This window comes from Larus michahellis, chromosome 2 (assembly GCF_964199755.1).
Source record: "Larus michahellis chromosome 2, bLarMic1.1, whole genome shotgun sequence".
In the NCBI taxonomy this organism is placed as follows: domain Eukaryota; kingdom Metazoa; phylum Chordata; class Aves; order Charadriiformes; family Laridae; genus Larus; species Larus michahellis.
The window spans coordinates 1,350,830-1,472,456 of record NC_133897.1 but is presented as its reverse complement, the minus strand read 5'-3'; the positions used below and the strand labels follow the sequence as shown (position 1 = coordinate 1,472,456).

The 121,627-nt window shown below is 48.0% G+C and overlaps 2 protein-coding genes and 1 long non-coding RNA gene across 8 annotated transcripts; all 3 read right to left on the bottom strand.

Moving 5' to 3' along the window:
• Nucleotides 1–1,451: 1,451 nt before the first annotated feature.
• On the bottom strand, nucleotides 1,452–9,971 carry CSPG5 (chondroitin sulfate proteoglycan 5). 4 transcript variants are annotated; one of them, XM_074573834.1, is made up of 5 exons: nucleotides 9,819–9,967; nucleotides 6,876–8,157; nucleotides 5,588–5,776; nucleotides 3,884–3,956; nucleotides 1,452–2,032 (listed from the first exon to the last, which is right to left on the bottom strand). In XM_074573834.1, exons 1-5 carry the CDS (start codon nucleotides 9,880–9,882, stop codon nucleotides 1,862–1,864), a joined length of 1,779 nt encoding a protein of 592 aa, XP_074429935.1. In that variant the 5' UTR covers nucleotides 9,883–9,967; the 3' UTR covers nucleotides 1,452–1,861. The 4 variants fall into 4 exon arrangements, with proteins under 4 accessions (XP_074429935.1, XP_074429936.1, XP_074429937.1 ...); XM_074573835.1 differs by having other exon boundaries at nucleotides 1,454–2,029; XM_074573836.1 differs by lacking the exon at nucleotides 1,452–2,032 and adding an exon at nucleotides 2,039–3,324 and having other exon boundaries at nucleotides 9,819–9,971.
• Nucleotides 9,972–14,164: 4,193 nt separating this feature from the next.
• LOC141738207 (uncharacterized) lies at nucleotides 14,165–17,896 on the bottom strand. 2 transcript variants are annotated; one of them, XR_012585337.1, is made up of 3 exons: nucleotides 16,368–17,896; nucleotides 16,199–16,260; nucleotides 14,165–15,871 (listed from the first exon to the last, which is right to left on the bottom strand). It is a non-coding gene; the product is annotated as an uncharacterized LOC141738207 (long non-coding RNA). The 2 variants fall into 2 exon arrangements; XR_012585338.1 differs by having other exon boundaries at nucleotides 16,237–16,260.
• A 3,195-nt stretch (nucleotides 17,897–21,091) lies between these two features.
• On the bottom strand, nucleotides 21,092–119,076 carry SMARCC1 (SWI/SNF related BAF chromatin remodeling complex subunit C1). Of its 2 annotated transcripts, none has more exons than XM_074573831.1 (28): nucleotides 118,780–119,076; nucleotides 110,805–110,924; nucleotides 104,994–105,079; nucleotides 101,212–101,293; nucleotides 99,952–100,044; nucleotides 95,788–95,857; nucleotides 93,707–93,776; nucleotides 91,909–91,984; nucleotides 89,849–89,974; nucleotides 89,039–89,157; nucleotides 87,647–87,771; nucleotides 86,799–86,858; nucleotides 86,108–86,145; nucleotides 83,407–83,528; nucleotides 79,300–79,371; nucleotides 74,173–74,286; nucleotides 73,378–73,531; nucleotides 72,953–73,066; nucleotides 70,432–70,491; nucleotides 64,622–64,880; nucleotides 63,804–63,965; nucleotides 53,743–53,798; nucleotides 50,382–50,496; nucleotides 49,327–49,481; nucleotides 42,536–42,670; nucleotides 38,548–38,806; nucleotides 23,664–23,840; nucleotides 21,092–22,018 (listed from the first exon to the last, which is right to left on the bottom strand). In XM_074573831.1, the coding sequence occupies exons 1-28, from the start codon at nucleotides 119,074–119,076 to the stop codon at nucleotides 21,933–21,935; spliced, it is 3,402 nt and encodes a 1,133-aa protein (XP_074429932.1). In that variant the 3' UTR covers nucleotides 21,092–21,932. The 2 variants fall into 2 exon arrangements, with proteins under 2 accessions (XP_074429932.1, XP_074429933.1); XM_074573832.1 differs by having other exon boundaries at nucleotides 49,327–49,478.
• Between the last annotated feature and the right edge of the window lie 2,551 nt (nucleotides 119,077–121,627).

Genomic DNA, 121,627 nt, shown 5'->3' with positions numbered 1-121,627 from the left:
CCACCTCCCCATGGCCCTGCAGGCGTTTCTCACCTACAACCCCATGTCATTCCCGATCTCCTCCAACATCCCCTTCCTTACACATGTCCGTAGCCATTTCTTCTTCTCTTCCTCCTCATACACAATTACGGGTCCTCTCCCTCCTGCCATAGCGATGCTCATCCCACTCCGGCTCCCTTTCCCTCCCACCCAGTCCCACGGGAAGCTCGCACACAACATCTGCCCGTGCCGGGGACAGTCTGCCTTTCCATGAGGTTTTTTTGGGCATCGGCATCTCCTCTCCGCTTGGCCGGGCTCCTGCTCCCCCAACGCATCACTCTCCCCCCGGGCTTGGCCCCAGCCATCTTTTATTGCTGTGTCCCTGCTCCCCTGCTGCTTTATCCATGATTTTACCTGTCGTACAGCTCCGTGCTGGAAGGGGAACAGCAAAACCCGAAGCCACGATGGTGCCGGCCAGCGGCTCGCTCCGCTTTGGATGACCCCCAGGATCGGCTGCCGGCTCCCACCACCACCCCTCGTATTTTAATCTCCCCAAGTGAGCTGAGAATTAATTATTTAGCAGCTGGTGGAAATCATCGGCACCGTCTAAAACACGCCGAGCTGCGGCTTTAGCTCCTACCTGCCCTGGGGAGATCGCCGGCCGCGGCCCTGATGCGTGGCACGCTTAATATTGTATGTTGATTAATTGCTTCGTTTCCTCTCTCCCGAGGAGCCATGAGTTCTGGCTCGTGGGTGAATCCGTCTCTGGAAGAAATCAGTTCCTGCGGGAAGCAGGACGGAGCCGCGGCCGGAGGGGAGGGCGGTGGGAGTGTTGGGGTTCCCCAGGGAGAAAATCCCCACCTTGGTCCCAGGGCGATGACAATCGGGGAGGGGGGGCGGGGAGCTGCTTCTGATTTACACCGTCAGAAGGCGGGCCAGCATCACTGAAGCCGCCAGGGGTTTTGCCAGATGGAAACGAGGAGGTGAGAGGGGACAAACCCGGGGTATTTTGCCCCCAAATCCCCCTGACATCCCATCGAAAGGCGGTTGTTTGGGCAGGAGGTGGCCGGGAACACGCTGTCGGGTGACGGCTACACTCCCAAGGTGGGGGGACCCCATGGTGGGGACAGGGATGGAGCAGACCCAGACACCTCCACCAAACAGCCCAGGGTGTCCCGTCTGCCCCCCCGAGCGTCGCCGGGATGGCAGAGTCCCCGCTCTGGTGGGACACGTTGTACCCCTGACCCGGCAGAGCCGGGGAGGTGCCTGGGGGAGGGGGCACCAGGCACCCACCACCCCCCCCCGGGGGTGATGCTCAGACGGGACCCTGGGGCAGCAGGGACCGAGGACCTGCTCTGTGTGTGTGTGTGTGTCAGGAGATCGCAGGCACCGGCAAGAGGCTTAACTTTTAAAAAAAAAAAAAAGTTTTATTTCAAGATTTTCCTTTTTTTTTTTTTTTTTTCTTTTTTTCTTTTTTGTCGTTTTTACTCGTATTTCAAAAAAAGTGGGGTCAAAGTACAAAAAAAGTCAGTTGCGGGACAGCAAAGGTTTAGAAATCACAGCGCGGAACTAACGCAAGCGATAGACACGGAGCACAAACCGAACACCCCCACGACACGACGCGGCCAAAGACCGTTTACAGCCTTTGGCTTTGTATTATTATTATTAATTATTATTATTATTATTATCATCATCATTAATTAATTTTTGTTTTCCTCTGTACAAAACACACCAAAGCATGCCACGGAGCAGGGGAAAAAAAAAAAAAAAAAAAAGAAAAATATGAGATACTGGGTGGGGAGGAGAGAGGAGATTTGTCCAGCTGGGGGGGACGGGGACGGGAGGGGTGGCCCCCGGCTCTGGCCTCCTCCTCCTGCCCTGCTCACGTCAGGTTGTTCTGCAGGCAGTTGAGCTCGCCGCCCTCCTGCTCCCCTTTGCCGCCGCCGCCGTCGTGCTTGGGCGACGTCGAGTTGTGGATGTTAAAGGGCTCCTCGTCCTTCAGGCAGGATTTCAGGGAGTCCTGCAGCTTGTGGGGAGCGCTGGGGTCATCCTGCTGGGAGAGATGGGGGGGGTCAGGATGAGCGTGGCAGGGAACATCGTTGCAATGGGAGGGGGTGACCTGCAGTGGGACTAAGTCCCAGTTCCCGAAGGCATTGATGTCCCCACTGGCAACCGAGCATCCCGACCTTGCAGGGCAGGGATGCCCAAGGGTAAATGCCCCCCCACCCAGCGCACACCTTGGCACGGGGGGAGCCGACAGGGTCCGAGCCGCCTGCGGTGACTCGTTGCCATTCCCAGCCACGGGTCCCCCACCTCGGGGTGCCACCAGCACCCAAAGCCGCTCGCCAACAGCACCCCAGAGCCGCGCCGGCCATGGGAGCCGTCCCCCCCGCCCCCGCCATCCTCCCCCCGACACCCCATTTCTCTTCCCATTTCCAGCCCGGCTCGTCTCATCGGCCCCACGCCAATTAGCAACTCCCCGAGCAGCGCTTGGCAGGAGGCCCGAGGGGTTGGATTTATTGCGGTTCGTTAGCGTACAGCTGGCCCCCCCCCCGTGCCGCTGGATGGATCCAATGGAGGAAAAGCCAGCGATGCTTCTTCCCGATGTCCCCCCATGGCTTCCGGGAGCATCTTCCCCCCACCGGGGCTGGGCTGTGCCCCGAGTTTGTCCCACATCCATGGGGAGAGCGGCCCCCGATGGCACCGGGGCCGAGCTCTGGTTGTGTTGGGTAACGTCTGTGCCCGGATGATCCCGGCATCGCCGTCGGTGCTGGTGGGGCAGGACGAGCCCTGGATGGGCATCGTAGGGGTTACGGTGCCCCCGGTGCTGCGCGGCGGGTGGATGGGGACACCCAAGGGCCAGCTCATATGGGGATGGGAACCCTCCATCTTCTGGGCAGTGATCCTATGGGTGATTCCCAGCTGATCCGGGGTGATGCCATCGGCTCCACAGCAAACCCCGCAGGATGGGCACCGAGCTCCTCGCCCGGCGAAGAGGCTGCTCCACATGTCCCCAAAAACCCCTTTCCCAGGGGTATTGACCCCTCCGCATCCTTGTTCCGCTGCGTCCCGGGCACCGAGGTCCCATCCCAGGACCAAGCCCTCCGCATCCCGGAGGGGACCCCAGCGAGACGCCAGGGAGCGGCTCCGAATTCATCCCGAGGTTCATCCTCTTGGCAGCGGGGGAGCGAGCCGGCTCCGGGAGCCTCCTGCCAGGGTGGCCGGACGCTACGGCTGCTAAAGGCGGTCGAAAGACGGGGGAAAACCGGCAGTGGGCTAAGGCAAAGGCTAGAGGGACCTACGCTCCTCCTCCGGCTCGCGCTCGGCAAAGCCCTTCGCTTCTCTCTGTTTCGATTCGAAAAAGAGGAGGTTGGAAGGGCAGCCTTGGCGGGGGGGGAGTGGGGACGGACGCGGGCGGCCGCATCCTGACCGCGCCAGCGGCATCCCGGAGGGTTTCATCCTCCGGCATCACCCGCCGGTCCTGCCCCAGCGATGCCGCAGCCGGCCACCATCGTCTGCCGGAGCCACGTGGCACCGGCTGTCCCCATCGCACCCCTTGGCAGAGCCAAAGCCACCAGGGGGGACTCTGGATGGTGGCTCCCGGACATGCCACGCGGGCAGGAGGGGATGGGGCAGGGGGACAGTGGGGTGACACCAACCCCCTGCCCGGCCTGGGTCCGGTTTGGGTACTCAGGGCAGGTCCCGGCAGCGAGGGGATGGAGGGTTGGCCATGGTGGGGTGGGGACAGGAGGGTACAGAGGGACCCGGTGGTGACACCGTCACCCAGGCAGTGCTGGGGTCATGGAGGGGGGGGACGGACGAGACATCACCAGACAGAGGGACAAGGGTAGGACAGCAGGCGGGAGACCGGGGGGGGGACGACGGTGCGACGAAGCCTCCTTACATTTGGGTGGGAGCCCTCGGCGATGGTGGAGAGGGAGAAGTTGTCGTTGTGCAGCTCGGACGGGGTGCGGTATCTGCCGGGGGGGGGAGAGGAGAGCGTGGCGGTGAGACCTGGGACATCACCGAGCACCCCCCCATGCCCCCCGACGCGTTTCGGGGTGAACCCGATGTTAGGGGTGGAAAAGCCCCCGGTGCTGGAGGTCTGAGAGCTGAACGTCCCCAGGGAGGGAGGTTTGGGGCTAAATACCCCCCAGATCTGGGGGCTTGGGGGCTAAATGCTCCCAGATCTTGATAGGGCTTGGGGCTAAATGCCCCCAGATTTAGCGTTGGGGGGCTAAATGTCACCAGGGATGAAGGTCCAGGGCTAAATACCCCCAGATTTAGGGTTTGGGGGCTAAGTGTTCCCAGGAATGGAGGTTTGGGGGTTACTGCCCCCACATCTGGGGACTCAGGGGTTAAATATCCCCAGCTCTGGGGGGGAGGGGGGGTTGGGGCTACATATCCCCAGCTCTGACGATCTTGGGGAGGGGGGGGGTGTTAAATCTCTCCAGATCTGGAGTTTTTGGGGTAAATTCCCCCAGCCCTAGGGGTTTGGGGGCTAAATACCCCCAGGGATGGAGGTTTGGGGCTAAATGCCCCAAATCTGGGAACCCGGGGGGGGCTAAATGACCCCAAATCTAGGGTTTGGGAGCTAAATGTCCCCAGGGATGGAGATTTGGGGCTAAATGCCCCCAGATCTGCGGATTTGCAGCAAAATGCCCCCAGATCGGGGGAGTTTGGGGCTAAATATCCCCAGCTCTGGGGGGGTTGGGGGCTACATATCCCCAGTTCTGAGGATTTGGGGCGGGGGGGGGGCAAATGTCTCCGGATCTGGAGCTTTTGGGGTAAATTCCCCCAGCCCTCGGGGTTTGGGGGCTAAATGTCCCCGGCTCTGGAGGTCTGGGAGCTAAATGTCCCCAGGGATGAAGGTTTGGGGCTAAAATGCCCCCAGATCTGGGGGTTTGGGGGCCAAATGTCCCCAGGGATGGAGATTTGGGGCAAAATGCCCCCCAGATCGGGGCTGGGGTCGGGGCTAAATGCAGGCAGGGGAGCGGTGGGGGCAGCCCGGGGCGAGGGAGCCCCAGGGGCTGGCAGGGAGCTTCGCTGCTAATTACACTTGGCCCTTCCAAGCACTAATTAACAGCTCATTAGGGACCCAGGCTGGGAGGGCTTTCTCCTCCCCTGCTCCAGGGAGGCGGGCAGCAATCGCTGGGGTCAGGGGGTGACAGGGGACGGTTCGGGTCACACACCCCACCCCCCCCCCCAGCCCTGTCCCCGGGGACACAGTGGGGACCATCTCCGGTGGCCCCTGGGCAGCGTGGCGAGCCCAGCCGGTGGCCCCAGCTCCCAGTGCAGCAGATTAACTGGTGCCAGTCAGGAACGGCATTAAAGGATTAACGGCGGAGCAGGAACCACAAGCCACGTCCCCGCAGGCCACCTGCCTCCGGGAGCTTTCCCACCCACCGTCACCATGTCCCCATCGGCACCGGGCTTCCCGATGACACCGCGCGGGGACGGGATTGCATCCAGCCCTGGTGCCACCACCGAGAAGTGAGCCCACCCAAACCTCTGCCGATGACCAAGGTGGCACCCCGGAGGGGTTGGGGACAGTTTTTTGGGGGCGGGTGGTGGGGGGGGTGCCAACCCTGTCCCCAAGGCCACTCACTTGGTCTTGCGCAGTTTGCTGTTCTCCGTCTTGAGCAGGTAGAGCTTCTTGGCGAAGAAGACGGTGAGCATGAAGAGCAGCAGCACCACCAGGGCGGCCGAGCCCACGGCCACGCACATCACCTGGAAGTCGGTGACGATGGCCTCGCAGCGCGTGCCCTTGTGCCACGTGTAGTCCTGCGTGTTGCACCTGCGAGGGGACACGCTTAGGGACCCCACCCCCCCCACACCCCGCAAACGTGTCCCCCACCCCACAGAGCGTCCTCAGGGGACACCGGCATCTCTAATCGGGGGGATTACGGGTGTCTGGTGGGGGATGAGATTAACGCGACCCCCCCCCAGGGGTGCGACCCCCCCCCAACACTGGGGCCAGGTGAGATGGGTGACAGTGGGGGGACACCAGGAAGAGGGGCGGGGGGATGCTCGTGTCCACCCCCTGGTGCAGCCGGGCTCGATGCCAGCCCCACGGCGCGTGCCGAGCCGTAGCGCACATCGGCTCTCCCCGGGCGCAATCTGCCGGGGCCGATTAGCGTGGCCGCTCCGGAGCTCCGGCTGCGCGGCCCTGACCTAATTCCTGGCCAGCAGCCGCTCGGGGGGCAGGGAAAGCCCCTCCGTGTCCCGGCGGGATGGCGCTGCGGGGGTGAAGGGACCTGGATGGGGTGCACAGGGGATGGTGACCAGGGATGGGGTGCAGAGGGATGGAGAGCCTGGGAATGGGGTGCATGGGGATGGAGAGCCCAGGGAGGGGGAGCTCGGACATGGAGAGCACAGGGATGGGGTGCACGGGGAAGGAGAACCCAGGGATGGGATGCAGCAGGCTGGAGAGCCTGGGAATGGGGTGCACAAGGATGGAGAGCCTGGGAATGGGATGCAGGGGGCTGGAGAGCCTGGGAATGGGGTGCACAAGGGATGAAGATCCAGGGATGGGGTGTACAGGGGATGGAGAGCCCAGGAATGGAATACAGAGGGATGGAGAGTCTGGGAATGGGGTGCACGGGGCCTGGAGAGCCCAGGGATGGAGTACACGGAGATGGAGAGCCCAGGAATGGAATGCACAGGGGATGGAGAGCCGGGAATGGGGTGCCTGGACATGGAGAGCCCAGAGATGGGGATGGAGTGTCCAGGGATGGGGTGCGCAGGGGATGGAGACCCAGGGATGGGGATGGAGAGCCTGGGAACGGGCTGCTTGGAGATGGAGACCCAGGGATAGGGGACACAAGGATGGAGAGCCCCCACATGCGCCCCCCCCATCTCCCCACAGGCCCAGGATCCCCGGCCCCGTCCCTTACCGGCAGAAGGCCCCGTGGCTCTCCACCAGGTAGCACTGGCCGCCGTTGTGGCAGTAGCTGGGGACGAGGTCGCAGACGGAGCGGCAGGAGCTGTTGTGCCGCACGTAACCGCTCCGGCACTCGGTGCCGTTCTCCGGCTGGCCCCGCTCCCCTGGCCGCGGCCGCACCGTGGGGCTGCCCCCCGCCACGCCGGAGGGCTGCGGCGGGGCCACGTCACGGCGGCCGGTAGGTCGGGGGTCCCGCGGCGCCGGCTGGGCACCGGGCACGGCCGAGGGGGGCGGCCGGTAGCCATTCTCGTCCTCCAGCCCCCCATCTTCCTCCTCCTCCTCTTCCTCCTCATCCTCCTCCAGCTCATCCTCCTCGTCCCCGTCGGCGTAGAAGGAGGTGGTGGGGTAGAAATCGGCTTCGTCGAAGGGCGTGAAGTCGTCGTAGAGCTCGTGGAGGGCCCACGGCGTGGCCGCCCCCTCCGGCTCCCGCCGCCGCGCCGAGCCGGCCGCCCCCTGGCCTCCCCCGGGGAAGCCCCCCATCCCCTCGCCCCCCTCAAACAGGTCGTAGTAGTCGACGTCGATGATCTCCGAGGCCGTCTGGTCGGCCGGCGGCTCAGCCGGGCCCGTGACGGCGGTGATGGGCTCTTCCAGCCAGGTCAGATCCGTCCGGCCGCGAGCCCCCTGCGCCGGGGCCGGGCTGGATGCGGCCACCCACAGCCCCGAGTCCCCCACGGCGCCTGGCACGGGGCTGGGGTCCCCCGGTACGGGGGTCTGCGGCACGGCCGAGCCCCCGGCCGCCAGCAGCAGGTCAGATTCGGCCGAGTCGGTGGCGAGCTGCGGGCTGGGGGGGCTCGGCGGGGCGGCCGTGAGCCCCCCGAAGACCCCCGGGCTGGGCAAGGAGGCTTGCGTGGGCCGCTCGCCGCTCCCCGGCTCCTCGGGGCTGCCTGGTGCCACTGTCCCCCCGTCACCGGGCCAGGTCACTGCCGCTTGGCCATCTTCCGCCGAGCCGGCTTTGGGGGGCAGAGCGCTGGCGTCCCCCTCCCCGGCGCAACCCGCGCACCCCTCCGGCATGGCCGCCGGGTCCGTGGTGGCCATCGGGTGCCCCCCGGGGGGATCTAGCTGGGGTCCCGCTGGGGGCTCGCTGCCCGCCACGGCCCCCCAGGGACCGCTGCCGTTGCTGGGCCCCCCCGGGGGGTCTTTCCTGGCCGGGTCCCACCACGGGGAGCTGCTCTCCAGGGAGCCCTCCCAGCCTCTCCCCTCGGCCTCGCTGGCGTTTTGGGGGGGCCACTCGGATGCTGGAGGGGGGACAAGGAGAGAAAAGATGTGTCAGAGGTGCCCTCCACACCCCTGGGGGGGGACGCAGAGGCCTGGGGGGGGTGTGTCCTGGTGGGTCCCCACCAGCTCAACCTCGCACCCACCAGCACCATGACAAGCCATTTTGGGGGGGGGGGGCGGGGGCGCTGCACCCCAAGTATTTTACAGTCTCTCGCAGGGATCAAAGGGGCAAACCCACAGCAGCCCCCGGCTCTATGGGTCCCCCAGCACCCACGGCAACCCCAGACATCACCCCCCAACTCTGCGACCCCCCCCTCAAGCCAAGCTACCCCTGGCCCAGCCCCCCCCAGGGAGGGGAACCGGCCTCTCCTGCCCCTGCAAGGGGATCCAGCCCCCCCCGCAAAGCCATCAGCCCCCTTCAAGGGGATCCAGCCCCCCTGGAAGGGGATCCAGCCCCCCCACAAAGGGATCCAGCCCCTCCCTGCAAGGATATCCAGCCCCTCCTCTGGTTCCCGCAAGTGCACCCCATACACATACTGGGATCCAGCCCCCCCCGCCCCCCCTGCCAAATGGGATCCATCCCCTTGTAAAACGGGATCCTGCCCCCTCCCGATGTATCCAGCCCTCCTCTGGATCCTGTGAGTGCACACACACCCCCCCCCTCCGCACACACAAGGGGATCCAGCCCCCCCCGGAAGGGGATCCAGCCCTCCTCTGGTCCCTGCATATGCACCCACTGCACACAATGGGATCCAGCCCCGACCCCCCCCCCCCGACCCCCCCCCCGCAAGCCGGATCCAGCCCCTGCAAAGGGATCCAGCCCCGTGCAACAGGATCCAGCCCCCTCTGCAATGGAATCCAGCCCCCTGCCACGGGATCCAGCCCCCTTACGAGGGGATCCAGCCCCCTCTGGTTCCTGCAAGTGCACCCCATAAGCACAAGAGGATCCAGCTCCTCCAAAGGGATCCAGTCCCTCCTCCGGCTCCTGCAAATGCACCCCGGGCATAAAGGGGATCCAGCCCGCTGCAACAGGATCCAGCTGCCCCCGGCAAGGGGATCCAGCCCCCCCCCCCCCCTCCCCGAGGGATGCAGCCCCCCCCCAAAGGGATCCTGCCCCCGGCAAGGGGACCCAGCCCGCCCTGCAAGAGGATGTAGCTCCCGCAATGGGATCCAGCCCCCTTAAAAGGGGATTCAGCCCCCCCTCAAAGGGATCTGGCCCCCGTCAAGGGGACACAGGTCCGTCCCCCCACCCCGCGAGGGATCCGGCCCCCTCCAAGGGGACCCGGCCCGCCCTGCAAGAGGATGCAACCCCCCCGCAACGGGATGCAGCCCCCGGCAAAAGGATCCAGCCCCCCTCAAAGGCATCCAGCCCCATGAAAAGCGGATCCAGCCCCCCCCCCCCCCACCAGAGGGGATCCGTCCCCCTCCCCAACGGATCCGACACCCTCCCCAGCGGATCCACCCCCCCCCCCCAAGGGGGATCCAGCCCCTGCAAGGGGATCCCCCCCCCCCCTCCCCCGGCTGCCTGCAGAGGAATGCAGCCCCTGCCCGGGACCGCGGACCCCCCCCCCCACCCTCGGCTGCCCACCCGGTTCCCCCGGTGCAGGATCCGTGTGTGTCCACCCCCATCCCCCGGCCCCGACATCCCCCCCCCCGCCCCCGCTCTATCCCCGGTACGTACCGAGGGCTCCCAGCAGCAGGGCCAGGGCGAGTGCGGCGCGGGGCCGGGCAGCCGCGGGGGCCATGGCGGCATGGAGGGACCCGCGGCTCCGCCAGCGGGGCCGGCACCGGCAGCGGCTCCGCCCGCGCCCCCCGCGCCGCCGCCGCCGCCGCCGCCGCCGCTCGGCTGCCGGGGTTGGGGGGGGGTGTGGGGGGGGGGCCGGGCCGGGCCGGGCGGGGGGCGGGCGGGCGGCGGGGGCCGGCTCCGCCCGCGGGACGGGGGAGGCCGCCGGCAGCCGCGGTCGGGGGCTCCGGGACACGGCAACGGGACCCCCCCCCGCCCCGCCACTCCTCCCTCCCCGCCGCCGCCTCGGCATCCCCGGGGGACACCTACCCCCCCCCCCCCCCCCCCAAGGAAGCAGCGGGACACAAACCCTCCCCCCCCCCCAAAAATAGAACCGGGGGACACGGCCCGGAATCACCCCCAAAAATCTTCCCCTGCATTGGGGGGGGGCATCCCTGCACCGGGACCACCCTGCACCCCCCCCCCCATCTTCCCCTGCATCGCGGGGGGCATCCTCCCTGCACCGGGACCACCCTGCACCCCCTCCTTAGCACCAGGTTCCCCCCCCAAAACCTGCTCCTGTATCGGGAGGGGGGGGCATCCCTGCACTGGGACCCCCCGTGCACCCCCCCAGTACCGGGATCACCCCCCCCAAACCTGCTCCTGCATGGCAGGGGGGGGACATTCCTGCACCGGGACCACCCTGCACCCCCTTCCCCAGCACCGGGACCCCCCCCCCCCCCCCCCCAAAACCTGCTCCTGTATGGGGGTGGGTTATCTCTGCACTGGGACCTCCCCTGCACACTCCCCCCCCCCCCCCCAGGGCCGGGATCCCCCCTCAAACCTGCCCCTGCATAGGGGGGGGCATCCCTGCACCGGAACACCCTCCCAGCACCCCCCCCCAGCACTGGGATTCCTCATTGAACCCCCCCCCAAAACTGCTCATCCCCCAGCACGGGGATCCCTCCCTGACATCCCCCCCCCCCAAACTGCTCCTGCATTGGGGGGGGGGCAGGCATCCCTGATCCCTGCAATCCCTGCACTGTGACTGCCCTGCGCACCCCCCCCCCTGCCCAGGACCGGGATTCCTCGCTGACCCCCCCCCAAAACTGCTCCTGCCCGGGCGGATCCTTGCTCTAGAATCGCCCTGCAACTCCCCCCCCAGCCAGCGCCACGATTCCTTATTGACCCCCCCCCCACATCTGCTGCTGCGGGGCAGGGGGGGAACCCTGCACCAGCCCCGGGACCCCCCTGCACCCCCCCCAGCACCAAGATTCTTCACTGACACCCCCCCCCCAAAGTCTGCTCCTGTATGGGGGGGCATCCCTGCATCAGGACCCCCCTCCGACCCCTCCCAGCATCAGGATCTCTCACTGACTGCCCCCCCCCCACCTGCTCCTCCATGGGGGGGGGAGGGGCACCTCTGCACCAGGACCCCCCCCAGCAGCCCCAACCAGCATTGGGTTTCCTTATTGACCCCCCCCAAACTGCTCCCCCTACACCCCCACCAGGACCTGTCACTGACGCCCATCCCCCTGAAACTGCTCCTCCGTGGTGGGGGGGGCCATCTCTGCCCCAGCACTGGGACCCCCCCCAGCATCCCCAGCCAGCACCAGGATTCCTCATTGACACCCCACCCCCCCCAAAATGCTTCCCCTGCACCCCCACCAGCATTCCTTGTTGGAATGCTGCTCTTGTGTGTGGGGGGGCATCCCTGCACTGGGACCCCCCCATCAGCACCCCCCCAGCACTGGGATTCCTCATTGACCCCCAAAAAAACTTTGCTCCTCCCCAGCACTGGGATCCCTTGCTGACACCCCCCACCCTCCCCCTCAAAACTGCTCCTGCACGGGTGGGGGGGCATCCCCGCCAGGCTGCGGTGCCGCTCCCCAGTACCAAACTGGTCCAGAGGCCACCGGGTGCCACCACGGCCTCCATCACCCGTCACCCACCCACGTGGGTGCCACCAACCCAGCTCCCTCCCACGGGCTGGGGGGGTGCACAGGCGCGGAGGGACCCCCGAGACCCCCAGGGACACCCCCCACCCCGTAGCCTTCACGCTGCCCGAAGCCACGTAGGGACGGGGGGGGGGACACAGAGCTGGGGCAGCACCTAAACCTCGCGGGTGCCACCACCAAAGCGGGGGACACCCAGCCCATCGCCGCCCTGAACCCCACCACAGCAGGGGGACACGTGTCGGGGACAACCATGTAGCGGGGACACACCCAGCTGCACCGAGGGGGCCCCTTTGCCAGCCCCTGCCCCCTGCACCACTTGCCCCGTGGCCACCTCGAGCCCCTCCTGGGGCTTTCCAAGGTCACGGCCGTGGAACGCGCCGGCCATGGTGATCCCGCATCCCGCGCCGGGGAAGGATGCTCGGGGCAGGGCCGGGGGCCCTGGGGAGCAGCGGGAGCTCCCGGGGGAGCACATTTTGGTGCCCCCCAGCCCCTGCCTGGGACCCATGTCAGCCATGGGGCACGTATGGGGCCGCGGGACAACGGTGGGGCTGGGGGTCCCCTCTCCCCCCCAGCAGCCGCCGTGCCTGGCCGAGCTCCCCGCGCCGGGAACAAGCCCCGCTCTGTCCCCGCTCAAAGGGGGATTGAAGGGGCTGCAGCTGTTTAATATTCCCCACGCTTCCGCCCCGGGATGCGTTTCCAAGGGGACCGGCCGCGGGGCCGCCAGGATGGACGGGGAAAAAGGGTCGGGAAGAGGCATCGGGGTCCCACACGTTGCCCGGGGGTCCCTCCGTCGGGTCCCCACCATCGCAGCAAGAGGCTCGGGTGGGATCCTGGGGCCGGGGCCGGCGCTGGGGACGCCCCGTGGGGCAGGGGGATGGAGGCCGGGCAGGGCAGCAGCACCCAACCCGCACCCGAAGCCCTGCCCCATAGACGTGGGGGCTCAAGGGGGTCGTGCTGAAGCGGTTGGCGGTCGCTAAACCCACGCGGTAACTCCTGGGCACAGGAAGCTCGTGGGACGGGCAGGGACCCCCGGAGACCACCTGGGCCAAGCCCTGCTCACCCAGGGCCACCTGCAGCAGGTTGCCCAAGACCACGTCTGGTCCCGTCTTGGATATCTCCATGGATGGAGACTCCACCAGCCCTCGGGACCGCCCGCGTCGGCGTCCCGGGGCCCCAGCTCCTCCTCTCTGCTGGGGCTGTGCAGCTCTGGCCCGTGTCACCTCACCCAGGAGCATCCCCCCCTCCTGGCCCTGCCACCGAGAGGACACCCTCCTCCCGCGCCTGGGCCACCGGCCATGGTCAACCAGTCGCTCACTCACTGGTGTCCCCTCGGGGTATTGCCACAGGGAGGAGGGACCTCGCCCTGGATCCCACGGGATCCACGGGGGACGGGGGGGGGACATCAGCAGTCCCCAGCCCGGCCGGAGGCTGCTTCCCCAGTCCCGGGGGATGGCGGCCGTCACATTTCCCCGCAGACCACCTTCACAGGGAAGGAGCCCCCACCTCCTCGCACGCCTTCACCCCTCCAGTGGAGTCCCCGCACCCATCCCTGCGCTCAGGATCAGGCCCCCCCAGCACTCAGCGAGGCCGGGGGGGGACACCGAGGGTCTCTCACCACCCTCGGTGGGCAAAGCTCAGCTGCTCTTCCAGGGAGAGGAGGGATGGGGGCCGATGCCACGCACCAGGCAGGGACACCCAGCCGGGGGACAAATTCCGGAGCCTCCCCCATCCTGCACCCCCCCGGGCGGAGCATGGCAGGGCCTTAACGCCGTCGGGCTCCAGCGCTGCCCTTCAACCCGGGACCGGCCGAGGCAGCGGAGCCCAGCAGCGCCCGCTCCCCAGTCTGCTGCCACCACCTTTCCTGCAAACCCGCCGGGATTTGTCTTCGTCGGAGGCAGGAGCAGCAGCAGAGGGGTGGAGGAGGGGCAGCAGGACAGACCAACGGACGGACGGAGGCAGATATTCAGTCTCGCAGAAGAAAATCCAGCGGCAGCTCCCACCTCGCGGGAGGAAGCGGCGCGTGTTCTCCTGGGGGGGGGTTACTCAACATATTTAATATGAGTTAAAAGACAATGAACGCCCGTTTGGGGCATTTCTGGAGGAAATGGGTGTGAGCTCCGTCCGTCTGTCCGGCAGGCAGCTGGGGAGGGATCTCACCCCACATCCCTTCTCTGCCCGGTCCAGCTGGGAGCTGAGCTTGCTCATGGGTCTGCCCTGCCTTGGGCTCCCCAAAAACCCTTCCTCTTCCTCCTCCCGTCCTCGAGAGCGTGTGTGTGGGGGGTCGATCTGCTCTGGCACCCCCCTGGGCACAGGTGACAGGGCGGATCAGGATCACGGATGCCATGAGGACAGACGGAGGCCGGAGGGAGGCGCAGGACGGGGCTCCCGACCCTCACCTCCTTGGAATCATCCCTCTTCCCTGAGCACGGAGGAACTGTCTCCTCCCCGCGCTCCTGTGACAAGGGACCCCCGGCGGGCTGCATCCAGACCCCGGGATAAGGGGGCGGGGGGCAGGATGGGCCGGGGCCAGCATTTCTCCACCAGCTTTTGTCTCTCCTGGGGCTGCCCGCTCCGTCCCCTCCCTCCTCGCCCAGATACCGGAGATGCTCAAACCGCCCTTTCCCAATTATTTTTTTTCTTTAATCAACAGGTATCGTAAGGAAAGGCGTAAAGACATCACGACTTCAGAAAGGGCTGAATTGAGCGGAGAGGGTCGAGGTTGGTGTTTTCTGCCCCAGTTCGGCCACCGCTCGCCTGGAAGGCGCCAGCTCCTCCCTCTCAAGAGCCCGGGGTGAAGCTCAGCCACGCAGGGGGGGTCGGTGGGATGGGTTTGCCCTCGATCACGGGCACAGCCCCGAGGTGACGAGCCCCGATGTGACACCGATAGCCAGAGGAAGCCGCCACCTGGTTCAGCTGTGAGACTTTAAAAAAAAAAATAAAAAAAAAAAATCATCAACCTCCAGTCTCCTCTGTGCTCAGCCCCAAACGCCCCCAAAACTCACCCAAACCGTTTCTGCAGGGAAGAAATTCACCCACAGCCCATTAGCCGCACACCAAACCACTCCTGACGCCCGGTTGATCTGAAAATGGCCGTAATTCAACATCCTCGACACCAGGAGCTGCGTTTGGGATCGCAGGAGCGGCTCGGGGAAGGATGCTGGGGGGTAAAGATGGATCCGCAACCTCTGCATGCCCTGCGGTGCCGGAGCCTTCCAGGCCCTCTCCTACCTCTGGCCAGAGGGAGAAGGCAAAGTGATATCTTCCAAAAAAACCCTTCCCTGGCCTGCACAGGGAGCGGGTGTGTTTGGCTCCAGGATTTGGTGTGGCGGAGGCAGAGCCCATCGTCCCCGAGCGGCCACCGGCTCCTGGTGGATCGAGGGACAGAGCCCCCGGGTCCTGCTCATCCTGCGGCGGCCGTTTTCCAGCCACGCTCCTCCGCGGCTGCAGAGGGAAAAGGCGGGAGAGGTTTGATACTCACCCGCTGCAGCTCTGAGCTGCAAAAAACCCTGAGTAAAACAGGCCCGAGGTGCTTTGGGGAGGAGAGGCAGCAGAGAGCTGCGTCCCGAGGACCCAGCATCGTGGCTGGAGGAGCGAGCATCGCGGCCCGAGGACCCAGCATCGTGTCCCAAGGACCGAGCATCCAGGGACCAGGCATCACATCCCGCGGACTGAGCATCACGTCCCGAGGACCGAGCATCCAGGACCGAGCATCACGTCCCGAGGGCTGAGCATCACGTCCCGAGGATCCAGCATCACATCCCGAGGACTGAGCATCCAGGACCGAGCATCCAGGACCGAGCATCACGTCCCAAGGGCTGAGCATCATGTCCCGAGGATCCAGCATCACATCCCGAGGACTGAGCATCATGTCCCAAGGATCCAGCATCACATCCCGAGGATCGAGCGTCCAGGACTGAGCATCACGTCCCGAGGATCCAGCATCACGTCCCGAGGACTGAGCATCCAGGACCCAGCATCACGTCCCGAGGACCGAGCGTCCAGGACCCACCAGTTGCGTCCGCCACCTTTTGTGTTTGCGAACGTTCACAGAACCTGCAAGAAGTGACAAATCAAACCGTCAGGCACCGGGGTAAGTCAGCTGTGAGCAATAGCACCTTCCCCACCTCCCCGTCCCGGCTTAAGAAAGCGGTTTAATACTTGCGATTTTGCAAAGAGGGCATTAAACGCGCTTCAGAAATGCTTTTTATCTTCAAGGTTTTGCTTTTATTACTGCTGGAAAGCAGGATGAATCAAAGCGGCTGTTTCACAGCTAAGGACAAGGGGCGAAGGCACCACTTCACCCACCAGAAAATGAAGAAATAAAGCTGGGGAGGGCAGAAGAGCTGAACCCCGGCGGTGCACGGCGCGGTGAACACATACCTTATCCCTCTCACGACGGGTCACGGGTATTTAATGACCTTCAGGATGGGGCTGGGTTTCATCTGGGAGAGGGAAGCCAAAATTTGAGCAGAGAGAACCAGAAATCAGCTCTGCGCCGGGCATCCTCCCAGGGCAGAGCCCGTGCGCGTTTCAATGGGTCTTCTACAACCTCCTGGGTCTCCAGTGCTGGGGGGGGATGGGCGAGGGATTTCCATGGAATGGATCCTGCAGGGATCTGGCGGCTCTTCCAACAGCACATGGACGAGTGCTCAGTGAGGAGACGTCCCTCCGTGTCCCCAGCCGGGCCTGGGCTGAACCCGCGTTGTGGAAGCGGCTGGTCCAGGTCTTTGCCCAGCAGATCACCGGGTGGTGGCCAGGCGCCGGAGCTCTGCAGCTCCCCACGGCTCTCGGTCGGCTCAGCAACGCCAACCCGGGTGGGCAACCTCAGCGCAGACACATGGTGACCACCAGCATCATCAAACATCCCAGAGCTGGAAACCCTGCTAGAAAACTCCTGTTTTGATGGACACCAGGTTGTTTTTATCACCCGTCAGGACAGAAAATGAGGGATTTCGGGGAAAAAAACTTCCCAGTCATCATCCCTAAGTTTCCCGTTGCAGCCTCCAGATGACACCCCGCTGCCCGAGAGCTCCCGGGGCTGCTGAGAAGGGTCCCTGCACCGTGACCCCCGGCAGCGGCAGCAGGTTCCAGGGAACGGAGACGTTCCCATGCCGGCAGCACACGCGGGAGCCGGCGCAGACAAAGAGCGACACTGTTCCTCGAGAGCCAGGCGAGGGACCGGCTCCGGCAGAGCCGAGCCCTTGGCAGGTCACCCAGATCCCCGCTGCCGCCCCTTGTCTGGGGCACGGCCTTTCCTACTGGGATTTGGGGGGGATTAATCCATGGGATGGGTGCTGGGGGCTGGCAACCCCCAGCGGGGTTATTCCCAGCTCCATTGTATCTGGTGCAGAGTCTGAAAAGGAGTTTCCAGCCTTGCCAAATCCTTCGTTTTACAGTTTCTCGTGAGAAAAGCACAGGAATTGAAATAACGGAGTCCAGAGGACAACCGTGCACTCGCATACTTAGGCACCCCAAACTTTTTAGGTGTCCCGACGTGTATTTTTGGCTTTAAGTCAGCCAGAGCAAACAAACAAACAAACAAAAAGCAGCTTTTCGGGAACCACATGGTGGAGCTGGTACTGCCAGACAGGACACAGCCACCGCGGGGAGTTTTCAGATATTATTAGGAAATTGAGAGGAGCGCAGGCGGGGGGTGCAAACGCCTGCGCCTGCTCCAGCTCCAGCGCTCCTCCTGCCAACGCGGCTCCTCCTGCTGAGAGAGACCCGCGCGCCGCATCTCCCACCTTGGCCAGTATGAAATTATTCTGACCAAGATGAAACACCCCCCTCGGCAGTGCCTATTAGCAGGAGAAGCAGCAAGTTTTTTGGACAAGGTAGAAGGGCTCAGCACCGAGCACGTAAACTTCCACCTCCCCCGGCACAGGCTGGGTGGGGAATGGATGGAGAGCAGCCCCGAGGCAAAGAATTTGGGGGTGCTGGGGGGAGAAAAGCTGGCCATGGGCTGGCCACGTGCGCTGGCAGCACAGAAACCCCCCGCAGCCTGGGCTGCATCCCCAGCAGCGTGGGCAGGGGGGCGAGGGGGGGATTCTGCCCCTCTGCTCCGCTCTGGGGAGACCCCCCTGCAGTGCTGCCTCCAGCGCTGGGGCCTCAGCACAGGAGAGACACGGAGCTGTTGGAGCGGGGCCAGAGGAGGCCCCGGAGATGCTGGGAGGGCTGGAGCCCCTCTGCTGTGGGGACAGGCTGAGAGAGCTGGGGGGGTTCAGCCTGGAGAAGAGAAGGCTCCAGGGAGACCTTCCAGCCCCTGCCAGTCCCTCAAGGGGCTCCAGGAAAGCTGGGGAGGGACTCTGGAGCAGGGAGGGGAGCCATGGGACGAGGGGGAAGGGTTTTCCACTGACAGAGGGGAGATTGAGATGAGATGTGAGGCAGAAATTGTTGGCTGTGAGGGGGGTGAGCCCCTGGCCCAGGTTGCCCAGAGAAGCTGTGGCTGCCCCATCCCTGGAGGGGTTCAAGGGCAGGTTGGTCGGGGCTTGGAGCAACCTGGGCTGGTGGGAGGTGTCCCTGCCCAGGGCAGCAGGGTTCAACTGGATGATTTTTAAGGTCCTTTCCAACTCTAACCCTTCTGCGATATGGTATGAATGACATCTTGGTCTCAAAGAACCCTACCGCAGCTTTGGAGTGGACACTGAGCCAGTTTAGAAGTGCCGTTCAGAAGCCAGCCCTACCCTTGCCCTCAAGCTCGCTGCGTTCCCATCGCAGAGCTGCGAATGGGAATGAATTTGCTCTCTCTGACCACACACCACCCCATGACCCGGCAGCCGGAGTGACCCCAGCCCTTTGGTGCTGGCTCCCACCCCACCACTAAGGCCAGCTGTGGGAGATCTAACATCATACATTGAAAACGTGGTCCAAAACTGCATCTAGACCTCCACTCAACTCCACTTTTAGGTACTGTGAAGACAACAGCCCAGCCTCAGCCATCTTAGAGTCACAGAACAGTTCAGGTTGGAAGGGACATTTAAAGGCCATCTAGTCCAACCCCCCTGCCATGAGCAGGGACATCTTCAACCGGATCAGGTCAACCCAGATCACCAACTAGATCATCTTCTGTGATTGCCAAGACCTAAAAAGCCCCACAAATAGAAAAAAAAACTGTTCAAGAATCGACACTATGATCTACCACATTCTTTGCCTTCCTTGGGCAAAGGGTTTTCAAGACAAGAGGAGGAAAAGTGACAATGGCTGACCGTGCTGCAGGATGAGAAGGGTGCAATCGCAAGGGACAGGCCTCGCTGAAGACATCTGGAATGCAAAGGCACAAGGAGCTCCTCACCTTCCCTACCTGGCCCTGAGCAGGTGGACCATTATGGAGTCCACCAAGAGAGCATCCACCAGAAGACCCCAGCCCTAGGGACCTCCCACGGCAGCGGAGGAGGAATCCCCAACTGGGGATGGAACTTTGGTGGGGTGTCCTGGAGCTGGGGGCACTACACATCTAGGGTCTCAGGGAAGAAGTGCCACCAGCACCCTTCTTCAGGGGAAAAGGCTCTTACTTGGTCAAGCAGCAGGAACATTTAGAATATAATCCAGATTGGATTCCCGGTTTCAGTTTAATCAAAAAGGCCAACTATCCTGGCAGGCCCTGGAGCCCTGCAGGAGAGGACAAAAGATCTGAAGAGTCATCTGAATTAAACAATTAACAGCGAAGCTGGCAGGGGAACAGAGGAACGGTGGGATCCCGCTAGGTCAGCGTGCCCAGCCCTCCTCTATTCAAATCTGCCACTTCAGAGCGCTTCTTTCAAGGGTGTGATTCACCGGGGAACGCGAGCGTGAGCACCCGTCCAAGTCAGCACGGCGAGACAGTGGGAAAGCGGGAATCAAACAGAAATAATCCTATTAGGCCTCGAACGCTGTTTTTACTTCGTTCACGTTCATTAAGCTTTTAAAATCCGAAATACCGTTTTCCAAAGCGGCGGATCGCCGAGCGCACTGTGAAGGGCCTTGGCTTACCTGCGTTACTTTGGTGTCTCCCGCTCTGCTGGGTAACGAGCTCAGGCTTTGTATTAATTCCCATTGCAGTTAAGGTGCTGCCCCGAAAACAGACCCGTATCGTATTGACAGTTCTCAGCTCATCCACAGCGCGCCGGGAGGGAAAGGAGACTCCAGACAAAGGGGCACAAGTTTTGTACAAAAACCACTTTTTTTTTTTCTTTTATTTCACAAAATTGGGTGGCTGCGTTGCAGGAATAAAACCGGCCCTATACAGAGGATCAGATGAAAAAGTCAGCACATGTATTATTTATACAGAAACACAACAGTGTCAAGAATTCAGGTACTCTGTAGGATCATCACTAGTACAGTAAAAAATAGTCTCCATCTGGATCCTTTATATTTGAAGTTGATCACACTAAAAACAACCTGAGGTTATTCTAAACTGGACTACGGTCTGAACCAGAAAATCCCATGCTCACCCCAAAGACCCTGGAGGGAAAGGTGACGGCGGGGATGAATTTCCTTTTGTGGGAGGCGGAAGGCAGGCAGGCCCTGACCGTTCTCTGCTAGGCACTGTGGGTTCTCAGAGCTCGACGGTGGGAAGCGGCGTTCCTACGCGCGGGAAGTAACAAGGCTGCAGACCACCACGGATGCGCGGGCAAGCCCAGGAATAGTTACTCCACGCTCACGCGCTCTCAGGACCCGGGAAGTTCAACCGTTAACATCGATGAGTCAATCACCTGAGTGCTCTTCAAAGCAAATCCTTTTTTTCTTTTTTTTTTTTAATGGTATAAGTGGTTCTGCGGGTTTCAGATTGGGAGATCACTCTCCAGTCAAGCCTCAGACCACCACCTTGCTCTCGGTTGCTGAAAGCCACCCTTTGAATGCGCGAGCAGGCTTCAGACCTTTGGCAAGAAAACCTGCAAATCCCTCTTATGCCAGAGAGAAGGCAGAGAACCCAAACCACGGCCGGCAAAGGATTCTTTGCAGTCGCTAACGACAAGCAAACAAGCGGTTTTGGCAAGTCTGGAGGTCTGGTGGTCTCACTCAAGGAGATTTGTCGGCTGAAGCCGTTCCCTTACCCGCGACCCTCCAGACCACGGAAGGTCAGCGAGTGGAAGGTGACGTGCAAGTTGTCCTGAAGACGCGTCCCCCCCGGTCGCTGCCTCTGCCCACCTCGGCTGTCCGCAGGAGGTAGTTCTGGCATTCGCACCCCAGCCATCCCAACCCAATCCCGTACGCTAGCACTTCTTCGCTATCTACTTTTTTTTTTTTCTTTTCTGTTTTGTTCATTTTAAAAAGTAAAAAGTATATGCTCCAAAAAGAGGGACTAAAAATCATGGTTTTAATTCCTCAGTTGGCTACTGTACCAAACTACTCAGAGGGAAGGTTCAACTACCACCTTCAAAAGCAAAAGAAAGGTAAAAACTGGAGCAAGAAAACTCCTACCATTGAGTGGTTTTATTCCAATTGATTCACTCCTGGCTTCATTCGCACTGGATCAATATTTTCTTTAATAAGTTAGCGAGGCAGCCCCAGGACTCAGCTACTGTCCTTAATGATCAGGTATCTGTAGCGAACACGGCTGGCATTCCTGCACCTTCTGTGGTACAGCACGCCCTTATTTTCCTTCTCTGCTCCCGACACTGGTTTGGCATCCCATCTTGATGCTTTGATCTACCTGGAGAACCCGAAACATTAAATCACAGGTGGAGTGGGCACGTGCTACATCCTAAAGCTCAGTTAATGCCTCCACCTTAAAAGCTTGATTTTTTTTATTTTTTTTTTTTATTTTTTTTTACTCTCCCCAGGAGAGCCCAAAGCTCAAAACACCAAGATGAAAGAAACCAGAGCAGAGAGCAGAGCACACGCTGAAAAGGCAAGCAGACCAAAGAGCAAAGGACTTCCCACCAGCAACACGGAGGCACTACTGGCATCTTTGATTTAAAGCTTTCCCAAAGGAATGCCAAGTACTGCCAGGTTACGAGCGGCGAGGAGAGGGGGGGAAAAAAGACGCTGTGTATATGTGTGTGTATGTGCACACACACGGGACCGGGGCAGGCCAACGGGAGGTGAAAACCTCCCACAGGAACAGAAGGTAACTGAGGAATTCGTTTTTTGGTCACCACTACGTTGCTGTAGAAGTTCCTTCTTCCTTGGCTGCTTAGGGAGCGGCTGAGGCCGGGGGGGCTCCTGCCGGAGGTGGGGTCACCCCTTCCGCTGGTGGAGGCGGCTGCGCAGGAGGGGGATCTGCAAAAAGAAACCAGCAGAGAAAACAGTGAGCAGGACAGCAGGAGGGGCTGAACGCGGAAAAGGAACCCAGCACAAACGCCCGGATGTCTATACGCTACGGGAGATGCGGCTGTCCGAGAAATGTCCCAGCAACGGCCACGCCTGCGGCTTCTCCACCTCTTATGCTTCACGGGAAGCTCCAGCGCACGTTTTATTGTGCTTTTCCACCCCCTACGCACCGCGTGGGAGAGGAAAAAAAATCCCCCGTTTTTACAGAAGAGGTGACAGGCATGCAGCTCGTGTAGCCGGCAAAGTTCACGGCAAGCAAGTTTCAGAGCTGGAATTAGCATTTCTCATCTCCCAGCTCTGTGCTCGAGCCTTTAGATTAGGGCTCTTTTCTATTTAAAATAGATGGAACAATACACTTTATATGAACAGAGCCTGCACTTAAGCTCTGAAGAGCGTATGTAGGTTAAAGCAGAGGAATCCACAGATGCAGCAAGTAGGAGGAAAGAAAGGGAGGATACAAAAGGCCAGCTTGCATGCACCGAGAGGAGATGTTAATGGAACACGACTGACTTGTTTAGCAGGGGAGAAAAAAAAAAAAAGAAATTAAGATAAGGGAAGAGGGCAAGCAGGAATTCAACCTGACATAAGATATTCCCAGCGGTAGAGGCTCAGAAAAAAAGAGAAGGAAAACTAAGGAAAGCCAGAGCACCAGAAGAATAAGGAGCGAGTGTCTGAACAAAAATAGCATCCGATGGGAGTATTTCATGCTTATGCCACCGATGAGTCAGTACTCCTCAGCAACTCCCTTCAGCTGAAGCCAAAATGGGATGGCTTTTCCCAATTATTTCTTGGGAGAGGTACTACAAGCCATCACAGTTCCTGCCCGTGTGATGACGCTTACGCCGAATAACATTTTGGGGGTTAACGTTTTTGGGCTGCGCTGAAGCAGACCAGCAGCTTGTCCCAGGCTGCAACTAATACGGACAAACTTATTGAGGAATTGGTGACGGAGCACCCTGCACCAGCCGTGCCAGCTCTTCCTTTGCTTTCTGGCTTTGGCCACATTCTCACTCTCATTCAAGTAACACCCACACAGTGGCTACTGACTTCAGCTGCTTTTTTTCTTTTGGCTGGCATAAATCAGCTTCATTTTTAGAGATGTATTTATATCATGTAAGGAACGCTCCCGATACACCTTTGCCTTCTTCCTAATTAGGACTTCCTCTTTTTAATTTCGCACTGCGAAGTTTCCAGTGATGTATTGTTGAACTGAATTGTATTCTGAACCCCACCATTTAAAGATTTAGCTGTAAGTGAATTCCTGAACCTCTACTGTGCATTCTTCCAGGTGAAGTCGAGAGAGGTTTTTGATGATGCCCACAGAGCCTTAGCGTCATTATGAATAAAATAGGGGATGTTATAAATAAAATAAAGGACAATGGAGTATGTTTGGATGCCTAGAGGGGAGGCAAGCACTTAAAGCTTCAAGCACACCCCTGGCACCAGTCTTTGGTTGCCACCGTGCACAGATCCTATTATTCCTGCAGCAGATAAAGGGGTTTCAACGACAATGACTTTTCCAGCAACAAGGCAAGCGACAGAAAAGCCACACCAGGTATATTCAAAAACGTTTTCTGCTGGAGATCCCACTTACACATGCCATTTGGAGCTGCCAGAGGAACACGAGGTCCAATTAGGTTTCCTGACATGGGTGACATGCCGGGCGGGGGGGGACCACCGCTGGCTGGATGGATGTTGGCCGACACACTCGGCATCATCCGGCCGGGCATGGGCTGTCCAGGTATCATCGATCCGGGTCCTGGCATCTGACCTGCAAGAGCAGCAAAGGGACACAAGGCTCACGTGAAACATGGAAGCGATCAGAAGAGGGAAAATAAGAGTCTAGTTGTTCTCCGAGCAGCGAGAAGAGACTCGTGCACGACAGGCAGCTCCGTACACGCTCCAAACACCAAAGGAAACGCCTTTTCATCCCTCCCATGTCAACACACTCCCTTCAGGAAGAACCACGGGACACCTGTCACCTCTCAAAAACACCAGCAAGCGGAAGGTAACGTTCGCAGTCAAACCCCAACATTTTAAGTGAACCCCTACCAAAAAGGCGTTTGACAGCAATCTCAGTGAAGGCGCAGGAAACAAACGGCACAAGAGCAACAAGGCATCAAAGGAAGAGCACTTGATGAAAGAGAGCAGCCACAAAGCTTAATGGATTAATTTAATGGGAGAACTGAAATCATACAGCTAAAAATTGGCCTGTAAAGAAATTTCCACCATAACGCCCCCTATTCTGATGGGAGAGAGGGTTCCAATAAAGTCTTCCTCGGGTATCAGCTCTGTGAGAGAACTTCGTGTTTCAGCCGCATAAAGGAACTGTTAGAATCGCCCAGCTTCGGACACCTACAACTTGCTGATTGATGCTTTAAAACCTCATTTGAGGAGATTATTTTGCATAATCCACTTACATTTACTTTAACGCACTTACATAAAGGTACAGTATTTCAGTTAGAAAAAGCAGCTATTAGACACGGATTGTAAAGGCTTCCTTCAGAAGAGCTCATTCCTCCCCAAACCCCAGGCAATTATGTGAAATAAAGTGTGATGACAGAACCCTCAAACAAAAAAAAAAAAAAAAAAAAAGGCTCTGAACATACATAAAAAGCATCACAGCCGCAACGGCGGTTAAAGCCAAGCAAGTGGGAGCTCTGGATTTGGGACCGAGTCAATACTTCGTTACAAACACTATTAACTCTTACTTAAGCTCAGCTTTGGAACAAGAGCTTTAAGTAATATTTTGTTGCTACCTGTTACTTCCATTTTCCAGGAAATTGCACCGGCTCACAAGGAGAAAGCTAGGGGGACCACTGAAAAGAGCTCCGAGCGTGAAGGAGTAACTACTGAACAACAGTTAGAAAAGAAAAACCACAACACAAGCTGATGAACTTGCTCCACTTCCCTGCTGGCTGGTGCCTTCACTAACCCCACGGGTGTGCCCTGCTCGGCCACGTCCCTCCAGAAGGTTTTCACCTTCGATACCTAAAGCACTTGGAAGCTTCTCTAGCCCTTGGTTGCGCGTCTCTGCCCGTAGTTCCATGGTACTTTAAACCAATAACCTGCTCTTTGAGAAAAACGGGCTATCCTTGCAAAAAAAGCAGGGCAGGACGACAGTATAAGGGAGTACTTGCTTCTGAAACCAGAGCCACCAACGATCCCAGTGCAGAAGAATCCAACACGCCACAGCCACTGGTCTTCATACAGCCCCGGAGCCACCTTAAATCCACAGGGATTCTGAAGCATCGAACCACGAAAACGTAGTATTTGAGCTCCTGGTCATGCAAGCAAGAGGTCCACATGCCGACCTGACGCTGTTTGATGACAAGGAGCAAGACTAGCACACCTGCAAGCGGCAGATGGGAAGCTCCACAGAAACCACCAGATTTCTCAAACATTTACAAAGGAAAACTGAAAATTTATGCCTGGACACACTCCATCGCTGATGAGTGGCCTGCAGCGCACATCATGGCATTTCCATCACTATATGTTAAAGAAGAGCAGCAGCAGCCAACCAGAAAAGCTGTGTACATTTGAGCCTTTAATCCCCTCCTTTGGCCCCAGTACTGACAAATATTTTCTGCTTTGGTGACGGTGTTTTGAAGCCGCCCTTTGGAACCCTCAACAGCCTAAAGGAGGGAGGAAACACAGGACGTTTCTTAAAGTTACATGCCTTTGTGGGTAACTCAAGGTGACCAAGTCCCACAAACAGCGAGAGCTCCAGTGTCTGGTTTCCCTTTTGCAGGCAAGTTGTGTTGGACGTTCCCCAGCGCGGCACATTCGCCTTCCCCTCCCTCAGCAGCAGGAGGCTGCAAGAGAACCGAAGTGTTCTCTCCGTCACAGAATAACTCGGGTTGGAAGGGACCTCAGGAGGTCTCTGGTCCAACCTCCTCTCAAAGCAGGGTGAGCTCTGAGGTCAGACCAGGTTGCTCAGGGCTTTGTCAAGACCTGACGGGTCTCTGAAAGCACCAGAAACAGAGACATCATCACCTCTCTATAGAGTCTGCTTCAGTGCTTGCCCTCCTTATATTCCTCTCCTGTTCCGGCTTACGTCTCTTAGTCCCACCACACATCACTGAAGAGCCTGGCTCTGTCTTCTTGATGACCTCATAGGTATCATAGAAACATGGAATGGTTAGAGTTGGAAGGGACCTTAAAGCCCACCCAGTGCCACCCCCTGCCCTGGGCAGGGACACCTCCCACCAGCCCAGGTTGCTCCAAGCCCCGTCCAACCTGGCCTGGGATGTTTCCAGGGATGGGGCAGCCACAGCTTCTCTGGGCAACCTGGGCCAGGGGCTCACCCCCCTCACAGCAAACAATTTCTGCCTCACATCTCATCTCAATCTCCCCTCTTGCAGTTTTAAACTGTTACCCTTCGTCCTGTCCTGTTGTAGGGCTGCTGGTAAGTGCCTCCAAAGCCTTCTCCTTCCCAGGCTGAACAAGCCCGGTTCCCTCAGCCTCTCCATGGGGAGAGTGTTCAAGCCCTTGGACCACCTTTGGTGGCCCTCTGATGAACTCAACTCCAGTTTATCCATGCCTTTCTTGTACTGGGGGCCCAAGTCCTCCCGACGCGGTCTAACAACTGCTGAGCAGAGGGAGGATAATCACATCCCCCAGTCTGTTCTCTGTGCTCCTGTTCGTACAGCCTGGGATCCCGCCAGTCTCCACCGTCTCACGCTCGACTTGCTGCCCGCCAGGACCCAAAGGGTCTTTTCTGCAGAGCTGCTGCTCGGGGTTAGTCCTCCCAGGTATGGAACTTGGCATTTGTCCTCGTTGAATTTCGCAAGGCTTCTGCCAGCCCATTCCTCCAGCGCCTCCTGAATGGCAGCCCTGCCCTCAAGCGTATCAACGGATAAAACGCAGATCACTGAAGATTTAAGCAGACGCGGCATGAATTTTACTGCCACTGGCATCTGTGCATCTGTTTTGGTCCAGCTCCCTCCGAGATGAGGAGTGGGCAGAGAGGGCATGGCAGGCAACACGAAAACACTGTCACCAACAGCAACAGCCAGGCGCGGGCTGAGAAAGACATGGTAATCTATGAGTATTAGAAGTGAGTCGAGAGACAAAACAGCGTTGGGTTTGCAAGCAGCCCAAAACTGACCATTTGTAGACTCTCTGTACTGGATTCTGAGCTAATGCTGAGCTTCTAGGAAACATCAGCTTGGAGCTTCAAACACGAGGAGAGAAGGCAGAGAAGAAGCGAGCCGCTCTTCTCCGTCCTCCAAGGCAGAAACCAGCCTGGGGACAGGTAAGAACTCGGCACAGGCAGCTCAGCTCCGACGCGCAGCCTGTCGTCGCACGCAGCTGCACGAGGGCAGCCGGGCAAGCTCCGGGAGTCAGGATTTTCCCTGATTTGCAGGCAACAGACGTGGGAACTTGTGACATGCCCGACGTTGCATGATGACCTGTGTCACTTACAGTCACCGCAGCTTGAATTTCAGTTTTCTGGGTGAAATATTAAAAAAAAAAAAAAAACACCAAAGATGAAAAGAAATCCTGTATCACCAACAATCTCAATCCACACAGAAAAGGGGATCGATCTGGCCGCTTCGGTAACCGATACCCTGTTCTCTTCACTTATGAAACGTTCCGACAACTTCTACTCAAAGTAGTTACTTTCCAGGAAAAAAATTATATTCTTCTGCTCCATCTACCTGTGCACAAAGTCCTTCAAGAGTAGCTTGTATCTTCGGTGGCTGCCTGTGCAAATATAGTCTATTCCTTTGAGCCCAGAACAGAAGAACGGGTTGGTTTTGTTTCACAGGCAAGGAGGGAATTTGAGCCCCTGCCTCACTGCACTGGCAGGCTGCAGGTTCCTGGTCAGTCTGAAGTCTTCCAGTGGCCTCAAAATAATATTAAATAGAGAAGTGGACTCAGCGTAGAGATGTAGGTGTAGAACTAATGGCCACCAGGGTACCTGGGAGAAAAACTGTATGGCGGAAGGGATGACAGCTTATTACATGTCGGAGATCATACGAGGTACAGGAAAAGCAAATAGATAGCCTTTATTTTCTTGAATACAGATTTAAAAGTGGTCATCAAAAGTCTTGGTGGAGAGGAACCTAATGAAATTCAACAAGGGCAAGCGTAGGGTCCTGCACCGAGGGAGGAACAACCCCATGCACTGCTACAGGTGAGGGGCTGACCTGCTGGGGAGCAGTTCTGTGCAGAAGGACCTGGGAGTCCTGGTGGACAACAAGTTGCCCATGGGCCAGCAATGGGACCTTGTGACCAAGAAGGCCAATGGTCTCCTGGGGGGCATTCAGGAGAGCATGGCCAGCAGGTGGAGGGAGGTCATCCTCCCACTCTGCTCTGCCCTGGGGAGGCCGCATCTGGAGCACTGGGTCCAGTTCTGGGCTCCCTGGTTCAAGAAGGACAGGGAACTGCTGGAGAGGGGACAGCAAAGGGCTACCAAGATGATGAGGAGACTGGAGCATCTCTGTGATGAGGAAAGGCTGAGAGCCCTGGGGCTGTTCAGCCTGGAGAAGAGCACACTGAGAGGGGATCTCATCCATGCTCAGCAATATCCAAAGGGCAGGCGGCAAGAAGATGGGGCCAGACTCTTCTCAGTGGTGCCCAGCGACAGGACAAGGGGCAACGGGCACAAACTGGGACACGGGAAGTTCCACCTCAACATGAGGAGGAACTTCTTTCCCCTGAGGGTGGCAGAGCCCTGGCACAGGCTGCCCAGAGAGGTGGGGGAGTCTCCGTCTCTGGAGACATTCCAAACCCGCCTGGACGCGTTCCTGTGACACCTGCTCTGGGTGATCCTGCTTTGGGGTTGCACTAGATGGTCTCCAGAGGTCCCTTCCAACCCCGACCATTCTGTGATCCTTACGCTGCAGGCTGAAAAACCTGCTTTCACAGAACTGTGTTACACTGTGGAACTCACTAACAAGTTTGGGTGGGGCAGGTCTATCGGTGGCAACGAACTCACCAGTTCAAAGCAGCCCCTAAGTACTGCGCATCACAGTGCTCGTGAAGTATGACCATGGAAGGCTTGATCTGCGCTTACCCCGTTTCTTACAGTCTTCACGAAGCATTTCCTCTCAGATCAAAGAGAGCAATGCGAACCTCTGGGCTGACCCTGTATACACACACGCACAACCTGCTCCTGAAAACTCAAGTTTGCCGGAGAACAGAGCAACGGAGCCATAAAACCGAGCTTTAGGATTGGAAACCGTGTCTGGATTGAGATTAGCTCAACGCAAGCAAGATGAGCGCTGCTTCCTCGTATGTCCTCGTCCTCCCACTCCTCCCACGCTTTGACGCCGGTGTTGTACTCTGAAAGGGTAACCCACCAGGAGAGCGGCCACTTGGTACATCAAGCCAACATTATTATGCTGTTAAGAACTCTGGCTTTGAGCAGATCTTTTATTTTTAATGAACTCATATCTTCAACACACACAAAAACCAAACAATTGCAGCTACAAGCCTGCAGAAGCCAAGTCAGACCAGCAGAAGCAACGGCAACTCAACCGGACAGAGCAGACAGGCGGCAGGGGCTGAGCCTTGCCGAAAACAAGAAACTAGAGAGAAAACATGGCCCAAAGACCTAGAGGGTTTTGTAGCAAAAGAAGATATTCACAGCTACGAGGGATGCTATCCGCTTGCAAAATTAAGGTTGATCAGGGAATAAAAATGTAAAAACTGGAACGTCACAGCTGTGTTTCAGAAAACCAGGGAAGCTGGGAACTGAGAAATCCCCAGCCTGGGAGCTTCCACATGAAGGAGCCTCAACCTCTCCAAGCGTAAATTTGGCCATCTTCCTTCTCACACCACGCGCCTACAAGATTCTCTCCGTGCTAATGGAGTGATTAATATTTAAAAAAAAACAAACCCTCTTCTGAAACACCTGAAGCTGGATCAGACTTACTACACCCCGAGTGGCTTCACAGGAGGTCTTAAGCTCTAACACCGGGGAAGCATTCCTCCAGCAAGAGGAAAGGCTGCCAAGCCTGCAGTAAGGCGAAGATTCAAGGACTGCGTTTTATATTCAAATCAAGGACAGCAAAAAACGGGCAGCCAACCCCGCGCTCTGACACAGCGCGCAACAATTTTACCTTAAAATTAGCTTAGGGCTCTTGCAGAGGAACAATCCTATCACATAGTAGAACTCCAAAACGCTGAAGTTGAGCAGTAACCAAGCACTACCCAACCAAACCGGGACTGAGCAAGGGGAAATTACTACTACCACTATGGCAAAAATGAAGCCCTATTTCTATAGAGATCGTATTTTTTTTTTTTTTTATTTTACAAGAGACACCGCTTCAAGACAGCAGCTCAAGCGTAAAACGTGGGAAGTGTGACCTACATAAGGGGGAGAGCTTAAAAACAGCAGACGCAGGAAGAGATAAAGCCAAAAGGTTCAATAAAACGAGATTTAGCAGGCTGAAAAAAAATAAAATCCTTTACACGTTAAGAGATCGTAGACATTTTCTAATGTGCGCTTTGAAGCATTCCACTATTAGCAAATTGCCAACTGCAGATTCACATCACAGTGAAACGGATGAGGAACAGTTTTTAAAGGATCTCCAAGGTATTTATCTCTATTAAATAAGCCTCTACCTCTATTAAATCAGCTACTTGAGGGGCACTGGAGCGGTAAAGAGTTTTAGTATTTTTGTTTCGCTGTAGCAGCCGATGGGGCGTGATGCACAAAGCCTGGAGCCGATTCAAATCCTCCTGCACACCTCTCTCTCCGTTTACCATTCAAAAGAGAAAATCTGCAAGCGCAGCCCGTGCTACGTGAAGGGAGTCCCTCCTTCGGCAGCCAGGATTTCGGCGAGGGGAAAAGCAGGCTGCGCTCTGACATTCCTCTGATCTCCGGGAGGGGACATGCCTCGCCGAAATCTCGATTTCCTACTACTAAATGAATTGTTTCACTGTCCCGAAATGGGAAGCAGCAGAGAATTGCTCCAGGACTGCCTGCCAGCTTCACCGCGGAGGAGCTCTGCAGCACTGCGAGATGTGCTCCTTCCCACCGGGAATGCTTCTCAGAAGACCGGGAAATCTGTACAACCTCCCAGACACGTCCTTTCCTTCGGCACGTCCTCTCCCCGCACGCACTGCAGCAGGCAATCCCATAGCCAAGAACTGTGAATAATTAACCACAATAACTCATTTAGCATCGCCTCTCGGGGGAGAGGCAGAATTTCCACTTCGCTTGCTTATTGCATTTCTGTCACTCCCCTCTGGCGCGATTCAGCCGGCGCTGACGACGGTGGCATCGGCGCGCTGAGGTCAGGCACTTCCCAACACCGAGGTGCACCGTGCCGGGCCCCGACACCCACAACACCCCCCAGCTGAGGACTCGCCATGATTTTTCCTGTAAGAAAGCACGTACGATGGAAGGTACTTTGCCGAGAAGCTGCTTAGCGTGTCACGCCAGCAAGGACAACCCTTCTGCAGAGCAGCACCGGTAACCTTCAAATATTAATGCATCTTCAATAATACATTCTTGTAAGGAGTCAGGAGCTGCTCAGACTTAGTGGAGAAGCTCTGCAGATGTTTAAGAGGACAGTTCAGCGCAAGTCTCTAAAGTATCATCCAGCATCCCTGGAGGAATCCCTAACTGACTCTTATTTACTATTCCAGCCCATAACGTCTCTTGCCTGGCTAGGTTGCATACAGTCAAGAATATACCCGAGAGCACCCAATGTGGCTTTAATGTTTCTGTGTTATCAACCACCAAAACACCTCACAAACCCACGACAACGCGTGTAATACGGCGCTGGATGAACACGGCAAACCACCCGTCTGACTTTGCTCCCCGCGTGCCTCCGGCCGGCGAGCTCATTATGTACCACGGCTACAAAGGAAGCACTGGCAGTCCTTAAAAAAATATTTAGCAAAAGGAAGTGAACTCAAAATCCTCATCTGTACCAAAAAAAAAAAAAAATCCTGGAATTGCAATCAGTCCAATAGGAAAGTAAATAGCATCCAGTAGCTCAATTTAAAACCACAAGTTTTAAATAATGAAATGTACAACACTTCCTTGAAAAGCTGCAAGCCCAAAATTACTTAGGGTTTTTTTTGTTTGGTTGGTTGTTTTTGTTGGTTTTTTTTTTTTTTTTTTTAATATTTCAACCATCAACAGAAAATTATGCAAAATATATTGGGGGAAAAGGTTATTAAAGTTACTCATCCAGCTCTAGTGGGAAGTGTGTCCTTCACCTCCTTATTCCATTTCTGCTTTGGGTCAGAAATTATTTACTAGCTGAAAATCCCCCTTGAAGGGAAGAGTCAATGACAGCTATTAATACGTATCTCTCTCTCTTCCTCCACGAATTTCAAGAAGTTTCTCGCATTACACACCACAAGTATCACTCGTACAGGGCATTTAGCATTCCACAGATAACCAGGATAGTGCGGAAGGAATTCAATAATGAGCTTCAAATGATACAACCAGCAGCGAGGCTGGTAGCGCAGGAAGAAATCGGGAATTTTATTTCCCGTTCTAGACTACAAGGCACAGCTTTTTTTACAGTGAAATTGGAATGCAATTTTATTTTTCTATTTGAAAAGTCTTCATTCCAGGGGAAAAGAGAGAACAAAATAAGCTCAGTCAAAATGAAGTTAAAGTAAAAAAAAAAAACTCTGGGAAAGGAACAAGTCATGGGACTTGTCTGAAATCAGTGCCCATGCCCAAAAACAGGAACATACTTTGGTCATTGGGTTGACCAGAATCTCATCACGCCCAGGCACCAAAGGACCAACTGATGGCAGCCCAACTGGCAATGAGGGCAATGAGGTCTCCCCTCAGCCTCCTCTTCTCCAAGCTAAACATGCCCAGCTCCCTCAGCCTCTCCTCACATGCCCTGGTCTCCAGAGCCCTCACCAGCCTGGTCGCTCTCCTCTGGACACGCTCCAGCACCTCAACGTCCCTCTTGTACAGGGGGGCCCAGAACTGAACACAGCGCTCGAAGTGAGGCCTCACCAGTGCCCAGTACAGGGGCACCATCCCTTCCCTGCTCCTGCTGGCCACGCTGTTCCTGATACAAGCCAGAATGCTGTTGGCCTTCTTGGCCACCTGGGCACACTGCTGGCTCATGTCAAGCTGGCCGTCCACCAGCACCCCCAGGTCCTTTTCTGCCGGGCAGCTTTCCAGCCACTCTGCCCCAAGCCCGTAGCGTTGCTTGGGGTCGTTGTGACCGAAATGCAGGACCTGGCACTTGGCCTTATTAAACCTCCTACAGTTGGCCTTGGCCCATGGATCCAGCCTGTCCAGGTCCCTCTGGAGAGCCTTCCTACCCTCGAGCAGATCAACACTCCCACCTAGTTCGGTGTCATCTGCAAACTTACTGAGGGTGCACTCAATCCCCTCATCCAGATCACTGATAAAGATATTAAACAAAACCAGCCCCAAAACTGAGCCCTGAGGGACACCACTGGTGACCAGCCGCCAAGAGGATTTCACCACATTGATCACAACTCTCTGGGCACGGCCATCCAGCCAATTTTTAACCCAGCAAAGAGTACACTTGTCTATGCCACGATTCACCAGCTTCTCCAGGAGAATGCTGTGGGGGACGGTGTCAAAGGCCTTACTTGAGTCCAGACAGACAATGTCCACCACCTTCCCCGCATCCAGAACGTGGGTCACATGGTCATAGAAAGAGATCAGGTTGGTTAAGCAGGACCTCCCCTTCCTAAACCCATGCTGGCTGGCCCTGATCCCTTGGTCCTCAGGAAGCCTCTCTGGCTGCGTGTTCTACACTGTCTGCTGCAAAATTTTTGCTTTATGCGGAATCCACCAACAGCTCTCCTCTCTGCAGGAGCTCTCCTGGCTCAGCTCGGTTTCCCTTTCACCCAACCTGCCCATGGGTGCTGGCCTTGGACGGATTCCAGCTCTACAGCAGGTCCCAGCAAACTCCATGGTCCAGCAGAACCAGATGTGGCCCCACTGCAAAGACCGACCCTGGACTGGAGATGTTCACCAGCTGTGTCCAGAGCCTGACCCTGGACTGGAGATGTTCACCAGCTGTGTCCAGAGCCTGACATCTAAGCTAAAGAATGTTTTTCTGGAGAGCTTCACCCGTAACTTTTAGTTATGAGATTTGGCTTAACTGCTTCTGCCTCTGAATCCAGAAGAGCCAGAAGCAGGAGTGTTGGGTTTTTTTCCCTTCCATTTACAAATGCCGTTTCAGATCCTTTCATCACTTTGTTTCCTACCATCTCTTCAGCTTTCGTCAATCACTTTAAAGACATGCGACTTCGCGTTTTGTTCATGGTCTGCTGAACCAACAGTTCCACTTTTAGTCACTATTGAGGTCAGAAACCTGTTTGAAAACATCAGTGAGGACCAAGGTAAAGTCTGGAGTTAAAACCACGCAGCTGAACAGGAAATCGTGCAGGGTATTTCCATCTCCGGCTTCCCCCCGGGGCTGTGTTTTGGAAGGATGCCCACTGGTGCTTTCTCAGTTACGGCTAAGTTGTTTTGGGATTTTTCCCTAACACAAACTGAATGGGTCAGGGTTCTTCCCGCAGAGCCGTTAGAGCAGCAGGCAGAGACTCGGCGAAGTCTCCAATAACATCTTCATACCTGACTGAAGAATTACGCCGTGGTATTCGTCACCGAGGTTTCCTGAAATCGGCCACCTTAGGGACAGATGGCAGGTTGGTACTGGAGAGAAGCGGAGAACTCAGGTAAGGCAATCGCTCCTCCTTGTTACAAAAGCATGTCAAGCTCTGCACTGGGAAGCTGTACACCCAGGGCTCTGAAGCCAGAGCTTCATCTACAGGACTAAGAGCAGCAAAAAAGAGAAGAAATTTAGAAATTTCTTCTAAAAGTGGATCTCAGCCCTTTAGCAGGGTGAAATTCATCTACCCAAACGCTCCAAATTGCGGTACCTCCACTGAGACTGCGGGCGACTCACGGGCAGGGACCCAGTGAGGGAACTTACGGGTGTGTGGTCATTAAGGTGAAGTTCCCCAGTCTGTTTCAAAGGGCCCCAAATTAGCAACCGAGCGGCAAAAATCGCTACTGATCTACGAAGGTACAGGTCTGCCATGAAAGTATTGGACTATTAACGCTCCAAGACTTACAAGTCCAATAAATACACCACAACTGCTCTAAAAACGTGTCAATAGAAGTTCTGTAGTATTTATCACAGCTTCACCGTGACCAATGTGATGTGATAAGGGATTATTTTTTAGTGTGTATAATACATGGGGGGGTGTCGTGTACACAAAATGCAAGCGCTGACCGTTTCAGCATGTCAGTGAGATTTCTGGAGGCTGCTGCATGCAACAGAGAGATTCCCAGCGGAGATTCAGCCTGTGACGATGTACTCATTTGTCACGGAAAGTCAAACTCTGGGCATTTTAACCTACCTAAACAGAAAATCAGGCCAATTTGTGAGTCACTGTCTCCGGGGACTGAAGGATCCCTAAGTTACTACTCGCACACCTCGCCAGGACTGGCTCGGAGTTGAACTCACTCGAGGAAACACTGAACTTTTCCATTTTCTCTCCTTACCCTCAAGTCATACAAAACTCCACCGTGAAGCCAACGGGCTTTGGCACTCATGGACCTCCCAAGCATTTCTAACAAACTTCCACCGAAGAGCCTAAGGAAAAGAGACGATTTCGCTTTCTAGGCAAGATCAGCTGGAATATGGTAGAAGCAGCAGAGGGGCTTGTCTTCAAACTCTCAAAGGGCCTCCGAATTCTCACCTTCACAAAAATGTCGAACCAGCACTGTGTCAGACGAGGTAAGAGGCGAGATCCCAGCCCCGTATCCGTACGGCATGCGACAGCACCAGCTGCTTCACTGCTGCGGGAGCCAGAAGTGCTGCGCCTCATCCATCACTTTGCCACCCTCTAACAGGAGGGGGTGGGAGGTGGTGGAAAAGTCAATCTATTGACTAACTTAAATCAAATCTGAAAAAAGAGACGTACTGACTAATTAACACAGTACCGCACTCCCCACAATACACACCGAGAGGAAGCGCTGGGGACACAGAGGGCCTGGATGATCACAATGGGGCTGAGGTAATAAGGCATTATGTGAACCAAGGATGTGAATATATTAGAAATCAAGTTTTATTAGTCCCCTAGTGAATACAACAATGCATTTAATCTTGTTACGTTTTCAGTCTCCGCCGCAGCGCGTAAGTAAGAGCTAGTCTAATGATATGCAATGATACCCCCCTTTAAGCTGTTTTCAATTTGCCGTTTTTCCATTTCACACAACGCCTCTCCATTCTGCTGCGAAGTGAACGGACCTGAGCTGTCAATACAGCATACGATAGACAAATTGAGCTACAATATTATCTGAATCCTGTAAAACAGACCACATTTTATCACGCTCCCAATTCAACTTCAGCAAAAACCACACCAGCTCCCAAAACAAATGCCCACAAGGGCAGAGCGAAGGCAGGAATTCACTGACTCTGCGCCCCTACAAAGACAGTTTCCTTCAGCGTCTAGATCACAAGACAACTCTCACCTTCCTCTCCAACGCGCATTACTCTGCATCTGGTGATTAAATCAAGTTGGATTACTGTGGAGATTCACGCAGTTGGATTAGATGCCTCGCATTTTCCTGGTCATCTGCAAATCCTGCCGGGTCTCCACGCCCTTCTGCTCTTTTCCAAACCACACTTAACACAGGTCTTCTCCCGAGACGAAAACTCAAGCTCCTGCGGGCTTTCTGTTGCCACGTCCTATTTTTGATCATGATACCCCAAACATTCCAGCTTCTTCAGCAGCAGCCGCCTATACAAGATCTTCCGAAATACTTCCAGCTAACAACCAACCAGTTACTCTTTTAGAACAGTTTTTGATCAAGCAGTTGACAATTGACAAAAGCTACTCTCCTTCGCTGTGGTCTAGTCAGACAATCGGGTTACTCCATACCAGGTGGTGCTATTCTATTTTAAACTACCGTTTCAACAACGTTTAGTAAGTATAGTGAAGCCGTCGATTCCAACTCCCATAAACATCTTCACAGCGAAAGTACAATATTTGGTAGCCCCAGTCCTTTCTAACAGTAAAATCGCCACCTAGTTTCTCCATCCTTTGATATTAGCAGTATTTCCACCCTTGAGGATATCCAAACCTCAAGTCCCCCGCAACCTGAGCCTTGCTCCGAGCTGGACTGGAGACTTTCAGCGTCTGCTTCTTGTCCCAGTCCTTTCCCTAAGCTTTCTTCCGTGGTGAGGCGTGTCACGAATTAGAGAATTTGAGGGAAGGATTGTTTTTCAAGCAGCATCTCTGCTCAGATCACCGGGCGTAAAAAAAAGTCTAAGGAAATACAAACAAGCTAAAAACATTCCGAAGTGGTACTTGGGGCATCTCCATTTCTTTACTTTAGAGCTTGACTGTCTCCAGGGACGGAGACTCCACTGCCTTGCTGGGCAATCTGCCCCAGGGTTTGATGACCCTCACAGGGAAAAAAAGTATTTTCCTGTGTCCAGATGGAATTTCACGTGTTTCAATTTGTGCCCCTTGCCTCTTGCCCTGTCACTGCGGCTACTGAGAAGAGTCTAGCACTCTCTTTCACTCCCTCCTTTTGGGTATTCATACACATCGGTGAGGTACCTCCGCCCCAAATCTGGTACAGGGGCCACAGCTATAAAAGGAAGCTGCAGCACAAGCAGAGCTCATCTTTCTAGCAAACCGTGTTTCTGTTTTATAAGCAGCATCATTATCACAGAATCACAGAATGGTTAGAGTTGGAAGGGACCTTAAGGATCATCCAGTTCCAACCCCCTGCCCTGGGCAGGGACACCTCCCACCAGACCAGGTTGCTCCAAGCCCCGACCAACCTGGCCTTGAACCCCTCCAGGGATGGGGCAGCCACAGCTTCTCTGGGCAACCTGGGCCAGGGGCTCACCACCCTCACAGCCAACAATTTCTGCCTCACATCTCATCTCAATCTCCCCTCTGTCAGTGCAAAACCCTTCCCCCTTGTCCATGGCTCTCCTCCCTGCTCCAGAGTCCCTCCCCAGCTTTCCTGGAGCCCCTTGAGGGACTGGAAGGGGCTCCAAGGTCTCCGCGGAGCCTTCTCTTCTCCAGGCTGAACCCCCCCAGCTCTCTCAGCCTGTCCCCACAGCAGAGGGGCTCCAGCCCTCCCAGCAGCTCCGGGGCCTCCTCTGGCCCCGCTCCAACAGCTCCGTGGCTCTCCTGTGCTGAGGCCCCAGCGCTGGAGGCAGCACTGCAGGGGGGTCTCCCCAGAGCGGAGCAGAGGGGCAGAATCCCCCCCTCGCCCTGCTGCGCACGCTGCTGGGGATGCAGCCCAGGCTGTGGGGGGTTTCTGGGCTGCCAGCGCACGTTGACAGCTCATGACCAGTTCCCCCCCACAGCCAGCACCCCCAAATCCTTCTCCTCATTACAAAACACTCCGTAACACAGACCATCCCTTACACCACCTGCAATTTCACCCAGCAGTACCCTCTTCCTCTGGTTTTACTCTATTGCGAGCGGTGATTAACGTAAGGGGGTTTTCTCCTCCCAGCTCTTACCTGGCTGTGGCGGGTGAGGTGGTGGCATTTGGTGGTGCATCATGGGGTACGGCGGGGGCTGCTGGTGGGGCAGTAAGCCTGGATGTGCTGGTGCCCCCAGGGGGTTCATGCCAGGCCCACTGGAGTGCTGGTGAGACTGCTGGGGGTTTTGGCTGTGCTGCTGCTCCATTTGCTGACGAGCCCTTAATTCAGCGTATTTCAGCTGTTCCATGTGGAAATTCTGGCGTTCTGTCAGCAACTGTTGTCTCTGCTGCTCTAACTACGTCAAAAATAAGGGAAAAAAAGGCAAAGCGAAGTTAAAAACTACACATTTAAAGCATGTTTCTGCAAATGAAATACCTATGCTACCGACGCACATCTGTCTGATTTGCAGCAGGTTTTGGTAAAGGGTCCAAGGCGTTTTCCAGCTGGAACAGATGAATTCACCTTGTTTTGTCCTAGAGTAATACAACTCCGTAATACAACTAACCCATTACTCAATAATGACTGTGCAGAACATCCAGCCTTAAGACAATTCCAGAAGAAACTGTACGTTTTTCTCCCAGTCTTCTGCGCGCTGGGACGAGAGGAACGGGAAACTAAAGAGATTTTCTAGGGAAAGATCAAAGCAGAACACGGGCGCCATAGCACGAGCTCAGTGATTACAGGCAGGATCCTACTCCGTACCTTTATTTTAAGTGTAGGACTTGGACGTGATGATAGCCAGACAGCAATGATCTGCACGATTAAGCAGTGTGTTAATTAAAAAAAATCCTCATGCAGTTTAGGCCTATTAATATAAAATAAGTTCTTTGTTTAATTATGAAGCCACGTGGAGGGTAAGCAAGCCCAAAATGAAAAGACAAACTACAGAAAATATTTCTTACTATTTATATGACTGATCATCGTCACGTTTAAGGAAACGTACGTCATTTGACTTACTTAAGAAAATCCCAACACATTTCTACATCTATTACTCTTAAGCAATTTGACATGTGGATTTATGTGACTAGTTCACAAATATTTAATGAGCATTTTAAGACATACTCCCTAATTCATCTGAAAAGCAGGTCGCCAAGGAGACTTGCACCTAGCAGAAGTTCTCCCCAGAAAGTCCCAAAGCTCCATCGATACTTTGTGTTAGCAGTTTGACTGCTGACAAAGCGCGGATGAAAACAGAATACACAGAGCACGCAATTCACCCATGGAACCAGATGGAGACAGACCCTCATGAATAATACATACTCCTTGTCGGGGGCTGCTTTTCTGCATGTAGGGACTACAATGGGATTATTCATGCTGCCATGACTCCTTTTTCCTTGACCGATGTGATACATTAGCGGGAAGAACTTGATAAAATGAAGAGACACGTACACCAATGGTGTAATTGTGCATGTGTGGAAACAGATTCCGTAGGTGGCAGGCGGTTCAGAGAAGAATTACTGCAAATGACCCGAAACAAAGGCTTAGGCAAGAAGTACGGCTACACCGCACTTCTTATAGTCTTTCTAGACCCTTTTACATTCCTGCTTTGCTCTCTTCACGGTACCCTATCCTGAAACAGTTTAAAAAAACCCAACAAAAGTCTTTACAAGCATCTGCAAACAGCATCCAGTGTCTGAAAACACACCTTGTACTTAGGAAAACCAGTGAAAACTTCTCTTCTACACTTTCCCTCCCCTCAGGATGAGGGAAGACAGTTGGACAAAGGCAAATAAGCACAAGTTATAACACAAGCTGCTCTTGCGACTGATGCCGAGCCCAAACACCCGGTTCTGTACTAGGTTCTTGCCTTTGTTCTAAGTATTTCAGAAGCAGGTTTACGGACACAACCGACTGTCGTAGCCCCAGATTAGCATGAAGACAACCGGTAGTAACACATTTTCTGGTGAGCAGTCTATCAGTAATTTGTATTTAGTCTCCCAAAACTCGGTTACACCTGCAGCGGATGGCAGGCAAGAGCAAGGGTAGGCACCTTAACGAAGATCAGCATCCATCAGTCTGCCTGACGACCTCCCTGCGCAGCCCGATTCACGAAATCGGCCACATTTCCAGGTACGTCGTCATGAATATGACACTCTTGACAATCTTCAAATTTGCAAGAGCGTGTTTTGGCGCTGTTGCAAAGTGCTTCACAATTAGAAGGGACTATTACAGGCCCTTAATGTTTACTCAATACAATAACCATCATTGTACTACAATTCCATCTTCAGCAAGTAACTCCTCCCTAAACAGAAACGGGTAAAGAAAACATTCATCTGCTATTATAAATTCTGGGTCAACAAGGCTCCTACCGACAGGATCCCTGGTTAGACACAGAGTTGGCAGCACTGAAGTTACTTTAGCCGAAATAAATGTGTTTTGCCTAAAAATCTAACACCCTCCAGTCCGCAACACAGAATTCTTTCAACACTTAGAATTGCCTTACCTTTGCTACAAGAAAAAGCCAGTGCAGCAAAAAAAGGACATATGCACAGTGTGCGACGGCACCTAAGGAATTTTTTCTTGCTTTAATTATTCCACTAAATATCCACAATGACAGGTGAAGAGAACGAATTTAACTACCAGAAAGCCAAGGGAAAAAACTGTATGCACATTTTTAAAAAGGAAGATGTCATATGCCTCAAAATGGAACGACCCCCCCCTTCCCCCCGCGCTGTCACTAGTAGAATATATCCCCCAAAGAAAGAAATCTGCAGAGAACCTTTTAAAAATAGTTAGGTCCATTTCTTGAGCTGCCAATCAGTGTCAGGGGCAAACACCACACCAAAATGGTTGTGGATGCTGAGCAATCTAGAAATTCTTGCTGATGTTCTGCTACAACAAAGACCACAGTTTGTCAGACTCTATCAACGTGATTAATGCCAACGTGAGGATGTAAATTCCATTAAATCCACACGGTAGGGCAAATGTGAAAACCCCCAGAATTATGAGTCAATACTTTCAATGCATTTAGAGTAATTGCCTATTGACAAAAACATGAGCAAGCTACACAACAGAAAAATAAAAAAAACCTGACTGCTCTCTGATAAACATGAAGTTTTGGGTGATCTTCACAGTAACTGGAGAGAAATCGCTTCTCTGAAAGCTTGCTGCACTATATTGATGTGTAACCCAGCCACTGACAGGCAGAGGCAGCATCTCTTCCACGTCATACCCCGATTTTAGGGATACACAAGTCTTCAGTAAGGTGTCACTAGTAGCGCTACAATATAATACAACCCTGGCTTGGGGGATGCATCGTGTATTTGCTCTCTTAGTGCCACCACCTTCTTCAGCTGGGGAGACCTCAATCGTGCTTCATCATTACATTTGTCAGCTCAGCTTTGTTCTATTTTGATACTTTTCTGGCGCCTATGAGCAACCACCTTTTCCCATCTCCTGGCATCCCTGCATCCTTCCCCTCTCTCCAAGCGGCCGTTCTCCTCCCCAGCTCAGGCAAACCCCTCACCACTACAAAACGAGAAGCTGTTACTCCCGAGCACGTCTCCTTCTGCTATTGCATCTCATTTTGAGGACTTTCCCAAGAGCTACTGGGAATGTCCTCCAAAAAAAACCTGAACGACATGCTTAAACCCAAATCTCCAGTCTAAACTGGGTCAGGAAGGAAAGGCAGACAGCTGGCTCCCTTCCCTTAGGGAAGGGACGTTTCCATCCCTTTCACTCTCTTTACGTGGAAAAGCCATTCGTACACCAGATCTCATTCACGTGGCAAGGCCTACGTGAAGGCTCAGGACCAATTCCACATTCCTGCTTAGGTGACAGGAGCAAGGATTAGGAAGCAAATCTAGGATACCACCAGTCTGCCGCTTGTGGTGGAGGGAAGATGTGGGTAGAGGAGAGACTCAAACACCACTGCAGGGGGTAATTACGAATTCCAGCTGAGGCAGAGAGACCTGCATAAAGGCGAGAAACAGCTGAAGTTGCCGGTTTTCCAGCTGTTCGCACACACAGATCTTGGCAGCGACTGATCTAATCCAGAATTTCATATTAGTACCCTCCTACTTACTGCCTCTTTCTCTCTGTCCATAATGGTTTCCAGCTCCTCAAAATGGCGAAGTTTTATCTCCAGCTTCTTCATCTGCGTTTCCACCAGAAGGGCAACCAGGGACTTGATCTTTCTTTCTTCCACTGCTGCTAGGTGCTGAGGACAAAACACAGGTGTTTGCTTTACACACATTTCACAACACAAAGCGCTTTAAGGGAACAAATAAGCCTGCATTTAAGCTTCAGCCATCCTATTCCACTTCTGGACAGAAAACCGGGCATTATCAATCTCATGCTGAGAACCAGAAGCCTTTGGAAGACTGTTAAGGTTTTAATGAAATAAATAGGTGTCAAGGTTTAATACAAGAGGTATTGTGGATGCTCAGTCCTCAGAAGCAATCCGGCTTTGCCTCGAAGCCTTCCGAGCGCTGTGTAACAGAGAGCACTTTCATGGAGATGCAAATGAGGGAGCAAGGGGATGTTCTACGGAGTCAGCTGCAGGTCATCCAAAAAGCTCTCACCAAAACACGCACAGGAGGCTTTTACCTGGAACGACCCACAAAACCCGTGAGACGACTCTTGCATTCTTTGCCATTTAAGTGTTTTTTGCTCAAGTACATGAGAAGCTATCTATGGAGTTAAGCACGTTCCCACTACGTGCAGCACCACACCAGTAAACCATAAGCTTTCTCGGTGCAGCAGTTCCACCTCGGGCTAGGGAGAGCTTACAGAGGCATCTCTACACAGATATTAGAAGAAACTGTTAAAAAAAATAAAAATCTCTCCAGTTCCCTTTTCTAACCAGGTTGCACAGTATTCCTACTGCGGAAGAAAGCTGAAGGCAAAGCTGTATTTAAACTGCAAAAGCGAGCTGCAGAAAAAGGCAAATAACATTCTTTACAAGGCTTTAGCTTTACCCCATTTATATATACACACACACATAAATGACACAGTAGATATATACGTGTAGATATATGTGATATATGAGACAGCCTATAAAAGCGTTCCACGTTCTCCAAGTGTGAAATGCATGTTAACGACAGTTTCTACCAGCTTTTGCTAAAAGCTTGCTGCTCATATTGAAAATAGACTCAAAATAAAACGCCCATCACACGCACCGCTTGGAAGTTTCTGTATTCACAGTCGAAGGATGTTTCCCAACCACTGCGTCCAGGCAAAGCCTCGCTGACACGTCCAAGGGTTAAGGAGGAAGGAGGGTTGGCTTTGGGGCAGGGAAAGGTGAGGGGAAAAAGGCAAAAAAGAAAAAAGCTGGATCTCATCCAGCTCAAGCTGCACACGGAGACTCATATTTAGCAAACGGTGCCCCAAACCTTGGCTGGGAAGCAGGAGAAATACCGAGCCGCAGAAAAGAAGCGTTCTGAAACTCCCTGGTTATCCCAATTATAATCAGAATTTCTCAAAAATGTATGAGATTGTTTCCACCACTAGTATGTTGCGTCATTTGACAGCATTCACCCCCGGTAACCCACCAGCAATAAAGCAAGTCTGCAGTAAATCTAGAGAACGTACATGCAAGACTCCCACCGAGTTTAATTTTCATTCAGGTAGTTTGAGAACCAGAGTGGTCCCCCAAGTTCATCTAATAGCACGCCACTGGGAAAATCACACAGGCTACTCAATTAAATACTGACCAAACAACGGTGCACATGTCTGAAATAAAAATAACTGAATGGCTGACAGAGCTAGAAAATTTAATGTTAATTAATGCTCTTTAGTAAAACAAACTAATTTGTATGAAAAGTGAGAGTGACAGAAGTACCTCTGTTGATACACACAGCCTTCTGACAGTCGTTTCTCCTTGCTTGATGCGTGCAATTTTAATAATGAAACCAGATTAACAAAATCAGCGTGGCACACAATTAGGAAAAAGACAGGTCTCAAAATACACATTAGAAAGGAAACCACCATTGAAGTGTTTCCTGAAGAGACACAGAGAGACCTCTCCTCAGCCTGGCCTTTCGCGTGGACAAAGAACAAGTCACCACTGACTCTGCAGTGGACAAAAAAATAGCAAGATAAAATTAATAGTGACTTAAATTGCCTGATAAAGACATTGCTGCGTCCACCTTAAGTCATAAATAAGTGAAAAAGAAGATGGTATGTGACTTTATCCTGGGACACGGCAATTCTGACTGACCTGAGCATGACTAAGCTGGGTAGACCTGGCCTCTGGCTGAGCGCCAATACGGCACAGTGCTTTGGGTCACCCCTTAAACACAGGGGTCCCAAACACAAGTAGAGCAATTAGTGCCTCTGCGCCTGGGCTCGTGCTCGTTGCCACAATACCGACTCTGGTTTCTCTGCTCAGCGATCCCCTCTGGGTGAATACTGATAAACCCGGGAGCAAGCACAAGACGAGTTACCAACCCAGTGCAACCGTGTTACAGCAGCCTCACAGAACCGAGCCCATCCCCTCCTCTTCTTAAACCCAACTCTGGTTGTGAAATTCGCTAATCACAGCAAGAGCATGAGTGTGACAATTTGTAGAGACAACTGTAAAACTAGACCACAAGAGACCTCTGGAAAACGGATAGCGTCGGAGCACCATCCCACTGGAATACTGTGATGAAGTCCTCATCCACACGCCAGAGGTTAGCTGAAATTGCAGCAGGCAGGGAAAATTACTCCTTCTTCCTTCCTTCTTCCTATTTGGTGAGCGGAGACCAGATGCTTCAACCTAGTTTTTGTTTGCGAGGCCAAGAGGGAAGTTAGTTAGTCTTGTTAGTCTCACCTCTGTCCCTGGGAAGGTAATGGAGCGACTCATTCTGGATGTCATCTCCAAACACGTTGAGGAACAGGAAGTCATTGGAAGTGGTCAGCATGGATTTACCAAGGGTAAATCATGCTTGACCAATCTGATAGCTTTCTATGACGTTATAACGGGTTGGCTGGATGAGGGGAGAGCCGTAGACATCATCTACCTTGACTTTAGCAAGGCTTTTGACACTGTCTCCATAACATCCTCATTAGGAAGCTGAGGAAGTATGGGCTAGACGAGGTGATGGTGAGGTGGATTGAGAACTGTCTGTGTGACAGAACTCAGAGGGTTGTGATCAGGAGCATAGAGTCTAGTTGGAGGCCTGTAACCAGTGGTGTCCCCCAGGGGTCAATACTTGGTCCAATTTTGTTCAGTATATTCATTAATGACTTAGATGATGGGACAGAGTGTATCCTCAGCAAGTTCGCTGATGATACCAAGCTGGGAGGGGTGGCTGACACTCTGGAGGGCCGTGCTGCCATCCAGCGTGACCTGGACAGGATGGAGAGCTGGGCAGAGAAGAACCTAATGAGGTTCAACAAAAGTAAGTGCAAGGTCCTCCACCTGGGGAGGAAGAATGCGAAGCACCAGTATAGGTTAGGGGTGGACCTGCTGGGAAGTAGTTCTGAGGAGAAGGAGCTGGGGGTCCTGGTAGACAGTAAATTATCCATGAGCCAACAATGTGCCCTTGTTGCCAAAAAGGCCAATGGAATCCTGGGCTGCATAGGGAAGAGTGTGGCCAGTAGGTCGAAGGAGGTCATTCTCCCCCTCTACTCTGCACTGGTGAGGCCACAACTGGAGTACTGTGTCCAGTTCTGGGCTCCCCAGTTCAAGAGAGACAGGGAACTGCTGGAGAGAGTCCAGCGAAGGGCAACGAAGATGATGGAGGGACTGGAGCACCTCCCTTATGAGGAAAGGCTGAGAGAGCTGGGACTCTTTAGCCTGGAGAAGACAAGGCCGAGGGGAGACCTTATTATGGCATAGAAGTATCTAAAGGGTGGGTTGAAGGAGGATGGTGCCAGACTCTTTTCAATGGTTCCCAGTGACAGGATGAGGGGCAATGGGCACAAACTGGAACATAGGAAGTTCCGTTCAAATACACGGAAAAACTTCTTTACAGTGAGGGTGACAGAGCCCTGGAACAGGCTGCCCAGGGAGGGTGTGGAGTCCCCTTCTCTGGAGATTTTCAAGACTCGCCTGGATGCAGCCCTGAGTGACGTGCTCTGGGCAATCCTGCTTTAGCAGGGGAGTTGGACTGGATGATCTCTAGAGGTCCCTTCCAGCTCTGAAGTTTCTGTGATTCTGTGAGGTGATAAGACTATCTTTCACGAATGAAACAGAAGCAATAAAGGCAGCAGATTAACACAGAACTATCTAAATTAAGGCACACAATGGGAAAAACTAAGTCCTGCCATGCATACATTCCAGCACGAGATGAAAAAGGTCCTACAGTGAGTTTCTAGAGCAGCAGCAGAAAAGAACCAATTAAAGACGTAATTTGATTTGCCTATAAAGAGAAGACAGGAGGCAGCTGCCTGCAAAAAGAAGAAATGTGACTTTAGCAACAGGGTCCCTTCTATTCCAGATTTTACATTTCTAAATACCTACACGTGAAAAGAGCAGTTGATAACCGAAGGCTTTTTAATTCAGCAGGTGAAGGGAAGTGCTGCTATGGCACAACGGTTCGTGGCTGAAGCATATCAGATTAGGAAGAAAGGCTAACAGCAAAGTTTACCACCCATGGAAAAACTTACGGACAATTACAGGTTTTGCATCACTGGCAGTTTTGATATCAGTGTCTTCTAAAAAAGACATATTCAATCACAACTACCTCAAAACAGAAATTCAGAGAAGTCAAGGGACCAATGCTACGCATGAGGTCAAATTATGACCAGAACGGTCCTTTCTGGCAGTGTCAGCGATGGATCAAGAGCTACAGCAGCAGCTCTGCGGCGCAATCCCAACCGGACAAAAGCAAACAGAAAATGTCCTCTCTCCTGCAGATTGCTATCAGGTGCTACCTATGCACAGAGAGGAAAAAAAACTTGCATCGATTCAGGAATCTGAGAAGAAAATGGGGGAAAGGGACTTTAATTCTGTTTGTAGAGAAGCTATAACCTGTAAAAACACATTTAAAGTTGTTGCTCTGTTCATACGTAGTAATACAGAGTCTCACCCCTGAATGTCCACGTTCCCTGGACACCATTTCTCAAATAGGACAACCTATTGCTGAAGCCACTTAGCCTAAATGAAAAAAAAAAAAAAAGCCACTTCAAGTGCCCGCCTTTAACCCCTGCTTCTCCTTAGAAGTCAACTGCAATTTCTTCTACAATATAAAATCGTAAGGAAAGCAACTTTGTCACAGCTCTTCACACGACCAGGTCTTGAATTTATTAGGAAGAACCGAATTACCCTCTCAGACAAGATGCAGCTCACTGAAAGCCTTAATATTGTCTGGGTTTTTAAGTGCAAGTGGAAAGAGAAATCCCAGTTGAACTTGAATTCTACTCTAAAGCGTGAACACCCTAATTATAATATATTATTCCCTGTAATATAAAGCTAAAATTCTTCTAGAATATTATTATTACCATAATGAAAACTGCCATTAGCCAAGTCCCTTTTCCTTCTAGCACTCGTTATTGGCAAGGGAAGGAAAGCAGATCACCTTCATTTGGAGAAAGTAGCCTTCCATAAAATAGAGATTAAACTTCATGCCTCCTTATATATATATGCAGGGTTTTTTTTTCAACTTGGCTGAAAATATCTCGAAGTCTGATGAACCGAAAGTAAAGCTGCTCTCAGTGAAAGAGCGCAGCGCTTGGAGCATCCCCGGCTCGGGTGCAGACAGGTGAGGTGACGCACAGGGCAGCCAGCGAGGACTCCGCACGTCACCGAACTAACGAACCTGGAGTTTGCCTGCAAAGTGGGATCCCACACAGCGAGGGTGCCTGAATTCATGCAACTTGTGACTTCAGAACCTGGCTTGAAAGGTAATAACTAAAACCATCCTCAAATCTCATGGGTTCATAAAGGTGATGACTGTATCATCATGACAACGCCACACTGTCCTCAACATACATGATGCAGCCGGGAAAAAAGTTCGTAAAAGTTAAGAGTCAAAGATCAGACTGGAAAAGTCAGCGTGACACACGCAACACTTCATTAGGTCCACTATTACGTCCTGGAAATCCATCGGGAGCTAAACACCATCCATGCTTTGCTTTTGGTGCTTATAAAGTAGGTGACATGAAATTTAGGATTGAATACAAGAGGGATTAAGAAACCTAAACTACACAACTTGAATCCAAAGAACAAAATACGTGAAGAGAAAATGGATTTTTGAGAAAGATGTTCTGAAAGAAGCGAAGGCGATCTGGTTCCTGCAGAAAGAAAATGACAGACAACATGCAATCAGTAATTATAGGGGAAAGAAAAGCTATTAGATAGGACACCGATTCAAACCACAGCTCATTAAGAGACTACAGATAAACAAACAGAAGTTTAACGATAGGAAGACAAGAACGTGCTTCCAACAGACACACAGTACCTCTTAACAACATCAAAAAAATAATCATTAAGTTGTCTATGAAAATTGTAATGCTCAAATTGAACATCGCATTGTTTTTACAGACAAAGAGTCCAGGCGCGGAGGGCTTGTGCGAAGTCCACAGAAGAGCCGGCGGCACAGCAAAAAAGGCAGCGTAAGGGTTCTGCCACCCAGGCCCACGCCCTCAGCATTACAGCCAGACCCATCGAGCGGATAAAAGTCTTTCCAAAAATGACAAACACATTTTGGGGCTACTTCTTAGGGATGTTCATCTTCATAATCATAAACGTAGCTGCCTAAGTTAAAATTATATTATACTATTTCACCTAGAAGGTCAAGGAGAAAAAACTGAAGATGGCACTTGTGCTCCTTCAAGGTATTAGAGATGAGAACACGAACCCGCACAGATCTGGAACAAAAGGCCATTTTGAGAAGAGCTCTAATGCGAACTGGAACCCAAGCCAATGGACATCTGTATAAAACAAACCTTTGCTTTGGTGGCAGCTGAGGCAAGGGCAGCAGCTGCAGCTGTAGCTACGTTTCCTTCCGAGATTTCATGTTCCACTTTCTTCTTCCCAGCCTCGTTCTCTTTGTCTTTGCTGGCATCAACGTTCTCCTTGTTCTCTTCTGCCTCCTTTTCTTCTGGAAGAGATTTACCGCCAAATCCGTTACGGGCATTCTCCCCTTGTTAACAGTATCGTGGCAGGACAGGAATTGCACCACGCACACTGTTAGTCGTCAAACAAATTAATTCATCCACACACTGTCACATTTCTACGTTATAGTACCGCTACTCGTCCAAACGCTGTCGTGGGAACAATTCTAGTCTAAGGGGATCTCATCCAACAAACAGGGCAACTTTAAACGCTTTTAGTTTCCATCCTGTCAATTCATCTTCTGCCATCGCCTTACTCGCATCAGAACAATTTCAGCCACGTTTCCAAATTGACTCCATTATCACATCACACCCAAATGCTTCTCGTTCTACCTGGTGCTAAAATACTAAACGTAAGTTCCAGGAAAAAAAAAACCACAACAATATATCCATGTGGTACAAGGGGAGCACGTTAAAAATAGATAAGAAGAATAATGTTTTGTGTAGGAAAAACACAGTAGTCCTCAGCCTGTCAAAATAAAGGCTCTGCATCACTTCACAGGGAAATGGAGCTAACGTATTAACTTCTAAGAGTAGAAGTGAGCAGTCCCATTTCTTTGCATCGAGAGCAATCAAAACGGGGCGCAATACAGGCAAAAGAAAGTAATTTATATGACCTACACACACTTTGCTACTGCAATTTCTTCACCCAGTCACTACACACAGCGACAGAAAGCTCAGCCGAGGTCTAAAATGAGTTCAAGCAAGAATTTAGTGCCCGAGCTTCGCAGTGAAATTAAACTAGAATATTTACTACTGAAGCATGAAGCAGCCTGATGTGCAAGAGGAAATATTTCTGCCACAGCTGAGTTTATGGTCTGTTCCAACCACTTTAGAAGAAGGCTATTAAAGCTAACGCAGCTTGAGGAACAGCTGGGAACCATTACCTGGCTTGGGCTCTGCAGTCACTTCACTGTCTTGCTCTTTTTCTGGATTTCTCTCATTTTCCCCTTCTTGTACTTTATCACCTTCCTCAATTTCACTCTCCGCTTTGTTTTCAACCTAAATGGGATGAAAGATTGAAGAATGAGCGCTATACAAGGCGTTCACTGTTAACTCGGTTTAGAGCTTTCAAATTAATTCACTATCATAAAGGAAGAGATTAAATTTTAAAGGTTCACTGCTACTAAAGCCCATTTTGACAATCGTAACTGAAATCTCAATTAACAAAGTAAGTGCTTTGCTGGACGAGGTCTACCAGATTCAGTAACCCAGGCCAATCACCTTTAGGGCTACCCAAGATGATGACGGGACCAGAACACCTCTCTTACGAGGAAAGGCTGAGGGACTTGGGTCTTTTTAGTCTGGAAAAAAGGCAACTGAGGGGGGATCTTATCAATGCTTATAAATACTTGAAGGGTGGGTGTCAGGAGGATGGCCTTTATTTTCTTGAATACAGATTTAAAAGTGGTCATCAAAATTCTTGGTGGAGAGGCACCTAATGAAATTCAACACAGGCAAGCGTAGGGTCCTGCACCGAGGGAGGAACAACCCCATGCACTGCTACAGGTGAGGGGCTGACCTGCTGGGGAGCAGTTCTGTGCAGAAGGACCTGGGAGTCCTGGTGGACAAGTTGCTCATGGGCCAGCGATGGGACCTTGTGACCAAGAAGGCCAATGGTCTCCTGGGGGGCATTCAGGAGAGCATGGCCAGCAGGGGGAGGGAGGTCATCCTCCCACTCTGCTCTGCCCTGGGGAGGCCGCATCTGGAGCACTGGGTCCAGTTCTGGGCTCCCTGGTTCAAGAAGGACAGGGAACTGCTGGAGAGGGGACAGCAAAGGGCTACCAAGATGATGAGGAGACTGGAGCATCTCTGTGATGAGGAAAGGCTGAGAGCCCTGGGGCTGTTCAGCCTGGAGAAGAGCACACTGAGAGGGGATCTCATCCATGCTCAGCAATATCCAAAGGGCGGGTGGCAAGAAGATGGGGCCAGACTCCTCTCAGTGGTGCCCAGTGACAGGACGAGGGGCAACGGGCACAAACTGGGACACGGGAAGTTCCACCTCAACATGAGGAGGAACTTCTTCCCTGTGAGGGTGGCAGAGCCCTGGCACAGGCTGCCCAGAGAGGTGGGGGAGTCTCTGTCTCTGGAGACATCCCAAACCTGCCTGGACGCGTTCCTGTGCCACCTGCTGTGGGTGACCCTGCTCTGGCAGGGGGTTGGACTGGGTGATCTCCTTCTCACCCCTCCCATTCTGTGATACAAGAATCCCTGAACTGAGATGACAGATAACAACATGTTCTGCTCCCCCATTTATTCCAGTAGTTTTTATATAAAGTTTTATATCCTTGCCAGTGTCATCTGCCACGTCAGCAATTTATACAGTATCCAACTACCCGCACAGCTCCAAATTCTGCCCAACTCATGGTCACAACGGCGTCCTGTGGCAATAAATGCTACAACCGAGGGTGCTCCTCTCCCGAATTGGCTGGGGAGAGCAACATTTGCAAAATGAAAATAAAATAAAAATATTTCTTGTTAAAATGTAGATGTCATAACTTGGTATTAATGAAATCAGCAGCAGGTTCGTGCTCAAGAGTGGAAGCATCATTTTCCCCTTGAAAATACAAACTGACCTGAATGTTTCTCACTTATTCTGCTCTACAGAACAACGCAGCTTTTCGAGCTCTGCCCAAGTCTTCTACACTTACATCTACCTAAATGTACCTGACTCTTTACCAGAAAGGCAGCAAAAGATCTATCTCAAAAACGGAGTGAGAAGCAACATCATGACTACACTCCGCAGCCACGAGGTTAGTTTTATTTCATTTATTTGACTAAACAGGCAACATAGAAATACCACCTGTTGCTGCAGACTCAGGAAGTGCTCACCACCATTTATTTAGCAGGCTGGTGGTGCTAATTCCATGATGAGTTTAATTCCAGTTCAGGTCTGGAAATCACAGCCAGAGCCGTTATTGTAGACTGTCTGAAAAGAGGTACTGTATTTGTAGACATGGGATTATAAAAAAATGCCAAACAATTGCGTTCTTGGAGGCACTATCAACAGCTTGAAGGAATTAATTTCTAAATATCTCATATTTATGGGCAGGATGCACCATACCTAACATCAGAAGTACACAATACACACACCTATAACCCAGAGTTAGCCCAGGCCTCTTGCAAAGAGGAGTTTTATCGAGCAGCTCAGCTCCAGGCGCCTTCCTTTAGTCAGCCAGATCTCATCCTCCCACGTCCACCGAGCCGCACGCGATCGTGCAGACAGAACAGGTCCGTAACTCGCATTGTTGTTGGAGAACTGCGATGCAGCAGAGGCAACAGTTTCATCCAGGTTCTCCGTTCAGCTCTGCACAACTCACCCGTCTCCTGGAAAGCCCCGACCTCTCTGTTGTCAGAGCTGAAAGCTGCATTCAGCGCTGGGAAGGCAATTTGTCGTAAGACAAACTCTCCTAGAGCAAGACTTCAAAGTGATGCTTTACACCACTACAAGCCACGAACCATAACGTACCAACGTCCTTCTGCAGCTCAAGTCTCTCATTCTTTTGATAGCACCCAGTCCCAACCTTTTTCCCTCAGGACTAGAAAACAACACACCGACGTCTCATTCCTGTTCTTTGCCCAGCAAAAAACCCATCTCTATACGATGTCTCTAGACACGTGTCCAGAGAAGGGCAACGGAGCTGGTGAGGGGTCTGGAGCAGGAGTCTTGTGAGGAGCGGCTGAGGGAGCTGGGGGTGTTCAGCCTGGAGAAAAGGGGGCTGAGGGGAGACCTTCTCGCTCTCCACAGCTCCCTGAAAGGAGGGGGTAGCCAGGGGGGGTCGGTCTCTTCTCCCAAGAAACAGGCCATGGGACAAGAGGAAACGGCCTCAAGTTGCGCCAGGGGAGGTTTAGGATGGAAATTGGGAAAAATTTCTTCCTGGAAAGGGCTGTCAAGCGTTGGAAGAGGCTGCCCAGGGCGGTGGTGGAGTCGCCATCCCTGGGGGGATTCAAAAGCCGGGCAGACGCGGTGCTGAGGGACGTGGGGTAGTGGTGGGCTCGGCAGGGCTGGGCTAACGGTTGGACTCGAGAAATCTTAAAGGTCTTTTCCAACCTAAATAATACTATGGCTTAGAAATAAATCCCTCATAAGAAAATGACGCACCATGAAGACTGAAAAACCGTTCCCTGTGGACACACCCACAGACCAGCACATGCCACATTTCTTACATGGCATTTTAGAACACAATAATTCAGGTTCCTCAGTGTCAGAACTACCTCTTCAGAACCAGTGTACCGAGCCAAGCTTACCTTCTCAGACTGTTGCCCATCTGTCTCCGTTTCCATCTTTTCTTCTTCAGCTCCATCTGAGAAAACAAATAAAGTATTTACAGTTGTCATAACACGCATTTATCATACTCAACATTTATTTCAGGGTTAATTACGGTTTTCTGATCTCTACTAACAGTGGTTTAAAGAAAGCCACAACACTAAACTCCTGTAAGACTAAAAGCTTATTACACTAATTTTACTTTAAAAATCAAGTTTACTTGCAAATTTAAAATTTGACCGGTTTTTCTTTTCAGTCCAATGAACAGGACAAAACATTAAGTTATCTACGCTCTGCTGAAACACCCAGTTTACCCACATAGAGAGAAACCATCAAATCTATCAATTTCAGCGACATAAAGGACAGTTCAACGCACAGTTCTGCAGTATTCAAGTCATAGACTAATCCCCCTTGGTAAGTTGCAGTATTATAAAATGTTTTTCCCAATACAGCCAATTTGATTCTGTAGGTGGTTGTCGGTTACGTGATTAACCTCAATTACGGTGCTGCCAGACTTGTAATTCCTCCTTAGCACAAGATCCCCTGAGCTGCTTTCGATGAAAGGTCTATCCAGAGGCATTGTCACGTGCTGCAGGTCAACCGAAGATTTAAATTCCATTTTGCAGGTGGTGTAAATACCAGAATTCTCCAAAGCAGACTTCAAAATAATTAATTCAACGCCAGAGTAACATTAAGCACTAGCAAATCTGTTAAAGCACTAACATGGTTCTTAAACACTAAGGATCTCTTGTTATTTCTGGCGCCAAAGTCACTGGAGTTCAAGATCCTCCGCACTGGTTTGACGTGAAACTCTGCACGGTGAAACCTCATTTCCCACCCTTCGTACCTGCTGCTCTGCATAAACGCGACGACCAACTGGTTCTCCAGTCCTGTGTGGCTCTTTGTGCTGTTCCTCCAAACACATCTGTCCCAAAACCACTCTGAAATTGGACCCAAGCCCTCAGAAATACATTCAAAGCACGTGTTTGAGTCTGAACTGAACAAAGAAGCTGAAATCAAAGAAAGTGGCCCACAAGGGGTAGTTCTATGGTAGATGTTTCCTGGACAGTGCTCTCACTCAGAACTTGATCGTTCATTCTCTTGCTTCTTCCTCAGCTGTAATGACACCAATACTCGTGGGTTTGTTGAAGACAGGATCAATGAAACGATTAAAGTGAAACCCTAACACTCCCTTCGCCTCCTCACTGAAAGAAGCCGTACTGCAGCTCCTCAAGAGCCCAACTGCAGCTGCCCAGTTAGGTGCTAAACAAGCTGTGAACCATGTTTTGAGCACAAGAGCTGCTTGTTGGTTAGATATAAAGCAAGAAAAGAACATAAATTACAAGCTGAAAGCTCTTGAGTTTCCTCTGCGTCCAAAAGATAGCCATCCAAAGAAACGGAGCTGAGGCTGAATGAACACACCTCCCGACAACGCTGTCGCAGGGCAGCCTGCTCAACAGCTTCCCGAACGCTCTGAAAAACCAGAGCTGAGCTGCACCTTCAGTGCTAACGCTGAAGACAACACGAGCATTGAGCGAGCTCTGACTTCTCCCCAGTGGCTTCAGGTATTTGCTGACAGACGCTGTAAGATGCGCAGGGCTCTCCATAAAGGCACCACTTGGGTTCCCTGGGCAATAACAGTTTCCTGGACTTCTCCAGGAGGTGGAGCTTCAGCCTTACACCATGCCCTCAATCTTCAGAAGATAGACATGAAACAGCCTCTGCTAAGACTGGCTCCAAGCCAAGGTTCCCATACTGAAGTCATGGAGTACTTCCTTATGGAAAAAGAGAAGTGTGCCGAACACATGTTCATGAAACCTCTACTGAGAGTAGAAGCAGCTCACCTACACCACTGCAGCCTCCAATTCTGAACTGGTCATCAAAAATCTCCATCTAGTACCTGACCAAAGAAGTCTTCCTCTCCTCAGAGGTCAAAACAGAAGGGTACAAGTCATTTGGGATATGAGCTATTTGGACACTTGGCAGGTTCTCTCACTGCCGTGGATGTGTGGGTCTGGAGAGCACCCGCTGCCTCTCACACCTTCCCATTCGGAACCCAGAACAAGTCTGCCAGACACCCATAAAAACCTGACCTTGACCCCAAGCACCTTCAGAGTGCTCTACACCACCAGGCCTGAGAAAACCTTAGCTTCAATACGCAACTACTGACTGGGATTCCTGCTATCGCTCGTTTTTCTTTTTCTGGCTGACCAGCCTGAGCCCTTCAAGCTTGTAACCGCTTATTTACTGCCTGCTTGGCATTCAAACAGCTATTACAGAGATACCTGGAGAGTTCTGCCAGAAGAGAGCCAGGCGCCCTCGCCTTACAGATTGCTTTTTGAGTAGCAACTGACCAGCTATCGTTCCATCTAACCTCACGTCTACAGCAGAAGACTAGGTAACAGCCTCACTGGTACGCAAGTGAGACCTAAATGAGGAAGGAAAAAAAGGGAAAAATCAAATCCCATGTGTTACCGTGTGCTGGATGATGCACCTCGTAAGAGAAATGTGTGTCTTAACAGCAGTTAGTATCTTCTCGTGCTTAGTACACAGCTCTTGGTGCGAACCCTTGGTTCATTCATTGAATTATTCCTTCACAGAACACGTATTAAAAGTGTTCCTACTACAGATAGCAGGCCTCTGAGATAAGAGGATAACAGCCAGCATACTGATGGAGAATACCACAAAGGTGTCTCAATAAGGTACTACTACTTCCTGGTATTTTGCTCATGGATTGTTTAAAATCGTGATTTATTTGTAGCACCCAGCTGTTCTGCATGGACGGAGAAGAGGAAAGCGTCAGCACAACCTCGTAACTCCTTGTCCAGGATCTTAGTTTCTTTCTGCAAGAACAGAAACTCTAGTTTAATGTACAATTTAATGTACAGGGGCGTTAAAGAAGGAGCTTATTCAGATCATGGAGTCCAACACATGCTGCCATACCAACATAAAACTGCTGGTGAAAAGCCCTGATCCATCGCTAAGCTGCTGAAGACATTAGTCGGTGTTGGGTGTTCGTTTTCAGTAATCCTCATTTTACTGGTAATTCCTGTGTGCTACAACGGAAAAAAACCAGGTGTACAAAGTGTTTTGCTTTAATAGCAACAGTTCTGTAGAGAAGTTTTTACAGAAGTCCCTTCCATCTATGAGAAAACATACTGAAATGTCTGATTGGAAGATAACAGTTTTCCTCTTGGCTTAGTTTAAGATGATAAACCTACTTATCTGAAGTATCTGCCACCATAATTCAATTTATGGGGTCTGGGGATATACCTCCTCAGAAGTTTTATCTCAGAGTTAAGATTTAGTGACCTAATAACGTCACAGGGAAAAACCTAGATTAGATTTTGTCAGACAGCTATTTCAAGCCCAGAAGCAGAGCTCCAAACTGGGCTTAGAAGTGTCCCCCCTCCTCATAGTAAATGAGAGAGAAAACTTTATTCTCTCCCTTAGCGAAAAACCAAACAGAGGGAGAAAGTGCAGAACACTCCAAGTGCAGTTGGGTTGGTAGAATGGAAGATCCTGAGCTCAAACTAGGAAAATACTGCACAGGAATACGCAAATTTTCATTCTGCTGTGACACAACCCAAACACCAAGACTTGGGATACAGCGTAATTGAAAGAAAAAAGTCTATAATTTTGTATAAACAACCCAAAACTTAACCACAGGGAGAAGTGGAGCTATTCTGAAGATCTACTTTCCACCAAAACTCCAAGTCAGAGTGAAACAGACTGGAAAAGCTCTAGTCTGTGGACAATGTCAAGTCAAAACGGGGAGGCTTCTGGCTCTGAAAAGCTAATGACTTGATAATTTCTTCACTCTTCTGGAAGATGAGAACCTGGAGCTCATGTTCTCCAGTCTGGAACCAGGCTGAGCAGAGATTCAAGTCCGAGCATCCCATACCAGCAGTGAGCACCAGCACCACTGGTCTATCTCATCTGCTGAAGGCTCCTGCTCCAAAGGAGCTCCCACAGAAACCTGCAGCTTCGCATTTATACTCGGGGGGGGGGGGGGGGGGGGGGGAATTCCCTAGCAGGTTCTTGTCACTCAACTGCACACGATTTGCTCAGGAACGCAAACATCACAGGTGAGAGTACTCCTTGACAGATTCTGAATCACATTTGAGAGAAGGCTGTAAGGCAATAACCACGTAAGCTGCCCCTAAGAATGCCATAAAATCAAGTCCTATAAAGCATAAACTTTCCTCCTCTACCCAAAAAATCAGTTTGTTCTCGTGTCTTTTAGGTAAGCCTGAACTCCCTTTCCATTCTGAACTCAATTATGAACACGTGTTTTGTTTTCTGATTACAACGCGTTTGAGGGCTTGCCATCTTAAGGCACAGTTTTCCAGAAAAGCAGCATCCAGCAACGCGTGAGTCGCTGCGGCAGCTGAGGACACGAGCGCAGGATGAGTTTGCGTAGGTTTACAGTGTCCTACACATCAAACGTTATCACAGATTCTAAGTGTTTGCTATTAATTCTCTGCAAGTACAGGGGCAAGTTTTATTAGATATTCCTTTTTTTTTTTTTATTTCATATAATCATAGAAAGGTTTAGGTTGGAAGGAACCTTTGAAAATCATCCACTCCACCCCGCTGCCCCGGGCAGGGACACCTCCCACCAGCCCAGGTTGCTCCAAGGCCCATCCAACCTGGCCTTGAACCCCTCTCCAGGGATGGGGCAGCCCCTCGTCTGGACAGATGTGCAGACCAACGTGCAGACCACGGTAAGAGCTGTGAAGCTACTACCGCTGCGAAGACAATTCCAGGGTGAACAGGACACTCCAGAAAGACAAACTCCCTCCCACCCCCTCTTTAGAGAAAATCTTCTCAAAGAAAAAAAAAAAAAACACATAGAGCATCTCACAGTAAGGAAAACCATCCTTGCACTCTCCCCTTGCATCACAATACATTTGATGGACACTTTCCAAAACAAAGCGTTCTTTTATATTACACAGGGACACATTCAGCTACAAAGAGAGTCAGAAGGTATGTATGCGTGACAGTAAGATTACCGCGAACATCCTGATTTAACTTAGGTTTTCTAGTCCTGGCTGTAATAATAAATGTTATTTTAAAATTAGGATGACAACTTTAGGCAGGTTGTAGCCGATGGTTTTTGAAAACTGTTTTCTCGTATTAGCTACTACGCCCTTATTCGCAGTGACAGCGCTACGCCTCGGCAGGCAGCAGCCATCCTGCTCTCGTGCACCGGGGGGACCACCCCGAAACACTACGCGTACAAAGAAAAGGAAAGCTGTCCGTTATTAGTTTGGGGGTTAAATAAGTTTACCTGGGTTGAAGCAGGTTTTTTACTTCTAAATTACAGGCTATTGAAAGTACCTCAAAAAATTAAGAGCCCTCTAAATATTAATCCCTAATTCAAATACGAAAAGATAAGAAAAAACCCAAAACATTTGACTCTGCATGAGAACGACAGAAATGACTCTTGCCTTTCAGCTGGATACGAACACAACCACACCGGTTTTCCTGTATGATCTAACAAGGTTAATGAAAATACGTAACGAACAATGCAAACAGGAACTGATTAGCTGGGGACACGTGTCCCTGTTACAAAAGGGGAAGATTTAACTTTAAGGAGAAAGAACCTGTAATCCCTCATATGTGGCACCAATGATGCTCTTTAACGCTCTTCAGGGGAAGCAAATGAGCATATTTCTTAAATTGGCAAGAGGCAGATGGTTGTGAGGCACCACGAGACATCTTTTAAGAAAGAAGAGCCGCTTGCAGACCAGGAAACATCCCCTCTCCATGCCCCTCTCCACACCTGAAGCAGCAAATATTTTCTGTCTCTACGCAAGCTTGCTCTGTTTTGCACATCCAAGATCACGGAGCATCATTTTCTATTACACAAACAACTTATAACGGACTTCTGACAAAGCCCAGTGACTTTACAGAGAAGCTAAATTGACTTTAGGTCAACAAGTAAAACTATAAAACCAGTTCCACAGTAAGAATTTGCTGCATTACCGTCAAACCGACACTTGCAGCATAAGCAGATACGGAACCTCCGTTGTCATCGGAAGAACAATAAGCAAAACCCCACATATAAATGCAGCGAATCACTAGGGTGAGCTTCAGCTCAGCAAATAGTTTAAAGATGCCCTCAAGACGTCACAGTCCCTTTTGTTTTCACTGAGGCAACACACACAACCTGTCAAAAGTCAGGCTCGAATATGAATATTTAATTGAGAGGAAACATACTACAGCTATGGAAAAATCCTGGCTACGAATATGATAATTACGCTATTATCTAGACCAGAATGTACATTTTCCACAGCAAGTCAGGACTCCACAGCCACCAGAGCTGCCTCTGTTTCTGCTTCACGCAGCCCGCGGACGTGCAGCACAACCACCCGATGGGCTTCCAGGGAGGAGGCGGCAGAGCCCACAGAAAGCTGCTGCGGCTCTCGGGCGAGCTGCACGAGCCCATCGCCAGAGGATCGATGGACTCAACCCTCCAGCGGTGCAGAACCAGCTCGCAGGCACCTGCACACATGCACAGCGAATGAAGTGCTCGGAGGCTGTTTTTTTAGCAGCGTTTGCGTTATTTCTGAGTTAAAGCACACCCTGGAGACCGCAAGAGAAATCATCCTGCCAAGAATGAAGTAAAATAACTTCTCCTGTGTACATATACTTGTGCGTAGTTTTCTAGTCTGTGTATTTGAGAATGATACAAAAATCATCCATAAAATGTTAAAGTCAAACATCCATTTAAATTGCTTACAGTTGTAGCGGAGACAGTAACTGGGCCCCCCGTTCCCTCAGTGCTTACTGTCACAGACGAGCTGCAGCTCGACGCGCCCATACGCTGTGTCAGAGGAAACACTTTCAGTGAAATACTGGTTAGAATAAGACCTAAAATGCACAAGTAACTGCCTGCAACACAGGCACTTCAGAGACCGCCTCGTTCAGTGCACACGTATGCACTCCGTGTAGTTAATCACCTTTGGAAAGCCATTAAGAAAGCACACATACTCAGCGAAGACTTAATTGAAACTCCTAAGTACCCCAGGCGTACTGAATCTCTCCCTTCTCTGGAGCTTAATCACCAGCCAGGAGAGCCAGGATCCCTTGGATGCTCTCCTCAATTCATTTTTTACTAAAACAGATGTAGTGCATCTTCATCTATCCTACTCTGCGACCTACAGCGGGAATTTACTCTCTTGGAAAGCCAAAGCCGGTGTCTACCACGCTAACCACAGCCTCTGAATCGCTCGAGTCTCCGCTTAACTCTACCGAAGCCTCACTATAGCAATTTAAAAGGAACCATCATCAGCTTTTTGAAAAACTAACAAATAAGACTTAAAAGAGGAGACTCTTGGATATTAACATAAGCTCCTGCAATCTGTTCCAGTCGTATTTTCCCCTTTAGCATCCCACATGGCTTATAATTCACCTGTATTAAGAGTTTTTATATTATTATGGAGCTATATTATTTTATTTCTAAAATATAACAACTGATGAACTTCAATTCTAGTAGGGAACCCATAGTAGATATTTTTAGTTCTCCATAGCGACATTTAGATACAAAACTTCTGGTCTACCCATGCAAAACCAGCTCCGTTTCAGCAGTTGCACCCCACCACACTGCACTCCAGCGTCCCGCGCACACCTCTGCGAGCGCTGGATTCCCTCATGCCCCCCAGCGCAAAGCTGTTTTGGAGGTGGAAGGCACCACAGATTGTTGAGTGACCCAGTTCACTCTTGCTGAGCAGCTCCCCCAGGGAGAACCATCTGCTGTTGTCCTAATTTATTCCGTTAGTCACAGCCCAATACAAATCGCATTAACTATAACAGGACAGTGTTACTTATAGAACTCACCACCACACAGCTCATTCACAAATAATCGTGTTATGGTCATCTGCTCTCCAACTCCCCGTATTAAGAGACAAGCACTTCAAAAACCTCGATTTGCAACTTGTGTGCAAATTCTCCTAGAGCTAGGGCTAACCTAGGGACCAGCAACACCACCAACGATGGAGCAATGCTGAACTTCCACGGCCATGCTGCAGGATTAAGAACGAAGACTCAATGCAGCAGGTGTGTTAGGTCCTTCACATACTGCAGTGAAGTTTGTCCTTGGGGCATGTGGAAAAAGGAAACAAAGCCCCAGTAAGAAAAAAATTACTTAAGCTGAGCTTATTTTAAACCAACTATCAAATTAAACTTAGTCCCAGATGGAATAACACCTAGATTTGTTTTATAGTAGACTTGAAAATAAACCCCAAAGCCTTGCCCTTCCAACAGAGCTTCGATGCTTGCTGGCAGTTTTGCGTAACAGAGCGCTGTGAAGAGGGAGCAGCAGATATTCCCCACGGCAGTGTTCCCTTTTCAGCGCATAATCCACATCTTCCCAAAGCTGCTGGAGTCACCATCCCTGGGGGTATTTAAAAGCCGGGCAGACGTGGTGCTGAGGGACATGGGGTAGTGGTGGCCTTGGCAGGGCCAGATTAACAGTTGGACTTGACGATCTGAAAGGTCCCTTCCAACCTAAGTGATTCTATGATTCTATAATTAAGTCTGTCCCACCGAGTATGGAACTGAAAAATGCAACAAAAGGATTGTTGGATTGTTGCATTCCAAACCCGCCTGGACACGTTCCTGTGCAACCTGCTCTAGGTGACCCTGCTCTGGCAGGGGGGGGTTGGACTAGATGATCTCCAGAGGTCCCTTCCAACCCTATGGTTCTATGATTGAGAGGCCTGTTAACTTCTTTTCTGTTTAAAAATATCTTAATGAGCTAAGTGCTACTTTTCAATCTGATTTAAAAGCGTAGTTTTACAACGGACATCTAGTACCATAAATAGCAGACGTGCGTCTTCACCCGTATGACTCGCAGTTGAAAACTGAACAGCACGAGAACACGCAATCCTTTACGCCTGGATCCACACAATGGGTCCTTTACGATCCCATCACCCAATCTGGCACCTTGCTCACATCTCTAGACAGGGTGACAGCAGGTCAACTATGAGATGCACAAGCACAGCCCAAATCAAACATTCCAGTCAATCTAGATTACATCCTGTCCACTTTTACCCAAAGCCATACGTGCCTTTAAATATCTCGTCACTAAATTCACTAAAATGGTTTGTGATAAGCTGAACAAAACAGCAGCCAACAACGCTGGAGAGAAAAATAAAGATCTACAGACAGGTCAGTCGATCTGTACCAAACTCAAGAGGTGAAAGTCTGAGAAAGTCCGTAGGTACGTAGCAAAACATGCGTGTCCGCTCATTTTACTGTTGAAGGATGGCCAAATTAGAGTTAAAGAGAAAGGAGCTACACAACGTGATTTCACTTTACAGGGAGTTATCACTCCCTACAAGTTTTACTTTCCATAATGAATAAACATCTTGCAACTGTCAAAGTTCCAGATAACGGACTTTACCGAAGTATCTGTTGAATACTCCAGAAAATAGCTCAATTGAAACCGAGCTCTAAAACAAGATCTTGTTAGTACGGCAGTGTAATGTACAAGAACCAGAGCCAAGAACCGTGGTGTTATTGTGTCCCAGTCCACCATTTAATAAGAAGTTCCTTACCTGCCACCACCACAGTTAGCATGTTCTGAGAGTACGAGACTTACGTGAAAACTGGTGACCAAAAGGCATAATATAACATTGGAGGGTCAACTGGAGCACAAAGAGCCCATAAAGCCCCGTCTGCTTTATCATAACTATAATGCTAGAAAGGCAGCACCCTCTTAACTACTCTGACACCCACAAAACTGGCGTGAAATGTTCTGCTTTGGTATTTTTGCCACCTCAACTCCATGGGTCCCCAGCAACAGATTTAGTCAAAGTAAGAAAACAAACTGCTAAAGCTAAAGCCAGTCCTAAGTTCATTAATTCAGTGTCAAGATTTAATAATCCTACAGCAAGCCGAAATGGAATGACCTGTCACGCTCCCCTTACCTGCGATTCCCATCTCGGAGGTGAACTTACAGTTTATTGAGTCAGAAGAAAACGCCTAAGAGACCTCCTCTGCAGAAACTCCTGCATTTTGACGGACAACCTACCGATTTTCTCTGGCTCATCTGGACCTGTTCCGGCAATGCAGCTGCTCTCCAGCCCGTATGTTGGATCCACCTTCCCAGAGGCTCTTGCTGCCTCCTGTACTTTCTTTACATGAGCTTCAACGAGCTCCAGTGGAACCTCTTCTCTGACTCGAGAAAATTCCTCTGTTAAAAATGACACAGAAAACGTGATATTGTGAGGTTTTTATGGCAAATTAAAAGTTATGGTTCTGATCAATGCATAGGTAAATCTTGTGACAAAATGAATTCTCAAATACGTTAAGTTCCTCCTCCTCTCATTAGGTAGTTAATTTTCCCTCTCGAATGCAGTGGGAAAGAGTCTCTTCCCAATTATATAAAATTGTCTTTCACGTAGAAAAATAGGGAAAAAAGTGAAAGGAACTATTTCACCAATTTTTTAGAGGACGCACAGCTGTGCCAGGTAATCTCACGCAAGTAAAACAGGAAAACTCTTCAGCGTGGTGCATTTACCCCTGGTTAAACTACTGACAGCGGTCACAGCGACACCAACTACCAGGCGGCACTTGCAAGCGCTACCGCTAGTCGGTGAGCACAAGAGGGGAACGCAAGCCATCTTTAGACATTCGGTGGCCTTCAAGAGCTATTCTAACTTGCCTGTAAATTGGTAGTTTTAGCAACAATAGAGCACAAAACCGAGTAGTAGTAGACCTGCTTTCTCCATACATGCAAATTTGTTTTTACAACTTACTACTCATCCTTAAGGAACTCTAGAAAGAGTCAATTTTTAGAGCAGACTAAGAGAAAGCAAAGTGAAAACCACTGCTGGGGCAAAGCCATACCTAACGCAGCCTTCGCCGCGGCGGATGCCACCCGGGGATCCACCACGGATGCCAGGAAGGCGACGGTACTCATGACCGGATTGCCAGACTGGCTGAAAGGGACGGGCTGGTACGCCAGCGGGCCCAGGGACGCATCCGAGTTCTCTAAGTAGGGGTCTTCAATGGGGAGTCTCAGAAAATGGAGAATGCACTCATCCTGGGTACGGCTCCCAACGTGCTCGGAGACTTTGTTCCAGTCATCTTTGTACATCTCCAGAGCCTGCAAAAGACAAAAATCATTGTATATGCACTGACTACTCTGGGGGGAAAAAACCCAAAAGCCCTACTTTATGCAAAAAAGATTTTCAATGCTAGTTATTTTGGTGATGGAACAATAAATGGGGATCAGGCAACTATTTAACATCATATTTTTTCTGGCAGCAAAATTACTCTGCGGAAGAAATATGAACGTCTCACTGGGACATCAGTTAAATTTAAACCGCTGGGATCATCACGTGAGTTTTATGCTGTTAACTGTATCAGAAAGAACCGTCAGAAGATTTGGGATTTACTAATAATATTTGCATAGTTAGTGTTTCCCCATTTTGCTTTCACACGAACAGTTTTACAGAGAAAGAAGTTTGCTTATTCTACCAAGTCTCAGCGATTCTTGTAATTCCCGTAACTGCTCTCCCTGAGGCCACCCTTGCGTTCTCCCGTTTATGTTTTAACACAGCAAGCTCTCTGGGGCAGGAACAGTCTTTATTTCACACGCATACACTACCTATGACGGTGAAGTCCAGTTTTTAGATCCCACAGATGTTATGAAAATGAAAGAGCATCAAACCAATACACCAGAGGGGAGAAAAGAGGAAAATATTCTGTATCATGAAGCCAGAAGAGATCAGTTCTCCAGCAATTGTTAACCAGTCTGATTTGCGTTAAGCATTCCAATTAACAAGACATTATTATGTAGATAAGCCACCTGATAAAATACAAACTTTCAGATTAAATCAAAGACTTTGTAATTGCGAGTTTCAGTCGCTTTTGTTACTTAAGAAAAGTTGCTCAGTTACTAAAGAAAAGTCTCAACAAAATAACATAGTGACAATGAGCTACTGAAGATGTAGAATAGAATCATTTAGGTTGGAAAAGACGTTTAAGATTGAGTCCAACAGTCTCTGACCTAGTTTTTTTAAAACCTAACAAATTAGTAAAAACCCCAAGTGGAAGCCTAATAGAATATTATCCCTTAACACCTTTTTTTTTTTCCCCTCCGGAAAACTCTTTATTTCAGTTATTTAAGCATTTGGACAGCATACAGTAAGAACTGCAATATCCCGAACTGTTAACTTTCACATTTCTGAGATGATTAATGGTCCAGTCACCTAGAAAAAGCAGCTTGACTTCTCCGCCAAATAGGTTAAAACTTAAAAAGGAAAACGGGATTGACAATTTAAAGGCGTATCAGAAGCCTTCTGAAAATAACACCAGAGGCCTGAGCAAGGGTGGTAAACACCTGCCTATTTACCTGTTTGAGTTGCAAGATCCCCTTTTTATTTTGGAGTTTAACATATTTGGCCGAGAAGTCAAGCTGCTTTTGACTTACGCTGTGCTTGCCCTACAACAAACAAAGGCAATTAGCTCCACACTGCTTCCCAGCAAGCGACAGGCGTTTTAGCGTTGACTGGGAGAAGAGGAAGACCAGAGTTTGAAGCAGGCGTTATCAGACTGCCTGGAGACCCCCACTACGTCCTTACGGCCCTGCTGGTCGCCACACGGGATGCCTTGGCCTTCAAGGCTCCTGTTTGCAGGTATAACGTATTTCAGAAGACACAAAAATCATCTTCTTCCCTAACTAACTCCCCTTGACAACTGAGTTTCCCTAAATAAGCACTATGTCCGCTTAAGCGTGCACGTTAAGAACAAATGAAGTTAATGGCTTTTCAATACTTGAAATCTTTCCCTCAAGGCTGAGAATGACCAGAAACCTCAACCTTCACAGCACCACGCGAGACTGACTGAGCTTCCCACATGCACCACCTCTCATGGCACACAGGCAGAATTTGGAGCAAACGGGCGACTCCACTGGGTTATCTCTGTCAGACATCACGAGGAGGATACGTCCAACACGTCTGAGGAGTACACACAACTAGTTAACATGCTGGATGGTCCGCAGAGTTACTACTGGCAAGTAGAAGATAAAAACTGAGACAGCAGCCTCATGGTCCCCAACCTGGGAAGGGACGTTTCCACAACTTACTCTCTCTCTCTCTATATATATATTTGAAGATTGTGCGTTCAGAAGACATTCATAGGATAGTTTGGGTGGGAAGGGACCTTAAAGGCCGCCCAGTGGCACCCCCTGCCCTGGGCAGGGACACCTCCCACCAGACCAGGTTGCTCCAAGCCCCGTCCAACCTGCCCTTGAACCCCTCCAGCTTCTCTGGGCAACCTGGGCCAGGGGCTCACCCCCCTCACAGACAACAATTTCTGCCTCACATCTCATCTCAGTCTCCCCTCTGTCAGTGGAAAACCCTTCCCCCTCGTCCCATGGCTCCCCTCCCTGCTCCAGAGTCCCTCCCCAGCTTTCCTGGAGCCCCTTGAGGGACTGGAAGGGGCTCTAAAGTCTCCCCTTATTCACCTATATATAAATCAGCCTTTTTCATCAACACTAAAAGTTTTGTAAAAAATCCAGGAGTTCCTGAACATACCATTTTCTTCACAGCAGTTATGGAGAAAAAAATGTTTTAGTATTTTTGCAGCTAAAACACAAGCTATAAGAATTCTTCAAAGACAAAGTAATCTACTTGGGCACGTCATGAAGGATGAAGGTCAGTCAGGGAAAAAACCGCAAGCTGAGACATTTTCAAAGCTGCGGAAGTAGACTAAGCGAAAGGACAGATGAGTTAAAGCCAAGAGTGTTAAAGATCCCACAGGCACTGAAGAAATCAGAGAAAAAAAGACCAAGCTGCCTGCAGCGGGTGAAGCTTTTTGGCCCCCCTGATCTGAAAGCAATTTATGCCTTACCTGGCTGAAGCTTTAAGTTTCTCTCTCTCAAATCTAGCTCTTACTGCTTCAGTTGGGCGGGGAGGAGGGAAGAAACCCCAGTATATCTCTGGATATACCAGATGGAGATAACAGGGTCATTGAGGGAGCTTTCCCTCAAAACAAAAAGTGCCAAACTAGGGGAACGCTGTGCTCCAGCGGAGCTTAGCTGGATGGGAAGAACAACACAGGAACTGTTGAAGACCAGCAGCTAGACAACATGAAGGGCTTTGAAAGCTCAATGGAAAGAGCAAGCTGGTTCAGGAACGAACAAAACGCAGACTACATTGGCCAGCCTGGTCCCCACCGCAGGAGTCACTGGTCCCCAAGTGCTTATGAACCGTTCTTCCTGCCCTCCGTCTGCTCTTGCCCAAGTGTCTACAGCAATGAGGAAGTGCTTAGTTCACTAGGTCATACTCATGGCGAAGTATTTACTGAACACTCAACCTTCATTTCCCTTTCCCTAATGCCATCTCAGTGCTGTACGTGTCACTGTACATCCATTTTTAATCCCACTAGCATATTAGATCAGCTTTGCTCTTCACAGCCATGGAGGGTTTTGGGTTTTTTTTTTGCTCATTCTCCTTCATTGCTTGTCACTTTTCTGCTAGACAAACTAGCTCTCACAATAGCTGTCCTTGCTATAAATAGCTGAAAACGCGCTTAACTATGCAAGAATAGCGCTCTGTGGAGATACGGAGAAGCAGTGTGGCAGGGAAGATGACTCTAGGAGGGAAATGGTATTTCCTCCCCCCAATTCATTCAGTCAACAGGCGGAAGGACAATAATTATTTTAGATAAGATTTATTCTTTGGAACTTCACCGCATATATATTTGCCTAAAGCTACCCCAAGGACTTAATTGGACTGAGCTGGCTTGTTATAGCGGAATTACTTATGCTTGAACTGATATACTCTTTACTGATTTATTCATAGGTTAAATCTACGAAGAATGAAGAACAAAAACATTATTAATTTAAACTCACATTAAATAAAAGTGCAATCTCAAGACTCAGGGGGTTTTTGGTTTGTTTTTTAAAAAACAAAGAAGAACATGTCGTCTGGATTATTTCGTTAGGCTACTACTTGCTATGTGTGACCATAAGCTACAATTGTACAAAAGAATGAATTTTAAATATTAACACTCGTAAGGAAAGAAGCCAGAGTATCAAGACATTAGTCTTGTTTCTCCATACAGGAACAGCATGAAAGACATCTTAGCTCTTTTCAACCCATAAGAAAGTTTTTTCCATGTGCCAATAGAAAAACATTGGCTAAACAGTGCGTATCAACCTGACATTAAAAAAAAATTACAATCTATTTTGGCTATTTGATGAACACTTCTATATCCACGAAGGCTGAATCAAAGCACGCTGCTGATTAGGCGCTTTGGCTAGCTCAGAAAAGAAGCCACACACAGAAGCTGAGTATTGTTCAGCCCCGTTAAGCACTGTCAGGACCCATTGTCCACGCTTTTCCTTATGAAATTAACTTTTCAATGGGTTTACTGACACATGTAAAGACAAAAAAGGCAGAACAATCACGCAATTGCAGTCTGGTTTAAGCTCCTTCTGCAAGTAAAAACAAACATGAACGCACACCCACAAACTGGCATTCTTATTACATAAAAGGGAAAAAAAAAATCAACGACCCAACCTCTACATTAAGAAAATGTTCCTGGAAAAGAAAACTAGGTAGACGATAATTTCTTTATACGAAGTGGCAGCACATTAATTATTTCAGGCCACCAAGATTCTTCTTCTGACGAAGCACTAGGGAAAACAATGCTGCCCTGATGCGAGTGTAGAAGACTGGAACACAGTTCTGCAGTTCACCTCCCGCGATGGTTTTCATCCCGGACTGGAAATCCAAGAGACCCGACAATTACCGTGTGCTTCAAGAGCATCAGACTAAGCAAGGTGGGGACAAAGACCGGATTCTAGCACGCTAACAGTTCTTTGACCTCATTTTTACAGTACCAATGTGATTTGAGTCATCTCATATATATTTCTTGTAGACTTCCAGAAAAAGCTTAAAGAATACATGGAGTGCAGCTGTGTGACAAAAGGAATGGGCAGACGTATGGGATTAAAGAGCTACTAAATAAAGAGCGTCCCTTCTTAGTGGCAGGAGTCATCTGTTTCTTAACTGTTTCAACTTCAAAAATTAGCAGTTTCCCTTAAGATGTTCTGGCATAGCCAGAAACCTTTAAATTTATCAGAATTTCAAAAATATTCATCTTAGTGGCAGATAAGGGCAGTAATTTCATACCGTTATTAACTTCTGTTAATGGAGAGACCTCTCTGCACTGCAAGATCTGTTCTTGAGTATACGCGAACATTCTTCAACACTTACCTTCTGGTTTGCAGACACGAGTCAGATGGAACTCAAAGTACACGAAGCTCCTCTAGTACCCAGATGTTACTGCCATCTCTTTTAATACTAACGTTCTTGTAGCCATGATGGTCAAATAAAGCGGTACGGTCTGGAGGGAGAGCTGTAACCTTTAACCAGTTCAACAGCCATCACCCCAGCAGACTGAAAGGCAGCCGTGTACACACGGATACTCAACCACACCCTTCCTCCAGCTACACCACTCGGGTCTCAAGAGTTTGCTTCCCACTATAAACTTTGCTTTGCTATCCCGGTTTCCGTAAAAGCATGCAGTTGTCATCTCACACCACTTCAAAAAAATTACTAACATACATAGATTTTTAAAGCATGCGATACATGCTTTAAACCCGCACGTTTGGGTTTCTTAGCCCCCACCCTCCATGAACTTACTTCTAATAGCAGCAATGTCTCTTGTTCTGTCCATTCTCTTCCAGCACTTGCACCTTTACTCTACAAAAGACAGGGAGGGGAAAAAAAAAAAAGTGAAATACAGGTCTTTTTGCACAGAACGTCTTAGAAGAAAATATTAAGAAGGAAAGGGGAAGAATCTGTTATTTAATCCACTCACACACGTACCTTTCACAGCCTTCCTACCACAGCTAACCTAGCCCTGGTTATCTCGTACAGTGGTTCAGTTCACAGGATTTACTCGTGTAGCTAAGGCACGCAGGTGACATTCCTGCAGCCTCTGCGGAGGCTGGGGGTTACGGATCCCACCTTCCCAACACGTCTAGGAGAACCTGCAGCTCCTCTTTTACTCCAAGCTAAAGCAAAGTGATTTGGTACCCTTTTCTCCTGGCTTCCAGCTATCTTTGCCTGCGCATACAGCAAACAGAAAAGAGAATCTTCCTAAATCATAAAAACAGGCAGGAGTGCTGACGGCATTCTGGTCAGCTTGACTTTGGCCAGTAAAATTAAGCCAGGAAGAGAGCAGTTTACAGAGCGCGTTCTACAGGTGACACCAAAGGACTGCGGCAGCCAAGGGACACTCAGAATCTCTAACTCCTCACCAGCTGCCGGACAGCCGGAGGAGGAGATGGTATTACTCGATTGAGGCACACCTGGGATTCTCTCCTTTCTGAAGGGAACGGGGCTTACGTCAACGTAACTTCAGCCCCCTTTAACCTTCTGCTTCCAAGACAGGCTGCGTAGGTGCATGCTGGTCCAAAAAGCATTTCATCTATCTAAAAGTTCATCAGTAACTCATTAAAAAAAAAAAAAAAAAAAAAAAAGAGATCTTTATGAGTGAGATGAGCTATCTGAAAAGACAGCGTAATTACAGCAAGATAATCTGCATACTTAGTAATCACTTGCTCCAAGGGTTGCTGCTTCCAAATCCATAGCTCGCGGTTAACTCCTGAAATTTCCTAAAAGTTACAGAACTTTTGGTGAAAGCTTCCCCTTCTCTAATTACAGACACCCTAATCCGTTACATGTCAAATAAAGACAAAAGATGCTTGTCACCTGCTTATGAAAGAACCTTATCTAGATTGGATGTCTCTGTGCAATACCACGCCAAAAGGAAAAGGGTATTTAGGATAGGGAAATCTATCTTATCTCAAGCCGCATTTCAAACAGATCATTAACCCACAGAGAACATTAATCAAAGTGAGTCATCCAGCAGCTGATCAGATCTCAAACAGGCTGGTAGGAACAGCCAAAAAAGCAACAGCCACACACAAAACAAAAACGGTAATCAACTTCTGCAGATAAATCTGCTCAAGTGCATCGGTACAGATGCTTGTAAACAGAAGCAGAGTCTAGAACCAGTAAGAGATTTATGAATTTGGTGAATATTTATACCTCTCTAAGTGAAAAAGTCACTCCATAAAACATGATATGGAATCAGGCTCTATAAATAAATCCTGATCTCTTGTGTTTTGGTCTTGTTGTTTGTTTTTTTTTTTAAATAGTTATCTCATGATCTTTTAGGACAATGAACACTGTACTTCAGAAGTCAGTTACATAGAATTAGCCTGTTGTCAGGCCAAGAGCCACTGCAGAGCTCCAGACTGAAGGCCACGCTGAAGCAGTAACACGGTATCGCTGCAGCAGCTCCAAGCACTATTGGGTACACGCAGGGTTATCAGGCACCAGGAATTAAAAGCAACAGGTTATGGAATTACCAACATCAACACAATGACATCTCAAAACTCTTAACTATCCAGTACAACACACTGCAACGACAGGGCTAAAACAGAATCATAGAACGTGTTGGGTTGGAAGGGACCTTTAAAGGCCACCTAGTCCAACCCCCTGCAGGGAGCAGGGACATCTTCAACTAGATCAGGTTGCTCAGAGCCTCATCCAGCCTGGCCTTGAATGTCTCCAGGGACGGGGCCTCCACCCCCTCTCTGGGCAACCTGGGCCAGTGTCTCACCACCCTCAGTGTAAAGAACTTCATCCTAATATCTGATCTAAACCTGCCCTGCTCTAGTTTAAAACCATCGCCCCTCGCCCTATTACTACATGCCCTTGCAAACAGCCCCTGCAATGGTTTTGTGACACCTTTTGTCATCAAGCAGCTTTCTAGTTCTCTCAGTCTAGAAAACCCTGCTCAGACTTGGAAAACAGGATCGTTAAGGACCCTGCTGAAAGATCCCAGTTCCTGTATTGAACTGGATGGTTTGTTGATTCTGAACCATTCAGGCAAAATATGCAACAACATAACGAGCGTTAAGCGTCTGAAGACTGAGAGTGTTGAGTAGCTTGGGACAGGTACATGTCTGTATTTCTACAAACTCAGGTATCCAACACAACCGTGTATCTTAGCATCCTACACTGAGACAGAAGAAATCTAGAGCAGGAATGTAAGAGTAACATAGGTCGTCTCAACGTCACCTAGCAGAGGACACTTGAGGAAGAAAGTTTAATAGAAGGAGCAGGGGAAAAAAAATGTTAAAATGCTTGCCTTTGCTAAAGTCTTCTTTGAGTAAATGTCTGTGCGAAGTCCGAAGTTCTGCAGATCAGTAGGCTTCTCTTTGTTTTTCTCAGGAAAACTCAACATCTGCTGAGCAGCTGGAACCTGTGAACAAACATGACAAGAGAAAGGTGAGAGGGGCAGGAACTGAAAGTTATTCAAGGTTTTCAGACCAATGTTAAACAGAACACGGACTGAACAAATAAGCTGAACATGACTCTACCGAGATGACTTTACATAATATGATTTGCACGCAACACTAGCAGATTTGTTTTGGAGATTCCAACTGCCTGGAACTCTCAACCTAGATGGACAAAAAGCGAACATTTCAGCAAATCACACACAAATTACTCAACCGAGATGTACGTTGGCTAGAGCTAAGGCAAAACGACGTTGGTGCGACCTGCAGGGCTCACCTGCGGAGTGCGGATATGGAGAGGCATAAGTCCCGAGGGTGTATCAGCCAGCACATTGAAGTGAGGGGTAGGAGGAGGCCCCATTGCCATGGGACGGCTTTCTGGATCCACCTGGTAATTAATGAGACCCCACTGCTCCAGGAAAGCATGTACTCTATGGAACAAATTGAAAATCTTAAGAACTAAAGCCTTGCTTATGCTTGACATGGCAGAAAGGAGACAGCAAAAGAAGGAGTTTATGTTTCAGGATCGAATACAGATCCAGAATCTTCTATAATCCTTCAGTAATCACGCACAGCAATACACATCACATAGCACGAGCTTTGTGCAGACATGACTGCACTTCAGCATGTTGCATAAAACAAAACACGACATTTTTGGTTATAGATTACAGGAAATTACTTAATTAAGGACAAGGCAAAGCAAAGCTAGGGCTGCACACATGGAACCATCTGCAGACCGTGTACGGACTGTAAGGGCTGCACAACCATAAAACTGACATAACCCAGTTGCAAAACTGTTATTTCTAAAAAAACTCCACATACTTACTAAAGAGTAGAACCTAAATAATCACAAGTTAAGATCTAAACTCTGTAGGCATGGTTCAGCAAGCAGACAGAGTACTGTAAATAGAGAATAGCCTGGTTACTGAAGAAGTGGGGAAACTGCTAATCAACAGCACGATGGCTATTGTCCACACCGGCGCTGTCATACTGCAGCACTTCCATTTCTAACATAGCTCCTACTGCTTTTTGTTCAAGTGAAGGCAGTGGCTGAAAGATCCGTGGGTTTTACCTCATGACAGCGCACACATCTCCGGTCAGGTTCCTTCTGCAGGCAGTGCTGGTCAAGTACTCTTGAGGGTTTAAGCGATAGGTGTCAATCATGAAGTTGCGGTAAGCCAGGTATCTGGAAGACAATTAATAGGTAGTTCATGTACATTGATGTCTGACAAAGTTTACAATATGTATTTTAGGACTCACCTTCTCCAAACACTTGTATTACTGACAAGCGAACACCAACAGATATTTTTTTTTATTGATGAAATTTAAGGATCAGTATCAAAAAGCAATAGGTAAAAATCATAGAATTGTTAGGGTTGGAAGGGACCTTAAAGATCATCTAGTTCCAACCCCCTGCCATGGGCAGGGACACCTCCCACTAGATCAGGTTGCTCAGAGCCCCGGCCAGCCTGGCCTTAAAGACTTCCAGGGATGGGGCTTCCACCACCTCTCTGGGCAACCTGTTCCAGTGTCTCACCACCCTCATGGTGAAGAGCTTCTTCCTAACGTCCAGTCTGAATCGACCCATCTCTAGTTTTGATCCATTCCCTCTAGTCCTATCATTACCCGACATCCTAAAAAGACCCTCCCCAGCTTTCTTGTAGGCCCCCTTAAGATACTGGTAGGCCACTAGAAGGTCTCCTCGGAGCCTCCTTTTCTCCAGACTGAACAACCCCAACTCTCTCAGTCTCTCCTCATAGGAGAGGTCCTCCAGCCCTCTGATCATCCTCGTGGCCCCTCTCTGGACACGTTCCAGCATGTCCATATCTCTCTTGTGGTAGGGGCTCCAGAGCTGGACACAGTGCTCCAGGTGGGGTCTCATGAGAGTGGAAGAGAGCGGGAGAATCACCTCCCTCGACCTGCTGGCCACGCTTCTCCTGATGCAGCCCAGGAAAGTAGAATTTATTTGTATATACTGAATACGACCCATCTCTTCAAATTGTTTCATTCTGGATTTTATCGGTGTTTGGATTAGCAGAACATCAAAGCACGATTAAGTTGCAAATCGCACCAATAGTTGCTGTAGCTTGGTCACTAACCAAATACTTGCTTGCCAGACTACTAGCTGCAGAAATAAATTAATGGGGTCTGGTCTTCCTATGGAAACAGGCTAAATAATCCATGTCAAATAGCCTGGAAGGAAAACAACTGCACAGAAAACTAGAAGTAGCGCACTGGATGGAATGCTACTGTTTCTACATGTGGACTTTTTAATGCATAAGACGACCGGTAAGGAAAGGTTAGAGAACAGCAAAATGGAGAAAAATCCTTGAAAAAAAAAAAAAAGCAAAGAATCTTTGAAAAGCAGAGGGCAAGAACCCAGAAGCCAGCACAGCGCTCCCACCTCGCTGAGCTGGGACAGCTAAAGCAGAAATGACCCCCGTGACATTCCCGTATTTCAGTGCACAACAGTCTAAGCAAGCGCATTTTGGGGTTCCGCACTGTAAATATTGCTTCGCAGCCTCTTCCAGTATTTTCAGTAAGTTTCTGGAATGTACTAATGCTTCCTAATACAAGTTGTTCACAACAAAGTAAACTACCATAAAATTATGGCTAGCCCTTTTCTTTGGATGGAACAAAACCAATCTGCCAAACGCAAGTGCGCACCCTACGTAAGGATGTGTTCAAAATAGTGTATTATAAGCAGATTTCTGCCTTTGGAAAATTCAGGATGGGAATATGTCATACGCAGTGTGCAGAAGCAGCGGGTAACCAAAAATATAACTCACGCAGAGATGAAACACCGATGCCTTTCACAGGCAAGACACAAGCAGACAGATGCTGCAAGTACAACATTCCTGCCAAAATCCCACATCTTCATTCTGGCCAAATTGTATGTGAAACTTGCTGGAAAAAAAGTTATGGGACTAGGTGTTAGGTTGCTTCATGATGAACATTTGGTAGGCAAGAAACAAAAAGGGAGCTTCTTCCATTGAGGAACATTCAGGAACATTTTTGAGTGCTCCTGGAGAGAAGCGGGTTACCACCTGCTCAAGGATAGGTGCTTTAAAGCAGTCTTGGCTGCAGAAATTAGTTTAATATTTATTAGTTAAGGTCACATTACTAGGTGAAGAGAGAAGCCTAAGACAGAAACATCCCTAAAGTTTATCCTGAAGGGAGCCTGTTTCCGACAATGACACGACCCATCAGCTAAAATGTGTCAACAGCGAGAAAGAAAAGTCAACTAGTATTTAGTTAAAATCCCTTTTAAGACAGAAACCACCCCCCAGGCACCACTGTCACAAGAATGAACCTGTGCGAGCTCCTGAAACGCGGTATTTTGTTTGGCCTGAAAACTGAGCTGGAGGCAAGACATTTCCATTCCGAAGGATGATTCTATTTTATTTAAAAAGAAAACACAAAGCCAACACCACATGGTCCTCCTACAATCCCTAAATGGCAACAAAAATACACTTCTAGGGTAACATCAGGACTGGGAGGAGGCCCTAATTTGCTTCACTCACAGGCAAAAACCAGTAGCAGCTCGCGGATGAGTATCAGGAGACCTGATGTTTTGATGTTTTGCAGCCTTCCAGTCCCTCGAGGGGCTCCAGGAAAGCTGGGGAGGGACTCTGGAGCAGGGAGGGGAGCCGTGGGACGAGGGGGAAGGGTTTTCCACTGACAGAGGGGAGATTGAGATGAGATGTGAGGCAGAAATTGTTGGCTGTGAGGGGGGTGAGCCCCTGGCCCAGGTTGCCCAGAGAAGCTGTGGCTGCCCCATCCCTGGAAGGGTTCAAGGGCAGGTTGGACGGGGCTTGGAGCAACCTGGGCTGGTGGGAGGTGTCCCTGCCCAGGGCAGGGGGTGGCACTGGGTGGCCTTTAAGGTCCCTTCCCACCCAAACCAGTCTGTGATGTCAACTGATAAAGGAAGCACGGGATTACACGTGATGACCACATCAATGGCAAATATGAAAGATGAGCATCCTTCACCGTTCAATCTGTTCGCAGTCTTAGACACCAAGTCCTAGAAACCCCCAAACAAAAACACGCCAAACACTAAAACTGACGGAGCAGAGTTAGTGTCAAATACACTTTGGATCAAACACATTTTGGAATCGCTATGATGCAGCTACAGGTACCTCTGCAACTCAGACACGTAGAGAAGCTGTGCGTAAAGACTAGAGACTCAAAATCATTCAGGCTGACAGGGACCTCAGGAGGTCTCTAAGCCGATCTCCTACTCAAAACCATGGTCAGCACTGAATTTTGACCACATTGGTCAGAGCTTTCTCCAGCAAGGCCTGAACGATTCCAAGGAAGAACGTTCCCAACTTCCCCGGGCCCCATCCCAGTGCTTCATCTTCTTCAGAGTTAAAAAATTCCCCTTATAATCAAGATAGAACTTGCTGTGTTTCAGTTTGACTGATTTTCTGCTGCCACACACCTCAATAATGAGCGTGGCTCCATCTTCTCAGTAACCTCCTTGTGCATCAGGCAACTGCTATAAGGTCTCCCTTCTCTTCTCCTGGCTGAAAACCCCTAGTTTCTAAATTCTACCTCAATACTAGATCAGAAGCCTCACTAAAATATCCATCACGCCTGAGGAGAGGAGATTCAAGCACAAGAACATCCTCTCTGACGTCTGCCTCGTTTACCTGCCGGCAAACCAACGCAGGATGATATTACCGACATCATTTTCACTAAGAAGAAACTGAGGAAAAAAAAAAAAAAAGGCAGTTTGAAGAAACGTTGTGTACGGAAAGTGCCCGGCTTTGCTGATGTTAAGACAATGTATTGAGAAGACACCTCAAATGCTTCATTTAGTAATTAAAAAAACCACACCTGGTTTAAAAATCCGCAAAAGCTTTGCAACTAGACCAAGATTTAATACCCATATGAAGGGAACACGCCTAGCCTGGCTCCACTGTCCAAGCCGACAAGCATACAATTATGTTCAAATTTATCACTTTTTTTTTAATGAGCTCTCAGGTTCTAGGATTATAACTTTAATAGGAACAAGCACATTGTTCAAAAGCCTGATGTTGACCACCTTCCTTTAATCAGTCACCTTTCAAGACTGCTCTGAATAACTAAATTTACTGTTACAACAGAAAATTCTCAGAGAGGGGGAGGTGTACTTTCACTAACACACGTAACAAGCCTTGCAGTAGATTCTCAAGGTGAGCACATTTGCTGCAAAATCAGCAGCTTATCTTGTTACATGGCTAAGGCAGATCAGAAGTTAATCACTTCATGTATGAAAAAGCCCTGCAATACCTCAAGACAATAATCAGCTTTTTTTTTATTATTATTATTTTAAACAGCTTCAGGGAAGCTGTTTAAACAACTGCGCGTGTGTAATTTTGAATTAAGAACAATTAAGTTCTGCATTAGACACCAGATCCCACAAGGAGATGAGATAGGTACAAGCCAGATCTAAATTCAACTGAGAGAACTCCTCCTAGATTTAATAGGCATGTCCAGAATTAAAATGTCACTAGAGGGTTTGAGCAACTATATAAGAAAAAAAATACTTTTCTTCTTGCAATGCCCAACTCCAGCTCTCTGATTCAAATCAGACTCCCTAATATTTGAAAACAGAGTTACATCTCAGGCCTGTGAAGATTCACCTGCACTTTCAGAATTACCCATCAGCTGCTCAGGGAACCGTGAAATCAACACAGATAACTGTGCAAAATCCATTCCCCAGCCTGACGCGGCATCCTACAACAAACTCGGTCATCAGTGCTTACACACAAAACTCCCGAGTCTCAAAATATAGCATGGCATGAGAAAAGAGCAAAAAATAAGGAGGACTATTAAGTTTCTACAGTATCGTGAAATTTTTCAGACTTCTTTGGAAGATGATCATGTCTTGTACCACACAAGAAAATTCAAGAATTTGTTCCAATATTGCTTGGGAGAAGCCAGTTTTATTTTACCTGGATAACCACTATTAACTAATACTTTGATATTTAAACTTTTACCTCTACTACAATAACGCAGAGACACTATCTAACTACAAGAAGTGGTCGTACAGGTGCTCTTTCCTCCTTTCATGCCCCTAGAGACAACACCTGCTTAACACCTGCATATCTAAGCGACCACAGGTATCATGAAACCGGAACTCCTCCATCCTGCCGCGCCCTCATCTTCATAGAAGATGAAGATGTAGAACATATTCGCATGTTCTACTTACATTTCTGGAGTCTTGGACTTGTTTTTTCCATTGAAGAATTCAGGAAGAGCCCGACGTTCGATCACGTGAATACTGTAACAAAAACACACAATTCAGATGCCAAATACTACATACCCTTGGAGCACTCTGCACACCTTCAAACGACTATCTTGAGGGAGAACATCTATAGCAAGGCATATTTTTTAATTTTTATTCTTTTTTAGAAACCCTACTATTCTAGCACGGCCCTTTGAAATTTGCTAATTTCATCAAATAAGCAAAGCTGCACTATAAAAGCATTACAAAATTCAGTCATCGATCAAAATACCCTAATCAAACTCTGAGAAGTCCGGAGCAGCAGCCCGTTCTTTCACGAGTTCTGTATTCCCACAGAAGCATCTTTATTCTCCAACCTACTTAGTGCGAACGTTCAGCAGAGTACCAACAGCTCAAAGAAAGCAGCTTTTATGGTATATATATACTCAGAAGATGGAAGTACAAGTGCTTTGAGTCCAGCTCCGAAGTTGGATGTACAGCAATTACTAGTGCTCGCAAGTCAGGCAGGAGACGACTCAAGAACGTAGCTAGTACCAACCTGGGACACAGGGAAAATAAAATCCAAAGCATAGATATTTGGAGCAACTAAACCCTGTCTGAAAACTAATTCTTCCCCTTTGCAGTCCAAGGAAGAAATACGGAGCAAAAACCAGCCCCATACGGAAGAGCAGAACTAACACCACATGAGATGCCATGCATTATATAAAATAAACTAAGCTAAAGATCACAGGAAATTCAGCTTTAGTTATTCGATACTTTTTTTCCTTCTTCCATAGCCATTCCAGGTGAAGTATTTAAGTTTAAATGTTCTTTTAGCAGAATCTCCCATTCTGCATGAACTCCCAGCCTGACGATGTAAACAGCACTGCAGAAACCTGTGAAATCACATTCTCACGTTTCCTAAACAAAGGATTAGAGGAAGTGATGCAATTTATTTCAACCTAAACAAGGAAATTTGGTCCCAAAACGTTTTGATTGCGGGGCGATTGCACCTGTGGGGTTCTACCAGCAGCAAATGAACAAGATCCTTTTGTGTTATCCGTGGCATGTAACACAATATATAAGAGGGTTTTCACTGCAAAGCAAAATTACAATGCAAGTAAACCACCAGAATACACAGAACTTAATTAGTCAACTCATTTTTTGCTTCTAAGATCTTAATATGCAAATTCTTTGCGGGACCCAAGATTTGACCCACCTATTGCTAAGTGAGGAAATGGCTTCAAGACTAAAAACCCTTCCATTTTATAACAACATGTCAGAAATACGGGGCTTGTTAGGGTAACTTCAGACAGAAGCTCACAGAATGGCACATACTTTACGCAAGTTAAAATCTGGAGAACTACAATGGTCCTTTAAGAATTGTTACTCTTAAAGGAAACAGAAAAATATATTCTTTGCAAATCTTTCCTCCTGTACATTCAGCTTTTAACCTACCATGCAATCGTCCTTTTACGCTGATGCCGCTTACTCTTCACTTGCCGTTCATAGGAAAATACTCTAACTTGAAGATGAAAATTAACCAACAAACTGCTCAGATTTTATTAACAAACAAACGATCTAGTTCCTGCAATGAAGTTGCCCAAAGCAGAAGAGATTCCACTGAAACTAAATTGAGTATTAAAGAAAATTTATCTTTTTCCTAGAAAATCAATTTTAGCAAGGACTATTCTAAAACAGCAGTTTAATAAAACGTTCTGAGAGAAGTAGATTAGAATTATTCTTCAGCTTGCTTTAAATCCATCGCGACTGGACACGTTAAAGGAGTATTTGCAGTTTGGGAGGGCTGCAGACAGTGGTTTCTTTATATATTGATATAACCCAAGAAGGATTTGCTGGCACAGCAGCAGCAGCACCTGCAGCCTGAAGTGGGACAGTGCTACCGACAGGCGCTCTGGTTCTCCAGAATACAAAATCCATCTCTGGATGAAAAGCAAGTGCTCAGAGACAGAGAAATGTCACTCTCAACAGCTGTGCTGTTATTTCAGACCTAAATCCAAATCAGCTTAATGTGCTGTTTCTGGAGCATGAGAATCCAAAAAAAAAAAAAATAAAAAAAAATCAAAGCTTCTTTTGACATCACCCCGGTACCTTGTGAACGTCCACTGTTCCCTTCAGAGACGCTGGGAAGTTTGCCTTTTGCGAGGTCAAGAACACGTACACCTGATGCAATGAGAAGTTTATTCTCTTTCTTTGAAAACACGGCATTAGCCTTAGCTGTGTTTCACAGTTAAATTAAGAGCACTACGTAAGAGTCTACCTCTTGTGAACACCATTAGAACTTCTGCTGCTACTACAAACGCACTGCTCAAGAGTTTTTAGCCAACCGTTATCAACCAGTCGCTCCCAAAAGGCACTTGTACAGTAAGAGTGATCTCATGATGAATCGTCGTCATTGCCATTATCTTCTCAGTAGAGATGTATTATTGTACCTTCACTTTACACACAAGGAACTGAAGCACTACGTGATCCAGCAATGGGCCCTTGTGGCCAAGGCGGCCAATGGCATCCTGGGGGGCATCAAGAGCATGGCCAGCAGGTGGAGGGAGGTCATCCTCCCACTCTGCTCTGCCTTGGTGAGGCCACACCGGGAGCACTGAGTCCAGTTCTGGGCTCCCCAGTTCAAGAAGGACAGGGAACTGCTGGAGAGGGGACAGCAAAGGGCTACGAAGATGCTGAGGGGATGGAACACCTCTCTTGCGAAGAAAGGCTGAGGGATTTGGGTCTCTTCAGTCTAGAAAAAAAGACAGCTGAGAGGGGACCTTATCAACACTTATAAATACTTCAAGGGGGGGTGTCAGGAGGATGGGGCCAGGCTCTTCTCAGTGGTGCCCAGTGACAGGACAAGAGGTAACGGGCACAAACTCGACCATAGGAAGTTCCACCTCAACATGAGGAGGAACTTCTTTCCTGTGAGGGTGGCAGAGCCCTGGCACAGGCTGCCCAGAGAGGTGGGGGAGTCTCCGTCTCTGGAGACATTCCAAACCCGCCTGCGCGCGTTCCTGTGCCACCTGCTGTGGGTGACCCTGCTTTGGCAGGGGGTTGGACGAGATGATCTCCAGAGGTCCCTTCCGACCCCTACTATTATGTGATTCTGTGATCCTCAGCTTGTCTGCTTCTCAGAGCGGGAGAGCAAGGGGACTGGCAGAACGGATGGTTCTATTTATGGGGATTTAAGTCAACTCAAGCCACTAGCACAGACGTAGGTTCAGCAACCAACCCAAGGTAATAAATTTTGCCGGAGCTGGAAATTGAACCAACTCTCACACTAACAGTTCAGATCCCATCTTAATTCACTACTATTAAAAGTTATTCGCTTTTGAAAGTTGCACATGAATCCCCATACTCAAGTGTCATAGCACTTATTTTTAGATTCCAGCCTAAACAACAACTCAACTCCTAAAGCCAAGACAAAACACACGCTCAAATGACAGCCTTTACAGAGAATGGACTAGTCCTTATTCTGTTTCCAGAGAGGTTTTTATTTAAACAAGTTTAACTACTCTATAAGAGGGACTTTCACTCCCCATCACTTGCCCCTCTTCCCACACCACAGAAGTTTGCGTATGCAGAGAACATCAGGGTTACTCCAGTGAGTAATGTGGTCACAGCACACCACAAACCTCTGACTCCAAGGAGGATCCCAAATGAAACAAGTCTTCTCCCTGCATAATCAGTGACTTATCCTCAAAGTCAAGATCTGGAGCCAAATAAAAAGCAACCAGCTTTCAGAAGTAGATACAAACATAGAAAGATCATACAAGGACTCAAGAAGTAGGGAAGAAAAAGGAATCGTTTCCTCATGGGAGGAAAAAAAATAAAACTCAATGTAAAGCAAAAAATGCTGAGCAGGCAGACCGAAGATCTATGCTGTTTGAAATTCTCTTCCTTATTCCCAACTCCTGAAAACTGCCAGATGTCAGCTCAGAAAGACTTTGAAATGGAAAAGGTGTACCCATACATGGGAACCAGACCTAAACGAAAGTAATTTCTTCCAGCTCTCAGCTTGATTTATGAGAAAGAACCACCAAAACTCTAAGCCTTCCCCCAGTTCCCAATTGCTTTTCTTACCAGTTGTAGTCAAACCAGGATGCATAGCTTGGAATAATGATGTGGTTGGTTTGTTCGGTGACGTTATCTTCACCTGGATCAACCGACCGACTTTGATCGCCTTTGTTAGGATCTTCATCTTCCTGTATCGTGGAGGGAACACAACGGTTAATAGGTTGCAAGAGCCATACCCAACAGCTCTCAGCCAGCACCAAGTTAGCCCCAAACAAGTCCTTTCCAACCCTGCACAGAATAAACTTTTCTTGGTGCAATCTCTGGTCAGTGGCAAAAAACTCAGGGACCAGAGAAAGTGTAACCTGTGTCCATAACAATAGTAAAGAAAGCATAAGGCCAGTAAAAAGTTTTTACAGAGCCAACTCCCAAATCTCAAGGACATACCCGGCAGTACGGTTAGATCACACTTTGCATCCTGTTCATAAAATTAAACTTGCTCTAACTACGGGAGCAAACGCTGCATTTCAGTTCTGCAGTATACTGTGACCCCGGGTAATGAATCCAGCACGCACCTCGAGCGCCCCGTAAGCTGCCAGCCAAGCTCTCGCTGCCATCTCCAGTTACTGACACTGCGCCAAGTTTTAATATTGTCTAAGACAGGTTGTATTTTTTGCCATTCTTCCCCGATTAACCTTCTCACTCCTCAGAAGAGCATTAACGGAAATCAGGTTCATTACTTCTAGTTTCACGGGGAGACGCCTGTCAGCAGTAATAGTTTCATGTCTGCAAAACCGCGTCTCATTATCCTAGATTTTTGCTTGGATAAACTCACTTTGATCAATCTTAAAGCTGGTCTTGGATGTTTCTCTCTTGTGAAGAAGAGAAGTTCAACTTTGAGGTGCGTGTGTCCCTGCATTTGCTTCCACCCAGAGGGTGGACAGCCCCGTGAGTTTGCTCGTACAGGGCTGTGAAGACACCAGTGAGCAAGGTTTTAAGATTCCCAAGCAGGGGGACAAGACTTTGGTCACCTTCTGCTGCTTCACAACAGAAGCCTCCCATGAACTCTCAGTGTTCTGCAACTTGAGATCCAGCAGACGGTCGCTTTCCGATCCAAAGGGATATAGAGAAGGGCATGGAGGCAGCGTAAGAGGAGGGTCAGGACAGGACATGATGTGTATGAGAAACCCTCGGGTGCTATGTGAAGAGCCTGTAGGCAACTCAACATTAAATGGTTTTCTTTACCTGAAATACTAATCCAGGCAGACTTCAGAGAAACAGAACAGACTTAAAAATAACAAAGTCCCTAAAGCAAGATGTTAAAGAGTCCTTGGTATCAATGATCTATCTTTTTCTGGGGCTGAATTCCCCCAAGACAACAAGGTATCACTCTAAATATATCTAGTGATCTGACAACAGCTAGTCAGAAGAGAAGTCCTTCCTCTCATCGTTCCCTCAACTTCCGACACCCTTCTCCTCTCAAAACACATGCACTGGACAGAGAAACAGGCCACGGCCCCTCAAAAAAACAACAGTTATCAGCACAGGACATAAAAAGCAAACCTCTTCCAATCGAACATGGAACAAATACTAAGGTTGCGGCATGAGTCCCATGGTTTCAGCTCATTCTACACTCAGGGATGGAGAAGTTACACCAGGAAAAAAAAAGAGCATTTCCCATACAGGACAAACCTGCTGTCGCATTCCTTCTGAGCTGGTGTCCCTAACTTGGAAAACGGTGCTTGCTAAGAATTCTGCCAGTCTCTGTTCACATGTCTGGATCTAGAGACTTAAACTCACTGCTCCTTAGGAGTGATACCTGCGCCTAAAACCTACACGAAAGGTTGCTTACTAGCTAGCCAGCGGTTTGCATGCCTAGAGTTGGCGTCTTTCCCCAAGGAAAGGATTTTTTGAGCACTTCTGAAAACACATATACAGATTGGACGTATGAACTGAAATATGGTAAAACCAGAAATCCAGCAGTATGGAAAGTCAGATTTTCTTAATTACGTGTATAACTAAAGGACACATCCAAACACCTGCGTCTGTGCAGGCCTGCAACTGTACGAACCTAACACAGCTGTGATCTTTTCTTACCTGCATGATCAGGCAGCCATCTTATACCAGGCAAGTTGTTAAAAATAGTGCCTGCCATACCAACAATGCAATTCAATACAAAATCTACCCTGGCAACTCAGTTAAAATGATCAGGAAGCCTACCTAGAGTTTAGATTTAGTCCTGAAACCCAAAGAAAACACATAACCTTTGAAAAACCTTGCATCTGAAAAACGGTTCTTTGAAAATACTTTACATCTGTCTCATTCTCATTTTTTATATACTAGATTTAAAAATACAAAATCATCTCACAGCATTTGTAATAGCAAAACACCATTCCTATCAGTAACTAACTAAATCTTATGTGTCATTTGAAGAACATTACAGGCTGTTACTGAAGATGAGATAAAGATCTTGACAGGACAAGGGGTGATGACTTTAAACTCAAAGAAGGGAGATTTAGATCTGAGGCAGAAATTGTTGGCTGTGAGGGCGGTGAGCCCCTGGCCCAGGCTGCCCAGAGAAGCTGTGGCTGCCCCATCCCTGGAGGGGTTCAAGGCCAGGTTGGACGGGGCTTGGAGCAACCTGGGCTCGTGGGAGGTGTCCCTGCCCAGGGCAGGGGGTGGCACTGGGTGGCCTTTAAGGTCCCTTCCAACCTAAACCATTCTGTGATCTCAGTTTCTACCAAACTTAGTGAGAAACGGCTGCTGTTACCTTTCCTCCGGTTGCCACAGTCTCCTCATCCTGTTCATCTGAAAGCAAAAAGCATTAAGAATTACTGAGAATTACACTAATAAAAAGCATCTGATTGCTCATGAGCCTTTCTAGCAACGCAATTGCTTAATGGGAAAGAATATTTCATTTGTTTTGGAAGGGAAGTGAGGAGGAAAGCAAAGTGGACCAGACATCATTAAGGCAATCTCATCCTTATGCAGGCACTCAACTATCCCAGACAAGGGAACAGATAAGAATACAGAGGAAGGATAATTAGAATTTTTCCACACTTCGGAATCCATACCTAATTACCGCCTTTCCCAGTGCCCTAGATGTAGCCTCGTATAATAGGATACGGGACACTAGTTTATATCTCTTATGTCAAAGGCTTAGCAAAGCTCAGGGAAGCTGTGATTCACCTTGATTCCCAGTAAGAAAAGAAAAAGTCTGCCAGGAAAGAGCTTATAGGTCATTAAAAAATAATGCCTACAAGGGAACGGCCTTACAAGTGACTAAGAGTCAATACATTTCGACTTGAATACATATGAAAACTGAATTAACTTAATAGAAGAATTAGAGATTCCTTTTCAAATTGAGAGATATAAAATATTTACTCTTTCGGCCTGCAAGCAAGACTTTACTATAAAATGTAGGGGAGAGGGTGCTAGCGGGTGTTGTGTGTTTGTTTTACCGAGGTCTGCTACCGTTCCTCCTTTCACAGGCGTGTTTTCACTGTCTTTCTTTGGGTTCACTACAAAAGTAAGGAAGATTGAAACTCTGATGAGTAACCATCAGACAAGATACAATTATCGAAGTCTAGCACGCTTTTACTATCTTATCAATAAGCAGTTGTGTTGGTCATGTCTCTGAAGTTCAAAAGAGTTCATCTGTGCAGTCTGAGTACAACAGACCATTTGTTTGACTTCTCCGTAATTTCACATCTGAACACAAAGCAGCTTCTATTCACGCGGTCAGGGGACTGAGTACTGCACTTTCTCCACCTGTACACCGCGTAACAGTTCCCACGTGCAAGTTCAAACCAGGTAAAAACCAAATGGAGTGACACCCAAAAAGGTTTGGTGTCAAGGACCTGATAGAAGAAGTATTTTTCTGACTTATCTTTACTTAACAGGTATTGCACAGATCAACGCTTTTCAGAAAAGGATGAAGAACCATTGCTAGTTCCCACATTTGACGTGCTTATCTTGGGTGCTTGGCACACAATTCTTTTCCTCCAGAAAACTCTATACCCCAAAACATGAACTCTATATAACGGGCGAGAGCAATCCTCAAATAGGCGAAACTAAACTTCTAAGTGGATTTTCATAAACATATTTCAAAAAGCCAAAAGAAGGTCAATCTGCTGCCCTTCTCAGCTGCCACGTTCAAATCCCTGGCTAGGTAAATCTAGATGGGCACAGATCACCTGGGCCCACGGCCACAAAGTATTTCAAAGACTTGACAAAATACATGTATTTTTTCAGTGCAGTTTAAGCAATTGTTTTAACATTCAGAGAATCCAGTGTATGCATATTTTACCATTTTTGGGAAGCACCACTTCTTCTATATTAGGTACTGGGGTGGGATCCTCCATGTCCTTTGTAAGATCTTCTTGCTCATCTTCTTCTTTCTGCCCTCTCCTTTTCCCATATAAGGCTGCTTGTCTGAAACAGATCATACACAAATTCTCTGCCAGCTGCAACTGTCAGATGTTCTCATCTTGACGTTATTCTTCAGATATCGGGATTAAAGGACCGGGTTAAAACTCTTATGAAAACACGAATGCTGTAGGAAGCGGTGCTAATGGAGTTAATGAAAAAATATCCTCTGTATATTACTAAAACAAAATAAGTTTTTAAAAACGTCTTTTCCACTGTTTCAAAACTGGAGACCACCACCGTAGATAAATCTGGATTCCAACCCAAAACAGTCTCCAGCACGTTGGCAGCAGCACTCGCATTCCCGTGCGATTCAAGGGAGCAGCGATTCACTTGCATTTGTCCTTTTTCAAGTCGCAATAAGGGCATCTGCCGCACGGAACAGAAGAGGCAACAGACCATTTCAAGGCATGTTGCCTCATTGAAGGGAAAAGGCTGGCTTGTACGATCGATCTGTGTACGATACGATCGATTCCTCTGTGTACAGAGGAAGCCATTTTGGGAACAAAGGCAGAATCACCCACACCTCTGCCTACAGAACCTAACCCAGACTACACATTTGGAACACAAAAGTCAATCAGATTATCAACTAATTTTTTTTCTCATCTCAGGTGATAAATTTTCTGTTTTGTCTTATTAGAGCCCAACAGGTCTATTAAACAAGATCTGAATTTTTAGTTCAAAAGTGCTCCCCTCCATATCCACACACAAACCTCCACAAATAACTTTTCATTTGGATATAATTTTGGCCTTTAAAAAAAAAAAAAAATCAAACTAGCATTGGAAAAAACCCTGATCTGTAGGCTACCTGTAATCACAAATGCTACTCCGTTGAAGTCACATTTGAGAAGCGGACTTTAAAACACCTGCCTATGCAGGTGAAAAACCTCCCCAATTAAAGGCAGTAATACTGCAAAGAGTGTACCTGCGGTACGTGATTGCACTAACAGAACTAGTTGGGAGTTATTTTAGAAGCAGCTGAGTAGTTTGTCATTTGGTAAGTTCTCTTGACGCAGCAACGAACCCCGTCACTGCCCCAGATAACATGACAGCTTGCGCTAGATTCTCCCCCACCTGCGGGCAACACATTTCCACAGAGGAGCAAAGAAATTACACATACGTTACATATACGTATACTCATGCAAAATCACCTAAGCCTATTGCAGAAGTAATTACTGTAATCTAAGGTGAGACGAGTGCAAGGTGACAGTCATGTCTCCATAAGCATTTCTTCAAGAAAATTCGCTTTAAATTCCAGGACTCGGACACTCACCCTTTCTTCCCTGTCTTTTTTCTCGACTCCACAGGAGTGGGGGGCGGAGAAGGAGAATGCTTCCTCTTCCTTGTACTTGCTGCTGCTTTCCTGTCTCTCCTCTCGGGACTACGTACAGGCTGTTAGAGAAGTGAAGTAGTTAGCTCATCCCAAACACTACAGTTATTGAAATGCTGTAGGCTACACTCTTCCTGAATACATCCTACAACAGAGAAGCTGAAAGCAATAATATCACAACACGCACCACATCCAGCTCCAGAATACTTTGTCACGGGGAAAACCCCTACTTTTTCTACAGCCACGCCCCAGATCCTATGTACTTAAGAACTGCGCTTTTAAAACAGAGCAATGTGTGACTTGTTCAATAAACCCCATCCATCAGGAGAGGTTTCCCAGTGAGCAGCCCGGCCTCAAGGTTGAATGAACATGTTTTCAGAGTCCTAACTAACTTCCTGCATCAGGAAATAACAATCAGGAAAGAACAAATATTATTTACAAGTATTTTGGTACAGAGAATTCAGAAATCAAATATTAACTGATGCTGTTTAACGCGTCCACGGCTTCAGTTATGAGAACGCAGAGTGGGTCCTATCTCTTACCACCCTCAGGGAGTGGGGAAAAATAAAAATCAAAAGGGCACACTTACACTTCTGGATAAAGGACATACATCAGAAAAAAGTTCAACTAGACTTTGTTACCTCAAGCTGTTTAACTGGATTAATTTTAGCAAATCTGAGTGCCAAAAATTTTGACTTATATAAAGTGTGTTAGTGTATGAACAGGTCACCCACTAAGCAGAGAACCACCTACCTCTTCATTTTTCATGGAGATTCTCTGCCGAAAACTCACTGTTTTCCTGTTCTCATCTACCTCGTAATCCTCTTCATTCATCCATTCATTGAATACATCTGTGTCCAAAATCCACTTGGCATGAACCTAAAAACAGAACGACATATAGACGTGCTGATGTTTTTTGAAGAAGTAACCCCACGACAGAGCTCACAGGATGAAGGAAATACTTTCAGCGTTGTTATCAGAGTCTGAACATCCAAATATCTCGTAATGGTTTCAAGAAGCAATACAATAAAGGACGAACATGCCCGCAAGTCTACTGAATGCCACGTCTGCTCCTCAGTCATTTCTAAGCCTTCTAAAGCGCGAGGTCAGTTCTCACAGCTGGGACAATGGCTCTGTATTAAGAGCATACTTTGGATGCTGAAATTACCATCAAAATCTTCTAAATACACAAATCACCATAGCACATGTGCCACAAAAGACCAAAAAAAATGAGAAGAGTTGGCCATATCTTGGAAAGAAAAGATTAGGTATCTTGACTTACAATATCCATCTTCAAAAAAAATTCCTAGTTTACATAGCTGAAAATGAATTCTTGAGCTTTGGTATGATTTATACACAAAAAGCACGTGTTCTGGTTATTTACAGGTAACTACTTGGAATAAGTAGTGTTTGAACAGATACCAAGTTATTTTCTGACCTCAGCTGCTCTAACTCCGCTGTTCAGATCAACAGCACACACACAGAACAACATTGCATGTTACGTATGAAAGAGTAAGCCCAAAAGACGGACAATAAAGCAGATTTACTACTGTCTGATTATAATTGCTCTGTGTTGTTTCACTTGCAGTGAGCTACATCAGAAAGGCAAATCATTTCTGTAGAAAGAAAACTGATCATGTAGAGAACCTAAATAAGGCTGCTGCTGTCGGTCTGAATGCTCACATGATGTTCAACAATTGAGAAGCGCTGACTTTTTGCATCATTATGACATCAGTTAAGATAAGAGTTCCCATTAAACAGAACCTTTCCATAAAGACAGGTGAGATATGACCCTCAGGGATCCTTTAAACAGCTACTGGTTTTCTCTGACACTTTCACACTGGCTCTAACTCTAGGGACAGTCGTATTCACACACTACAGTTCATTAGCAATGCCAAGGCTTTGGGAAAATTGAGTAAAGTCAAGAGACTTGAGCTGTGCCCTGTAGTAAGAACACACAGAAGCTGGTGTCTGCCGTGGTACTGAGCAAAGATGAACTCAAGAGGTTCTGTAGCTGTGCGAAACTAGGGGACGGGGGCACCCACGGCCACACACCATTTGCCAACCAGACCTCAGCTCTGTTTTGCTGCCAATACCTGAAACCGCCATAAAGAAAGTTGCCATTATAATAACTCAAAGAGAACGGGCAAGATTTCAATGGTACCACAGACTTCAAAAATTCAGATTTGTTCACCTAAAGAAGCTTCGTGATTTCTGTATTATCTGACTTCTCGTATTTTTGGCCATTTCTGTATTACAGAAACTGATGAACTTTCTGCATGCAAAAAAAAACCCACACAAACATTTTACGCCCTGTAATACAGGTGTGGAAGCCCCAGGTTTCTAACCTGATAGTTCTTTTCTCTAACAATATTCTCCCACAAAGATATGGTATTTTCCTCATTCTCCTTAATCACTGTATAATGACACTATGCCTTCTAAGGAGCTGTCAGGTTTCACCCCAGAGACGGCTACACTTCAGCAGCAGCAGCAGGACCAGGACTTCGCTTTAACATAAAACACCTCAAGTCAGGCCAAAATAAACATGGCAATTTTGGCACTATGAGGGATGCATCAGCCTGTCCTTTTCACTCACAAAATAAAGTATTTTTTCAAACAGCTGTCCCCCGCCCTGGACTAAAGAAATGTTTTAGACATTTTCATTATGGCTCTAGAAATATCACTGTTTTTCCATATATATGGAAATACAGCTATTGTTACTCAGCAGCTCGTTAAAACATCCATCTAGTTCCACCTGAGCACGAGCTATACCAGTACAGTAACTCTGGGAAACCGCTGAAGAGAGGACTTACCTTCCATGGCTTTTCAGGAATTGGAGGATCCTCAATTTCAGCGTCTATCTCATTGGCATGAACCCAAGTGTCGTAGCTAATGAGAGGAGTCAAGAGAAAACAAAATTGGTCCCTTGGGCTGTTCGTGCAGAAAGATCCCCAGCAGGAATATTTATTCTGACATGTGCAAATCACATTGCTGGCATAGAATAGTATTTTCCACGCAATGAAAAGTTAAAGGAATAATCCCTGGTTTCTGCTACAGGAACAGGGCACACTGAGAAGGGAACGGTCCGAGGCACCTTCATGCACATTTTTAACTTGCTCAATTTAAAAGCCATCACAGTGAAGGCAGATCCAGCTTAAAATTGCAAATCTACTTTCTAATAAATGCAATTTCTGAGTCACCCGTTCAAACTCTGGCATTAAGTTAATTAACTTGTTTCTGTTCTTATGAGTTTGAAGCAAAAGATACTGGATTCTTAGAAGAAAGGAGTACGCATCGTCTGCTTCAATCCCTACCACTGTAGAATCCAGTTATTATTCACATTCACTGTTCCACATGCTACTCCCTCAAAAGCCTATTTGTAAATATTAAGAAACTGCACTCAGAAACCGCAAAAGCCAAAATACTTTGTAATCAACACCAAGCATGTATCAAGCAACTGGCATAAGTCCTATGCAAGAAAAGATGTGTATGGAGCATTTCTCAGCTTTACACTGATATTTATAAATCCATATACACACAGAGAGAGTCAATACAAACTTGACTACTGATATAATATAAATATATTTAAACATTCTTCATCTGTATGAAGAAAGAAACTTAAGCGCGATTGCTGTTTGCACTCTTCCACTGAAATACGCATATGGTTCCTGAGAATTCTGTGCACGCACCCCAGAACTTGAAAAAGTACCTTGATTTTAGTACCTTGAAGAACTTATTTAAATAGAAGTCAATGCTGGATTATCAGTCTTTTGGGTTTTCCAGAACCTGGACTCAGAAACCAGTAACTACAAATACATTTAAGTTACTAACAGTACATACACCGTTTTCTAACATCTTCTAACAACACAAGACAGCTTTCTCAAATATCTGCTTTCAACAGTCACTTGGACTCGACTAAAGGCAACCCATGGAGTGAAACCTCTCTTTGTTGAAGAAAGGTCAAGTAGGTGATTAGAAGTTCTCCCTTTTGGCTTTAAAGACTTACTAACTTTATGGAAAGGCTCGCTCCACCCTTTGAAAGCCTGGTTCGATTTGCACCCTTACTAGTGGGCTCTGCAGGAAAATAGATTCTCCTTTTCTGACCTCACCCACTTGCCAGGATCACAAATGGGAATGCATATTTCCGTTTTAAACCACCGATTAAATCTCTTTTCAGGCCTTGGACATTGATGTAAATGGCAGCAATGCTAAATTACTGCGCAGTTACACTCCGTAAGACAACGACTGCTGGTCTCAATACGAACAACAGTGTACAATCATTCAGAATCAAAAGAACAGGGATGAAGGCATGAAGTACTGTATATTTGGGTTAAATTTTTACAACAGCCAGCATGAGGTAAGTCTGAGCCTGTCATATTCTGCAGAACCAGAGCAGAGCACAGCTGTAGCCCGCACAGCTGGAACGTTCCCCATGCAGGTTCACTACTGATAACCACAGAGAGCACTGCTGTCAGGACAGGTAAGGCTCAAGCTAGAGGAGCAACTTCTTTGAGGACACAAATTTTCCTATTTACAAGTTTTAATCAACACTTCTCCTTCAACAAACCTAAGTAGGAATTGGGCTGTACTTTATTCCCCGACCTTTCTTACCTGTCTGGAAAATAGCCCCAGTGTACCAGCACCTGCTTGTCCTTTTTCATCACAGGTCTCAACCATTCATCTGCAAAGGGGAAAGAGTCATTTTAACGATAAGAATTATTACATTTCCTTCCCTGACATCCCTAACATGCTCAAGATTAAGATCCAGTGAGACTTTAAACAGTCATCTGTTTCTTAACAGAAGCAAGAGGCATTTCTGGCTGATGGGTGGAAGCACTGCCCTCTGCCACCTCCTCTCGTCCCATCTCGTCTCCCAAACTCCGTGGCCAGTTGAGCCGGGAATTCAGAAAGGGGCAGAGCAAATCCTCCTAGAGGACATTCAATAAAGACAGCAGAAATAACACAGAGAGACACTCTCCAGTCTGTCACTTTTTTTTTTTTTAACTTCTGTATAAATAAAAGACTAAACTTCTTCCAAAATGCTTTTTTGTCAAGTGGTAAATATTTCCCTTCTGTCTTTTTGTATCCTTGTTAGACATCTGAATCCCCTCAATAACTACTTCTATTGATTTATACTTCGTTCAAAAGACCCTCTTTCCCAGTACTAGATTCTACTCTCAACAGGTATTAAAAAAAAAAACCCACAATAGAGTTTTGAAGGAAGAATGTCAGGGCAGGGTGTGGTGGTGAAACAGATTTTAATAAAAAACTTCCAGGATTGTAACAAAACTTGGATTTCAACTTTTTTCTTACACAACGATACTAATAAGGACTTCAAGTCAGTACAGACTTACTGAGCAACACTAATACTTTGCTGATTTTGCAATAAAAATTTGTTTAAATGATTTCTTTTAAACTGCACACCTGACAATGTAATAACCTCCCTCCTGCAACCCAAATATTGAGAGTATGGCCCAGAGCAGGATTAAAAGAGAAACCTTGATGATTTGAATCTGTATGAAGTTGCGCTCCCTGAATTCATGGCTTTTTCCTCACCTCAGGGTTGAGAGCGCCCTGTCTAGCGCATCTGCACGTTCACCGACTACAAGACAGATGGGACCTGCTACGCTCAACCCTTTTCCGAGAACCTGAAGTGGCTAAAAATAAACACAAACCTGCGACTAGGCACGGCATTACCAGAAGCACAGAACACAGGCCAGGCCCGGAGGACAAACGAGCCCCGACTGCTCCTATACGGAGGTGAACACTTCCATCTAGTGGCCAGCGGACGCCAGGGCGCATCAGAACAAGCTATCGCGCCAAGGAAGCTCACACTCAACAATGATCCGCTAGACAATTAAATGTGTGTACGAGATGTACGATAATAAAATGAAGAGCTGCTTTTTTTTGGCTATTTGCTGAAGGAGGCAGCTGTTGAATTGCTTTTGCGGAGCCCGTGTACTTCACGGAGTGGCAGACTGCATCATAATAAAGCCAACAATCTCCCTTCATCAGGTCTACGCAATATTGCGTCCACCTCTCCAAACCACGTGCAATGATACGTATCAGCATTCCCAACCTACCACCTAGAAAGACGAGAACACGGCAAAAAGCTTTTCGATTCTCATTTGCCTCGTCATCTATGCTACCATTCCTACATCTAGTTGATTCCTAAGAACGTTTCGCTCAGCATTTTGACCTACACTTACACACTGGGGGTCACCAAGGAAGCAACAAAATAAAAAAAACTAATGGAAACTCTAGTTTTAAGCCCTCTACTTTCACTGTCTTTCCCTTTAATTTTTACTCTAAATTAATTTATTTTTTTAAGTTCTTCCAGACTCTGAGCTTTGCTCCCCTCCAGCCCTCAAGTTATTTGTGACAAACAAAATGTCTATTTGCATTCACCAATAAATAATATCTCAATTTCCAATGCAATCACTGAAGAGTAGCCAGTGTTACACACCTTAATCCCAAAATGTTGTACCAATTAAAAATGTGAATGTTACACCCAATAGTTAGAAGCAGGACACACAATCATTTTATTTGGAGTTGTTAATCCTAGAAATACTTTCCCAGCGACTCTCAGGAGCAGGCTAGGAAGATTCGGTGTCTGTGTGAAAGCTCTCTTCAGTGCTAAGGGAATCTAGTGACAAGACTCTTTCCACTTAAAAACTGGAAAGCAACTTTACCATCATCCATTGAGGTAGGACTTGGATAAACATGGTGTGTAGCCTTCGATTTCTCTTCGGTTACTGTACCCTGTTGGAAAGGTGAAAGAAGAGAAGAATCTGCATAAGAAACCTTCAACACATTACCCCAAACTTCTCAGCCGCTTCTTTTTACCCACATCCCCTGCAACCTAAAAATATTCAAGGCCAACTTCAATGAACTACGAAGAACACCACCTCTAAGAAGTGGCAGAAAAAGGCAATTATTTTAAGAGATTGCTGACAAACTACTTTGTCACCTCTCGCTCTCTCATCTTCAAATCCTTCCTCCTCCTAGTTCCTTCTGCCCCAATTTTCATCATAAACTGTTCAATTATCAGTTCATACAAACCTATTGGTGAATACTTTGTACAAAAGCATCTGTAACATTTTTCCACTAAGTACACACTTTGGTCCAAAACAATTTCTAAATATGCAAATTTACATAAGACAAAGTCCACAATAAAACTTAACTAGAAACAGCTGCCTTGAATACAACATCGTTAATATTCAAGAAAGGCTTTATGTCAAGAGACACAATAAACACCCATTCTTTCAAATAAGCCTCCAAAATCACAGAACAACGGGAATTAATCAGAAATACACTAACACGATACCATTATTTGTCAAATATTAAAACATGAAAATACTTTTTCTTCTTGCTGGTTTAGGACATCATTTTTTGAACATATGAGAAGCAACGGATGTACTTCTCACACTTACACAGATGCCACAAACAGCGGTACCTAAAGCAGTTTCTCTATGTATGGGTCCAGGCCATAATTATATTCCTATTGGACCTACATCATCATGCAAAAAATTCTATGACATAATTAGCCATCTGTTAAATCTCTTAAACTGGCAACCTGTCACAAGCGGAGTCCCCCAGGGATCGATACTGGGCCCAACGCTGTTTAGTATCTTCATAAGTGATCTGGATGATGGGAGCAAGCGTGCTCTGACGAAGTTTTCTGATGACACCAAACTGGGTGGGGAAGTGGACACTTGGGAAGCGAGAGCCACCCTGCAGGAAGCCCTGGATAGGCTGGAAGAGTGGGCTAACAAGAACCTTATGAAGTTCCACAAGGACAAGCGTAAGGTCTTGCATCTGGGAAAACATAATCCAGGAGTGCAGACCAGGCTGGGGAGCAGCTCTGTGGAACTGCTGGGGGTCCTGGTGGACAACAAGCTCAATGTGAGTGAAGACTGTGCTGCTGCAGCAAAGAAAGCCAACAGGCTGCCGGGCTGCATCACCAAGAGCATCACCAGCAGAGAGAAAGAAGTCATTATCCCACTCTGGTCAGGCCACACTTAGAACGCTGTGTTCAGTTTTGGTCCCACTACGCAAAAAAGCTGTGGCCAGGCTGGAGAGGGTCCAGAGAAGGGTTTTACCAAGAAGATCCAAGGACTGGGAAGCTGCTGTACAAGGAACGGCTGAGAGAACTGCGTTTGTTTAGCCTTGAGAAAAGAAGGCTCAGGGGAGACCTTGTCACCACATGCCAGTATTTAAAGGGTGGCTACAAAGAAGATGGAGACTCCCTTTTTACAAGGAGTGACATGGAAAAGACACGGGGTAATGGGTACAAGTTACTCCTGGGGGAGATTCCAATTGGACGCAAGAGGAAAATTTTTCACCATGAGAACATTCTGCCGTTGGAATAATCTCCCCAGGAAAGTGGTGGATTCCGCAACACTGGACACTTTTAAGATCCAGCCAGACAGGGTGCTGAGCCATCTTGTCTAGAGCATGCTTTTGCCAAGAAAGTTAGGACCAGATAATCCTCGAGGTTCCTTCCAACCTGGTATTCCATGATAAATACCTAACACTGCTTAGTGTGGCCAGTCAAGAAAACTCTGTCCTTTCCTCACATGGAGAACCATAAGGATTCTCCCACGTGCTGCAGAGACACCTCCAGTCTCCATATACAAAGAGTCATTTCCAGGGACAGCAGAAATTCACAGTCTGGAGACTCTTCTGCAGAGGAATTATGTTTTGGAACAGTTTGTATGAAAACATTGTTCGAAATTTACATTCCATAAATACTTGACAGATTTATTTAAAGGACTTAAGAGCACATGGGATCGGTTACAGCCAACAATATGGGAACAACTTATTTAGGAAACAGCATCAAAAGGAGGGAAATTAAAAAAGCATGAAGATGCGCGGCATTATGGCAGCAATATCTGGAGGCTACTCTGGTATCAGGGGCTGAAGGCCAAATGTCCCTACACCACCAAGAGTTCATGGAACTGGGTAAAGGGAGAGGAGGCCCTCTGAGCAAACAGCAAAAGAGAAAGCTGGAAAGTGAGAAGAATTTAAAAGCGTTCAAAGGGTAAGATCCCTGGCGTGAATGAAGAAGCTGCAAAAGTGTTTAAGAAACATTAATGGAAATTCTCCCTTCGTTTCCCGTGAGCTAAAGATACTTCTCTAGATCTAGTCTGAGCTTTGTGAATCAGATCAGTGCGTTACAACTGTTGCCTACAGAGCTTTAAAAAACCCCAATACACAACAGAAGAACAGGAATTCCCTCTGAGATGCCATCTTGACTGAAAACAAAGGGATGGGTAACTTTATATTAAAACAGCTTTCTGAAAGACGTAAGCAGATTGTAAGGCTTATTCCCCACCTCTGCTAAACTGAATGTGACTGGAAGCTAGAGACATAAAGAGACGGGAGAGTTCTCTACCGACAAAACACTTCTCTTGAAGCAGACAGATATAAGTGCTACATCTCACTTGTTACCTGCTTTCAAGTTCCTAAATTATTACTTTGGCTCTTCTCAGAGGAATCCTCAACATTTATAAAGAAAAGCAGAAAAAGTGGATTGCCAGAAAGATTATCTTCACCAGCAGAGAGAACAAACATCTTAGGGACACTTGTTTTTGTAAGCCCAGAGATGACACTACGCCGTGCTGGGGCGAGAGAGATGCAGCTCCTCTGCACAGGCCGCAGCCAGAGCAGAGAGGTGTGGAAACGCCAGGGAGGAGGGAGCTCCAGGGGTAGGGACGGGGCAGAGGGAAGGCAATGGCAATGAGTTAAAACAAAAATAAATAAAAAAATCATGATCATGACAGCAAGCAAGCACTGGTAACAACACAAATACAAGATGAAAATTCAGAGGTACGGCAAAGGAAGAAAGCCCAAAAAGCAGAATTAGGGACAATTTCTGTTTTCAGTTCTTCACATCCCTTTAGAGACAAAGTTGCCCGCTTTGTAAGTCCCTCAAACCACTCATGGATACAGCATGCTTTGAGTGCACCATAGAATTCATTTATGAAACGAAAATTGAATCATTAACTCTAATTTAAGCAATAGCAAGCATCCTAAATCAGATTAATAATTAAACATAACTTGTGAAAAATCACACAACTGAAGTCGAGACGATGGTTCATAATCACAACACAGGAAATACATTTCATCTGGAAAAGAAAGGGTTTACTTTGGCTACAGCCATGAATTATCATAACACAAAAGGCCATCAGACCATCTAGAGTTCACATTCCAGAATATTTCTCCCAAGACAAGTGAAAAGGCTGTTTACATTTTTAAGAGATGAAGCTATTAATCTTGTTCAAGTCACCACTCAGTATATTAAATTAAAATGGCAAGATGTTGACTCTCTCAGAAACGTGCTGACTACCTGACAAGCAAGAGACCCTTGTTGCTGGTGTTCTGTTCAGCACAAGCAAGAAAAAAGTGAGTAAAATAAAGCCAAAAAAGGTAGCAATTATTTCAAGATTAAAGTTTCCCTATGCTGTCCCCACGTATCTAGAGCAGTGTATTACACGCTACCTTCTTTGGTCTCAGATTTGGACAAACGGTGAGCTTCTGCTTTATATAAGCGGGTATCCAACATTAAATCAGCCGGGGCCTGCAGCCAAGTCACTGCGACACCGAAACTACTTTTCACTTCAACAGCAATTTCAGATTTACTTTTAGAAGAGAGTTATGATTCAGTCTCCCGGTGAGGGTAACTACCAACAGGATTTTACAAACAGTGAACTTCTGGTCTTAAGCGACCTGCTGCTGCCGCCTGCTGTTGTCAGACACAACCCAGATGTAACCGAGATGTTAAAGTCAGGCAAATACATTTTATCTTACAATTGATGAAACACTTGTTTTAAGATACGTTATTGAACAGTTACCTGGTGACGTTTGACGATATCCTTCAATTTATTAGCCAACTTCAATTCTATATCTGGAATGAGGTAGATGGTCGGTCTGCTCAGACAATTGTTCTGGTGGAGAGAATAAGAAGTTAAATAAGAAATTAGTAGCCCAGCGGGGACATAAATTAAAAAAAAAAAGAACTATTAAGATCACCAATGCTTGAAAAAAAGCTCAAACATGTATCAGCTTGTGACACAGCACGGTGACTCCAGCTCCAGAAACCCCTCTGACAGCAGTATTTCCTCTACTAACCTCCCCGTCAAAGTCTTATCCTGGGTTTCTTTCTGCAGACCTGCTGTTAGCTCCGTCAGAGACATTATCAGGGAGAAAGGAACAACGTAGCTGTTCTCACATTCCTGCTTTCACAACAACATCTTTAATGTTGTCTTTGATTTCAAAGAAATTTTGACAGGCTCTACAAGACTTTGCTTGAAGGGAATGTAAGTGCCCTGTGTGTCAAATTCCAAATCTGAATCTGTCCTGTTGCACTAACATGCAGATTTATCCATTTCTACGATATCTGAAGGTACACGTTTGTTTTATTTTGGATTTTAACACGTACTCTATTAGGTACTGAAACCAACATACAATAGCAATTGTTTTTTATAATAAGAGTATTATTTCTTTTTGTGTCCCTCCTGTTTCCATTTTTCACTAGCACCTGAAAGTTACGTCTGGACTATATTATACACCAAGCTTGGTTTCAGAGTTTGAAAAAAAAAAAAAAAATTCTGTCATTCACACACAGCAGTTAAAAAAATTAACTTCAAACTGGAATACAGCTGTCACCTGCTCTTTTCTGGTAGTAACTTGTTTGATAAACTAAGTGAGAAAGTCTAAAATGTACCCTAACCCTGAAAAAAGTCAAACTTAGATCAAGCTGAAAGTCTCAAGGAAGTCAGCAACTGAAGGGATCTGTTCGGAATTGGTTACTCAGTCCTAAGGGCGCTTCTTTCACAGAAGACGGAGACACTGGGGATGCTTCCTCCTACCTTACAAACATGTCTTTCTCGCCCTATGCATATCTGCCGAATACAAGTGAAAACATCCTGAACTTTGCAAGTGATAACATGGAATTGTGACTAAAATGGGCGGGAGACGAGGGAGGAGTATAATATTCCTAGAGAAGTCGAGGATGAAACTCTTCAGTGGGTCACAATGGGGTACATAAAAAGGTGGTGAACCCCTTCCCCTGAGCACGTGAACACATACAGGTTTGTATATGAGTTTCTTGCCTGCACTAGTGTTTTCTCAATGTTCATGAACATCTCCACATTTCGATCCATACGGGATGGATTCTGCAGGTCAAACCTCCGCCTGTTAAGGAAAATTATTCAAAAATATTAAATTTGACTCTCCACCGTCCAGTAGTCAAGAATCTTTCACGTTCCACATAAAAAAAACGGTTATCTCATGGTAGCTATAAGAACATTTAAAGCACAATCACAAATATTTTTACTTCACTTAGCAGCCCTCACAAGCAAGAAAAATCACAATGAACCAAATCAACAAAATGTGACTGATTTGTGAAATGTTTAGGAATAATGAAGGTTGACATTGTCCAACAAAACCCTGTAGCAGGGTTGTGCATTCCATTACAGTCACAAAGGACAATTAAACAGAAAAAATAAGCAAATGCTCATGATGGTTTTCAACAACTAGATGAGAAAATTCATGAACAAACTCTCACGTTTCTCTTACTTCTAGTTGCACCATCCACCAGTCCCAGATTCTAATCCAGGAAAAACACAGCAATTCGTTTGCCTGACATTTTCTGAACTACTTATCTATTTAACAACAAGCCACCCCCTCACAGCATATAGGTAGCTCATAATCCACATGGGGCATTTTATGATCATCTCTATTGGACTCTGGTACTTTAAGTTTGCTACTTTGTTGGCAAAGTCTTTAAGATTCTTGACATAACAATGCAGATTCAAGTGTCTATTAGAAATGGGAGGGCTAACACAAAATCTGAGACTTTCTACTGGGAAGAACCACGAGAGCCCCCAAAGGCATCCATCCTGCTGCATCCCCCTGAACCGCACGCGTATTCACAAGTCAGGGATGAGTCAACTGCAATGATGAACGTGAATGGTGACCCCCAGGAGCCGGAGAGGTGGGACAGCATCAGCACCAGCGCCAGTCCCTCACCACGTTCAGTGCCCACAGGTGCCTGTGCCGGCTCTATCGCTCGGGCTCCTCTCCACCATCCAGGGGAAGGTGCTGTAGGAGCCTCTGGAACAGATCTGGGCTTGACCCTGAACAATTCAGCCTTTTCCAAAGCACGATGATAAGTTTAGATCACCAGGTTGTTGACTCTCAGATGTAAAACACTACCTGGTGCACTTCTGTACCTCCCAAGTTTTGGAAAAAGCTGTTGCTAGAGTCTGAAAACGCTCTTAACTGGGGCGCTGAGCCGGTGGTCAGGAGTGGCAATACCGGCAGAAGGGATTTCAGTGTGTAAAGTAAGAAATACCCTGTACACTGAACACAGTGAAAGAGCCATGCGTATCATTACCATGCAGTGACCGATATGCTTTAAGTTAACACCCCAACTTAAAATACAAGAATTTATTCCAGCGCCCATAACTAATGACAGTTTCTTTTAAACACATGCTTGTTTCCAGTAACACACCAAATCAATTTTTAAAGTTTATAAATACACAATGAAGGTAAACCAAAGCAAGACTGATTTTTAGTCACAAAACCCATTACCACACAACCATGGCATCACATCAGTATTACACTACTAAATTAAACAAAGACAATTCGGTGTTTTTCTTGAGGCTCTCTAGTATCTTCAGGAAGAAGTCGCCCACGCAGGTGGTACTGCGTAAATACGCTCTAGTGTTGGGCAGGGCTAGAACCATTCACTACTAGTGAATTACAGTTTCTATCCTAAAGCAGTATATGGACTATTCTGTTCACACTAAGGACCTGGCAAACAACTTTAATATCTTGGCATATTTATTAGAATCATCTTTCAATTTTAAATTATGACCTCTTTAAATAGCATTGTGCATGTTGAAAGGTTTACACTGACTTCTAGAAGGAGGGCCAGTCATCAATAAGTCTCAGCTCACTGCACAGCAATAAAGTGTTTTACACCTATAATACATGGGATTTGCAGAGCCAGGATCAAGCCACTGCTCCAGTATTCCCCCATTGACAGCTTCACAGTCTGTATTCCAAACACGTGCTTCTCCAATGTAATAGTTTCAAGGAAGTGAAGGAAGACAAATGTCAAATAAACACAAACTAACCTATTTTCCTAGACACCTAATAAAGTCTTCAGTACCTATGAAACAAAGATACTTAAGGCATTCAAGTTTGACCAAAATTTTTTACATTTGGTTGCCTAAAATCTGCATTACTTCATTTATTTAATGCTACACATGCCCCCAAATTTTTGCCTCCTTTTGAAACCCATACCTTAAGGTAATGTATTGAGAATACATTGTCAACATATTAAGAAATAGCACTTTCTTTAGTTGCCCATTTAGATAAAATAGTAATATTAATTCTTCCTGCCCTTAGTTTAACTGATACCCTCTGACAGGTTTTGGCAAACAACTACTCGGATTGCAGTGATAGACAAGGTATGTCCAGCTGCACTGGATAAGTGCATTTTTCAGACATACCTATTATGACGAGGAAAGGTACTTCTCCTATAAGACAGATCATTCACAAACAGGTTAAGCAAGAGCGACAATGCATACCATTAAAAAAAAATTAAAATATCATTTTTCAGGCAAAACACCACGTATTATTTGGTTGAGTCAGTGAAGATACATTCCAAGCTCTAAGTCTGATCCTCAGAGTTAAATCCAAGTATTACTTCCCTCTACATCCCACATGCACAAACACAAGGCACTACCCACTAGTTTTGAGGCATCAGCAAGAGAGTGAGAAGAGAGGAGGCAATCACGTAGCTGAGTTTTGCTGACAAATTTCAATGACTGAAAACTAAATTTGCTTGGAAAAAATTGGAATGTTTCAGTATTCATGAAGTAGGAGCCATTTAACTCCTTTATCTTAAGGCAAAGAGGTAGCAAGACACTCCTGAAAGATACGCCACACAACCACATACCACGTCCCAGGCGCTGGCAATACTGGAGTAGGAAAAAGTTAAGAGCAGCTCACTCATACCAGCTTTCTGATATATCCACCTCAGACACCTATTTAACTGATACGGGTATAAACAACTCCTAAAATTCACTAACCACACTAAAACAACTTAATTTTTGCCTTTTAATTTGCTCTTGTGGGTAACAAAGACGGTCAATTCCAGGAATGCTGTTACAGGTCTGCACAACATCAGAGCAGAAACTCTTTAAATTAATGTACGAGAACAATCTCTGCTTACTTTTATTTATCAACTTTTCATCCTCGGATTTTTTCCAGCGTTCTCAAATACAGTAATTCGTGCTACTGCTGTCTTGGAAAGAGGACTGTAACTTAAGAAACAGGCCAAAACACTACTGGGATGCCACATGAATAGTTTCAATAGTAGCGTCAATAGCTCCATGGGCAGCGTTTCTAACTACTTACACTCTCTGTTTATGGCGGTTGATAAGCAATGGAAAACTGAGCATTTATTAGTATTTACATAATGCTTCATATTCTCCCAATTATAGCTAAACTCTATACGCAATACAGTAATAAAGATTTACATCTTACAGATGGGAAACAATGATTCTAAGATACTGGTTACTTTGCTCAGTCACACAGCAAATAAACGGAAAAAAAAAAGCCTCAAGCGTGTAATTAACTCCCAACCTACAGGCTCAAGACCTTAAACTTGGACAACTTATGGTCACATTTAGAAGTGTGGGGGTGTGTCTTAAAAAAGCTACCATCAGCAAAACAGGAAAAAAAAAAGTTTCCTCTTCCCATCTCTAACTCCCTTGCCTACCCAATTCTCCAGAAAGTATTAAACTTTAAGTAGTTTGCATAGGCATTTCATGTGCTTGATGTCATGCAAAAGGTGTACAAATCAAAATAAAAAACTCACCAGCCCTGTTCATTCTTATATTTGTAAGCAGCACCAAGAATGTGACATAATGTACCTCCAGCTTTGAAATCCATGAAGCACTTTGCCTAGAACCAGAAAGAAACGTGAAAACACAATGACATTGACCTTTATGTAATTATTTTAAATGAATACACACTTGTTAGTTGAGTTTTAGGCATTTAACTTATCAAATGCATAGTTTAATTTTCAGATTAATCACTTTTGGAGTTCCACCTTAAAGGAGTTCTCCTTTAAGGATGTTTCAAGATGATTAAATGCATTTGGTTTAGGAAAAATTCACGTTTGCAAGCAGAACCCGACATATCTGAAAACTCCGAGTCCTTCCTTATGTGAGTAGCTTGCAAAAAAATTCCACGTGTAGCTGTAAAACAGAAATCAGAACTGCTCTTTGAACATCCATTTCACAGTACATTAAATCTAAAATCATAGCTGCCAGTTAAGAAGCTCTTCATCTGTATTAAGCAGACTAAAACAAATCGTTAAAAAGGAACATCTAAAACCCAGGCTCCATATTCGCTACAGCTCCCAAAGCTCTCTCCTCACATCCCTCCTCCATCACAGCAAAAAGTTGTCAAGATCGGGAAAGGTCACGGTGCACATCTGCTCTAAAATACACTAAATCCAACTCATTCGCTATCAATTATAGCAGAGTACAGTGGAGTCACACGTTCGTAAACAGGTACTCTGAATCCAAGAACTGAAATTCCAACAGGAGCACAAGGAGACCAAAAAGCTCTACTGAGTCCCACCCAGTCCTTCCTCTAAAAGGTTACTAAGAAAGCAGGGCTCTTTCTGAGACAGAAAGGTACAATTTTCTGATAGATTTTAGTTTGGAATTATCTTTTCTCTTTTACTAACATCTCTGGTCAGGATGTTTGTATGTGCTCAGGAAAAGCTCAGGTCAAAGTCATCTTAGAAATGGAAGACAAGGGGATGGCTCAGCTGAAGCCAGGAGCAGGGAAAGGCAACGCTCGATTAATTTCAAGCACAAGTCACAGACACTCAGGATCTCTCTGGTTCTCAATACAGGATTTGGAAGAGGAATACGAAAAATATGCAAGAGCACTGATGAACTAACCCGTGATAAAGAAAACAACACCTGACATAATAGAACAAATAAAAACTCTGTTTCTGTCCACCAGGCCTTCTCTTCACAGTTACAGATCCCTTTCCAATATGATTGATAAATCAATTCATTCGATTCTTCCCATCCCCGTCAGAGAGGCACAGCAGCCCAGGGGCACTCTGGAGGTGACCCTTTCTGAGGTTGCTCCAGCCGGTATAAGATGCCCAACTATTTACTGAAATAGGAAATGAAACTTATCTTTCCATACGGTTGCTAAACATACAGACCAGTATTGGTCTATTTTGTGTTTTTTTCAATAAAAATAAGAAAGTTGTACAATTCACAAAAGAGAATCTGGGGAGCTGTTTAATGGCTGAGCTCTGGTTACCAGCGTCCTTCTGCAAGCTGCCTTCTGCTGAAACTAGAGAAAGCACAAAGCTGGAGACACCACACAGACAACGGCCTTCCTAGTAGTTTTTCTACATTAGGAATGTTTCTGATTTAGCTTTTATCTTACTTTTTACAACAGAACATGTCATTTTCTTTAAAGTCTATTATATTAGCCCTCAGGAGTATTTGCTACCACAGAATGAACACCAAATTGCAGACAGTCTTAGCATTACCAACCAAGCATTTTAAACCCATACTGCAGCCAGGCAGCTAAAATGGTAGCACGGGACCTAAATGAAACATCGCCTTCCTTGGCTCTAGAGCTGCTAATGGAAAGCAAAGCAGTTCTGTGAGATATCAAATACACCAGTGTCCAAGAACAACATAAAAAAGATCCTTCATAAGCATTCAACGAGAACAGAACTGCTCCTGGTCTACCATCTGTTTAGAGCCCCGCTGTGCACAGAGTAATAAAGAGAGCTCAAAGCTGCCGCACGGGTACTCGCCAGTTTATGAGCCGCATGCATTTCGGTACTATTCTTAGCAAACTAAAGTCCTCCATGGATGGAGCAGTCTCTGATCAGAAGTTTGAATTAAAACAAAATGTTTTAACACACTGAAAGATTTTATTGCCGTAAGACTTGGCTCTGAGAATACAAGCGTTGGTTGACAAACATGCAAGCAATCGCTACCTGCTCTAAAAAGAAAAATAAATCCCATCATGAAACCAGAAGACTGACTGTAAAGGATCTTTTTGCAGTACTAGCATGCAAGTTGCTGTTACTTATCCTCAGCTGTCCTACATACATATGGTCGTCCAGAATTGACCTTTCCCTTTTTGCTGACATGCCGCAACCAAATGAAATTGCCGCAGCAAAGCCCACCTCACCGGCACTTGGGGAAACCGTTGATCTCACTGCTGTACCCAACGGTCCCTACTCCAAGTTCAGGGGTTGCTGCTGCAGCTTCGCCTTCATCCAGCTGCCCGTCATTAGCCCACATTACATCTTCCAATGACAAAGTGACACCTTTCCGCATTAACGGTGCAATGGTGGAAGGCAGTTCTGCAGCCTGGCACAAGGCTGAGCGAGCGATCCGGAAGCCTCCGGCAGCACAAGCAGGCACAGAGACTTTAGATGAGATGTGAGGCAGAAATTGTTTGCTGTGAGGGGGGTGAGCCCCTGGCCCAGGTTGCCCAGAGAAGCTGTGGCTGCTCCATCCCTGGAGGGGTTCAAGGGCAGGTTGGACGGGGCTTGGAGCAACCTGGTCTGGTGGGAGGTGTCCCTGCCCAGGGCAGGGGGTGGCACTGGGTGGGCTTTGAGGTCCCTTCCCACCCAAACCATTCTACAATTCTATGATGATTCTATGACTCTGGCAAGTTAGAATTTTACTACCACACAGAGGAAGTCCAGACAATACTTAATCATGAAAAACAGTACACAAATCTCTTCCATAGACATAAATCACATTTTTGAAGTGTCAGCAGACTCTAGCAAGACCCTCTTATTAAACTGTGGTTGTTGCTACTAGCATAAAAGGAAATTGCTTTTAACAATTAGACAAAACCTGTTCCACAGAAAAGATGCAGCTATCAATAAACCAGATTGCCCTCAACATTTTTACCCAACAAAATCCACCATAACAAGGCAATTAAGATCAACCAGCCACACAATTTGCCATCTTTAGAGTTAATATCTTAATATAGCCTTTACTTGAAACCTGCAAAACTGCCTTTAAGAGAATTAATCAGCTTTTTCTTTTTTTGAGCCTCAGTAGGACTAGATGATATGCATCTAAAAGCAATAATCAGAAGACACACACTGAAGTCAAGCTGTAACAGTCCTTCATTTACTCTAGATCTAGTCACAGACCCTGCACTGTACGGCAACCTTGCCAAGAACCAGAGCTTAAACACAAAATTAACAACACTCTCACAAGCGCAAGGTCTATTTCATCCATTTAAAGCACTGAATAAAACATCTGAACTTTATTTCAACTGATGTAGCCTGCAGTGATTTAGATGCAGGCCAGCTCAGAGCAGTTTACCTCCAATGCTGACAGAAAAGACCAGGTTTCTTTTGTCATAAGCGCCTCCAGCACTCAAGGGGAGACACTTCAGAGAATGAGCGCGAGGTACGCTGCCTAGCACTTGGAAAATATATCTAAAGGCTCTAAGGTGAACTGGAAGGACAACCTTGGTTTCACAGGTCCTCATCAGCAAGTGCTCCTGGTGAGCCACGTCCCTGTGTTTTGCAACAGCTGCAGTTCTCAAGACCAACACTTAATCTCCAATAAACCACCCTGATAAAGGAAACACTGCAGCGCATATTAATGGAGAACAGCATCACGCAGGGAATGGACTACTAACAGCAGCCTTTAGTGACGGCAGTTGTGAGCAGCAGTCACAAATTGAGGACTTTGCAGCCATCTGCAGGTCCACAGCACTCGAAGTTCTGATGGCTTGGGGGCTGCTTCTTTCACAAAAGCACAACCTCCTCCTCTTCAGGCTCCAGGAAGGTGGTGATATTGAGCAGTCACTAAGATGACCACAAACTTTTAACCTTTCAGCTTCTTTCAGTTTCTTTTCAGTGGAAGTCTGCAATACCTTTGCAATGCATTTTTGGAGATTAGCAATGTCACTAGAGACATCCCTTCGCCCCACCTCTCTTCCCAAGTCAGACATAGTTCTGTAACACCAAACCACTCTGCACGTCTCCAAAGCGCTATGGCAGAATAATAAAACCTTCTTAAAATACTGGACCAGTATCTTAAATTGCACGTACAAAGTGATAGCTAACCTCCTCTTAAGAGCACAAAACAATACAAAGGAAGATGTACTGATGAGTTGCCTTCTGTCGGAAGCAATTGAGAGCAGAGAGATCCAACTGCTGTAAACTTAAGCTGAGCAAATTTGATCAGATTAGACCTTTGAAACAGCAAGAATAGTTAAACACGGGAACAACATATTTACAATACCACTGAAATCTTTATTACCTATTTTTAAGATAAGACAAATTGATTTAAGACTTCAGAGCACTCAAAAGGTTTATCAACTTGTTGAATATGGGTAGTTTTATGGTCTACTTTGCCATATCAAAATAAACCACAGCAACATTCACTTCTGTCTCCACATCTTTCCATTACCACTGAGGAACCAGGTGATCAGAATGGAAGAAATGGTAAGATACATCTTAATGGTACCTCGTGGTGCATCTTTGCGTATTCCTAAGCACCAAGAAATTAATAAGTTTGAAGACTCCTCTTCTGGAGAAAACACACATGAATTCACACTCCTCACAAAAGAATTTACATAAGCAAAACCTCCAGGGAAAAACAATCACCATAAAATAATAAAAAATACTATTCTGTAAGTGGTGGACCAAAGAAGATAGGAGGACTTTCAATAGTTTTCAGAACAACTTCAGTTTATGATATTTCCCACTCTGTACGTATATCTAAATAGAACCCTAGATTGCACGCCCGTAAGTTCCCAGCCAGCACTCTGTGGCAAAGACGAGCAAAGACCTTCCTGCTGATGTGCACAATGTTTATGACAGTTGCCTTGGCCCATGAAACCTACCCTAAAACCAGCCAGCTGGGTGCTAGACACCATGCTGCGGTCCTTGCCTTTCACATCTGGAATCCCTTCGTTACTTTGTCCTTAGCGTTTGCTGCATCCCTCTTCCCTCTATCAGTTGTTTAGACTTCACTCAGACGAGATTGTTTTGGTGGTAGGCAGGGTTCCAAGCACAACAGGACTCATTTCTGAAGACAATCACTAGGGTACTACTGCTGAAGATGGGCCAAGTTTGAACTTTAAATAAGAAACCCTTAAAACATCAATATCATTTCTGTGTACCAATATCCTGAGCAACTGAAAAGCTATCCCAGACTAATTAGGTAACTGTAAAGAACACGGTAAAGCCATTTTTCAGCACCGGCAGCATTACAAGTTTGATGTTTAATCAACAGAAACGCCCAATGGAAACTTGTTTGTTTTGGAAAGTGCGTGTTATTCAGTCAGTTTAGGATGCTTAAGTCCAAACAGATTTGACTTAACATTTACAAGTTTACATAGAATTTTACTAGAAATTAAAACCTTTCCACAATATTCAGGAAATCGCTTCCAAATGTACAGAAAATAAGATGAATTATATTGAAAAATCTGCTTTTAAGGAGGACTGTGCTATTTCACCCTTTCCAGAGGATGCATCAACAAAAACCTCAGACGAAGCACAGCTCTCCCAATCACCTGGAAGCCCACCAGCAGCACCGATACTGGAGGAAGAACAAAACACGCTGCTGTAAAGCAGCGGGTTAACCCCGATACTCACAGGAAGCTTTGTGAAGGCAGGATTGGTGACATGTTTTCCAAAGGCATCTTCCTGGAATTGCAGCAGCTGCACCACCAGCCCAGCCAGTGTTTTATTGGTAGGAGCATCTGCTTGAACATACTGAAAGACAAAAAACACGCGCTTACTTGGGATAGAGGATAATAAAACATGAAGACTGGTTTACTCGTTCCCCAGACCACTTTATCAGTTGCAGAGCATGGTTTAAGATTTAAGGATCACTCTGTGGCTGGGGGGGGAGGTACGTGCACAGGAGGAGCACCACGGCACAAACACTTTTCAAGCTTTACTCTTAAAACACAGCACATATCTGTGAATCATCATCAGTTCATCACGGCCCCCAGTGTTTTACAGACAGAGATTAACTACTTCAATCTGATTTGTAGTTCCTAATAAAGAAACAGACTAATTCTGGCCCACACATACACAAAGCTTCTACAGCAACTTTGCAAGCTCCTTCTGTAATCAACTACTACACATTAATCCTAAAAGCATCCATTTGGTACTATATAGCATGTCATGTACAGAGAGAAAAACTGATCCAGACAACCACATTTGCAACGCTTTGCAACAATCTAAGCGTTTCCCAACGTTATACTTCTAATAAAATGCATATATGTAAAAGCAGAAATCACAGCATGGAATATAAAATACAGTCCCACGGCTGCTGAGTTTTCATTACTCCTAATATTACAATGTTCACTTACTGGGTATAATCTCCTCACCATGCCAGAAGATTTCTAAGTGTAGAACAAACATTACTTCTTCACGTAGAATATGGAGTAACACTAGGTACCCTACAGTCATTTCCCTGGGTAACACTATGAACCACGTGGCCTTTGCTCTTCCCTCAGATCACATTCTTCTGAAGCCCCTTGAAAAAATTGAGAGCCAGAACCCTCAAAAGTTTGAAGCAGAGGTGTTAAACAGCAGTCAAATCTAACTAAGCTTTCCAAAGCACCATATACAGAGCAAAAGACGTTACAAAGACACTGACTTTTCCACAATTCCACAGTACCCGACCACCCCGAGATGCAAGTTCCTTCAGCACTTGTTAAGAGACAGATAAACATATCTGAGAAATTAAATCTTATCAACTCAAAGGACGCAAATACCTGTCAGACCGCTCAGCCGTCCTGCCCTGTGTATAAAAACTAATCCAGAAACATGAGCCTATAGAGAACAGAAGGCTAAACTTCCAAAGCTGCATTTTTCTTAGCCCTCCTCCCTCCCCCTGTGAAAGGCAGGCAACTGTGACAATTTTACCCAATTAATAACTCCTATCAATTCTCATCAGCTACCACAGCGATATGGAGCAGCAATAACAGTCAGTCTTTGTTGTTGTTAGACTCTAGTTAAAGAAAAAGACTTTTGCTCTCAGGCTTTTTAAAAACCTCTAGACCCTCATGCTCCTCTCCCCTGGCAACTATTTTCTTTATGATTTTTGGACTAGCAGCTCTGGGTGCTGCAGCTGAATCCACCAGAGCAATTGAAAGCAATCTTTTGTTGGAATTACCGATCTTAGGGCGGATAGTAAATTGGAGCATGTGACTCACTCCGATGCCCCAGTTAATCCCAGCATCTTCATGGAAAACCCCATCCCAGCCCCTCCGTAGGCTGACCAGGTGCTGCAGCTCAGCGGGGAGCTGACGCTCTCACGCCTTTGTTACCACTGGTAAAACCTCCAGCAGGGAGGCACAGAATAATACTTCAATCCCTATTGCTAGATTTGCCAGAACCCTTTTTATCAGTGTTCTACCGGCTGCTAAATCAAGAAGGACGATTACCAAGACACATACAGTGCTGTGTATTTTTATAGCTGTTAATAAAAGACTTATCCTGTATTATTTTTGTAGAGTTTAAAAATAAGCGACTATCACACCCAGGATGCTCACAGATATAGTGTGTCACAGCTAATAGCCCTAGAGCTCACATCATTTTGCACGTTCAACCTTCCTGATTCAAGTCTGAATAAAACTCTTAGCTTTCAGTTCAGCTATGCCAATTATAATGCAAGCAAACAAATGCAAATTAAAAGGTGCAGGCAGAACAGGTATCTGCCGAACTACAGATTCAGGATTTGCACAAATGTGAAAACAAAAGTATAGCAGATCAAGTGCCAGACTTCGTATTAAATACTCCCATTTTTATTACTAAGACAGCTTTGGTCTTGAACACATTCACAAGACGTACACGTTAAACATGTTCAAAAAGCAAAGCCACTGGCTCCAGTTTAAACCCAGCTATTTAAGACTGTCTGCCCACCTTGCTGTACCAATTTCTCAAAATACATACCTAGATCGACAGTTATAAACTTTTTCCCAGTAAAACAGAGTACATTGTAGTAGTGCACCTTTAGTTTTGCATGGGAGACATACTCCAGGAAGATAAAAAAAAAAAATGCAAAAGCAGCTTTTGCGTATTTTCTCAGAAGCTATGCAGTCTTCACTCTGGCAACGCTGACTAGAGAAAAATCCTCATAACCACCATAACTCATTTAATGGGAAAAAGACTCTGTACTGCTACATTTGCTTTTTCTGTACAGGTTAAAAGTCTTAAAGCTTTTTGTGTCAAGTTTAACACAGTATTTTAAATTAATAAAGCACCAAAAAAATCTATAAAACGCAACAAGCATTTTGTTGCATCAGCAAGCATTGATGTCTCCTACTAACAGTGAAACAGAAGTATAGAACAATTCTGTATTTACGGCCATTATTTAAAAAAAAAAACCCAAGCAATAACAAATCAAAAAACTTTAAATTTCACAAATCTGCCCCTTGACCCATACAGTTGACTTACACGCACAGCCTCTTTAGGGCACCTAGTACAAAACTGCCTTCTGCATAACCCTCGAGCTAAGGTTCTCTCAACTACCAGTTTGAGGATTAAATAAACCATGGGAAAATAATTCATGAAAAAGATAAGTAGAGAAGGAACTTATTTGTCACACAAACAAGCCAACAAGAACAGAAAATGAAAATCAACAAGGAAATAGTCAAAGTTTAGGGTTTTCCAGTAGGGTTTCTTTGTTACACGTAAATGAGATTCCTCAGGATAACTCTGCCTGCTGTAAATACACGATGACGCGGAGCACCCAGCACTGCAACCTTAGTGAAAAACCGAATGCAGGAGAGGTTGTATTCTTGTATTGACGTACTGTATTTCTTTTTTCAACATTTTCCTTCAGCAAAACATATTTACATGAGAATATACCTGGAAAAACATATTCTTAGACACATGAAATTTTTCAGGCACTTATTCCTTTATTTGCAGATCCCATTTTTACCTCTTGCAAGAGGCACTGACAGCTGGAAGCTATGAGAAAAGAAGATAACATTAAGAGCCCCCGGCTCTATTCTGCATTGCCACTATTGCAAATTTTTTATACAGGAAAGTCACTTCTTTGCCTGGGGTACCCCCTAAACAATAAGGGCAAAAAAACCTTCAAAAGGAAACACAAAAGACTCCTCTTACACATTTATGCACACTAACCAGCACTACAAACAGATCTTTAAATCAGCAAAATAAATAAGATGATTTCCTGATCAATACGCTGGGGGTTTGAGGGGACCACAGAGGACCGGAGTCACAATATATCTGCAAGTTTTCCACTAGTCTCCACAGCAGACAGAAGCAGAAAGTGATTCTGCAGCAAATGAAGGTTTTTAAACAGTGAATTCCAGGAGACAGAAATGATGTCCTGTTCCTAGACACACAGCTTTGGCATAAGAGGATTTTGTTCAAGTGCTGAAATACCAAAGACCCACTGCCACAGCAAAGACTGTTCTAACATTTCAACGTCAATTAGAGATACAAAAACACCCACGTATCCTTAAGCAGAAGACATGTATGGTCAGAAGTCTTTTAGCGTAACTCAAATCATTCAAGAATAGAGAGTAACCACGAGCAGAGGAAATCTCTTCACCAGCAAGATTTGCCATTGCAGCTGCACTGGAAAGCCTTTGTCACGGGCGTAAGGGACAGATTCATATTCCCAGTTCTGATGTGGTTACTGACCTCAAATAACCACATCACAGCTCTGCGTTGTAGCCCCGATGCACAAAATCCTTTCCTTCCCCCAAAACAAAGAACATTCCAGCTGAGACCACTAAATAACAGGGAAAGGAAAACCAACATTAAAATGCTTTGATTTAGGTTATAACCTTTTTTTAAAGGTGAGAACACAAAAGAGCTGCAAACACAGAGAAAAATCCTCCCTCAGATTAGATCAAGGTCAGACACTGAAGAAATACTTGATAAGGTTAGCACCGACACGAGGAGTCAGAGTCAGGGCCAGCTGAAAGATAACGACAAATCCTCTAAATTCAGCTCCTGGCTGACGCTGAACAAGCAGGTGGTCTCCAGACAGACATCTTCGGGCACAACAACTGCCATTTCCCAACGGCTGCCAAGAAGCAGCTCGTCCCTCCTCGCTGTTGGGCTGAGGCTTATTAATAGCAGGGCATAAAGGGATCCCACGCTGCCGCCCGTCCTTACCCTCCTGCGGTAAAACAGGCGCGCTCCCGTCCAACACCTCACAACAGCACCGCACTCCACTAACGCAGAAAGAAAACTTATTATTCTACATTTGACACGAGTGCAAGCGGGTCCGAGATGCTCAACCAACCACCCAGATTTCCAAGTGATGATATCCCTCATCTCTGCAGTTTAGTGTCTATACAGACAGCCCATCGTATCTTCTCTTTAACTCACCCTTTAAGACAACACTCCAATTGCTCTTTAAAAACCAGAACAAACCACTCTCCTCTCTGCCCCCACCAAAAAATCAGTTTTCCAGCCTTCTGTCCCAGTGGAGCAGGGCACAGCTTTCGGAACCACCGAGTAGCTCAAGCTCCTAAAGTCCAATATATTGAACAGGACACGATGGAACACACTGGGAACGGTGCTTAGGGACTAACAGTTGTAAGGCCAACGTTGGTTTCTGCATCCTTCATAATACATATGCAAAGAAAACCCATCCCAAACTACCTCAGGAAGATATTTTAAACACAAGAAACAACTCTACTTTATGACAAGACATTTTAATACCAGCTATTTGTTGCTTAATGTCAAGGCAACTACCTAAATAACACAATATTGGAGATCACTGAGAATTAATATAGTAAAAAGGGAATTGCCCAGTTTACTTTTGAAGTACAAATTTCTACTTACAGCGGACACCTTGATGTCACCAGAGTTAGTTCGCTCAAATGCTATGAAAGCCTGTCAGATCCCCCAGGCCTTAAAAACCAGAGCAGAAACCCGTTTCCAACTCACAGGGAAGAAAGGCTCCAACATCCATACTGCGGGGTCCAAGGCCTGGGGAGAAGCGGGGGACCTCCTGCAACTCTCAGCGCAGAGAAAGAGCACAAGATGACTTCCAGACATGACACACACAAAAAAACAGGGAGCAGGAGGAAGTTTTTAATGAACAATTCTGTTTTCTGTCATTATGTTTGTTGTCACTAACAGCCCCTCCAGTGTTCCTTCCATCTTTACAGGCATCCTCTGCCCAACCACCTGAGCCTCCCCGACGCAAGCTCCCAGGGTGCACTTTCTGCACAGCCAGGGAAGGGCCTTCCTCACTGCCAGCACTTTAGCCAAGAAGAAACAGGATCTAAAGGTTTGTGTCAGGAAAACAGTACATCACACCAACACATTACAAAACCAACAGATTTTATCACCAAAAGATCTGACACAGATTGACCACACTGCCTCGACTTGAGCCCACTCCTCCCTGTTAAGAAGAGTTTTCCAATAACCAGTGCAAGTTTTCCAAACATTATTCAAACCTCTTACTTTTTTAGCTATACTCTAGAGGCACGGAGAACTCTCAGGTATTGGAAGACTTGTCTGATCTAGAGGTAAGAATGAGGTAATCGCGATTCTCTAACTCTCTCCTTGCCCATTGTGACTTCTGGATCCTTGACCAAGCTCGCTCCTGCTCTCGGGATTCTCTCTGGCTGCTCCCCAACATCCCCGGGGCTCCCAAAGTTGGGCACAACTTGGCATCACCACTGCTGAGATGTGTATATATATCTATTTCTAAGAGCACAAACTGGACAAAAGTCAGCTATAATCTGAAAGGAGTCACGAACCTACAGCAAAGCTGCCACCTGAGTTACAGGAAACAAAATTAAGAATGAACTGTCCATCATACAAAGAAAAATAACGCAAGATGAACAGAGTCCATTTACTGCACATCAAAAAGGAATTAACACTTCCATTTAGAGTATTAAGGACACATCTAGGGGAGAACTTTGTAAAGTGGGTTGATGGTTGGACTCTCTGATCCCAAGGGTCTTTTCCAACCTAAATGATTCTATGATTCTATCTTTAATCGTCAGTAGTATCAGTTTCCTTGTTTCCCAAAACAAAACTAATTTTCAGTTTTTTAGAAGTATTTTGCACAGCACTTTTCTGAAATTCTTTTGCCCAGTGGAGATTTCTTCTTAGCTCAATTCTAATTACCTTCCAGAGTTTCAGTAGTAAATATAAGCATCTAATCTTTATAACCAGTAAGACCGATAAGTGTAAACCAGTTATAATAAAGGAGTTTTGCTTTGGCGTACAAACTGAAAGCTCCCATCCTGAACTGCAGATAAGAGGACCTGCCAGGCTCATAAGGTGAGAACCAGCTCGTCTAGACAGTTTTGATTCACAGCAGCGAGGGACAACAACCGTTAATGCTTTTACTAACATGACTTGCTCTTCTGCAAAATGGCAGCTGCCAGTTCAAAGTTATTTCAAAAGTTTATTGTCTTCTGGTGGGTGTTTGATTGTGAAAATGAAATAAGAGCGCTCCGCCACAGAAGCGTAGAAACAGCAGAGGAGAACAATCAAAACAAAGAAAAACTGCAGATATACTTTGATGTTACAATTCCCTTATCAACACAAATAGTTGAAGCTGCTCCCTCAAACTGTTGCCTCCCCCTCATTGTGCAGATTCGACTGTACGTGGCTGCGCTGGAAAAAGCTATGTGGAAGGACCGGTAAAACACCCCTCCAAACCCGCTCCGGTTTTTAACGCAGGTGCCCATTCCAGGGCACTGCCACAAAAATAACCCCACCAGCGGCACCCGCAGAGCCACGGGCAAACCTCCCTGTGGGTTACGGACACCAGACCTACCAAAGAGCGGAGGGATGGACTGCAAATCGCAGGTCAACAGAGAGATTAAGGCACTCTGAGGCTGTCCAAGCATCTCTCCTTGACACGGCTCTGCCCCAGCTAACGCTCTTCCTAGGATGGCTACAAAGCTGTCTAGAGACATAGATTTGTCGTATGGGAAGTTCATCTCAGGTGGTTTTTCGACGCTTAGGTGTTGAAGGAAAGTTACAAAATCCTCGTTACAGGAAAAACACTTGAGAACAAAGCAAAGGAACAGCGAACACGCTACCTGAAAGAGGAAGAGGACGACAAGGGTAATGCGTAGGGAGCAACGGCACTACCAAAAAGTGAACCTGGAGTCCAAGCAACACACACAGAGCGTTCAAAACACACCAGATTCGGTGCAACACGGTTCCAAACAGCACGAAGAGTTGTTTTTGTTGTTTTTTTTTTTTTTTTTTGTTCTTCTTTCTTTCTTTTTAAACACCCGACACCTCCGGGGCGCGGTTTAAGCAAAAAAGCCGTACAAAAACACCCTGCCAAGCGGAGCCCGGGACTTGCCCGCACAGGAAAACTTCCCGCTGGGGCCTGGCCCGGCTGCGAACGCAGCCTGTGAGAGCTCCCCTCTGTAAGGGGAGCGGGCACCGGCCGCCTCTGTGAGGGGAGGGGAGGGGAGCGGGCCCCCCCACCCCCCGGTTCCCTCAGGAGGGGCCGGGCGCGGCGGCCAGGCCGCGGCTGACAAAGGCCGGCGGTGCCGGGCAGCCCCGGCGGGAAGGGGCCGTGAGGGACCGTTAAACCACCCCACCACCCACCCGCCGCCCAGTCCCCGCGCCCCCGCCGGGCCCGCACCTTCTTGTAGTGCTTCCCCAGCCAGACGCGGACCGAGTCGAGCTGGGACACCGTCTCCGGGCTCTCCCAGAACTTCCCCGTCGGGCCGCCGTCCTTCCGCCGCGACACCGACAGGGCCGCGCAGCCTGCGCCTCCGCTCACCGCCACAGCCCCCGCTGCTGCCGCCGCTGCCGCAGCTGCGCCGCCGGGCCCGGCCCCGGTCCCACCGCCCGCCGCCGCCACCGCCGCCGCCATTGTTACCCTCGCCGAGCGCCGCCACCGCGGCCCTGCACCTCCCACCCGCCTCACGCCGCGCATGCGTCGAGCGGCGCCGGCTCCGCCCCCCCGGGCATGCTCGGGACCTCCCTCCCCTTCACCCCCGCCCCGGTTCCCGCCCCGTCGCCGCCGCCGCCGCCGCCGCGCGCGCCCGCCCGGTGCGCTCGCGCTCCCGCCTCCGACCCCGGTGCTCCCCCCCCCCGGCTGCCGCCACCGCCCCTCAGCGCCTGCGCCCCGCCGCCCCTCCCCCACACCGCCCCGCCGCCATCTTGGCGCATGCGCCGCGCCCCCACCGCACGCGCCCCGGCTCAGCCCGCCTCGCGCCATCGCCTCACGCGTTCCCGCCGAGGGAGCCGGGGTGAGGCGGCGGCATGGTGCGATCCGAGCCCGAAAAAACGCCGTAAGTGCCATTAATACCGGCTGAGGCGGGCGCACGGTGAGCTCCGGGCCCACAAAAACACTGTGAGTGGCCTCGATGCCGGCTGAGCTGGGCTCATGGTGTGCCCCAGGACCGAAAAAATGCCTTGAGTGCCATTAATACCGGCTGAGGCGGGCGTGTGGTGAGTTGCCAGCCTGACAAAATGTCTTGAGGGCCCTTAATGCCAGCTGAGGTGGGTGCACGGTGCACTCCTGGCCTGAAAAATCAGCATGAGTGCCCTTGACACCGGTTGAGGTGGGCTGGTGGTGAGCTGCAGGCCCAAAAAAACACTGTTAAGTGCCCTCAGTAGTGGCTGAGGTGGGCACATCATGCACTCCGGCCCCACAAAAATGTCTTGAGTGCCCTTAAGACCAGCTGAGATGGATACATGGTGTGCTCCAGGCCTGAAAAAACACCGTGACATTAATATTGGTTGAGGGGGCACATGGTGTGCTCTGGGCCCAAAAAAGCACCATGGGTGCCCTTGGTACCAGCTCAGGCAGGCGCGAGGTGTACTCTGGGTCTGAAAAATCACCATGAGTGCCATTAATACTGCTGTGGTGGGCTCACGGTGTGCTCCGGGCCTGAAAAAACACTGTGAGTACCTTTGATACCAACTGACGCAAGCTGGTGGTGTGCTTCACCGCTGAAAAAACAAAGAGTGCCCTTGATGCCAGTTGAGGTGGGCACACAGTGCAATCTGAGACCAAAAAAACGCCTTGAGTGCCATTGACACCGGCTGAGGTGGGCGCACGGTGAGCTCTGGGCCCACAAAAACACTGTGAATGGCCTTAATGCTGGTTGAAGCAGGCGTATGGTGTGCTCCAGGCCTGAAAAAACATCACGAGCAGCCTAGCCTCAATACCAGCTGAACTGGGCTCCCAGTGTGCTCCAGCCCCAAAAAAACACCATGAATGCCCTTAATTCCAGCTGAGGCGGGCATGTGGCATGCTCCAGGCCCAAAAAAGTGCTGTGGGTGCCCTTAGTAATGGCTGAGGCAGGTGCATGGTGAGCTCTGGGCCTGAAAAAATGCTGCAGGTGCCCTTTATACTGGCTGAGGTGGGCTCCGGGCCCAGAAGAGCACCATGGGTGCCCTTAATACTGCTTGAGATGGGCTCACAGTGTGCTCTGGGTGTGAAAAAACGTTATGAGTGCCCTTAATACCAGCTGAGGTGCTCTGGTGGTGTGCTCTGGGCCCAAAAAACCATGGTAAGTGCCCTTAATACCATGTGAGGTGGGCTCAAGTTTGCGCTCCGGGCCCAAAAAATGGCCATGAGCGCCCTTGACAGCCATTGAATGGGGCTGCTTGGGCATCCTGGGAGATCTCGCCCTCACACCCTGCCTGAGCACAGCAGCCCTCTCCATCCACGGCAAGCTCACCCTGTGCTGACTTTTCAAATCCCTCTGCTTCATTGCCACCTGAGCAGTGCACTGATGATTTGGGGTGCTTTTTTAACTTTAAGTGTGTGCTGTCTTGTGCTAGTGCAGCTCTTGTCACCTCTGCTTGTCCCTCCATGGTTCAGCCTCCACGCAGACCCAGGCTGAGGTGGGTAGGGTACTCCTGGGAGTACTGCAGATCTGATCTCATCCAGAGCTTCTTTTTAATCTGACACACATCACGCTGGTGGAGGGGAGTGGTATATGAAGGGTGGAAAACCAAATTTTTCTGTTAAATTCATCCTGACACTCTGCTTGGACTAGGCAGTGGTAGACTGAATTTGTGATACTACCTTTTTGGCATTAAATTTCCTCTTACACAGGAAATAACTTTCTTGCTGTGGAAAGAGGCACAGTGGAGAGCTCTCTGCCCTTTTTATATTTGCTCTTCCATCTTAAGGACAGCAGTGAAGCATCAGACCTCCGTAAAGGATGACACGGCAGCTCATCCTTGGAATACGGCTGCAAGATGTGTCACCACACTTAGGGTGTTTTCCCTTTCTGTATTTCTGAAGGCAGTTGTCCCTTGCTATTGGGCAATCCTTGCATTCCTAATCAGAAATTAAACGAGCAAACACCTCTGTTCTCCCATGGGAGCGCCAGTACCAGTGAAAGCATCCTCAAGCAGTGTTGCTGCACGCATTATTCCTGGTGTGATTAAAGCTTTACACAGAAAAGAAAGAATTACATCTAATAAGTAATGGGGATAAAGAAAAAGGGGAACATAGGAAAATAGGG

Excerpts from the sequence above, each read along its gene's own strand:
- CSPG5 (XM_074573834.1), bottom strand. The coding sequence starts at position 9,882 with ATGGCCCCCGCGGCTGCCCGGCCCCGCGCCGCACTCGCCCTGGCCCTG. Across the intron at positions 5,777-6,875 it reads AGCCACGGGGCCTTCTGCCG|GTGCAACACGCAGGACTACA; the intron begins GTAAGGGACGGG and ends GTCCCCTCGCAG. Across the intron at positions 2,033-3,883 it reads CCGAGGGCTCCCACCCAAAT|CAGGATGACCCCAGCGCTCC; the intron begins GTAAGGAGGCTT and ends CATCTCTCCCAG.
- SMARCC1 (XM_074573831.1), bottom strand. The coding sequence starts at position 119,076 with ATGCGCGGCGTGAGGCGGGTGGGAGGTGCAGGGCCGCGGTGGCGGCGC. Across the intron at positions 64,881-70,431 it reads AGACATTGCTGCTATTAGAA|GCTCTGGAGATGTACAAAGA; the intron begins GTAAGTTCATGG and ends TGTCTTTTGCAG. Across the intron at positions 23,841-38,547 it reads ACCTCACCCGCCACAGCCAG|GTCAGATGCCAGGACCCGGA; the intron begins GTAAGAGCTGGG and ends CTGCTCTTGCAG.